The sequence below is a fragment of the Cibotium barometz genome, chromosome 52 (assembly GCF_041138505.1).
Source record: "Cibotium barometz isolate CiBa-2024 chromosome 52, ASM4113850v1, whole genome shotgun sequence".
NCBI classification, from domain to species: domain Eukaryota; kingdom Viridiplantae; phylum Streptophyta; class Polypodiopsida; order Cyatheales; family Cibotiaceae; genus Cibotium; species Cibotium barometz.
Window position 1 is genome coordinate 11,688,482 of NC_141097.1, and position 144,179 is coordinate 11,832,660.

Below are 144,179 nucleotides of genomic sequence, written 5' to 3' on the forward strand. Positions count from 1 at the left end.
TTTGGAATTAATCTCTCAAGCAAATTTAATCAACCGTTTCAACATTAAGCAATTGCATCATATTTTTAAAAAATCAAGCTTGTGAATAAACACATAAAAATACTTAGCCTTCCACCTGACACTAGCAGTGGTTATAATCTTTCCCCCTCATGTGTATGGCCTATTTATAAAAAAGAGGATTTATGTATATTCAATGCAAAAAATAGGCCACAGTCTCCAACAATACAAGAGTAGTGCTTTTAATTTGCATAAAATTTTCACGACGCTCTCTCTTTTCTCAAAATAGAGAGCTTTACTTTTATCAAATTACTTGGGTCTAGGGGAAAGCTTTTAAGATTTACAAAATATTAAAAAAAATTGTTGGCAAAGTCTATGCTTTGAGTCTAAGCTTATGAAAATAAATAAATAATGTACCTAATCTTTCACATATATGCAAAGGCTTTATAAAATATCAAAAAGTAAATATTATCAAATCTACACTTCGAGTCTAAGATTAAATAAAACTATGTGCACAAGCTTTTCACATATGTGCAAAGCTTGCTCATATTTGTGAATGCCTTTCAAAGTAGTTATTTATACACACCTGCCTCCTCAATCTTCTAGGTCCTCCTTACTTATAAAGTATCTGACAAATAATTTGTGAATTCAACATATATTCCATAGGCAAACAAACCATCAGTACACACATATTCTTCTTCAAGAATCACCTTACCAAACACTGGAGGCCCCAAGCATATGTCAATGTGTACTAAATAGATTAATATTTATAATGATGTCACCCACAATATTAACATAATTTAGCATGATGTAAAACTCCAATTTATTTAAGAGGGTGGAATAGTATTTTTAAGAGAGCTTAAAATACATTCTCATAACACATTCGGGCTGAAGAAAACGCATTGGCCACATTCCAAAGGATGGTTTAGGAAATCTTCTAACGAGTATCTAACCACTTGATTGAGGGTCTTTGTGGATGATTTCCATCTATTTGGAAAGAAGGCTGACCACCTTCGCATCTGATGCTATGCTTGGAGAAATGCAAAAAGACTGGGCTCATCAGTTGTGTGCTTTTGCAATCATAATAGATTCGTGCTAGAATACAATGTGCTAGTAGAAGAATTGGAAGTGAATTTGGCCAAGGTGAAAGTCATTGTGAAGCTACAAGCACCAAGGAACACGAAAGAATTAGCTAGATTCCTAGGTAGATCAAGTGGCATCATAGTAGATTCATGAGGTTTCTAGCTAATGATGTGGCAACACCTTTATATTCCTTGATTGTGAAGGACACAAAGAATGTATGGTCCACATGGTGTCAAGAAGCAATCCATAATTTTAAGAAAATGTTGGTTTCTACACCCATATTTTAATGGTGCAACTTTGACCTAATGTTCCATGTCTTTATGGATACTTCAAATGTTCCATGTCTTTATGGATACTTTAAATGTGGCAATAGCAATTTCCTTGATGTATGAGGCACACAAGAAGGATGGTTCTTACCAATATACTATGCAAGAAAAAGGATGTCTCCAAAGCAGAAAGGAATTAACATGGAGAAGGAATCATTGAGATTGATCTACACCATTAAGAAATTGAGGCATTATCTATAAGGGAACATTTTTGAGTTCCATGTAGATCACAAGGCACTCCTGTGTCTAAATAAGCCGGACCTTGCATGAAAGTTAGAAAGGTAGATGTTACTACTGCAGGAGTTTAATTTCACCCCACCATCAAACTAATCAGCATGCGGTAGTGGATTTCTTGTCTAGACTGGAGTCCAAAAAAGGCTCTAATGGGGTTAAAGATGAATTTCTAGATACACAACTATTCCTAGTGGGGTGTAAATCTGAACTGGTATAATGACAATGTTGCAATTCTTGACTGACTTATCCTTTCTAGAATACATGTCAAGGGACAAAAGGAAGAAGTTGGCCCTCAAAAGTAAGTCATTTCATGGTGATATAGCTGGACAACTCTACAAGACGGGTATTGATCAAATATACTAACAAGATGTGTCTCAAAGCATGAGTAGTAAGTTATGTTGGTAGAAGCACACACCAAATGGAGGACATTTTTCAAGAGAAATCATAGAAGGAAAGTGTGTCAAATCCATTTAAGGCCTTAGAGACCATTGTGATTTTAAAGTTAGTTAGAAACATTTAGAGTTCATTTAACTTTGTTAATGTTACAACCTAGTTAGGATTAGTTAGCAACTTTTAAAATCTAATCATTTATGGAAGGTAGCATAGATGTATTTCTAAAAATATCTCCACTACTATGATTCATGTCACTCATGTATTTATAGGAATATAATTGGTTTTCCCTTCCACAAGACTAGTTTTACTATAATCTAGTTGAGTTTAAGTAATAACTTTTAGTATTTGCTTAATTATTGGATAAAGCATAGTGATGACCATTCCCTACTTTTGTGCCACTGGTATGGGCTTGATATGGATTTTATATAAGTTCCATAAGAGATCTTAATGTATGGATTTTATACTAGTTCCATAAAAGAGCTCTTAATGTAAATATTAGTATTAAGCTTGAAATAAAAAGTAGAAATAAAATATAAGCTCAAGGATTAATCTAAAGGGATCCTCGAAGATGGCTTGGCTAATATACCTCTTCCAAAAAAAAATCTCTAAAAAATGCATTTTTCATGTTTGAGGGGTAATTTCCAAGTTTGCAAATTAAAATAAATGTAATATTTATAAAAGATCAACTTAATTAGCATAAATCAAGTACATCTTATAGCTCCAGTGTGCCTCATAAATGACACAAATAAGTGGTTTAAATTATGCTTAACATTGGCCCCAAATGACAACCATAAAAAATTTCTTATTCAAGTGAGTTATTCACCACTTCTACATCTACATTTACAAACAATCTTTGAAGCATTCAATCATACAAATGAACAAGCAATCGAAGACCTCTAGCTATACGAATTCCAAAGTAAGTGGACATTTTGCCACTTCCTAACACCTCTCCTATCTCACATTGATCTTCCAATGTAGACGCACTTCCTAACACCTCTCCTTTAGGACTCCCCTTATTTAGGATACATTCCTAAACTCTCCTATCTCCAAGACCCTATACCTCACACTCCCTTGGTCACGGAGGCAAGTCTTATCTTTCTAAGTTCTATCCAAACCCTTGCTAAAATTCGCTACTCATATTGATCTCATATAGTAGCTAACGGTAATGGTACACGTTTAGTGGAAGCACACATTTCAGGCACACATCATACCCTCATTACATAGGCACAACAAGCCAAAAAATCACACAAGTCTTTATCATGGACCTTTACAAACATTTTAGGATCGTGTCGAGGGTAGCACACCCAATACCAATCAAGAGGACTTACAATGAAGATGCACAAAATTAATATATAAAATGTGGTGAATGCTAAGTCAATGAGTTGATACCCCTGCAATGCTATTCTTCATGCATACCTAAATGATAGTGTTGATATAAGAACATGGACGAGATATAAGGGTAATTTTAGCATAAATGCAAGGCTAGAGGACCTACTTTGTTACACGGTCATGTGTTTTCAAATACATTTGAAATGCCCTTTATGACCCTTTAACATGTAATCAACCCCTTTTAAAAAATGCTCCTTAAACCCTAAATCTTAAAATTCAAGGCCTAAAGCATAGTACTAGTGTTAAAAAAAAGGAACTTGTATCAAAACTTAGTCCTAAAGCACTAATACTAGTCTTGTAAAGAAAAAGTTACTTTATAAAAAATTAAAGTCCTAAAGAACTAATACTAGCCTTGTAAAGAAAAATTCACTTTATTGGCTTTTAGAGACTTTTGTTTTGAAAAACATTTCTCTTTAAGTATATCGTTTCAAAAAACATCCTACTAAGGAAATATTCTCAACACCTATGATTTTAAAATTTTAACTTAATAAAATTTTAAGTAAACTACAAATACAATATAAAAAATATTTTCTATATATATTTAGTCCATTGGTATGTACCTTTTATCAATTAAAGAAACACTTTTTATACACATCTCCTTGAAGTTAAGATTACAATATGTGTATCCTATTTTTAAATGTTAAACATGTGTGCCCTATTTTTAAATGTTAAACATGTGTGCCCTATTTTTAAATTTTAAATATTATAAATTTACTAAGCATAATAATTTTTTTAAAAATAAGGTGCATGCAAACTCATTAACATTTTTAGGAAGTTTCATAGAATTCTATGTTGATTTGCCTTTTGAAAAATAAGGTGCATGCAAACTCATTAATATTTGCATGAAGTTTCATAGAATTCTAAGTTGATTTGCCTTCTTATTTCTTAAAAATTCAAATTTTAACCTCAAGCCACTTTTGTGGCTCAATTAGAGGAATAGTGTTAACATCATAAGGTTCAATGAGGGGCTTTATGTGTTGATGTTTGTAGCTCACTTTGCTTGCTATGGAGATGCCAACTTCAAGAAATCCCACATGTACCTGAAGAGTAAGGTTGCTAATTTTTGTTTATTTTGTTGATCAAGTTGGAAGAAGAAGATGTAATAGCCTTCTCCTTCCCTTGCTTTTGAAAACGGTGGCCTACAATATGTTACCAAAGGGGAAATTTGATGCAAGATTTGGGTTTGCTAAACGACGGGTTGAAGCACTACCATAGGAGATCTACTACTTGTTGGAGTTTCTTCTTGTTTGTGGGTCTAACTATGAAACAAGTTGCCCACGCTAATGATTATCATTGGTTGTAGTGGAGGAGGTTTCCATGGTGAGAATGAGAGTCATTGAACTGTTGCAATCAAGGAGATTCTTGAATTCTAATATTATATATAGCCAAGGACATGCTTTGCTTCTACAATCAAGGGCATGCTTTACTCTACTATTGTATACAGTCAAGTACATGCTTCACTACTATTTTAATAGTTAAGGACATACTATTGTATATAGTCATTAGGATTCTATAAGACATACTTCACTTCTACTATTATATACAGCCGTCATGATTCTATAGGAAAAACACTAGGCTAAAGCAACTAAAATAGAATTCTATTGATGGTCACTCTCTCTCTCTCTCTCTCTCTCTCTCTCTAACTGAGATAGGTTGCTACTAGTGTTGTTGTGCCCAAGCTTGCAACTTGCAAGAAACAAGTCAAAGACCATTAGTAGTGGAATCCCTAATCACACACTAATTTACATATTTTCTAGGACCAACCCTAAAGACTATGATACTATGTGGATTCTCACGTGGCTAGGGTGGTTCATAGAAAATTACTAACTCTATAATTAATGCTAGTATTGGAGTGGGGGATAAAGGTAGCAACACATATAGATGCAACAAGAAAGTAGAGATGGAGAGAAGCACAACAATCAAAGTAGATTGATGAGAATGAGTAAAGTACAATTGAAGTAACATGATAAGGTCACTTACACCCACTCATAGGAGTGTGTACACATGCTCAAGGAAAAAAACCTCTTAAGGAGAAAAAAAGTGTCATGGACCATTATTACATCCACACATTACTACCATATAAATGGTTAAAATCTCCCCTCTAGTGATGATGTGAACATGTACAAGGATTATGTGGCTTATCAATCCCCAAATTATAATAAGTCCAAATATTTGCAAAAAGCTTTGAACTTCTGTTGCGAGAGAGCCTTCCTGAACATATCTGCCACATTGTCATGTGTAGAGACATAAGCCAAGATAATCTCTCATGCAACGAGCCTCTCCTTGGCATAGTGATAATGCACCACAATGTGATTTATGCAAGCATGAAACATTAGGTTCCTCACAAACAGCTAATGTACTCTGGTTGTCAAGTGAAGGTGGAGGTGGAGGGATGCTATCCAACACAAAGATCTATCAGAAGGAGTCTGAGCCATACACAATCCGCTTTCACTATAAAAGCTACCATGTACTCAGCCTCACATCTCAAAGTGGCCCCACCATCGACTGCTTCTTGCTGAGCCATGATATATATAAATCACCAAGATGAAAGAAAAAGCTATTTAGTGGACACTTGTTTGTCATAATATCCAGCCCAATCAGAGTCACTGAAAGCATGTAGTTGAATGTTACTCTTCTTAGCATAGAATAGTCTAAGAGATTGAGTGCACTATAAATATCGAAATCTTGGCAGCCTACCAATGCTTACTTTCGGGACTATGCATAAACCTGCTCAATTGGGAGACCCAAACTGAATGTTTGGCCTTGTATTGCATAGAAAAATAAGGCACCCAATAGACTACTTATAAATTGATGTATCAAATCGTTCACTTACATCTTGGAGACTTAGCCTAGCACTTGTCTCTATTGATGTAGAAAACGCTTACATTCTTCGAGATTAAACCATTTAAGTAGTCTTCAAGACTATACTGTGTAAGTAGCCTCTATTTGTACATTGACTACATCATCACAATACCATCATCACGCATCATACAACAAGGCCAAATCTGTCATCTCAAATGACATGTAATTTGATCTTGAAGATTAAATTCTTATCCTCATTAGGGCATGTTAGTAACATGTCATTAACATCTAAAATGATGACTAAAAAAGAATATTTACTTCTCTTTACATAGAGGGTACTCTCAGTACTGTTACAAAAACTATTTGGAAAACTAAGTATAAATTAATCTTCTCAAACCATGCTCTCAGAGCCTGTTGTTTTTAAGGCCATAAAAATATTTCCTTAACCTACATAATTTAGACTCTTGTCCCTTCATGTGCAAATCACCATTCAAGAAGGTAGCAATATTGATATCCAACTAATGTACATTCCAACTGTGATGTGCTACCAATGCAATAATATACCTCATTGTGGTTGTACACAAGACGTGGGTACAAAGGCCTCATCATAATCTATGCCCTTCTCCTCAATATAACCCTTTGTAACAATGCTACCATCAGCTTTACGCTTAAGCTTATAAATGCACTTCGTACTAGTGGTTTTTTTTCCATAGGCAAAATCTGCCAAATACCAAGTATCATTTTTGAGGATTGACTAGTACTCATCATGCATGCCTTACATCCAGTAATCATTTCCCTATGCTTCCTCAAAGGAAATAGGTTCCTCTTTATTGCATATACTAGAAATGAGAGTATGATCCACAAAAGAATAAGATGCATGATGAGAACCTACATGTGTCCTGCTAGACAAAGGAGTAGCTAATTTGCTATCCGCAATGTCTACAACACCAGCCATTTTGGCATACCACGCAAGTATGGCATTCCCTTTCCTCATCCCCTATATCATCCACGATTGCCTCATCAATAGGATGATTTATGGGCTGAAATTCAAGCTGATTTTTACCCAGTATGGGGGGCTGATTTGCAGCACCCTGTTGAGCATTCATTTGTTGCACATGCCTGGCATTATGCAAAGTAAGGAGTGTATCAAAGATGTGCTATGAGCATAGATTTTCACATAAAATCATGGGCTGAATTGAGTTCTCAACAAAGACAATATCTCTACTCACTAAAATCCGCCTTGTGGCCGAATGGTAAGAGTCTATATCCTTTGCTTTCTTAGATGTATCCCACAAAAATGCATTTTATAATCTTATCATCCAGCTTATTGCATTGTTGCATTTTTACTTAGACACAAGAGCATAAGATTATTGCATTGTTTCTCAAGCCCAAGAACATAAGTAACCTAAAACGTGCAAATAGCCACAAGGGGCTTTCTACCATTCCAAACTTCATATGGGATAATTGTCTGCAAGGCCTTGGTGATGCAAACTAACTTTTAGTAGATATTATAGTCTTATAAATGTCTATATGTTGCTTTATTAATGCCTATAGGTCTCCAATTATGTGTTCATTTGTATGATTGAATGGTTCTAAGGTTGTTTGTAATTGTACCTGTAGAAGAGATGAAGAGCTATTTATAATGGGTAAAAAGTTATGGTTGTCATGGACACATTTGATGCCAAATTTGAACCACTCTTTTGTGTGGTGTATGAAGTTTACTAAGGCTATGAAATTCGTACCACATGTTTGGTATGATTCAAACCACTCATTTGTGGAGTGTTGAAGTTTAATAGAGCTATAAATGTTGTACTTGGTTTATTCTAATTGATCTTAATAATTAGACTGATTTAATTAATTCATTTTACAGAATCTCTCGTGTATCTGTAAAATCTTTAATTAGTAGCTCTAGACATTTATATAGTAGTGATGTGTAGACGTAGGCTGATAATGGGTCAGGGTACTTTTTCTCTTTCCCTCGAGCATGTGTACACACTCTCATGAGTGTGTAAGTGACCTTATCATATCACTTCAATTATACTTCACTCATTCTTATCAATGTTGTGTTTCTCTCCATATCTACTCGATTGTTATATCTATGTGTGTGTTGCTACCTTTGTCTCCAATCCAACAATTGGTATGAGAGCAAGTTCTCTTGGCCCTCACCCCCTTGTCATCTTCTCGTCGAGTGTCTCTTCTGATTGTCTGAGATTGAGCTATCCTCTTAGGTAGAGAAGATATAGCCAAAATTTTGATATTTGGGGCTTGTTCATATGCTATATTGTTTTGTAAGCATTCCAAAGAAAGTGTCGGTTCAAACTGTCTTTATTTGATATTAGGTTTTTTGCATTGTAGCACAACATACATTTGGTGTATAGACATGTGCATTCCTGCTAGGAACATTTCTACACTCTATACTATGTCATTTTTCATACACTTTATAGGTTTCTTTGTCTTCATTGATCTACTGGCAGCAATCTCGATTGCATTCAATGGGCATTGATAATTGTCATTTGCATTTTAGAATTAATATTATTTCTAGGTTGAAATAGTAGGTAGTTATGTATTTTGGATGCTTTCTGATGATGATAAGCTTGATGGGACTAACTATCCGCTGCATAAGCTTTCCGCTAAGGATAAGCTCGATGAGACTAACTACCCATTGTGATCCTATATGATGTGGTGTATTGGTTGCCAAAGAAATGCACACCCTATCTGGCCAATGCAGGATAATACAAGTATTTTGGATGGTGATACTAGTTCAGATGTAACTATGACATTTGCCTCTATACTATGAGGACTTCTTAGTCTATTAGTGATTTAAGACATGATTAAAAAGATAACACTAAAAAGTAAGATGCTTAGAGTGGAAAGCTGTGTGTTGTTGCATTGAGACACAAGACCTTGTTAAATAGGGCCTGAAGAGTTACAAATGAAGAGGCACGTCCCTGCTGAAAGGGTGTGACTCTTAAGTGAATAGTTATATCCTTTGGACGAAGAGATGTTTCCTTTAATCAATAGATGTGTCTCTGTCTATAACCATGTGTGTTGCAGTAGGAGTAGATATGTCATCATGCTCTTCCACCTACTCCTCTTCCATATGGATGATTATTTTGAGATACAATGGCTACCTGATGATTTGACAGTGGTTGTTACTAACATTGTTATTGAATGATGAGTATTAACAAGATGATGAGAAGCAAAGAATTCAGGTGGATCAAAACTCATAATCATCATGATGGTAATTTAAAGCATAACCAAGATGTAAAACTCTTTTATACATGTCCTTCGACAATCTTTGATAAGACGATCTTTAGTTTTTCTTAAACATGTATTGCCTACTTCCTGCCCTTCTTCTTCTGGGGCTTTCGTTCTTTATCGACATTTTTAGACCATTAAGAGTGAAAGAAGTGTATAAGGAAGCCATTTTTAGCTCATTTGGAGAGCATTGACTGAGGTAGAATGAACTATTTAGATAAAGTCTAATCAAAGGAGCTTGGAGTAATTGGAGGAGGCCACATCCACACTCTTTTTAGCTCAAGCTCAACCTACCAAGCGAAGCTCTAAAAGATGAGGAGATTTTTCGCAATCATTTCAATAAGAGTTAAAGTACACATTCCAGGTCATTTGTTGTGAAAAGAGGAGCAATCATTGCCCTCTTCTTGTGAGACTAATTGTGGGGGCCATTATAGCCAACATTAAAGCCCACATTAGAGTTGCTATTTCGATCCACTTCGGGGCAGCTCTATTATTATTTCAATTTACTTTGGATTCTCTAATATTATTTCAATCTACATTGTATTCTTGTGTGCCTCTTGGTACAAGAGAGAAATCAACCAAGAACATGCTCTTCCAAAGGTACAGGTAGAGGTAGAGTTAGAGGCTAACATTTGGGTTGCTTAAGCTTTAGTGCTCAAGAGACTCCTAATAATAACACAATGAAACCAATCCCATGATCAAAAGGCTCATTTAGAGGCCATGGAAGAGGTGGACAACCACGTACAATGAGAAATCAGAGTTGTTCATTCACAACTACAACTACCGAACATGAAAATGCATTGGGTGATTACAACAATTGTTAGTGTATGGATTCAGACATGATGCATCATGAAGAATGGCTTAGCACACTTGATACAACTTCAAATGGTTCCCACGTATGCATGTGTATGTACGGGAGATGACAGCAACAAACAACATGGAATTTAGGGGCTTGCCAAGGTGCCATTACAGAAGTGTTGGAGATTGTGCATACAGGAGAAGCTCAAATTTACAACATATAGCTGTTCAAGGTATTTCATCACATTCGGATATGATTATAACCGTGAGGTTTGGGTATACTTCTTAAAACAAAAAACAAATGCTTTTATCACATTCAAGGGATTCAATGCAATGGTAGAGAACGAATCAGATGCAAGTGTATCAAAACCCTCTGATTTGATGGCAGTGGTGTCTACATCTTAAATGAGTTTTTGAGAATCATTGTTGGCATCATGGCATAAAGAGGCAATTCCTCGCACACTTCAAGCACCTACTGCTAGAATTCTAGCAAAAAAAAAGCATATAACATTTTCTATCTCATAATAGTTTTGGAGAAAAGAACTTTAATATGTGACAATGCATGCATGCATGACGATCCCATTTGAGACCATCATGAAGACTTCCAAATAGAAAACTCTCAAAAAATGTGCATGCAAAATGATCAAGTGATCAAGGTCTTGGGAGAAAAAAATCCTGTGTTACCTACAACTTTCATATGACAGATTAACCTTGCAGGAGCCAATAATGTTGTGACTACAAAATAGGATGATGTGCATTTCAAATGCCCTAAACGAACACTATCCAACCAAGCATTGGTTTCATGTTGCCTTGACAATGCTTCATGAAAAATCCAAGCCAATATAACACACATGGAATAAGCTTTCATTGAGTAATTGTTGGCTAGCTTGAAGTGGGCATATAAAGTTACATGAAAGGATACAATACAAGCTTTTTACTTTGTAGATGTAGACAAATTGAAAAGTTTGTTGTGCTTTGGTGCATAGGTAACCGCATTAGTATTGCACTACCTTCATAGATGTTAAAGCTCGAACTCATTTCTTTTCGGTAGGGTGAAGGTGAGTTGACCACTAGAACAAGAACCAACCAATAAGGACCTTATAGGTGGTATTTAGCTACTAGAGAACAAAGATAATGGAGCATGTATAACCAAAGTTTCTATTTTCTTTGAAAGGCACATTTCCATCTACAATAAACTGGTTTTTTATTTCAATAATACGATTTGACAATTTGGGGTCTATTACATGAATTACAATTTCAGCAAAAGTTTTTTTTAATGCTGAGAATTAAATAGATATCATGTTACAATCTCAAACTAGGATGCATGTAACTTGGGTAGAATAATCTGGTTACCACAGAGCAAGCAAGCATCTAACACAAGTATCTTGAATTTAAGGTGATAGACAAGCTCATAAGAAAAGGAAGAAAGTTGGTAAAAGAAGCCTTGGGAACTTGCTTGTTCAAGGATGCAGGTGCCAAAATACAATCTACATGTCACTAGCACTCATGCATGTGGGGAGAGAGAGAGAGAGAGAGAGAGAGAGAGAGAGAGAGAGTGTGATATTAACACCTCCAAAAGACAAAGGGTATGTGAGACCAAAAGGTGATACAAAACCGCCATGAAAATACTAAGTCAAGGAAAAAAAAGAACCAAAAGAAAAAAAACAACTGCTGCAAATGCCTAGGGTAAAAGCACATGGCAATGTGTGAGAGGGAGCCTCCCAACAATCAACTGATGGTGATGCAATCCTCGACCCGTACAAATCTAATGGCTGAAAGGATATCTAGCCTCTATGATGGGAGTCTGCATGGCGTCGGAGAACATCCTAGATCTACACTTGGCAAAGGGAGGATCGTGATGCTTGAGGCCAAGGATGTGTCGCCCACAGTATAGATTGAGCCTTCACTAGTAATCTCACTGGGTGCATGGGACCAACAGTTTGTGTATGCCTGGTGGTCTATGAGGTATGGGGGTGTATGTCAACAAAGTTAAGTCCAAGGTATTGTGGTCCTTATACAATACTTCAAAAAATTGGAAGTGTAGCTTACAAGGTAGCTTTACCTAAAGGTTCCAGAGCACATCATGTCTTTCATGCTAGTAGAAACAATGGCAGCATCATTGGAAAAGAAGCAATGTGGATATAACCACCTATTCTTCCACATGAGCCTGAAAAGATTCTCAAATGTCAAGAAAAGAAAACTGGACATATCGTGTTTAAAGAATGTTTACTAAAGTGGAAAGATAGACCAAAAGAAGGATCAACTTGGAAAAGAGTGGCTATACTGAAGAAAAGGTTTCCTGAGTTTGTTTTCGAGGACAAAAACTTTTCTTTCACGCGGGAAGAAATATTATGAGACTGACAGGAAACACTAAAAGATAAGACTAAGAAAGATTACTTATATGTAAAAGGTTTGCATATAAATAAGGTTCGGGGGATTTCAAGTAAGAAATATCTAAGCAATGGTTAATAGGCATTAAAGTTAAAGTAAAATGGGAAGTAAATGGTGCACAATGGAAGCCCAAGGGACACATAAGAGAGCATCCCCTTCTAGGGATAGCTGAAGAGACATTTGGCTAATGAAAAGACATTGTTAGCCAATGAAAGGTCAAGGGGTTGAAGTTGGAAGATCGTGCACCACTTAGGCCTATATAACCACGAGTTTAGGGTCCATTTGGAATGTGGTTGGGTAGAGAATCAAAGTACTAGTCTTACAAGTCCTCAAACTTATAATGCAAGGAGATGAGTCATGTTGAGTCTGTCTCTAGGAGTGCTATCTCAATACTGCCTCTTTACGGTGTCAAACCCATTAAGAACATACCTAAGCATCTTTAACCTCACTTGTGAGACGGGAGAAAAACTGTCTCGAAAGAGACAATGGAACCTCCCTCAAATCTTGTAGTAGGCCGACAGCTGAACGTGTAATACTTCTCATCATCCACCCCTCCTATAGTGCATACAGGACTGCGCCAAACTCTACTAGCACAATAGCATGTGGCACCAATTCTTTGCTCCTAATGAAACGTGATAGCTTCATTACCTGCAGTCTCTCTATGCTCTTCCAAGAGTCCGCACCAATGTTGAAGTACACACCAAAATATCTTGTTGTATGTGACCTTAGGAATATTGGATATATGGTTCTATGGTTTAAAGCCTTCTCTAGCACAAGGTTTTGGGTATGTCCACACCTCCAAGACAACTGTACATTGATGGGAAAGAAACTTTTGGTTGCACTCCATTTTAAGCATACTCTTTTTTAGCCATCGGATTATGTGGAGGTGATTAACTCTTAATCACTTTCTTAACCATTTTTGTACCAAGCCTATTTATAGAGTACCATCTAATGCACATTTACAAGTCTTCTCCCACTCTCTATATTACTATTATGTTGAGCTCTTGCTTAATCTTCTGTGCTTAACCCTAATCACTTCACATCTTCATTTACCATGATTAATCCATGTGATTAACAACTTGATTAAGCCACCATGGATTCTAACATGGTATCAAAGCCAAAATCTTCAATGTTTATGCTTACTTAATCTCTTCTTATCATATACACTAATTATAATTAATGACTAATTACTTTTTATTATCTTTTATAGCTTTTGCTTGATTGCTCTCTCCACACACCACCATTAGCCAAGCCACCTCTTGGGGCTTCCTCCCATCTCAAAGGCGCATCAGCTTGTAGCCTCAAAGGCACAAAAATGCAACAATACAAGTGGCACTCTCCAAAAACTAAAAGATCACCCTGCTCATAAAGTTTTTTGCTTCATATAAATTCAGATGAGTCTCTTTCAACTATCTTAACTACAGAAGAGTATCTCAACTCAGCTTGCAGGTATCAAAAAACACATCGAGGAAGATGTCATTTTAGTAGTTCTTCTGAAGAGTCTCCCTCGGGAAGAGTATAGCAACATTGTTACTACTCTTACCAACTTGCCAACGCCTACACTCATAGATGTTGAAGCATCTTTACTAGAAGAGTTTAACAAAGTCAAGCAAAGGTAAGAAAACTCCGAACTTCAACAAAGGAGGCTTTAAGTAGTTTGGTTGAAAAGCTCTCTTCAAAGGTTCATATCTAAAAAATGATTTTTCTAAGACGTCTTGCAACTTATGTGGAAAACCAAGACAAGAAGAGGATTGTTTCTTCAGCAACAAAGCACAAAAAGCACCTCTTGCAGGTGAGGATAACTCAACTAGAGAAGATGCAGAGGAGAAAGAAGCAAAGATCTCAAAAGAGGTCAATTTTGTTCAAGATGACTAGGCTTTCTAGACAAGGTAGAGCCTAGCCCTACCTGTTGGTCACCCCTTTATCCTAAGTGAATTGTAATCATGACTAGAAGTCTAGCATCCGTCATCATAATTGGCTTTGTAAACCACCATGAGTAAGACCTACGGACACTTGGATGGTCATCATAACCAGCATTGTAAACAATAACTAGAGCTAGCATTGACATCATAGTAGCCATGGATATTTTGTTGAGGGAGGGTGTTGAAATACATACAAAAATATCTTATATGTGACTTTGGGAATATTGGACATATGGTTCTATGGTATAAAGCCTTCTCTAGCACAAGGTTTTGGGCATGTCCACACTTCCACAACAGCCATAGATCGATGTGAAGGGAACATTTGGTTGCACTCCATTTTAGACAATGGGTGCTCTTTTTTAGCTACTTTTGGATTAGGTGGATGTGATTAACTCTTTATTACTTTCTTGATCGTTTTTGTACCAAGCCTATTTATAGGCTGCCATCTAATGCATGTTTACAAGTCTTCTCCCACTCTCTACATTGCTATTATGTTGAGCCCTTGCTTAATCTTGTGCTTAACCCTAATCACTTCACATCTTCATTCACCATGATTAATCCTTGTGATTAGCAACTTGCTTAAGCAACCATGGATTCTAACAACCAAGACATTACCAAGTGTACCAGAGTGTCAAAGAGCTAACGCTTGATGCGGGGCTCCTGGATGAACGCATTGTCTCTCCAGGCTTGCTAGGGATCTCGCCAATCGGGCCTCAGCGGCCTCTGTCATGCAAAAGCGTGTCCCATAAATGTCTCCTCGTGTGGTACAAATGCGGCTTAACAATCTCCACCTGGGCTCGTCTACAAGGGAAGGATAGCCAGTGATGTGACCTCACGTGATGTATTGAAGACCATGACCTTGGTTTTGTAGAGATTGCCCTTGAGATGTCTCATCACAAAACCTCTCAAGTGCCTCTAGAAGTCTCTGTAACCCCTCGGCTGAATTTGATATCAGGACTGTGTCTGCATATAGCAAGATGGGCAGTACCATGTAAGCCAATAGTCTCTTATCTGCCATGTGGAAGCTGGGGGAAAGAGAGAGAGTTACACTAAATGTCTTGAGAAGACCCAATGGATCTACGAGACCAAAAGTGGGCCAAGAGTTCCATGTGGTACTGGGCCATGGAAAACTCCTACAAAGAGATAGAGTAGTTGTACCTCCATCTCATCAGTAGCAGCAGCAGCAGCAGCAGCAGCAGCAGCAGCAGCAGCAGCAGCAGTATGGTGAGCATGTGAAAGAACAACTCGATTTGCATCACTGAAGGAAAAGATGAGTGCATTTCCATCAAATGTATTCAAATTCTCATCAACTGCTTGCTCATAAAGACAAAGAAAAGACTCTTAAATGATTACAATCAATGTATTAGCTCTGTATACAAGACATGTTGAATGCCACAACTATGTTGAAATGTGACCTTTAGAGCAAGAGGGATGAGCCCTTGAATGTAGTTCCTGGTCTCTTCACAGAGGGCATTGGATGGGAATTCCTCCTATAACCTCAGAAATGGTAGAAATGTGGACTCAAGAGGGTCAAAGACTTCTGACGCTTAGACGTTGAGGCATACCAGACAAGTGTAACATATATGCTCTGCGTTGAACTGAAACATGTCTTTGGGCAGATGGACCCTTGCCCAAGTGGCTATTGTAGCACATACCCAGCTAGGCACAAATTTGAACACCCGACCCTAATGTAATTAGTTTCTCTCTCCCAAAAGAAAGCTTTGCAGGATAGATGGTATCTTAGTATTTAGGCCACTGACCATCAGCGTTAGAGACACTTGATTTTCCCCTAATTTTATCCCATTGAACATTCTAAGCCATCCAAAGCTTTAACACTCGATCTTTCCCTCCCGATGCTACCTTCTGACCATCTGGACTCCAATCAACTGAAAAAACCTGGATAGATTTGCCAAGTCATAGATGCAAACACTCGCTACAAGCAAAAGCTAAAGCAGAAATAAGCGAGTCCTCAAAAGCCAGAAATTGCACTGCTACTAAACAACCACATACCTCGTCAGCATGACCAGGAAGGTCTTCACGAAGCTTTCGTGTTCGCATGTCCCAGATCTGAGGTGGGGAAAAAAAACAGGGCATTCAGTGGGGTGACACACAGAGCCAATAGTTTTACTGAGCAACACCGACCCTATCCATCTGAAAATTAGCCCTACAAGCCTCAAGAGTGAAACATAGCATGGTGAAATCCACTGCAGCAGTTGAAAGAGCTCATTTGGAAGCTACATTGTACAGATTTGTGCTTTCACAAAGTTAACCTACACAAATAACTTGCCTTGAGAGTTGAGTCCTTGCTCCCACTAAGCAACAGTCTACTATCTGCAGACCAACTGGCATAACACACAGCCTTGAATTAGTTACTGGTATGACACAGGAGAATCGTGGTCTTTTGTGAGACTCTCTCTCTCTCTCTCTCTCTCTCTCTCTCTCTCTCTCTCTCTTTGGATAGTGATGTGTATGATGCTTACCTTTGTTGCTGGAGTTTTCCTCCCAGATGTTATCCATTAGGAGCTCCTAGTCCCGTACTTTTCCTCATAGTTGTTTCAGTTTCAGTTAGTTGTTTAGTTGTTTTTAGCTTTTCTTACATAGACATTGTATCAGATCCACCAATTGTTGTAACCTTTTTGGTCTCATAGGTCATTTTGGCCTTCTGAAGACGTTAATATATCATTTCATTTCATTTCATTTCTCGGTCCAGGCGCCCCAAGATGAGAGGCCCATCTCGACACCGGCGGAGATTACAACAGAGGATCAAGACCATACTAGCACGGCATGGGAGACGTCCAGTCAGAGTACTCACCATGGAGCACATTGAGGATATCCGCCATCGACCGATGAGAGACATCTTGGATAGTGATGTATATGATGCTTACCTTTGTTGCTGGAGTTTTCCTCCCATATGTTATCCATTAGGAGCTCCTAGTACCTTACTTTTCCTCATAGTTGTTTCAGTTTTAGTTAGTTGTTTAGTTGTTTTTAGCTTTTCTTACACAGACATTGTATCAGATCCACCAATTGTTGTAACCTTTTTGGTCTCATAGGTTATTTTGGCCATCTGAAGACGTTAATATATCATTTCATTTCTCTCTCCTTGTTTTGTTTTTCTTTCCATGATGAGACATAACATGGATAGCATTGTATCACTTTGGTCTCATAGACCCATCGGGTCTTTAGGAGACGATTAATATAACTTTCTTTCTCTCCAGCCTCCTAGGTCTTTCATTTTTCCTTCTTTGTTTGTTCATTCTCTCGGTCCTTAACTAATGCATGGACTTGTATTAGCTAATGGACCCTCAGTCCCTAACTAATGTACTGGCTCCATTGGTCCCAAAGGTCAAATTTTTGGTCTCCAATGAGCATTAAAATCATTACCATCGGCTCTCTCTAAGAAAAATATGACTTGTTTGTTAACACAAATAGCAAGGATCTTCACAAAACAAAAGTAGGCACAACTTGCAAGTGAAAAATAGATGGAAACAAATGTTGCAAATCAATGATTACAACTAATGGCAATTCCCACCCGTGTGCTTTGGTTCATGGGAGCTTCCATGGCATGCTAGGACCAAGAAATTTGTATTCACCTACATCGACCACCCTACGTCGAGTCCACCTCGACCCAACTGACCACATCATCCGACTTGTTTAATGTAAGACCAATTATAAAGTTGGTCTTGGCAAAGGTTTGGAGCTCATCTGGTCCTCTGGGTGCCCTTTTGGGCCCCACAACCCAAGGACTGTCTCAAGAAAACCTCTCTGCCCTTTAAGTGCAGTCAATATGGGATTAGCAAACTCCACTTGCATGTAGTCTATTTGGTTGGATGCCAAACATCTTCACCATCTGGCCACACTTGGCTACCATCCATTGTCTAAACCGAGGTGTGCCACATATCTGTGCTACTCAAACACAAAGTCCTCATAAACGGGGCCTTACGAAATAAAGCTAGCCGCCAGTACCCACGCAGTGACAACAGAGATCAGTTTATGCGTATCTCAGCGGATGGATCCATACAGAGACTTGGATACATGGATGTGTACATGCCTCACAGTGCCCGAGTGGCGATTGGCCAGCTCAGAGTGTCATCACACCAGCTTGAGATCGAGGCAAGTAGGGCAACACGGATCCCCAGAGCAGAGAGGATATGCAGACTATGCCAAGAGGAGGTTGAGAGTGAGGAACATTATGTATGCAGATGCACAGCATATAGTGTCATTAGAGAGAGATACACCACCATCTTCAGTGGACATCCCTCACTCCGCCAGATCATGGAGTCCGCAGACCAGCGCAGATTTGGCCAGTTCTTGTTAGAGACACAACGCCACGGAGAGACACTGATACGGACTCATACCACAGGGAGAGGTGGGTGACAGCTCTAACTAATTGATTTCTTCTAGAGATCTATCCCAGTGCCTACCCTAACACAGGAGGGGGTTACACTTCAGCGCGCTGCGGACCTCCGAGCCAGGTGGAGACCGAAAGCACTAGGCTACCAGACTCCCAGACTACATCAGAGGGAGATCACAGAGATACGGGCTCGACATCAGCACCATATCCAGGAGCGGCTAGCTCACTTACACTCACACCCGGAGATCATGCTCCGAGGTATTTTTGCCTCGCCATCGCCTATGTATCACATATTATACCCCCATTATGATACTGGTTGGAGCTAGACAAATCTGCATTGCATTCTTGTATACCCTACGCATATAGGTTCCATACTGAGCCTCTAGCAGTAGTGCTCCATCCATCACACTCCCCCATTAGCTCAGTACTTTCATACTTTATTTCATGTTCATTTTGTCCTTTTTTTTCTGGACATCCAGAAGACATTGACAGTTGTACATTGATTTGTCTCATAGGTCGAGTTCGGCCTCTAGTAGACGTTAATACAGCTTTCTTTCTTTCTTTCTTTCTTTCTCTCTCTCTCTCTCTCTCTGTCTACTACACTGGCAGGCATATTGATCCCCCTGCTACTTTATGCAGATGACATCCTTCTCCTTTCAGATTCAGCCGAGGGGCTTCAAAGACACTTGGATGCCTTACAGGACTTCTGCACTCAGCGGGACCTCACTCCTAACCTTGGTGAAACCAAGGTAATGGTCTTCAATACTTCTTGCCCCTTCACATCGAGATTGAGCTTCACATACAAAGGGGATCTTGTGGAAATTGTCGCATCCTATGTCTACTTTGGTGTCACTTTCAATGGCCCATGCTTCACCATGCTTCCCGTAGCACATGCCAAAGTGACACGGAGATATGCAACCTTGAGCTTACTTGAGAAACAGTGCTTCCACACACGTTTCCAGGAGCCCTAGACAAAGGGTTGGCTTTTTGAAACCCTCGTCACACCAGCTTTGCTGAATGGAGCAGCCTTCTGGGGGTGAGATTTATCGATGAGGATTGGAAGCGAGTTGAGAAGCCCCAGGTCATGATGTTCTCCCGTATGATCCGCAACAAACCATTAGTCCCCTACCAAATTATCCTGTTAGAGTTTGTTGTAGCCCCGATGGTAGTGGATACACTCTTCCAGACAGTCACATACTTCCATCGCATCAGTCACATGGATACCCATGGGTACCCGAGGCTTGCCTTGGAGTCCTCGAGACACGCAAGGGCCACCCTGGAGTATGGTATGGGGTAGTGTCCACTTGGTTCTAAGGATATGGGCTCCGCATGGACCGCTTCCCACCCCTTCAGTACAGTTTGGACTCACCTTTTCTCAAGCCGTCTCATAAGGACACCAACCACGTTATCCAGTTAGATCTTCTCAGCCTCTACACCCACTGCACATGGATCACACCTTCGGGGCTCCCACCGAAGATGCACTTCTACAGAGATCACTTCCTCATGGTCACTAAGGATGGATTCATCCAACAACCGGGCTAACTGAGTGTTCACATGTCCCATGCCAGACAGGGATTTCATCCATAGTCACACGAAACGGGCGAAACAGCGCCCTGAAACATGGAAACGTTGTTTCCCCGATTAGCCTGCATGGAAATGGGCGGAATGGGGGCAAAAACAGGTCAATGCCCTCATGGCGAAAAAAAACGCCCATAAGCCCTTCGCTGCCCACGTGGCATTAAAAAAAACAAAAAACGTAACGTTCAAAAAAACGTTGGCTCGCCCATCCCGTTGAGAAAAGGCCGCGTTGCAGCCCTTCGCTTCATGCCTGTTGCTCGCTTCCTGCCCGTTGCAAAGCTCATTGCCTCAACGGCTACGTTCATGGTTCACCACACCATATAAGCCTGTAGTACAATGTTTGTTTTGTACAAGTGTACTTACTTGTACACAAGTTCCCACAGCTGAGATTCAAATCCCAAAGCTCAAGCTATTACGTCTCTCCCCCCTTTCTCTCTCTCCCTCCCTCCCTCTGTTTCCGTGCGGAGCAAGGCCAAAGTAGGAGCAAGGAAATCGCATTCACTTGCTTGGTCCTCCACTTTTAATCAGTAAGTGTTTTTTTTAAATGTCCATTGACTTTTTTTTTAAAATAAAGCAACGCAAGATCTTAATTAAATTGCACATTTTTTTAAATATAACAAGTCCTTTTTCAATTAATCCATCTCTTCTTCTTATTGTGTTGCATTGAATAGTTTTCAATTAAATGGCATTCTATGAGCGGCGATGTGGTTGTCGATCATGCATGGCTGAGCGACAATACATCGAGACAACTCATTGTCAATGCCCTTTCCCTCTTCGAGAGAGCCTGACATTACAAGAGGCAATCTCTAAGAGGGCTCGACGATGTCACTACCCTCCCCTATGGTTTTGAGCACCTGTTGTGGCCCTAGTTCATGCTAAGACACTTGCCAGTCATGAAGATCAGGACACTAAACCCATGTAGAAAGTCGCCTATTGTAACTTGTATTGCCAAAAACTATTGATAATGTTGAATGAATAGAATTGATTTTTCTCCAAACTCTATCCGCTCTATTGTGTACTTTCTTTTATTCAGAAACTGTCCTTATTGTCCATTGCAATGACCCATGTCCCTCATTCCTTCTTTGCTGTCTTTGCATCCATGGCCTCCATGGATCAGTCTCATTACACCTCAAAGAAGTCCAAATCTATGGAGTGGTGTTGGTGGGATGAGGTACTAGCGGAGGGTGCCTACAAAACAAGAGGCAGGAAAAAGTGGACATGCAAATATTGTCTCCTTACGAAGTCAAGTAGTGCAACTTGTATTCGAGCACACCTACTTCATCAACATGGACAGGACATTGCGTTCTGTACTAACATCACTAGTGAAGCACGAGAGAAGCTTCGTCGAAAAGACGAAGTGATGCGGCCATCTTCATCAACTCGGAGAGCAGGAGTGGAAGTAGATCCTTCCACATATGTGGACACTTCAGGACAAACCTCTGGAACCACTAGGTCTTCATTTGGTGAAATGCCATCATTTTTTGGACCCACTGCAAGTTCATTTGGAGCACCACCACCAACACTGGGCACGAGGAGTGTTGTTCGCTTGAGGCAGAGTACACTTCAGAGTAGTGGGACCCAAAGAAGGAGAAGGTGGATGGTAGTGTTGCGTACTTCTTCTACCATGATGCCATTGCCTTTCAGGCTGCTCGTAGCTTCTACTTCAAGGACATGGTGCGCAAGATTACAGAGTATGGATCCACCTACACTCCTTCATCATCAGAGGCATTGAGAACCACCTTACTAGCGAAGGAGAAGGACACAGTTGGTGCAGCTACAGAGATTGTTAGGCCCTCTTGGGACAGGAATGGCATCACACTTATTGCAGATGGCTGGAGCAACACTCGGTCCATATCCATTCATGGTGTCATTGCCTATTACAGAGGGCAATCTTACCTTATCTCATCACATGATGCGTCCGAGACAAGGAAGAGTGCAGAAGCATTTTTCCAAGAGTGGTCAGCAATCGTACAACCAGTGGGTGAAGAGAAGGTGATCCAGTTTGTAGCTGATCGAGAGAATGCGAACAAGGCAACCGGCAAATTGTTGTGTGAGAGGTTTCCTCATATCACATTTTCTGTATGCATGGCGCACTGCCTCAACAATCTTCTCAAGGACATCGGGAAGTTGGACTGGATTGCTCCCATCATAGAGCAAGCCACCTAGATTGTATCCTTCATTTACAAGCGCACTTTCTTGTTGGCTGAGTTCGGGAAGAAGTCTTCTAGAGATTTGCGAAAGTATTCACTCTTAACAAGTGTTCTAGTGCCTTAAAGCAGTTGATGGTGAGTGATGAGTATGAGAGGCATGCTTTGTCTGGAATTGTTGTAGGGAAGGCATGTGCGTCAAATATTGGGAACCCTCTTTGGTGGGAGCAGGTGAGACGCATCATAGCTTTGGGAAAGCCAATCATCCACTTGTTGAGGATGACAGATTCACTTCAGCCATGCATTGGAAAAATTTAGGAGGGGATGGACAAGATGGTGGAAAAGTTGGAGCACATCGAGCAAGATGAACAGAAATACCAGGTTTTAAGGAAGCTATGCCAGGATAGATGGGATATGTACCATTCACCTATGCATGCAGCATGTTACTACCTTAGAGTGGAGACAGGTAGAGTTATTACATAAGAGATTTGGCCGACTCTCTAGGATCATTGATTCCCGGACCAACGTCCACAAACACAAGGACACTTTCTTGACAGAGCTTCAGCTCCAACCACCCTAAACCCTCCCTCGCCAGCCAACCATCACTAGCTTCTTCCAAACCCAGGAGGAGGACACCCATACACTAGATCTTGAGGACCCACCTCGGGCTGCTCCGGACCTACTAGCCTACATGTTCAATAGAGCCCTTTGTCAAGGATTTCCACCATCTTGGTCCGTTAACACCATCACCCCAATCCTAAAAGCCGGAGATCCACTTGATCCTAATAATTACAGGACGATCATGATTGGCCACACCTTGGCCAAACTCTACGGATTAGTGCTAGAGGTGGAGCTCATTCCAAGACTTTTCTCCCCCTCTTTTCACCGCTCGGGTGATATCGGACTGCTTGTGCTTCATACAATCTCTCATGAAGAATACAGCCAATGTCAGACACTCCTTACATTAATCAGCACTGAGCCCAACAGTGAGATGAAGAGGAGACACAGGCACCAAAGATTGCAGCCACCGGCAATTTTCATCCTTACATCCAACAGCTAGTTGCTCCCTTAGACAGCAACATACAGAACACATCAAAGAGCAGAAGAGGCCACTCTCCATGCAATGCCACACCCCGATAAAACCCCTCCAAAAAGACACAGGACCATTTTTTATCTTATGGCAATTCATGTGTTTGAATCACCCTACTGTCTGTCACGGACTGAGGTCTTGAGATAGACCTGCAACCCTATCGAGCTTTGGCACAACATGCCTTCATTATCCATCAGTATCTTCTTAGCATACCTTAAAGTTTCCATCTATGTCATTAAAGAAGAGAACAGTAACACAAACCTTATTTGATAAACTGGACCAACATGACCGCGAAAAGTTGCAATAAATTCTCCTGTGAACCCATTCCATAGCTTTACAGATTTGTCGAATGAGGCACTTGCAATCCATCGACCATCTGGCGAGAAGTAGACATGGTTCACAAGCTGCGACAGCAAGGTCAATCTTACATTAGAAGGGAGAGGATCATTATCTGATTAGCACTAAACACCTCTAGCAAATCATGTCTCTGTTCGAAGAACTTGATCAATACTAAGGGTAGCTTCAAGAGTGGCTTCCCTGTCTCGGGGCCAAACCATCATCGAAGGGCTGCCTCATTGGGCAGATAGGCTCATCAAGGGCTGCCCTTACCCAAATGCTATTGAGGTCCTCAGATGTGTCAGCAGAAAGAGGGAGGAGGGGTCAGCCGACTCCCTTTCTGAAGCCACCCTAAAATTACTAAAAATGTTGATGGGCAAATAGAAAAACCTGCTGGTGTCCTGTCATTCGAGCTTTCGGATGCTTGCTGGTAGCAGGCTCCCATAAAAACATCGTGAAATCATCAGATCCAGAGACAAGCCTCTCAGGAGAGTCTTTCTTGGCCGTGCTGTAACGGGCAAGAGCAGCCTAGAAAGTTTGAAGCCAACAGTCATCAACATTCAATGTCAACTGGCAACTACCACTGAAACCACTCCTAGAAAATCCATCGCCTATGGTGGTTTCTGAGACAAGCTCACCTCCTTCATTTCATCAGCTGAGCCATGTTGCTTGGGTTTATAGTCATAGGGTCCCGTTCGTAGCACATACTCCGTACTCAAAGCCAAAGTGTTTACCCAATGACCATGTCCCTGCGGTTTAGTTGCTCCATGAGCCAAGCCATATTTTAGATCCATCCAAGAAAAAAAAACGTTGTAGAATTCACTGACATATCTACTTCTTTTATTGAAAATCTTAACAACTGCTACATGTCTAATTGCTTTGCCAATATTTTAAAAGGCCTTATGAACACATCTATTATATAACAATTAAGCAGGTGCCCTATTTGCTAGCATACCACAAATTTCTGGACTGAGAAAAGGAGAGAGAGAGAGAGAGAGAGCAGGCTCATGTGTTAGTGCTTGTTACTAAAATCAACAAAAGAGGTCAAGCATATCAAAGAGAAAGTGTGGCACCTTCAACTCTCGAATGAGCTTCCCTTGAGAGGTCTCCCAAACTTTGATTGTACAGTCCTGAGAACTACAGCACAAACAAGCTTAGTAAGGCTTTGATTGAGCCGACATGGAGTTTCAAGCCAAAACAGGCATACAGAACATCATCAGATTCCCTCATTTTTAATCAAATAGCATATCCTCAACTTTGATAATCAAGATTCCTAGATATGCATTACCATTTCATCTTAGATTTAGAAAAGGGTATTTAATAAGCTGTCATCTCCCAACTGTATCAAGAAGCCCTATAGATGTGAGATCTGTGGGAAAGGCCACCACCACACAAAGACAAGCATTTGAATTGTACATGGCTTGGGCTAGGAAGCAGAACTCTTGCATAGTTGCATTCATATACAGAAACCCCCTGACCTGTACCTATGGAACATTACATATACCAGCAGCCATACAGAATCTAGAATCTTCTTTAAAAAGTTCTAAGATCTAGGTTGTCTTGGACAGCTCATACATCTCATCCATGCATCTCATTAGCTTCTTCATGCAGCCCCTGCTCCGCCTCCCCATGCACAATTCTTTCTAATACGGCATATTAATTGAAGTCAAAAACCAAAAAAAAAAAAGCACACCTATTGATAGGACCACATACCTAGAAACCCGAATTGGGTTGTGATAACCTGCATCAAATCCGAAACAATGACCACGATAGATTGTGGCTAGCGACTCTCCTCCCAACCATAGGCTCCCTTTTGGAACCACCCCCCAAAGCTTGAGGTCAAATTGCCATGAGTCACCCAAGACCCAACAAAAAGCCTTGGCGTCCCATACCACCAAACCACCTTAAGCTTTCAGCCATTATTAGCCTCTAGTTAGCTTTTTAATAACTCTAGGGCAATCCAGACTTCATCCTTGCTAGCCCCTAGCCCTTGGGCAGGTCTTATCAGCCCCTACGCCTGGCTAAGCCCTAACCCTAACCTTGGTTAGCACATCCCCTTAACCTCGGGTTATCCTAACCCCTAGTTAACACTAGCCCAAGGCCCAGTTAGGATGTAACATTATCTCCCCCTTCTATTAGATTCATGTCCTCGTGAATCCGAATAGGAGGCAAACAACTGTAAGCTTGACCTCAAATTTGTATATCCAAACATAGCATCCATGTAAGTGCCCTACTCCCTCGCCCTTACCTAAGCTAGAGTGGAACCCCTGTAGCTGATCGCTACTACTAGAATGACAAAATCCCTATGAGGTAATTTGCTAACCAATTCCATCGTAACATAAAGGTCGGAGTTGGATACAAAGAAAAAATTGAAATGTAATGAGTCCCACCAAGGAAAACCCTAGTGCCAATTCATTGTACAAGTTAGCCCCATAGTCACATAGAACGCGTTTCTGGGCTGAGAAACTCCGAAACCCCGAAACGCCAAAAACGCATTTCAAAGACGGGGATTTTTTTTCGCTTCTAAAAAAACAAATTGTCTTTTTTTTTTATTTTGTCTAAGTGTTTTTTTTTTAATGTTGGGCTCTCTCTCTCTTTCACGTGCAGCCCAAACATCCTCTCTCTCTCTCTTGCACGCAATTTGCAGTCACCTCTTCTTCTTCCTCCTCCTCTTCTTCTTCTCTCTCCCCCAAATTTCTCACGAGTCACAATTCCACAACTCCCCAATTGCCCAATTGTGACCAAGCTTTTACCATATTATAAGTGCTTAGCTAGTACTAGGTAGGCCTACAAATAATTCTACAAACTACATTTTATTGTATTTATATAGAAAAAATTACGAAACCTCTGCGTTTCTTAGCTGAAAGACTAAACGTTTTGTCCCAAAACGTCAAAAACCCCGAAACGTTTCTGGTGACTATGGTTAGCCCTCACGCCAAACTACGCGTGCCAATGCTTGCCAACAATTACTAGCTGACTCTGTGTTAAAAAGGTTGTTAAGTGTCTCCTGATCACACTTCATTTTGTGTACACACCGATACGGTCATGAAATAACTGAATCAACTCGTATATCCTTAGCAAGTTGCACCAACTTTGCACCTCACACATCCTACCACTGATCGTACAACCCCCTGATAGCGCTCTCTCAAAGCTATGCTGGTTACACCATGTGGTACATGCATCCATGTGCGAGGAAAGTCCTTTAGCACAGCTCAATATGCCATGACATAAATGTTTTATTATGAAATGTTCTTACACTTGGAATGGAGGGAAAAAGAAAAAAACATAGACAAGAGCCCCAATGCTCATGTACCAATAGTGGAGGAGTTGGAGGACTAGAGGGAAAAAACTTGGAGAAGCATGCATTCCATAGTTATAAGAAACCGACAATAGAAATGGCATTTTTTAGGGGGGGCGAAACATGGAATGGGGCATTGGCAAGTACAAGTTCGGGAGAAAAAAGCAGAGGAGAGGAGGGGAATGAAAGGAAACGAAAGAGGGAAGGAGCAAAAGAAAGAAAGATAGATATATTAACATCTTCAAAAGACCGAGAGGGTCTATGAGACCAAAAAGGTAGTAGAATGTATTTATGGTGGATACTAAACCATGGAAATGAAAATTACAAAACTAGCTACATGAGCCAAAGTATCCATGTGATGCTACATGATGATGATGTGTGGTCATAGAGTGATACCATCTTCCTCTAGAATAGAACGCAAAGCACCCATAGCATGTCCCCTCTGTGATGGCAGTGTGGATATTTCGGAGTCTACTAGTAAGTGTCCGGAGACGTGTGCACTGTGAACAGTCTTCGTCTTTGCATGAAAGACAGGGTTCTTTGCCAACTGGATGGCACTCTGACTGTCACAATGCAACAATGGAATATCCCCTGTATAACCCAAATCAACCACTAACCGAGATAGCCATAATGCCTCCTTGCAAGCCTCTGTGGCTGCAATATACTCGGCCTCTGTAGTAGATAAGGCAGTGCACTTCTGCATCCTGGATATCCATGACACAGCACCTCCTGTGAATGTAAACACATAACCGGTAGTAGACTTCCGGTTATCTGGATGACCGGCATAATCCGAATCCGTGTAACCATGCACTAATGCATCCTGTTTGCCAAAGCAAATACACATATCCTGTGTGCCCTTCAAGTATCTCATGACACCTTTCACTGCTTCCCAATGCTTCTTGCCAGGGTTGGCCATGTATCTAGTAACCACTCCCACTGCAAATGCAATGTCCGGCCTGGTAGCAACCATGGCATAAATGAGACTGCCACAAGCTGAAGCATACGGAATCTTGGCCATTTCAGCCCTGTCACTATCCGACTGTGGCCTGTCCATAGCACTGAGTTTAACATATGGAGGCAAAGGAGTACTAGTCTTCTTCCCCCCTTCCATATTGAACCTCTGCAAAACTTTGCCAATGTATTCCTTCTGAGACAAATACAACACATGCTGATTTCTATCCCGAAGTATCCGCATACCCAAAATGTGATTTGTATCACCCAAATCCTTCATATCAAAGGTCTGATGTAGCCTCTTCTTCAAGGCATCCATCTCTTTACGAGATTTCCCGGCAATCAACATATCATCAACATACAAGATGAGGATCAATAGACTGCCATCCAAAGCTTTCTTGGTGTATAAGCAGTGATCTATGTCACTCCTCCTGAAATCCTGGGATTTCATGAATGTATCAAATTTATGATACCATTCCCTTGGTGCCTGTTTGAGCCCATAAAGACTCTTTTTCAGCTTGCATACAAGCTTCTCCTTTCCATTCACTGCATAACCCTCTGGCTGTTGCATATATATCTCCTCATGGAGATCACCGTGAAGAAAAGCAGTCTTCACATCCATCTGAATCAAATCCAGATCATCATGAGCAACCAAAGCTAATACAGCTCTAAGTGTGGTCATTTTGACCACTGGAGAGAAGATCTCATCAAAGTCCACACCATATTCCTGCTTGAAGCCCTTAGCCACTAACCTGGCTTTGTATCTTGGCTTTGCATCAGGTGCAACTTTACGCCTGTAAACCCACTTGCATGGCAAAACCTTCTTGCCTGTAGGCAAATGCACCAACTTCCATGTTCCATTTTTGTGCAGAGACTCCATCTCTGACTTCATAGCACGCTCCCAAAGAGCCTTGTCTGCCCTCTGTAAAGCCTCCTTATAACAAGAGGGCTCCCCACAGTCAGTAAGCATCAAGTAGTCAACCCCTGGAACAAACCTGTCAAGGGGTTTGGAGGGTCTTGTGGACCTCCGTACCCAATGATCATCATTTGCAGGTTGCTGTCCAGCCTGCATATCACCTATTGGTGGCTCCTGTTCCATGCCATAAGGTTGAAAGATCCATAGGGATATCTTCTGCCATCTCTGGCTGTCCATTTTTGGACCATTTTCAGCACCATTTAAGGGCTGGTTTTGTTGCTGTAATGGTTGATTTACAGCCCTTGGTTGTTGTCCATGATGTCCATCATCATCAAAGATGACTCTGCCAGGCTCCTGTTGCCTTGCAAGCTCCTTATACATGCATGTTTCATCAAAAATGACATCATTGCTGCGTATAATCTTTCTATTCACTGGATCCCAAAGTCTATACCCCATTTCACTTCTGTCACCATATCCTAGGAATATGCATTTGTGAGACTTAGGATCAAGTTTGGTGTGTATTTCCCTGCGCATGTGCACGTACGCAACGCAACCAAACACTCTCAAGTGCTTGTAGGACGGAGGCTTCCCTGTCCATACTTCCTCTGGCACTTTCCCACCAAGCCTCGTTAGGTGACCTATTTATAAGATGAACGGCTGTCATAACAGCTTCAGCCCAAAAACCATGAGGTAACGCAGCATGTGACAACATAGAACGGACCTTCTCCTGAATGGTCCTGTTCATCCTCTCTGCTGTCCCATTTTGTGGAGGATCATAAGGAGCAGAGAGCTCCCTCTTGATGCCTTTAGCATCACAAAAGTCCTGAAACTGTTTGGACATATACTCTCCACCATTGTCGGAACGCAAAGCCTTCAGTGTTTTGCCAGTTTGATTCTCAACATGAGCAACAAACTTCTCAAACACTAAGAATGTATCACTCTTCAAACGAAGAGGATAAACCCACACCTTGCGTGTGGCATCATCAATAAAAGACACAAAATATTTTGCCCCTCCCAAAGAAAGCTGAGGCATCTCACATACATCTGTATGCACAAGCTCTAACTGAGCATCTTTCTGTCCAAGAGCTTTCTTGTGGGGGCACTGGAATTGCCTGCCATATATACAATGCTCACAAAACTGAAAACTTGAGAACTTCAGAGAAGGCAAGTAACCAAAACGAGACAATTGCTCCATTCCTTCGACACTCATGTGTCCCAACCGGCTATGCCACAGAGAGATTTACGGCAGCTCGGTTGCATTTACATTAGCATGGTGACAAACACCAGCATGCATGAAGTAAAGAGTGTCCACCTTAGAGCCTCTGGCAACAACCAGTGAGCCCTTACTAATCTTCCACTTTCCACTACCTAATGTGGTAACATAACCAGCATCATCAAGCTGTCCAGTAGAAAACAGGTTCTTCTTGATCTCAGGCACATGCCTGACATCATGGAGCATAAGCTGTGAGCCATCTGAAAACACAAACATCACATCACCTCTGCCAAGAATCTGGCATGCATGGTTGTCACCCAAATAAACTACTCCTTCATTGCCAGCAATATACCTGACAAACAAGTCTCTGCAACCTGTGACATGAAAGGAGGCACCTGAATCAATGACCCATGAGTGCATACCATGACCATCTCCTGCATGAAGTGAATGGGCATCAAGTGAAGACATGAATAGGACTTCATCCTCACTGTCACCTGCATGTGACACACATTGACTTCTTCAATCTTGACTCCACTTTTGCCCTTTGGCTTTGCATCTTTGGCTTCATCTTTGTCTTTGTCTTTTCCTTTGCCCTTTTCCTTTTGATCATTCTTCCATTTGTAGCATTGCTTTTTGAAATGTCCCTTCTTGCCACAAAAATCGCATTCCAAGTCCTTTTTGGAGCGGGACTTGCTCCTTCCCCGTTCTTGGCTTTTACCCCTTTGCTGGGATCTCCCACGTGCATTCATTGCATTGGACTTTCCAACAGAGTTGTTCTTCCTGTTCATCTCCTCTTGAAGGAGAGCACCCTCCACATCTGCATATGACAGCATAGCATTTGAATTGCTAGTGGCTGTCCTGAATGTGTCCCAACTCTCTGGCAAAGTGCATAAGAGAAAGGTGGCTTTGAACTCATCGTCCATTGCCAACTTTTGATTGATGACCTGACTGACAACACCATTAAACTCATTTAGATGGGCTGTCATAGACGCCTCTTCCTTCATTTGAAGACCTATGAGTTTCTTCAACCAATACACTTTGCTTGAGGCACTTTGCTGGCATACAAGTCCTGCAATCTTTGCCACATTCCCCAAGCTGTCTTCTCTTCACGTATGCTGAAAAGTAAAGAGTCTGACACAGACAACATGATGGTGGATCTTGCCAGCTCATCCATATCTTCCCATTCTTCAGCAGTAAGAGAAGCGGGCATTACACCCCTTTCTTTGATGGGCTTGTGCTGCTTCTTCTGGAGCAACACATTATAGCACTGGGTTTGCCAAATGTCATAATTATGTGAGCCTTCAAGCTTCTTGATGTGAAGCAATGAAGAGCTCTCACCTGTGGATGCCATAGCAATATGCAACCTTTGACACAGTCAATGCCTGACTCCCTGCAAGATGTGCAAACACTGCACCAAAGCACACAAAGTGCTCACAGTTGTTCTCCCAAAGTTTATCTCCCACTACGGAAGCACGAATGCAACTCTCCTCCCACTGAATGTGATAAAATCACCAAAATCTAGTTGCTGCAGATTTATGACAGCACCTTAGATGTGCTCTGTTGCCCTTCCAAAATACTGTACAACAGTACTAAGTGCTCACCAATGATGTACCAAATCTGTACCGGCAAGTACAGCAGCTGAAAATGAGCCTTTTCCGCACTCAAATCAATGTACAGCCATGCCAAAACTTGTACAAAGTTGTACCAAATCTGTACCAGCAAGTACGGTAGCAATAAATGCTCTCTTGGCTGTCCAAATGAGTGAAAATCCGACCTTGACAGTCCCCACCACTGCATACAACAGTCCCGGACAGAAATTGGGCAAAAGCCCCTTGACTGCAAGTGGATTTCTGAGGGTTCAAGGCATAAAAGTCTTCCCTGCTGCTTTGCCAAGCTCAACAAGCACAGAATCTTGAGAAGCCCCTTGATTCAAGATCAATTTCTGATCATGAATGGTACATTAATGCACATGAAGGCATCCACAGTCTTCACAATGCTTCCCCCCTGGCCACATATACATCCAAAACATAAAAGCCCCTTGATTTACTGGCACATTGAGTGCTTGACAGGCATCAACACATTGACCAAAGCATCAAATGCCAGTGCCTGCATGCAAATCAACCCAATTGGCACAAAAGCCCTTTGATTTGCACTCCAATTTCCTGCGATTTAGCCCCGAATGTGAGATTGCTCACATCATACAACATGTATGAATGCCCAATGGCACAATTACATCAAAAGCCCCAAATGTTAACACCCAATTTCCTGCCAATTGACCCGGAATGTGACCAATGTCACCCAATGTTGCCAATTGTGCTCAAATCTGAGCCATTAGGACCTGTACCTGCTCAATTGATGATAATGGACATGGAAATCCCAAAATTGAAGCAAATACCTCTGAAATTTTTGATTTCTGTTGCAGAAAAAAAAGGGGATTGTGTCGTATTTTCTGACTCGTGTGCTGATGTTGCTGCTGCTGTGCAGGTACGGATGCTGTATTCGTGCAAGTGGGCGGTACCTCACGACTTTACCCTGTAGACCTTCGACAGGGAGGAGCTGCTTGGCGACAGCATGCTCCAAGCGATGGCCACGATCTGGTCGGTGACGGCAACTAGTAACGGCAGCTGGTAGGTATAGCAGGCGCACAACACAGCACGACGAAAAGAAGGAAATGTGGCCTTTGCCACGTAAGCCTCAAAGTGGGCTGAGTGCCGCCCGTTGTGGCTGGCAGCGGTGGCTCTCCCCACACTAGTGCTGCCCGATGAGGTGGCAGATCACTGGGGCTGAGCGGGCGAGCGGCAGGATTTCACAAGCAAACACAAGCAAGTCCGTCCAGAGCAGATTTCGAAGGTGCACACAGGTCCATCCACAGTAGCTCGAAGGCGGGCAGGTCCAGGCAGTCCAGCAGGCAATTCCCTCTAGGAGAGACCTCTGATACCAGTTGAAGGGAGCTAAAGAAGCTCAGCTGAAACAGTTAGGGTTTCATGTGGGAGACACACACAGAGAAGAAGGGAGAGAGAGAGAGAGACATGTGGGGATAAGTCAACTCACAAAGTATATGAGTGTGTGACTCCCCTATCACACATGTATATTTGTTCTAGTGCACATAGTGCACTTAGTACATTAAAAGTACTAAGTGTACTATGTACTATAAAACTTATGGGCTTGTACACACTATAAGGGTGGGCATAATGCCTTTACCCCAACATCATCCGGAAGGACGAGGAGGCACAGTACCTATGGGTGTGGCTACAGAAGACTGGAGAGAGATCTATCCATATTGCAGTTTGCTATCCTATGGGTGACACTCCCCTTATGCTGAGCAGCATGGCTAGTCACCTTTCCTACCACTCTACAATGATAGCATGGAATTCTCTTGCCTGGGTGAAGTCCTCCTATTGGGAGACTTCAATGCTAAGACTGAGAGCTGGCAGGTTCCTCTACTTGATTTGGATGACCCCATCAGACTGCAAGAGCCTAACATCAATGACACGGGCCTCATGGGATCATCACACGACAAGGTGACAACATCCGGGAGATACCTCCTATAGCTCGGAGTTGCACATGGTCTTGTATTTATAACGGGTTGCCTTGCTGGCCCTCCTCAGGCACCTTAACCTGCTTTCTCCACCGAGGCGGCTCCAGCACCGTGGATTACCTACTGGGATCTCCAGTTTTGGCACGCCTCATCCCTGACATCTCCACCCCACCGCCCCCTTGTCGACACCAACCACACCTATCTCCACTTCACCCTCATCTGCACACTACCCACAACCACACCAACATCCCCCACCTCTCACTACACCCATAGCCATTTTGATCACAAGCTTGATGGTGTTACTCAGACCACATTTATCGCCACCTCCAGGATGTGGACTTTCTTGTCCCCCTTGCCACTCTCACATCCCAGCTCACCACCATCCTTCACACATCTGCCACCACCTCCTTCATATGCACACCCCACTCCATTGCCAAGTCACCTTGTGGCACCATGCCCCAGAATGGTTGGTATGACGACAAATGCCGGGCCACCCCCTCCTGTCTCAAGCATGAGATATGTGTTGGGCAAATCTCAAGGCGCTTAGCGCAACGTATTTCCCAACACATTACCGAACGCAAGAGACAAGAGTTCTATGCTCGGAAAGAGGATGAATTATATCGGCCTTACTGCAAGGACGCTTGGAGAGAACTCCATGAGCACCACCCCCCACACCCATCACATGCCCAGACACTTGGTACTCATCCACACTCTCTCTATTACATCCCCAACCAGACACCTCTACCCCCCCCCAACCCACCCCCCTACCACCTCCACTTTCTTCACACTAGGCACGGTACTCACAACCATTCGTAAACTGCGTAATGGGCGAGCACCGCGGATCATGAGGGACTCGCCGCCGAGTACATCTCACACACGGATGACACACTTGCGCCCTTACTAGCCTACATGTTCAATAGAGCCATGTGTGAGAGTTCCCACCTTCCTAACACCATCACCCCCATCCTCAAAGCCAGAGATCCACTTGACCCCAGTAACTACAGAACAATCAGGCTTTCGGAGGAGCTACTCTACCCTTGACCACATCTTCACCCTTTGATCCATGATCGAGGAGGGCAGAGCATGCCATTAGAGGATCTATTGCTGCTTTGCGGACTTCCTCAAAGCTATTGATATTGTTCCCTAGGCCCCACTACTCTAGCTCCTACAAGACATCGGGGCACCATTTGACATGATTTGGAGCATCATCGCTCTTTACGAGTCAGTCACAATACAGGTGAGAGCCCCAAGAGGGATGTCACAAGAGATCTCTAGTAATTTTGGCACAGTACTCACCTGGTTTCAAGCACATGGATTAAAGATGGACCGGCTCCCTCCATTTCAGTATGATCCAGATTCCCCATAGAGACTGGCAGAGCTGAGGGATACCCAGAGAGGAAAGGACATGTAGACTTTGTCAGACGGGGGTTGAGACAAAGGAGCACTATGTCTGCCAGTGCCCAGTCTACTATAAGATCAGAGGAGATTTCACTATCTATTCAGAGAGGGCTTTGGATCCTTATCCTGGATCATGGAGTACCCAGATCAAAGGTGCCTTGGACTCTTCCTATTGCAGCTCAGCCGACACAGAGAGTCACTACTCAGAGATCCTCGCCCCCCCAACAGCCCTCCTCTCAGCTTACCATCACCAGAGCCCACTGCAATGAATACGGGAGCCTATACCACAATGCCCATTGCCCCCTCGCAGCAGGCCCATGGGAGTCACATCTGCTCGGGCACGCACACTCCAAAGAGCTAGACGCCCTTGTCCCGTCAGACCCCGACCAGCCCCAGCTCATCAGCCTCGAATTCAGGAGATCTTGTCCCACCATCCAACAGCCTCATCCTCACTGCAGACTATTGACATCTCTAGCCTTCTTGTATCACCCATGCGATGGACATCTTCGATGGGCCCTTGCTTGACATACAAGGTTGATTGACTGTTTTTATTCAGCTCTCCCATATCCCATCACTTATTGTACCCTGTACCTACATAGTAGGATCTAGATTTTTTATCTTGTATAATCTCACCATCTAAGATCTTAGCTTTCAGTTTTCAATTTTAGTTTACTGTTGCTTTTTCTTATTTCATCCATGACGAGATTTCATGGACATTCTATACACATCATTTTGGTCTCATAGACCCTTTGGATCTTTTGAAGACGTTAATATAACTCTCTTTTGAAGACATCTCGCATGCCCATGATACCCTAGTGCCCCTACTAGCCTGTTGGGTTTTATGCTGTGTATGCACCCAGAGGAGTGCTAGTGATCATCAGTAGATTACTGAGGCACTTTTTACTTCAGTTAGTGGAGGTTTTTTCCCCCAGTTCAGCTCCAGTTTAGCTTAGTTACACTTATAAACAGTTTATAAGTGTTTTGGTCCACCCGGCACATTTTATGGCCAGACATGTGAACACACATCTTTTTAGGTCACTTTATTATGTGGCTATTGTACTTCACTTCATTATCTGAATACATACAAGAGTCGTGTTCTCTCTCTCTGCTTCTCCACGCCTGTGTTTGCAGCACCTCCAAACCCTAACCCTAACAGTCCAAGGCCTTCATTTGGTATCAGAGCCATCTGTACAGGCCATAGCCACCAGCCACCCTTGCCGTCAGTTGTCCGTAGTACAAGCTACTGTCCTTCGCTGTACATTTCGCCGTACACCTGTACCTGCCCGTACACAGTCAGCGCCGCCTTCAGGTACTGTTCTGCCCGTACACAGTCTGCGCTGTCTTCAGTACTGTACTGCACCTGTCAGCGCCACCTTCATTTGGTACTGTACCTGCCTGAATACAGTCGACTGTTTCAGTACCGTACTGTACTGTGGTCGCCCTGCTCCCGTACAGTCCTCTGTACACACCTGCGCAGATAGCCGTACAGCTGTCAGTACAGGCGACCAGCAGCAAACAAAGTTCCGTACCTGTTCTGTACCAGCCAACAGTACCTGCAGAGCATTCGACTGCATTTTCTTCCTGCCTCCGTACTGTACCTGCTCGCCCAACTTCAGTACTACTTCCGTACAGTACCAGTCGGCTGTACCTGCACAGTACAGTCAACTGTACTTGTTCATTTGGTACCACAACCTACTCAGTACAACTGTGGTAAGCATTACAAATTTTAATTTTTGGGCATTTCTATTTTCTCTGTGAAAATCTACAGGCAGATACAGGCAGACTTTCTTGCAAAGAAATCTACAGGTTTTTTGCAAGGTTTTGGGTGCAGTAATTTTGGGCATTTTTGGGGCATTTTGGCACTGTGTAAGCCATTTTTGCTGCTCTACTCAGTCATTGGTGCATTGAGCTGCACATTCAGAGGATTGAGAGTGCAGGCATATTTGGGTGAACTGTATTCAGTGGAGTACAGTTGCTTTCAGGGTTCTTTCTATTGGGTTATTTGATACACAGGTACAACATTGTGCATAGTCATAATGGCAAATCAACAGCAGAGTGATGTATTCACGTATTTGTCTAAGGAAGACAAATTGGACGGCACGAACTACTCCTTGTGGAGTTTTACGCTGAAAAATGTGCTTGTGGCAAAAGGTCTTCGGGATTTTGTTAGTGGTGATGAACCACGTCCAAGTCCATTGGCTCCAGAGACTCCTCCCCAAGGGGGTGCTCGTGGACGAGAACAACAGGTACAGGCTCCAGAGCAGCCATTGCCTGTTCAAAGAACAAATGCTCAGAAGACATGGGATGCCAGGGATGCACAAGCCTTGTCACTCATTGCATTGTCAGTACAGAGGTCTATTATACCTCATATTCGTTCAGCTGGCTCTTCACAGAATGCATGGGTGACTTTGGAGCAGATGTATGCTGCTCGTAATGAGGCTCGGATCTCATTTTTGAAAAGAGAGCTGAAAAATCAGAAAATGCATGAAGGAGATGATATGTCTAGCCACTTCAACAAGCTGCAGGATTTGAGAGAGCAACTCATCAATGTGGATGAGATTATTCCTGAGACACAGCTTGTGTCCACCATCTTGCACTCTTTGCCAAGATCTTACTTGGCTTTTCATACCTCTTTGAACCTCAGCATGAGGAATGCTGTTGAACCCCTTAAGTATCAAGAACTTGTTGCTCTCTTGCTACAAGAAGAGCAAATGAGGAAGAATATGAATATGAACACAAGTGCTGAACAAGCATTTACTAGAGGTCAAAAGGGGAAAGGAAAAACTCAACCAAAGAGTTCAAGTCAGAATTCGGGTGATGGTGGTTCATCTCAGGATACCAAGAAAGGTGATGGACAGCCCAAGAAGAAGGGCAAATGTCATTACTGTAAGAAGCCAGGTCACTACATCACAGAATGTAGAAAGAGGATTGCCAAAGAGAAGGCAAAGGAAGCTGGGATGTCTGTAAATGATGCCTCTAAAGCTCCTTCAGAGACTGCTTCTTTTGTTGAGGACAGGGATTACTGTTTCTATACATGCAGCTATGATGCCTCTTGGTCTTCACAGGCACTCAGTATGACAGAGCATGCATGTACTTGGTATTTTGATAGTGGTGCCTCAAAGCATATCACATCTCGCAGGGATTTGTTTTGTCATGTTGGCCCTGTCCCTGTTGGCAAAACTGTTCAGTGTGCCAACAATGCTTCATATCCAGTTCGTGGCATTGGGGAGATTCAGCTCACAGCCATTGATGGCTCCATTCTCCGCCTTACAGATGCCTTATATGTACCAGGGATAAAGAAGAATTTGTTGTCCATTTCTTCTTTAGCACATTGTGGTATGCAAGTCCACTTTGATGATGATAAATGCATGGTCAAAGACAAAGCTAATGCTTTGACCTTGATGCTTACTGCTACATTATGTCATGGACTTTATCAGTTGGATGCATTTCAGCCAGTGGATCAGTCTGCTTATAATGCATTCACTCTTACTCCAGCTATGGTTGATGCGGAGTTATGGCATGCTCGCATGGGGCATGTAAATTTTGGTAGTCTTATGTGCTTATGCAGCGACATAACATGTTTACAGATCTACCTCTCATGGAGAAGCCTCCAGATCACATTTGTGAAGGATGTATTTTGGGAAAAATGCATAGGTTTTCCTTCCCACGTGATCAGGCTCTATGAGCAACTGCAAAGTTGCAGGTCATAAACAGTGATCTTTGTGGTCCCATGCAGACGAAGTCATTAGGTGGTTGCTTCTATTTTGCAACATTTATTGATGACTTCTCTCGTATATGCTGGGTCTATCCTTTGACACAGAAATCACATGTATATGATGCATTTTTGGCCTTTGTAGCACTTGCTGAGACAGAGTCAAGATGCAAGGTTAAGACTCTCCGTTCTGACCGAGGAGGGGAATATATGTCACACATGTTGAATTCCTTTCTTGAGAATAGAGGTATAAAACATCAGTATACTACTCCTTATACTCCACAGCAGAATGGGGTTGCAGAAAGGAAGAATCGGTCACTCATGGAGATGGCCAGATGTATGCTAAAGGCAAAGAGGCTACCACATATCTTTTGGGTGGAAGCTGTCATGTATGCTTGTCATATTTTGAATCGATGTCCCACAAAGGCATTGGTTTCCATTACTCCTTTTGAGGCTTGGCATGGCCGCAAGCCTTCTGTATCACATTTTCGTATCTTTGGGTGTCTTGCATATGCACACATACCCAAAGAGTTAAGGAGGAAGTTGGATGATAAAGCCACAAAATGCATTTTTGTTGGGTATAGCCGTGAGAGCAAGGGCTACCAGTTATATGACCCACTATCCAGGAAGATATTCACTAGTCGGGATGTGATTTTTGATGAAAAATCAGAAATATCCATGGCTGGTTATGATGCAAATCAGGCTGAAAATGATGTGTTTGAAGGTCTACTACCTATGGAGTTTCATTCCACAGTTGGTGATCCAACTCATGAGGGTACAGGACAGCCAGCAAATGATGAAGGTGGTGCAGAAATTCAGCAGCAAATTGAGCCAGAAGCTGAACCAAATATGGGGCAGCAGGCACCACAGGTTAGACACATACCTAGATGGTATTTGAGGACATTACAGGACAGCCATTTAGAGGGTCCGCTTGCTGGTCGTACTCGTAGGGAAACACGGACCAATGAGCATGCACACATCATGGATTTGAATCTGGTTATGGCAGCCAGTTTACAGGATGATGATGAGCCGGATTCTTTTGTGGATGCACGAGACAATGTGCATTGGAACAAAGCCATGCAGAATGAGGTTGATTCTATTAAAAGGAATCAAACATGGGATTTGGTTGATCTACCCAAAGGCAAGAAAGCAATTGGTACTAAGTGGGTCTATAAGTTGAAAAGACATGCAGATGGATCCACTGACAGGTACAAAGCCCGTCTAGTTGCAAAGGGCTATGCACAGAAGAAGGGCATTGATTATGAGGAGACATTTGCTCCTACATCCCGTATGTCGACACTTAGGTGTGTCATTGCATTGGCTGCACATCGTGGTTGGGCTGTTCACCAGTTGGACATAAAGACTGCATTCCTACATGGGGACCTCGAGGAGGAAGTTTATGTATATCAGCCCATGGGTTTTGCAGAACATGGTCATGAAAGGAAAGTATGCAGGCTGAAAAAGGCCTTGTATGGTTTGAAACAAGCTCCACGAGCTTGGTATGCAAAGATAGATGCTTTCCTACTCACTCAAGGATTTGTGAACAGTCCATCAGAAGCCACCTTGTATGTAAAGAAAGAAGAGACAGATTTGCTGGTCATCAGTCTTTATGTAGATGATCTCTTGCTCATGGGATCAAATGATGACAAAATTGTAGCTTTTAAAGAGATACTGCAACAGACATTTGACATGTCTGATTTGGGGCTTGTACACTACTATTTGGGCATACAGTTTGTGCAGGATAACAGAGGCATTGGGTTGTTGCAATCTCGGTATGTTGCTAAACTTCTAGAGAAGTTTAAATTTCAGGATTGCAAGCCTATTAGTACTCCTATGGAGCCTGGGATGAAACTGTCACTACAAGATGATAGTATTTCCTTTGATGCCACTACATATGCTTAGGCTGTTGGGTGTCTTATTTACTTGTGTACTACACGGCCAGATATTCAGTATGCAGTCTCTCAGTTGAGCAGATTCATGCACAGCCCGCGGTTGTCACATTGGCAAGCTGTGAAGCGTGTATTCCGGTATTTGCAGGGTACCTTGTCTCTTGGATTGCTTTATCCTGAGGGGGGTGACATGCAGTTATACGCTTACAGTGATTGGGCTGGTGATTTTGATACCAGACATTCCACTAGTGGAAATTGTTTCTTTCTTGGCTCTTCATGCATTTCTTGGCTAAGCAAGAAACAGACCACAGTGGCCACTTCGTCTTGTGAGGCAGAGTACAGAGCAGCCTACACTACTACTGTTGAGTGTGTTTGGCTACGTCGTCTCATGACTGATATGGATATTTTAGTGGAGGAGCCTACACCTATCTATACTGATAGTCAGAGTGCCATTGCTGTGGCCAGGAATCCTGTGTTTCATGCTCGCACGAAACACATTGAGATTCACTATCATTTTGTTCGGGAGAGACTCTAGGCAGGTGATATCAGTCTGATCTACTGTCCTACAGATCAGAATGTGGCAGACATCTTCACCAAGGCATTACCACGTCCGAAATTCGAAGCATTCCGCACTGCTTTGAATTTGTTTCCTTTTGGTGGATGATGTACAGTGATCACATATCACTCCAGGGGGGGTTTATTGGGTTTTATGCTGTGTATGCACCCAGAGGAGTGCTAGTGATCATCAGTAGATTACTGGGGCACTTTTTACTTCAGTTAGTGGAGGTTTTTTCCCCCAGTTTAGCTTAGTTACACTTATAAACAGTTTATAAGTGTTTTGGTCCACCCGGCACATTTTATGGCCGGACATGTGAACACACATCTTTTTAGGTCACTTTATTATGTGGCTATTGTACTTCACTTCATTATCTGAATACATACAAGAGTCGTGTTCTCTCTCTCTGCTTCTCCACGCCTGTGTTTGCAGCACCTCCAAACCCTAACCCTAACAGTCCAAGGCCTTCATAGCCTACATGTTCAATAGAGCCCTTTGTGAAGGATTTCCACCCTCTTGGTCCACCAACACCATCACCCCCATCCTCAAAGCCGGAGATCCACTTGATCCTAATAACTACAGGACGATCATGATTGGCCACACATTGGCCAAACTCTTTGGATCAGTGCTAGAGGTGGAGCTCAATTGATTTGCCAAGAGCCAGGGATGCAGAGCCTCAGGACAGGCTGGCTTTCGGAGGAGCTACTCTACCCTTGACCACATCTTCACCCTCTGTGCCATCATCGAGGAGAGTAGAGCACGACACCAGAGGATTTACTACTGCTTTGTGGATTTCCGCAAAGCTTTTGATATTGTATCCCGAGCCCGCCTCTTACACCGTCTACACGAGATCGGAGTCCCATCTGACATGGTTTGGAGCATCATCGCCCTCTATGAGTCGGTCACCGGACGAGTGAGAGCCCCAGGAGGTACATCACAGGAGATTTCCAGCACTATTGGGGTGAAACAGGGCTGCCCTCTATCACCCACTCTTTTCGGCCTCTACATTGATGAGATCTCGAGCTTCATTAATGGATTAGGCGGGGCTGGTCCCACACTGGCAGGAATATTGATCCCCATACTACTTTATGGGGATGACATCGTCGTCCTCTCAGACTCAGTCAAAGGGCTTCAGAGACAGTTGGATGCCTTACATGACTTTTGTACTCAGCGGGACCTCTCCTTGGTAAAACCAAGGTAATGGTCTTCAATACCTCTCATCCTGTCACATCCAGATTGAGCTTCACATATAGAGGGCATCCTGTGGAGATTGTCTCATCCTATGTATACCTTGGTGTCACTTTCAGTGGCCCACGCTTTACAATGCTTCCCGCAGCACATGCCAGAGTGACGCGGGGATATGCAGCCTTGAGCTTACTTGAGTGGCAGTGCTTCCAGACACATTTCCAGGAGCCCAAGACGAAGGGCTGGCTTTTTGGCACCCTCGTCACACCAGCCTTGATGTATGGAGCAGCTTTCTGGGGGGCAGATTTCCATGGCACCTTCTTGAGACACAAGCCCCAGCCACCCCGCCCCCTGTCACCATTTGGCCACCCAATTGGTCCACCCGTACTTTCTCATCATGTATGTACATTGGACTGGTGTCCATGGCAGTTGTATATGCCGGGGATTGATGCCACTCATGTGATACTGTGGACTTGGCTTTCCGTGGGGACTTGTGCCTCTGTGTACATGCCCGGAAATGCTTGGTGGATTGCTGTTCCATTGGGTTTGCTACCTCGTGTACTTGCCTAGAGCACGTCTATTTTGGTATAGTCTCATGAACGAAAATTGTCCATACCAATGCTGCATTGCATAGCATCTTTATGTGCTTGCTTGCAATTGAAATTGCATGCTGTTTTCATGCTTGCTTCACCAATGTGTAGTTCCGGGTAAGGGGACGCCCGCCCGCGAACCGTGCGTGTGAAACTGTCAGCTGGACATGATTATGTGGCATGTTACAGGTGTAAGTATTGGTCATAAACCTAGCCTTAGGAGTTAACACTAATTTATAAGTGAGTGTGTACACACTTCATTAAGTTTTGGGCGACCAAAACTCACTTATAAATTATGACCAGCTTGGTGTTCACACACACTGATGTCCCGAGGTGGACATAACCCAATGTCCACCGCCCAGACCTTATCCCCTTTGTACAAAGGGAGTAACCAGCCATGTGTCCACTCTAGCTTGCTCCACAACGCACCTGCCTGCCACCTACAACTCACCACCTTCATGAGGGCTGTTGGGCTGCACTTTCTCCTTCCCAGCTCCATTTCCAAGCTTGCTAAGATGTTTCTCAAGCTTCCAAGAGTATTTCCAGATGCTAATCACTCTCCTACACACTCCCAATGACTGAAATTCAGCAAAACAGCTCTCTTTATTGCTGTAATTTCTGGTCTTTTTGTTGAAAACCCTAATTTCAGCCCTCCTTTCTCAAGTTGAACCATAGGGGAAGCTTTCCCAAGGTTCCCTTCATCCTCTTGAAGACTTTTGTCACGAAGAAATGCGACAAATAGAAGATCTCATCACTCCAAGGACTTTCATCGCGAAGACTTCCACTGTCATCGACTCTACTTGCAATTGGTAAGCTTTTATGCTTAAATATGGAAGCAAGTAGCAGGAGGGAGGAACCAGATTACAAGATCACATACCATGTGTAGTGTTCTCTTGTCCTACGTGCTCTCTTGTAGATTGTTGCTACCATGTGTTGGTGGAACAATAGAGAGCAGATGGTAGGGAACATGGGCACTTGAGAGGGTAGTGTGGATTGCAAGTCTACATTGACAACCACTTGTTTGCAATACTGTATTCATATGCGTTGGTATGGAAATCTGGTTAGAAATGCCCATGAAACTATGTACTTGATTCTCCCAAGATCAATATACTTTATTTGAAGGAGGGGTCGGCCGTTCCGGCTCATTGTGTGTCTCTTGTCAATTCAGCAAATTACTTCTTGTATTTGAGCAAGTGTCCATCAAATCTTAGTGTATTTAAGTGTATTGATTAGCATTGTGTTCAACCAAGTCACATTGGTATCGGAGCATACGGTTCTCTTTCACTTCTATCGTGAAAGACGATCACCAAGAACACTAGCTATCTCTACACTTAGAACATTATGGACAACCATACAATGAATGATGGAGATGCTAAAACAAGAGGCAGGGACAATGAAATGCATGCCTCCAATGCTTTACAGGATGAGCAAACTCATGTGGTGCACAATAGGGAACATGAATATGAGGGACAGCCGTCCCGTGGCAAAGAGAAGATGCAGGAAGAAGAGTCCATAGTCTTGAGGGCTAAACTTACTCGTATGTAGGCTCTTCTCCATGCACAACAAGAAGAATTGAATCTCTACCGCCACGAGAATCCATTGGTACATGACCGTTTGAAGGCCAAGAAAGCTGAATCTGATATGGATCATACAATGGCAATGATTGCTCAAGAGTTGCACATGCAACCAAGGGATGCAACACGTGCATACTTGGCTCGTACCGAGGATGCCTATGCAGAAAAGGCAACCATCCCACATGTCTTGGAATCCCCACCACAGGTGTCCGAACAAGAACTTATGTCTAAGAGGATGAATTCCCATGCTATGGGAGAGGAACAATCAGTGACTTCACGCCATGCAAGAATACCTTATGTAGCCCGTGAAGGATACAATGTTTATGGTAGTGGTCAAAATGTATGTTAAATGCCATTGTCGGCTGAAAATGTGCATGCACAACACATGTAACATGGACTGCAATTTTCTGTTGGTGCAGGTATTCCGCGTATCTCTCATGCCACTCATGCCTTCGAGTGTGCTCGTGAGGGAGAAGCTATGGCTGAAAATCTATCAATGCATGTTGAGGGGCCAGCCATGCCTCATGCTTACAAGGCACATGTATCTATGCCTTATGTATCACCTTTTGGTCCTAAAATTAACTTCAAAGCCAGAGACAAAATCTGTGAAGTTTGACACACATCATGGGGAATATGATGCATCAAAAGCACTTGCTTGTATTGCCCAGTTTGATATTGCTTTCAGTGATGAGGATTTCACTCAGAAATCCATGATCCGGCATGTAAGCATGTTTATGAAAGGCATTGTTCCCATTGGTGGCTCACGGAGAAGCTCTCACCGAATCCTATTAGATCATGGGAAGAGTTCAAGGAGAGGTTCTATGCTCAATTCTTGCCTCCCAATGCATTGAATGAGATGACAATGAAGTGGGATTGGGTGAAGTAAAATGAGGGGGAATCCGTAAATGCATATGTACAAAAGTTTTGGAAAGTGCTTTTGGAGGTGTCTCCATTTATGCATGTCACCGAGGCGGAAAGGAAGAGAAGGTTTCAATCGGGATTGCAACCCGTGTACTAAGCGGGACTACAAATGTATCTTGGTCATACCTTACACCAACTAATCGTAGCCGCCACCGCGACCGAGCAATTGGAACTCAAATTGAGTCGATCCAATAAGGTTAAATCCTCATTTCAAGGCAAAGAGAGGACTGTCCAAAACCTGCAAAATAATGAACAACCACCTAGAAAAGACCAAAACCAAGATAAAGAACCGAGCATATTGCAAAGGCATGCCCAAACAAGAAGAAGCGTGATAATGCAAATTGTAACTCGCAGCGGTGCCCGGGGAACTAGGGCCTTTGACACACTTGTTGATACCATCAATGCATATTAAAACACTTAAACATGGCCACAGCCTTAACACATATCCATCATCACTTTGCATAAAACATAAAAGTTGGACAAAACATCCACAAATGTTGACAATGGAGCTTGCACGTGTGACACCACATAGAGGCCGGAATGGGCCGACCCCCCCCCTTGGAGTATTTTATTACCCAAGGAGAATAATATCATGTACAAGCTTTGAGGGCCTTACTCTCCCCACGGGAGATGCCAGATTATCCCTATACAAATGCCATAACACAGCCCAACACAAGGCTACCAAGCCAGAACACAGGCTGTAGAAATGCCGAGCCAACAATATAATCCATATACCTCCGTGTGGAAACTGATTCTTCCCCAAAAACCACGGGTCTTCATGCAATAGAGTTGGTACAGCAAGTACAACTCTCCATTCAGCCGGTACAGTGGTTGGTATAGCAAGTACGGTGGTTGGTACAGCTGGTACGATGGCTGATACAACCGGTACGGTGGCTGGTACAGCCGGTACGGTGGCTAGTATAGCAAGTACAAAAGCTGATACAGTCGATACAAGGGCTGGTACAACAAGTACAATGGCTAGAAATCATAATAAATGATTAAATACCCTTGCCTTCAGTATTTCTTCGCGATGGAAGCCTCCAAAACAATCCCCAACAGCCGGTATTCTTCATGGGCAGCCTTCAAGAGAGAGAGAAAGAGAATAGCCATCATTAGGGAACCCTTCAACGGTGGTAGAGGCTAGTGTGCAGCAAGAGAGCTTCTATTAATGAAGAGAGAGGGCTCCAATTTATAGATTTGGGCCTCCCATGAGCTAAAATGGCAAGAGAAGGCTACAATGACAAGTGGAGAGCCACACAATAGCTGAAGTGACAACAAGTGTGAGGCCACTTGTCTCACTTTGATCCACTTTCTAACAAGTGTCAGGCCACTTGTCTCACTTTGGTCCACTTTCTTGCCACATGTCCAAATCTAAGAGATGGGTCCTTCCATAAACTTTATCTCTAAAAATATCCCAGCTGGTAGACATTCTGTCATAGGCACTTTGCTAACTCTTGGTATCTGCTCAATTCCAAATGTAATGACGCGAACAGAATTTCCATCAAAGTCGGGCCAAAAAATAGCAACTCTCCTAAATTTTAGCAGTGTGGTCCTTTGTATTCTAGGATAATCCCCCATTCCCAAAGCTTGTACTTTCCAAATATTTAAACATCCTGGAGTCCACCAGACCCCTTTCAGACTGGGAAATGTCCAGGCTGGTGACACAAATGCATCAAAGCCTAATGTCCATATGGTTCCGGATGTGCAGGGCAACACTTCACATGATAGCAAAGACAGGGTTGTATGTAAAGCTTGGGGACAGCTCAAGGATCAGTCCGCTTTGTTCATGTTTGATGATTGTGCATCTGAGAATTTCATATCTACACAAATGGCAACTGCTTTGGATATTGACGTGGAGGACATGGGTCCTCAAATTGAAGCAGGGGCGGCCTTTGTAGTGCAAGTCATGCCTATTTTTGGCAAGTTGCGCATACACATTCAAGGCTATGTGGATTATGAGGATTTTCTTATGGCGCCTTTGAATGGCTGTGATGTATTGCTTGGAAAGCCTTGGCATACACGTATTGATTCGTGCAAGGCTTACAAGACCAATAGGATCACCTTCATGCATAAAGGTCGAAAGCATGTAATTGATGCTAGTGAAGAGGGTGATATCATTCCCCTTGTATCTCATGTACAAATTAAGAAAGTAATTAAAAAAGAGTGATTTTACGTACTTGATTTTTGTACGAGATCATGTTGAGGAAAATAATGTACATGTAAACACTCTTAGTAATGATAGGCTGAAATTTTTGCAAGAGCACAATGATTGTTTTGCTAATGAGTTGCCACCCGTACGACCGGAAGACCATCGCATTGATCTCGTGCCGGGTAGCTCACCACCTAATAGGCCAGCCTATCGTGTAAGTGCATCCCAAAAAGAGGAGATCATGAAGCAAGTGAATGAGCTTCTTGAGAAGGGTTTGGTTCAGCCAAGCTCTTCCCCATATTGTTCACCCGTCCTCTTGGTTCAAAAGAAGGATGGATCCTTTCGTATGTGTGGATTATAGAGCTTTGAATACGCTTACCATCAAGAATCGGTTTCCGATTCCACGCATAGACGATATCCTTGACAAGTTGGATGGATCGGCATGCTTTAGCCGAATTGATCTCAAGAGTGGATATCATCAAGTGCGTGTAGTGCCTGAAGATGTACACAAAACTGCTTTCAGGACGGCATTTGGGCTTTATGAGTAGCTTGTTATGCCTTTTAGTCTTACAAATGCCCCAGCTACATTCAATAGAATGATGGATCACATATTCCGTGGGTACAGAAAATTTACAGGTGTCTCCTTTGATGACATCCTAGTCTTCTCGAAGACCGAAGAAGAGCATAGAGCTCATTTGGCCATTGTTTTTCAAGAACTCCGTAAGCATAAGCTCTTCATAAATGCAAAGGTGAGTGAGTTCTTCTTATCAGAGAGACATTAATTTGTGCATATTGTGTCCAAAGATGGAGTGCGGATGGATCTTGCAAAGATTGATGCAATTCGGAATTGGCGCGAATTAAGTTCGGTGCATGCGATCCGTAGTTTTCTTGGATTATGCTCTTACTACCACAGGTTCATTCGGCACTTTGCATGGATTGCTTCTCCTTTGCATGATTTGACAAAGAAGAAGGCCACATTCAAATGGACTAATGTAGAGAGGGATGCATTCCTGAAATTGAAAGATGCAACTACTCATGGTGCAGTGTTGATTATCCCGGATTTGCAAAAGCCTTTTAGTGTGTAATGTGATGCATCTGGAAATTGCATAGGAGCTATCCTTAATCAAGAGGGACATGCCGTGGCTTATGAGAGTTGCAGATTGCATGAATGCAGAGCTCTCTCTTGGCATTTATGAGAAAGAGCTCTTGGCTGTAATTCATGCACTTACTATATGGAAACATTACCTTCTTGGAGCTGATTTCACTGTGAAGACATATCACCAGAGTTTGAGGTATTTTCTTACCCAAACTAAATTGTCAGAGAGAAGCATATGAGAATGGCCAATTTCCTCTCTATGTTTCATTTTCAGATCTTGCACACCCCAGGAAAGAAGAATGTAGTGGCAGATGCATTGTCACGAAAGCCGTATGTAGCAGCTATCTCGGTTGCCTCTCATGGGGACTTGTCTGCCATGCGTGATTTGTATCATACGAATGCTAATTTTGCCACTATTTGGGCTGATTTGATGGCTGGGCATGCACATGTCTCATATGTGATCAAAGAGGATTATCTCATGAAAGATAATTGCCTATGTGTGGTATCTGACATGAGGCAAAAGGTTTTGGATGAGTGCCATGCTCCTCCATATGCTGGTCATAGAGGAATAATGCCTACTACGCACATGATTGAGACGTATTTCTTTTGGCCAGGTATGCGGAAGGACGTAGAGGCACATGTACGTGCATGTATCACCCATCAAAAGGTGAAATTTGATAGGCAAAAGGCACCGGGTTTGCTTCAGCCATTGCCTATTCCCACGCAGCCATGGAAAAGTATTACAATGGATTTCATTATGGACTTGCCACGGACCCAACAGGATAATGATGCAATTTGGACAATTGTGGACAGGTTTAGCAAGCAAGTTCACTTCTTGCCGGTCAAAAAGATCACCAAAGCTGAACATATGGTTAAAATATATCTTGCACAAGTGTTCAAACATCATGGAATGCCGAAGTCCATTGTGGGGGATAGAGATCCCAAGACAACAAGTCTCTTTTGGCGGGCCTTATTTGATAATATGGGCACCAAATTGGACTTCTCATCAACTATCACCCTCAAACAGATGGGCAAAGTGAGGCTGCAAATTCAGCCGTGTTGGATCTCTTGAAATAATATGTGGCGGATCAGAAATCTTCTTGGGAGAAGTACTTACCCCTTGTGGAATTTGCATACAACAACATGGTGCATGTATCTACGGGAAAGGCCCCGTTTGAGATTGTTTATGGTAAGGTGGTTTTGCCACTCATCCTTCACACAAAGGATGAGATATTTGCAGCTGATGAGTATGTAAGACACTTGGATATTGCTTTTGCTCAGGTGCGGACAGCCATTGCAAGGTCACAAGACAAGCATAAAAAGGCTGCCAACAAGCATAGAAGGCAATTGGATGTTGAAGAGAATGATTAGGTATTGCTGAAATTTGAGAAAGCAAGACTTGCAAAGAGGCTTGGCAAAGAGGGTGCATATCCTAAGCTTGCAACCAGGTACTATGGGCCTTTTCGAGTGATCGAGATTATCAATGAAGTGGCTTTCAGATTGGCATTACCTAGTCATTGGCACGTACAGAATGCTTTTCATGTCAGTCTCCTTTGCAAGTATGTAGGGCCGGAGCCCAGTGAAACGGTCATTGAGGATCCACCAAAAGTGGATGACCTTGAGGAGATCTTGCAGCCAAAGCAGACTGTGTATCACAAGGAACGCACGCTTGCTCTGCAGGCAAAATTATCAGGCGTTACCTTGTGAAGTTTAACAACTATCTTCCCATTGATGCTAAATGGGTAGATCAAGAGTTCTTCAAAGATTGCCCGCATGTGCTTCAGACATATTTGGATGCTTTTCAGTTGCGGACAACTGTTTAGAAGCCAGAGGGAATGTCACCATTTGGCCACCCAATTGGTCCACCTGTGCTCTCTCATCATGTATGTACATTGGACTAGTGTCCATGGCAGTTGTATATGCCAGGGATTGATGCCACTCATGTGATACTGTGGACTTGGCTTTCCGTTGGGACTTGTGCCTCTGTGTACATGCTCGGAAATGTTTGGTGGATTGGTGTTCCATTGGATCTGGTACCTCGTGTACTTGCCTGGAGCACGTCTATTTTGGTAATCTCATAAACGAGGATTGTCCATACCAATGCTGCATTGCATAGCATCTTTATGTGCTTGCTTGCAATTGAAATTGCATGCTATTTTCATGCTTGCTTGACCAATGTGTAGTTCCGAGTAAGGGGACGCCCGCCCACGAACCGTGCGTGTGAAACTGTCTGCTGACATGGTTATGTGGCATGTGACAAGTGGTAAGTATTGGTCATAAACCTAGCCTTAGGAGTTAGCACTAATTTATAAGTGAGTGTGTACACACTTCATTAAGTTTTGGGTGACCAAAACTCACTTATAAATTATGACTAGCCCGGTGTTCACACACACTGATGTCTCGAGGTGGACATAACCCAATGTGTCCACCGCCCAGACCTTATCCCCTTTGTACAAAGGGAGTAACCAGCCATGTGTCCACTCTTCATATCAGAATGCTCTATTGCCAATGAGGTGAAGGGAGTGCTCTATGTGTCTTGATGGAGACAACAAGATATCTATCTTGGCAACGGTTCTCTCGCACAAAAGGCGAGGAAAGAAGAAGAAGCTAATGCAAGAAGAAAACCTACAATTAAACCTATTGCATCCATTAAGCAAGAAATATTCAATGGCCAAGCAAGTAAGAGGGAAGAAGGGAAGCTCAAAAGTAAAATATTACAAGGGAATGATTCTCTCTTACTTATTGTCAAAAATGACTTATAAAACAAATGATTAGTTTTCAAACTAGGTTGACCAAACTTAACACTCTATACTAGTCTTAATTAACTATGTACACTAAGTCCGTAAATATTTCCTATTTTACATTAAGTGTAAGGTAAGGTTGCTTTATATGTTCCAGCACCATCTTACAAAAGTAAGTGTCCATTTACACGAGTATGATGGCAAAGCGCCTTGCACCTTAAATGGTCAGATAGGTTAAACCATGTAGCCAATGGAGTGGTAAATATGTATGCAATTTTCCTCTCTAGTTGCATCTCTTGCCATGGCCTTCACAAAAAGAAACCTCTCTATCTCTCTCTCTCTCATCATAGTCCGTATGATAGACGTAGTCTCTCTCTCTCTCTCTCTCTCTCTCTCTCTCTCTCTCTCTCTCTCTAGCACAAGCTTATCACATCACACCAGGTTGTAGGCCTACAAAAAGCTACTTCTTTCTCTCTCGTATTGTAGGCTCCAACACATACATATTACAAGCTCCACGATCACCTCATCAACTCCAGATCTAGGACATGCTCCACCGCCATCGAGCTACCTTTCCACATGACATAGTTGAGGGAGACCTCTCTGCCATACTCGTCAGCCCCATGCTTGACATTTTGGAGAGTGGTGTACCATCTACTCAGAGCTGATGTTGCTCCCATGTTTTTATGTTCTTAGTATTCCATGATGAGTTTCCATGGACAGTTTTGTATCACCCTAGTGAGATAGCTATATTTATGTTTTCTTTCTGTTTTATTTTCCATTCCATGATGAGATATGCCATGGACATTATTGTATCACTTTGGTCTCATAAGCCCATTGGGTCTTTAGTAGACGCTTAATATATCTTTCTTTCTCTCTCTCTCTTAACCATTCTCATAGATTGAACTTCATCTCTCCCCTTGAACCCTCATCTCTCTCCTACACTCACATCATGGAAATCTTCCACCCTCCATAGCTTGAGCTCAAGATCCTGCGTCTTCAAAAGACTCAGACTGTCTGTGAGACCAAAAAGGTAGTACAATGTCAATGTAAAGAAAATTACAAAACTACCTACATGAGCCAAAGTATCCATCTGATGCTTCATGATGACGATGTGTGATCATACAGTGATACCATCCTATTCTAGAATAGAACGCAAAGCAGCCATAGCATCTCCCCTCTGTGATGGGAGCTCATTGAAGGATATCCTTTAATATCAAGGAATCAAGTATGCTAAAACAAGAGTAAGAGATCCTTGTACAGGAGACTCTCGGTTTTAAATACCACTCATTTTCCTTTTCTCATATTTGAGGTAACCCCCAGGAACACCCTAATTTGCCATCATTCCAACATTTGGTATTGGGGGTTCAAGTGGATCCCCTTCTCTTGTGGAAGCCCTTTCTTTATCTGTCATGCAAAGACATCTTGAAAACCTACACGTTCATTCCAACATTTGGTATTGGGGTTTCAAGTGTATTTATAATGATCCCCTCCTTTTGGGGAAGCCCTTCCTTTATCTGCCATGCAAAGACATCCTGAAAACCTAAACGTTATCCTCAGCATATGCAAGAAAATCGTCATAACAATGGATTGAGAGTTTCATATCCAACTTTCATCACACACTTACTACTCCAACTTATTTCAAGCAATTAGCAATTTTAACACCTCAATTTCCTTAGGCTAAATTTACCGGTGGCAAGTGTGTCCCCTAACAAAATGGCATGACAAAGAGATACCTGGAATAAATTAGCCCCTCGCCACTCCATTTTACGCAAGTTACTGCCAAGGTGTGTCCAGTTAAACACATGGTGGATTTTCGTGTCGTGGTGTCCCATATGCGTACATCACCATCCTTGCTTGCACTAGCAAAGCGCCGGCTTGGGAACTGTAAATGAGCAGGCTCCCAAGCAAGAGACGTAATCCATTTTTTATGCCCCTAGATTCCAAAGACATGAAACAAGAGCCCATGTTAGCCACCCTCTACAACCCAAAACATTCAATTACACACATAAGAGGAAAATTTTGCACAAAGAGAAAAGAAAAAACAGCCACAAAGGGCTAGATACAACCACCAAGGGCTACATATAAACTCGCCTCATTTAATGGTGGGAATCAAATGATCATGAGGGGAAATGATGCTTCTCCTCTAGCAATCAAATGATCATGAGGGGAAATGATGCTTCTCCTCTAGCTGGTCGCTCTGTGAGGAGAAGGCTATCTCATAGAAGGGGAGGGGGGCTTGGGGAGCGGGAGGGGGGGGGGCCGAACAACCACACAAGTGGTCTGTAATGCCAAATGGGGTCACCTCCTCTATCTGTGAGGAAAGGGCCAGGCCTCCACAGTCGCAAGAAAGCTTCCCGCTGCTTTTGCATGCGGTTTGAACCTCCATGTAACTTCCCCCACTACGGTGTGAATAATATCAAGCCATATGCTCCCGACGGTCTTCGCCAACGGATTGTGGGTACCCTCGATGGCCTCACTGCATCTAGCACACCAAATGTGCCAGGCTGCTATGCTACTACAAATCTCCCATCTCTGGCATGAGCCTAGCCGCCAGTCGCCTGTAGGTGGGGTTGTGCCTGTACAGCTGCAATACAATGGTGAGAGATCTGAAGGCCTAGCCCTCCCCCATCCTCCTCATAAGCCCTAACCACTCCAGCCTCTGTGGCCCAAGCGACAGTGCCCCATGTGATGATCCAGGTCGATGCCCTGTCCATAGCAAAGATGCGGAGAATCCTCTGCCAAATCTACTGAGCCTTCGGGCAATCCCAAAGGCAATGCCTCTCAGTCTCCTAGGGGTGGCCGCACCGCTGGTCGACCACCGACTGCCAGCCAAGTACCGACCACTAAACTCCTATGTGCCATCAACCAAAGAAAGAGGGCGATCTTTCTTGGCCGAAAGTTGTCCCACAGTCTCTTCCAGAAATCTGAAAGGAAACGCTGTGAGAGGCCCTGATACTACCAATGTGCTACTCTTGCCGATGTGCCATCTATCTCGGGCATATGGATCCTGCGGCCTGGCCGCGCAGTATATGCAAAGAAGGGGGCATCCAGAGTCTCCTCCCGATCTGCTAGATCATACCAAGTCCACTCTCTTGGATCCCACTGCAGGCACATGAGAGGTCGGCACTCCCATTCCATAGCCGCCATAATCTCTCCCTGGCCACCTTGGCTGGTGCTGGATCAATATGCCATTCCCGTGCTCGAAAACCAATCACCCTCACCCTCTACAAGGTGCAGCCACTAAAATCCTCCCAAATCTCTCTAGTTTGCCATGGGATCCAATACAAAAAGTCAGCAAACCACTGTCCTCATCTGCTCCGTGGACCGCCACTACGATATCGTGTCTGGTAAACACGCCCAACCACATTGGGGGAGTCGGGTCTGGGGAAGCCAACCACTCTTGAGGGATAGTTGAGTCGATGTCGATGGTGAGCCTATCTCTACCCCGGATCCCTATCAAGCCTCTCTCTTGCACCTCCGGGGGTAGCTGCCTGTGGGCGATCCAATCTCCAAGAGACATGGATGGTCCCAATGCCCATGCTCAAGGCGCCCCAAGAAACGTGCGGTTGGGCCCCTAGCATGTGGCCACTGGGTAAACGGATCAAGGGTTCCAGACCAAAGGCTGCCGAAGCCGCTCCTCTAATGCAACTGGAGCTATCTGTCTGAGGGCGGGCCTAAGGTGCTCCCAAGCACAAAGTAAGCTGGCTGCAAATCCATCCTCAAAAGCCAGACTAAAACCACAGGCTCGCATCTCTGTGAAGATCCATCTGGTACTCTGTCGCCAAGGGCCCCCAAGACTCGGAGTGCGGGCTGAAATCCGGGCCAACAGGAAAGCCTTCCAAGGCTCACCACCAAGGAGTCCTCTAACAATCAACTTGCCAAGCAGGATGCGGCTCTAAATAGCCGGGTCAACGAGGCCTAGCCCCCCCTTGCAATAAGGCTGTATAATCACTCTCCATGCCACCTTGGCCCTGGCTGGCCTCTCATCACTTCCGGCCCATAAGAAATTCCGGATCAATCACTGACAGTTGTACCTGGCCAATACATGCCCGAGAAAAGGCCGAGCACGAGGTGATGTACCACATGGTGGCAAGAAGTACCTAGTTCACCACCGCCACCCTGCCTGCTAGGGAGAGCCTCGCCGAGCTCCAATATAGAAGCTTCTTCTGAATACTCAGAAGAAGCGGGGCGTGCTGTAGCTCGGGAGAGATATCAATGCCAACCTGGCAACCGTGATATCGAACTGGAGTGCCCCTCGGGATCCACTAGAAATCCTCAACTGGTCGCCAAGTCGAGGCAGGTGCTGAGCCTACCCAAAAACCACACAATTTGTGCTAGTTGATATGTGCTCCTGATGCGCGACAGAAAACCTCGATCGCCTCCGCAAATCTCTGTAGATTCCCCACATCTCCTACAAGGAAATCTGCTGTGTCATCTGCAAACTCTGAGTCCAGCAGCTCCTCCTGCATGCAGAGGGGAAGACGCAATCCCTGAAGCCAGTCTCCTGGGCGGAGAGAAAACTATTCATGGCCTCGACAACGAATAGAAAGAGGTAAGGTGCCAAAGGACAACCCTGTCTCACCGAGTGGGGGAGGGGGAATCTGTCACAACGGGCTCCCTGAATGAGAACCTAGCTGTGTGAGGCTGAGTAAAGTCCTGAGACTCCACGAATCCGCTCCATGGGGAATCCCATGCGGATCATAGTGCCCTCCAGAAAGATCCAATCCACCGTATCATACGCTTTCTCAAAGTTTAGGAGTAGCAACTACTATCGTGCTCGCTGAAGCTCCCGCTCCCCCCCCCCCCCCCCCCCCCCGCTCGCGCTTCTGTCCACACACCCCTCACCCTACCCGCCCTCGCGCCTTCCCCCCTCCGCCTGCCCTCGGGTTTGCGCCGCCCCCCCCTCCGCCTGGTTTTACTGCGCTGAAGCGCCCCCCTCCCCTGCACATCGCCTTCGCGCCCCCCCCCCTCTCATAGCTCTTCGCCTTCGCGCCCACCCCCCTCCTCTTCAGCGCCTCGCCCCCCCCCCCCCCCCCCTTCGCCAGCTCTCGCTTCCCCCTCCCCCCCTTTTTTTTCGTGCTGCTTCCGCCCCCCCCCCCCCCCCCCCCCCCCCCCCAGGGTTCTGTCTTCGCCGCCTCCCCCCACCCCCTCCCCTTCTTTCTGGTTTTCTCCGCCCCCAGGGGTTATTATTTTTTTACCTTTCGCCTTCCCCCTCCTTCGTGTGCAGCTCGGTTCTTGCAGGTTCTCCGTATCCGCTCCGCCTTCGACACAGCTTCAGACTCTGATGGAGGTTCCTCCCGCCCCACCTCAGAGGGACTCATCCGCAGGCCCCTCGCCCACCCTTGAGGACACCCCCATCAGGCTTTCTCTTTCGCCGGAAGAGGAAGCGAGCCTCGCCACAGAGGTGGAACGCCTTCAGGCACATTCCACCATCTGCCGTATAGTCGGCACTCGCCCCAGCAGAGGGGAGATCCGGGATCTTCTCCAGGCCCGCCTTCTTGCAGATGTGGGCAAGATCCTCGACGTTCAGCTACTGGGCCGTGGACATTACCAGATCGAGTTCGAGACAGCCCAGAGCGTGGCCAAGGTCCTAGCCATGAGTCCCCTTGACATCAAGGGTGCTCGGGCTTTCTTCAGACCTTGGCAGCATGGCTTTGACCCAGCAACGGCCGAGCAGGGAGAGCGCCTTTTCCATGTTACAGTTTGCTTCCCTAGACTCTGCCGGGAGTACCTTCCGCTCCTTCCTAGGCTAGGAGCATTGGTGGGTTCGGTGCTAGAGACTGGCCCCATAGCAGCTTCAGTGGTGGCTAGAGCAGCTGGGCTACATTCGGTCAGAGTTTTGGTGTCTGACATCTCCTCCCTTCCGAAGGTCATTCAGCTACCTAGGATAGGGAGGGGATGGATTGATCAGAGAGTGGAGTTCTCGGGGCTCCCGAACCAGTGCTTTATTTGCAGGCAGGTCGGTCATCTGGCCAAGGCCTGCCCTCGCAGGAGACCCCGACCTTCACCGCAGCAGCAGGCCCCTGATGGCCCGCCCACAGATGCGGCTCGGCAGGCAGCCTCCGGGACACCTGCTCAGGCCACAGAGACCTCGGAGTGGCGGCCTGGACAGGTGCGCCGTCGAGGGAGACGGCCACAGCAGCACGCCCAGAGACCGTTGCAGCAGCAGCGACAGTCTCAGCATCACTGGGTTCCCGTGAGGAACAGCTTTGCTCCCCTCCAGGAGGAGACCCCTGCGACGACTGAGGACCAGGAGATGCCAGCACCCCCTCCTTCACCCCCCCCCCACCCCCATCCCCCCCTACCGCCTCGCTTCCACCTTCGCCGCCTCCCGTCCCCGCTCCAGTTTCGGCAGCGACTCCTTCTCCACCTCCCTCGCCCCCTCTTCCTCCCCCCGCACGCCCGCCTCAGCTCCCCGGGAGGCCCTGGCACTCCCCTGGCGTTCACCTGCAGTCAGGAGGGCTCTGAGCACCGATCTTGATCGAGCACCGCAGAGGAGACTTACCATGCCGATTCGGGCTTCACGGATATCATCTATCCCTAGTCGGCTGAGTCGCCTCGGCACTAGACAGCGCTCGGAGGCTTTTGATTACTCCTTCACACGGCCTTTTGGAGCAAAGGGCCCCCATGAGCCAACACCCATCCGAGTTCATGTAGTGATACCTCCGGCCCGCGGGGAGGAGGCACTTGATTCAGCGGTGGCCTTCTCGTTCCCCCTCTGTGGCCCATGTGACCGGGAGTGGACTCTGGAGCTCGCTCTTAGCACCTTGAAGACTCAGGCAGTTGAGTTTTCTCACCATGTGAGCGATCTGGAGGTGACAGATGTGATAGGCCGACTATGGGAGTTGGCTCATTTTTTCTTGGATCCCGAGAGTGTGGACGCCTCGGGGATTCGTCATTTGGTCGTTCGCATAGTGGCAGACTTAGCACGCGACCCTGGATATGTATGTATACACGAGGTTGCTCTGTCAGAGCGGGAGGCAGTCACCATGGGTCACAGCCACTGGCGCCTGATCCGTGATTCTTGCAGTACACCGGGTGGGCAGATTCGCAGCCACTCGGATGGGGACTACTCTCCATCCAAGCCGCTTGCGAAGGCCCGCCGTACGGCTGAGACAGCATCCACCTCAGCAGGTCATCCATGAGGATCATCTCATGGAATGTACAAGGCCTTGGCGGAGCACATTTTATACGCTATCGTTGTTGCTTGAGGCAAGAGCTTCAGAGATGCCTGGTTGGTGGCAGCATTGATATTTTGATGATGCAGGAGCACCACTTGGGTGAGAGCAGGATCCGGAGATATGGTTCGGTGATGCCTGGTAGATGGGACACCTTTTGGTCTGCAGGGTTTGGTCCTTTGGGTGGACAGGGAGGAGTATGCATGGTCATTGCAGATGTATGGCGGCAGGCCATTGTGGATCGAGAGATCATTGTGCCTAGTAGAGCACAGTATGTCATTCTGAGGATGCATGATGAGCTCTTGGGCGTGCTCAACGTCTATGCGCCCAACCATGCTAGTGCCAGAGCAGAGTTCTGAACCCAAGTTACGGATGCATTGCCAGAGGCCGCACATTGGTGTGTCGGGTGAGACTTCAACATGCTTGAGGACCCGGTCGATAGGGTGGGAGGCAGTCATGTTACAGTGCACGGCACGGAGCTTGCAGCTTGGGAGCGATTTTGCATGTCACTGAGGATCACTCATGCATGGCAGCATGGGGCATTCTCCCGCTCTCAGGACAGTCTTAGTTTCTCTCGGTCGGATCACTGGCAGGGAGGGACTAATCTATCACGGATTGATCGCTTTTATGTGGGCGACTGGTTAGGGGAGCGAGGGGGCTCCGTCGGCATTCTCGCTGGTACCTCATTTTCAGATCATGCGCCAGTTATTTTCACATTTGAGGAGAGCACACGGGAGCCCAGCTTGCAGTTGAGGATCCCAGAGAGGGTACTTACAGATCCTAGTCTCGCTGAGGGCATTGAGAGGATCTGGCATGATAGTCAGTGCTCTGCCCAGGATGCAGCAGGCCAGTGTACCTAGGGACTCATCGAGCTTAGCTCTTTTCTGCACACTGCAGCTTTGACACAGCTGGGGGAGATTCGCGAGCGGGAGCATCGGCTGAGACGCAGCCTTGCTTTGCTTCAGCGCCTTCAGGAGCAGCAGTCTGCATGTGAGTGGGTGGCGTCCCAGCTGAGCCAGGCACGCCAGGAGGTTAGAGAGGCAGAGGAGCAGAGACATGAGTTTTACTATCGTCGCCAGGCCTCTCAGTGGACGCAGCTTGGTGATAGAGTGACTTGGGAGTTTTTTGAGATTACTGGACCCCGCCATGCTCGAGCAAGAGTCCGTCAGCTTGGGAGGCCGGATGGATCGGTAGCTACTGAGCCTGGACAGATCAGAGCATTGCCACTGGATTCTATAGAGACCTGCTTTCAGCGGAGCCAGCCACTGAGGATCGGGATGCTTGCAGACAGACTGTGTGGGCCCATGTGCAGAGGAGGGTCATAGATTGTATGCGTACAGTTCTTGGTGCGCCTCTTTCAGAGGTTGAGCTTGCTGAGGCCTTGAGGGTCCTGCCGCGACATAGTTGCCCAGGGGAGGACGGACTGACGCCTGCCTTTTTTATGCGCTATTGGGACCTTTTGGGGCCAGGCCTCCGCAGGGGCATTCAGTATGTTTTGGACACTGGGGTGATGCCACAGAGCTTTTCAGACGGCTTGATCTTTCTTATCCCCAAGGGGGAGGGAGTATCAGATGATATTCGACATTGGAGATCTATTACGATCCTCAACACTGTCTACAAGGTCTTAGCAAAGGCCTTGAGTTTGAGGATCCAGCCCTTCTTGGGGGAGTTGATTCATGCTACCCAGACAGGATTTGTCAAGGAGCGCACTATCCTTGACAACATTTTCACCTTCTGGGAGGCGACGGCCCGAGCTAGATTTCTTGGTGAGGACTTGGTCGTGATGCTTCTCGATTTTGAGAAGGCATACGATAGAGTCGATTGGGGTTTCTTAGAGGGCACTATGCTTCGCCTGGGCTTTGAGCCAGGTTGGATTAGAGGGGTGGCGGCTCTGTATTCCACAGCTCGTAGCCAGGTGCTGATTGCAGGAGGACGGGGGCCGAGTTTTGAGCTGACCAGATCAGTCCGTCAGGGGTGTCCCCTCGCCCCTTTTCTTTTTCTCTTCTTTGCGGAGGCTATGAGCATGTATTTGACGGCAGAGGAGGTTGGTTTGAGAGGACTCCAGCTCCCAGTCCGGGGGGAGGACCTGCTCGATGCTGAGTTTGCTGACGACACGGGCTTATTTTTGCATGGCCAAGAGGCCAATCTTCTTCGGGCAGAGCAGTCGCTCCAGGTTTTTAGTGCAGCTTCGGGAGCATTGATCAATTGGCGCAAGACAGTGGCCTTTTGGATCAGTAGCGCTCCCACTCCGGCATGGAGCCCGGACCCCGGTTTTAGATGGATTCCTCCTAGCACAGCAGTGCGGTATTTGGGATGCCAGATTGGACTAGATTTGTCACCTGAGCAGCAAATTGCCCCGCTTCTTCTGAGCATTCAGAAGAAGCTTTTGTATTGGAGTACAGCTCGACTATCCTTGGCTGGGAGGGTGGTGGTGGCAAATCAGGTGCTGTTAGCGATCATGTGGTACATTACATCTTGCTGGATCTTCTCGAGCTCTTGCATCAGCCAGGTACAGAGGCTGATCAGGAACTTTCTTTGGTCTGGGCGGGACGGTCAACCAGCCCGGGCAAAGGTTGCATGGGCAGTTATTACACTTCCGCTGGCTCAGGGAGGCTTGGGCATTATAGATCCAGTCGATCAGAGTAGAGCCTTATTGGGGAAGCTTATTGTTCGGGGGCTGCTTCCAGGTGCTAAGCCTTGGAAAGAGCTTCTCTTGCAGCGGCTGCTGTGCAGGCTCGGGCTCCCCCAGCAGGGGGCACTTGGGCACCAGAGATTCGATGGATCTTCATAGAGATGAGGAGGACAGGCCTCAGTAGAGGATGGGAGGACAGATTTGCTTTGAGCATCCTGAGAGCTTGGGAGCTGCTGAGACCGGGGCTCTCTCAGCGACCTCCTTCTTGTGATGAGGAGCGGGCCAGACAGCCGCTCATCTGGAGCCCAGCGGTTCGCACAGAGCAAGGTCATATGCTAGGTTCTCGGCCTCGTCTAGCCTGGGGACCTTTGGCGGCAGGCCCAGCACGTAGTTTTGGAGACTGGCAGGCCTTCTGCAGTCTCCTAGAGGAGATCCAGGTGGAGAGGCTGAGTCACTTCAGAGGGGGGTTGATTATGAGGGATGATATTCAGGACACACAGTTGGAGATCCTGATTGCTGTCAGAGCTTGCACTGAGGATGGCAGATGCCTCTACTATGAGATTCAGGATGAGGGCAGACTTCAGAGAGTGGAGGTGGAGTCGCTTTTGGTTGCAGAGTGCACCTTTCAGAGGATACGGGTAGTGGCCGCCGCTTCTCGGAAGTGGCATATTGACCCAGACCCTGCAGATGTGCTCCCGGATTGGCGCATATGGAAAGGTCTCGATGAGGAGATTCTAAATGTGGTTACATGCCACATCATCACCCAATTTGGGGACTTCTTGAATAATCAAAATTTCCCATCATGCAAGTCTGGGAGAAAAGGCTGAAGTCTCCTACTAATGGCCTTGGCCTAGAAGAGTGATGGTCTCCACTGCCGGATCTCCAATCTGTCACCATCCTCCTTGGGAATCAAGTGAATCAAGCCCTCTTAGAGCCTCTCTGGCATGGCACCTTTGATCATAATCTCATTGAAGGCACCTCAAAGACCACCTTCCATGAGGTCCCAATGGCGAAGAAAGAAGGAGACTGGAAGCCCGTCCGCCCCCGGGCATTATTTTTCCCTAGGAAGTGTCGTCAATGCCTCTGCCAACACCTCAGCAGCAGTAAATGGTGTCAATAAGAATGACCGAAGAGAAAGGGGAACCACCTCCCTCGTATGCCACCAGACCCTCTCGCGTGCTTCCACCACCTGTGGATATGCTGGGGTACCAATGAGGAGGGATCGAAAAAAGTCTGTGGTCACCTGGGGGGAATCTGAAACAATAGCTCCATCCTGGCCACGCAACCTGCGAATACCGTCTCTCCTCCTATGGAGGCCGTCTATCTCAAAGAAATCCCATGTGACTCTACTGCCTGCCTGAGTCCAGAAAGAGGCCTTGGCATGATACCTGTACTCCACCCTCCTCTCCTCTATGGTTCTAATCTCCGTGCGAGCAACGGCAAGCCGACTCTCGATCCATTGGCTATCCGGGGACCTCTCCTGAAGCCGCTGTAAAGAGGCAAGACGACCCCGCAAACTCCTCTCCTGCTCCCGAAAACCCTCAAAGAGAAAGGGGTCTTGAATGAGGCTGTCCACAATCCTCGAGCTCACATGCCTGTCATGCCTCCAGGGGTCCTTTAAGGACAAAATAACTAGGACGTGGTCAGAAAATGAAGTGCCTGCCAAAATACCAATCATACCCCCTCAACTGCAAGCCTACTCATCAACATAAAATCTGTCAGGTCTAGAGAGATTGGGGCCGGTGCTCCTATCCAATCTCGAGAAGCAAAGGCTCCCACGGCTACGCCCTAACTCTAGAAGATGCCAAGGGTCCTGTCCCCTGACTCCAAGAATAATCTCCTCCCAGGCTAAGTACTCTGCTCCTGAAACTAGCCGTAGAGAGAATCCCTTATCAGATTTACCACAAAGTTCTTTACTTAAATCTGAAATTCACTTACTTATAGATTGCAGATGGAAGACCGATACCCATGGTGTCTATGTGCAGCTATTTGAGAGGGACACCAAGGTGCGGCAGCATGTCGTGAGGAGTAGTTGCCTGGGGAAAAGTTTAGTCTCCTGAAGAAAGGAGATGCTGCCTATGTAAAGGAGGCACAACCGCCTACCAAGGAGAACAACCACCCGCTGTGCTGGACACACCTGCCTGATGCGGAGGAGGAGGCAGCGTAGCCGCCTATGGATAGGTTGAGCAGCCGTCTGGAGATGGAGAAGTAGCCGCCTGTTTGCAGAGCACAGCCGCCGGCCGCCTAGCTGTAGGAGCACAGCTGCTGGAGATGAACATACAGCCGCCTGCTGTGGTAGGCAGCGCAGCCTGTGTGGCTGCCTGACTGGAGATGCACACACAACCGCCTTGTTGAGAGGAGATGGAGGCGCCTGCAGTAGACAGGCGCAGCCTGCTGGACAGAGATGAAGCAGCACCTGTAGGAGATATAGCACCTGGCTGCAAACTGCGCAGCCGCCTGCTGTGTAGTGGGCAGCCCACTGGATAACCAGCGCAGCCACCAGCAGAAGGTACAGCCGCCGCCAGTAGTGCATCAAAGCTATGGAGGTCAAAGACATCCGTGGCTGTCAATGTTAGAGAAAGAAAGAGAGAGAAAGACAAATACTCAAGTGAGAGAGAGATTGCATGACTCAATGATCAGTAGATTAGATTGATGTAAAGCCTTCACCAAATACAATGCTTTTATAGCCTTTGGAGGCTCATCTAGATGACATCATTCCTAATGTTAGAGTGGTTTCACACACACATATACACGGACACACAAATAGGGGTACACACACAAGACGAGACACACGCATGAAGCTTCAAATACCCAACATGTATGCATTCTAGTTCAGCTAGCATCACCATGTTTCACAAAATAATACCAAATAGTAACAAACTTAGTACCAAGAAATCCAAGTCATACGTTCAAGGTGTTGCCATTGGCCTTGCCATCCTGGGGATCCCAAAGACTTAAATGCCCATCTTTGTCTCCACTTACAAGTTGTTTCCCATCTGGAGACCATGCAATACAAAGTACCCAATTCGTATGCCCTGCAAAACCACACCCACCAACAAAGGAATCTTTAAAAATCAAAAAGTTGATTTGAATGACACCTAATATACTGTATCAGGTGGCAGGGTTTGAACTCATGCACCGGTTGGGAACGCAATGCCTTGGCCCCGAATTCCAAATTGAGTTACACCTTTGAATTTTATTGCATCAAATATTGAAAAAACTAAAGCCGCAAAGAGTGAAAAACCCAAAAAAATAAGCTGCTAGCAATAATTCTACACGAACCACAACCAGCAATACCTAACACAGCCATGCCCATCCCATAACAACCGTAACACTAACATTGGTGTAACTTGCGGTGCTAAATACTAATGGCAAAAATTGGTGGGTTTAATTTTGCGTAGAATAAGAAGTCTTCGATTAAGTATAAGAGAACAGTCAAGAGTCAAGAATCAACCAAAGGATCAAAATAGAGCCTATAATAAATGACAACCAGCCCTCCAGTAAACCAAAATAAAACATCAATCAAGTGATATGACAACAAAATCAACAAAATACCTTTACATGTGTGCAAAGGGGTCTGAGTATTCAGATCCCAAAATCGCACCGTTGTATCCCCTGATCCACTAGCCAACTGTTGGCCATCTGGGCTAAAAGATACTGACAATACTGCTTCTGTATGACCTGCACATGTGAAGATGAATTGCTTAGCTACATGCCTACCTCACTTCATCAAGATTGTTACTATCAGCAAAAAAGGCACAAAAACCTAGCATATGCATCCACCGTGTGCAAACAAAGCATGCAAGATTTTAAAAAAGAAATTGTTTAAGACTCTCTTAAAACCGCCAATGAGGTGATAGCTCAAGTGGTGAAGGTGTTTGTCTAGGACCAGGAAGTCCTGGGTTCAAAACCCCACTAGGTGCTTCCTTAGCTGCATCGCCTACGGGCGGATAAAAAAAGCACCTATGGGCAGTGAAAAATGGTAACTACGGGAGGATCTTGGGCCTAAGGCCAGTCGGGAAAAAAAAGACTCTCTTAAAACCTTTCATCTTAAGAAAGTGATGCAAAGGAGCATCATTTGAAAATATCGTGCATCCACTTACCTTTGTGGTGGATGAAACTCCATGTTAATGCTTGAAAATCGTTGGGTATTTTGGAGTCTCTGTACGTGTACCCCTGTTTGTGTACCCACTTGTGTCTGTGTGGGAACAGCCCCTAAGAGGGCTAAGTGTATTAGTGTGTCTGAACCACCCTCCATAGCTCCTCGTTATATTTTTGTGAGCGCTCTGAATCCCAACAAATGATAACAAAGCCTGGTTCTAGCCCAGTTAGGGTTTACTGTTTTTTTTGGGTCAGATAATGGTGACCATCTGCTGCTTCTCTGTGCCTACTGGTGTCCTTGACAGCAACCTGGAGCCAGCCATGGGGCATATTAGCACTGCCTATCAAACTTGACTCCAGCTTTGCCCAGTTCGACGTCGTCACCCACACCTGCTTGTCTACGCACCGGCCACCTACGCGCCACTACCGGCTCGTTTGCGCATCAACTTCACTCACCCCAACCATAAGGTTTTAATAACCTTACTAAAATGGCCACGTCAGCAGCAGCCCGCCATTTCTGCAGAGTTTCCGCCTCCAGCGAGACAGTTGTGTGCAGCACCAGTGCCCAGCACATTCACTGTATTGCCCAATTGTGCATCTCAGCCAACAAATATATGCTGCAGCCCTCCTCAGTCATCTTCAACCTGCAACGGTACAGGGCAAGGGGATTTCTTATTTTTTTAATGAAAATGTTTAATTAAAGCCTCTACACCCAATAAAAATTGGGCCTTTTTTCAAAATCATCACTTTTGCACCAAATACTAGCCCTGTGAAAAATTTTACATCAACATGGAGATGCACAGAGGCCACTTCTCTATAGAGAAGTCCACATGGCCGAAAAAGGCTCGTCTTCTTCTCATATGAGATGGTGTTTGGAATGTGGTCAATGGCTCGGAGCAAAAACCCGAAGGAAATAAGGGTGCAATTTGGCAAGATAAAACGACAAAGTACTGGCACACATTGGCCTTGGTCTTGTAGATAATCTAATTCATCGTGTAGATTTCAACAAGATAGAAAAAGAGGTATGGGCCAAGCTTGAAAACCTATTTGATAATAAAATTAACAACTCTGACAACAAATGTGTGATGGTAACGGAACGAAAAGACCTTAAACCTAATGTTTTTCAATAAACCCATTGGTCTTGACTGCTCGCTGAAGCTCACGCTCCCCCCCCCCAGCTCACGCTGACTGCACGCTTTCCCCCCTCTCCCGCCATCGCGTCTGCTCCCCCCCCCCCCTCCCCCCCGCCTGTACTCGCGCTTGCCCCCCCTCCCCCGCCTGGCTGTCCTAGCCCCCCCCCCCCCCCCCCCCCCCCCCCCCCGCTCCTTCGCGCCCTCCCGCCTTTCTTCAGCACCCCCGCCCCCCTTTTCGCCGCCTCGCCTTATCTTCCCCTCCGCCCCTTGTTTCGCGTTGTTTCCGCGTCCCCCCTAGGGGCTTTTTTGTCTTCGCCGCCTTACCTCCTTTTTTTCTGATTTCTCCGTCCCCTGGGGTCTTCCTTTTTTGTTTCTTTTTGCCTCCCGCCTTCCCTCTCCGTCCTTTGTGTGCCGTCCTTTGTGTGCAGCTCGGCTCTTGCAGGACTCTCCACTTTCGCTCCGCCTTCGACTTAGCTTCAGACACTGATGGAGGCTCCTCCCGCCCCACCTCAGAGGGACTCTCCCGCAGCCCCCTCGCCCGCCCTTGAGGATACCCCCATCAGGCTTTCTCTTTCGCCAAAAGAGGAAGCGAGCCTCGCCGCAGAGGTGGAACGCCTCCAAGCACACTCCACCATCTGCCGTATAGTCGGCACTCGCCCCAGCAGAGGGGAGATCCAGGATCTTCTCCAGGCCCGCCTTCTTGCAGATGTGGGCAAGATCCTGGACGTTCAGCTACTGGGCCGTGGTCACTACCAGATCGAGTTCGAGACCGCCCAGAGCGTGGCCAAGGTCCTAGCCATGAGTCCCCTATACATCAAGGGTGCTCGGGCATTCTTTAGACCTTGCCAGCATGGCTTTGACCCAGCAGCGGCCGAGCAGGGAGAGCGCCTTTTCTATGTTACAGTTTGCTTCCCTGGACCCCGCCGCGAGTACCTGCCGCTCCTTTCTAGGCTAGGAGCATTGGTGGGTTCGGTGCTAGAGACAGGCCCCACAGCAACTACAGTGGTGGCCAGAGCAGCTGGGCTACCTTCGGTTAGAGTTTTGGTTCCCGACATCTCCTCCCTTCCGAAGGTCATTCAGCTACCTAGGATAGGGGGGGGGGGATGGATTGATCAGAGAGTGGAGTTCTCGGGGCTCCCGAACCAGTGCTTTATTTGCTGGCAGATCGGCCATCTGGCCAAGGCCTGTCCTCGCAGGAGACCCCGACCCTCACCGCAACAGCAAGCCCCTGATGGCCCGCCCACAGATGCGGCTCGGCAGGCAGCCTCCGGGACACCTGCTCAGGCCACAGAGACCTCGGAGTGGCAGCCTGGACAGGGGCGCCGTCGAGGGAGACAGCCACAGCAGCACGCCCAGAGACTGGTGCAGCAGCAACCACAGTCTCAGCATCACTGGGTTCCCGTGAGGAACAGCTTTGCTCCCCTACAGGAGGAGACCCCTGCGACGACTGAGGACCAGGAGATGCCAGCACCCCCTCCTTCACCCCCCTCACCCCCACCCCCCCCCTACCGCCTCGATTCCACCTTCGCCGCCTCCCGTCCCCGCTCCGGTTTCGGCAGCGGCTGCTTCTCCACCCCCCTCGCCCCCCCCCCCCCCCCCCCCCCCGCCTCGGCCCAGGCAGTCCCCTGGCGTTCACCTGCAGTCCGGAGGGCTCTGAGCACCGATCTTGATCGAGCACCGCAGAGGAGACTTACCATGCCGATTCGGGCTTCACGGATATCATCTATCCGCAGTCGGTTGAGTCGCCTCGGCACTAGACAGCGCTCGGAGGCTTTTGATTACTCCTTCACACGGCTTTCTCGAGCAGAGGGCCCCCATGAGCCAGCACCCATCCTAGTTCATGTAGTGATACCTCCGGCCCACGGGGAGGAGGCACTTGATTCAACGGTGGCCTTCTCGTTCCCTCTCTGTGGCCCATGCGACCGGGAGTGGACTCTGGAGCTCGCTCTTAGCACTTTGAAGACTCAGGCAGTTGAGTTTTCCCACCATGTGAGCGATCTGGAGGTGACAGATGTGATAGGCCGACTATGGGAGTTGGCTCATTTTTTCTTGGATCCCGGGAGTGTGGATGCCTCAGGGATTCGTCATTTGGTCGTTCGCATAGTAGCAGACTTAGCATGCGACCCTGGATATGTATGCATACACGAGATTGCTCTGTCTGAGCGGGAGGCAGTCGCCATGGGGCACAGCCACTAGCGCCATATCCGTGATTCTTGCAGCACACCGGGTGGGCAGATTCGTAGCCGCTCGGATGGGGACTATTCTCCATCCAAGCCGCTGGCGAAGGCCCGCCGTACGGCTGAGACAGCATCCACCTCAGCAGGTCATCCATGAGGATCATCTCATGGAATGTACAAGGCCTTGGCGGAGCACATTATATACGCTATCGTGGTTGCTTGAGGCAGGAGCTGCAGAGATGCCTGGTTGGTGGCAGTATTGATATTTTGATGATGCAGGAGCACCACTTGGGTGAGAGCAGGATCCGGAGATATGGTTCGGTGATGCCTGGTAGATGGGACACCTTTTGGTCTGCAGGGTTTGGCCCTTTGGGTGGACAGGGAGGAGTATGCATGGTCATTGCAGATGTATGGCGGCAGGCCATTGTGGATCGAGGGATCATTGTGCCTGGTAGAGCACAGTATGTCATTCTGAGGATGCATGATGAGCACTTGGGCGTGCTCAACGTCTATGCGCCCAACCATGCTAGTGCCAGAGCAGAGTTCTGGACCCAGGTTACGGATGCATTGCCAGAGGCCGCACATTGGTGTGTCGGGGGGAGACTTCAACATGCTTGAGGACCCGGCCGATAGGGTGCGAGGCAGTCATGTTACAGTGCACGGCACGGAGCTTGCAGCTTGGGAGCGATTTTGCATGTCACTGAGGATCACTGATGCATGGCAGCATGGGGCCTTCTACCGCTCTCAGGATAGTCTTAGTTTCTCTCGGTCGAATCGCCGGCAGGGAGGGACTAATCTATCACGGATTGATCGCTTTTATGTGGGCGACTGGTTAGGGGAGCGAGGGGGCTCCGTTGGCATTCTCGCTGGCACCTCATTTTCAGACCATGCGCCAGTTATTTTGACACTTGAGGAGAGGACACGGGAGCCCAGCCTGCAGTTGAGGATCCCAGAGAGGGTACTTACAGATCCTACTCTCGCTGAGGACATTGAGAGGATCTGACATGACAGTCAGTGCTCAAACCAGGATGCAGCAGGCCAGTGTGCTCAGGGACTCATCGAGCTTAGCTCTTTTCAGCACGCTGCAGCTTTGACATGGCTGAGAGAGACTCGCGAGCGGGAGCATCGGCTGAGACGCAACCTTGCTTCGCTTCAGCGCCTTCAGGAGCAGCAGCCTGCATGTGAGTGGGTGGCGTCCCAGCTGAGCCAGGCACGCCAGGAGGTTAGAGAGGCAGAGGAGCAGAGACATGAGTTTCACTATCGTCGCCAGGCCTCTCAATGGACGCAGCTTGGTGATAGAGTGACTGGAAAGTTTTTTGAGATCACTGGACCCCGCCATGCTCGAGCAGGAGTCCGTCAGCTTGGGAGGCCGGACGGATCCGTAGCTACTGAGCCCGGGGAGATCAGAGCCATTGCCACTGGGTTCTATAGAGACCTGCTTTCAGCGGAGCCAACCACTGAGGCTCGGGATGCTTGCAGACAGACTGTGTGGGCCCATGTGCAGAGGAGGGTCACAGATCGTATGCGTACAGCTCTGGGTGAGCCTCTTTCAGAGGTTGAGCTTGCTGAGGCCTTGAGGGTCCTGCCGCACCATAGTTGCCCAGGGGAGGACGGATTGACGCCTACCTTTTTTATGCGCTATTGGGACCTTTCGGGGCCAGGCCTCCGCAGGGGCTTTCAGTATGTTTTGTACACTGGGGTGATGCCACAGAGCTTTTCAGAGGGCTTGATCTTTCTTATCCCCAAGGGGGAGGGAGTATCAGATGATATTCGACATTGGAGACCTATTACGATCCTCAACACTGTCTACAAGGTCTTAGCAAAGGCCTTGAGTTTAAGGATCCAGCACTTCCTGGGGGAGTTGATTCATGCCACCCAGACAGGATTCGTCAAGGAGCGTAGTATCCTTAACAACATTTTCACCTTCTGGGAGGCGACGGCCCGAGCTAGATTTCTTGGTGAGGACTTGGTCGTGATGCTTCTCGATTTTGAGAAGGCATACGATAGAGTCGATTGGGGTTTCTTAGAGGGCACTATGCTTCGCCTCGGCTTTGAGCCAGGTTGGATTAGAGGGGTGGCGGCTCTGTATTGCACGGCTCGTAGCCAGGTGTTGATTACAGGAGGACGGGGGCCGAGTTTTGAGCTGACCAGATCAGTCCGACAGGGGTGTCCTCTCGCCCCGTTTCTATTTCTCTTCTTTGCTGAGGCTATGAGCATGTATTTGACGGCAGAGGAGGTTGGTTTGAGAGGACTCCAGCTCCCAGTCCGGGGGGAGGACCTGCTCGATGCTGAGTTTGCTGACGACACGGGCTTATTTTTGCATGGCCAGGAGGCCAATCTTCTTCGGGCAGAGCAGTTGCTCCAGGTTTTTAGTGCAGCTTCGGGAGCATTGATCAATTGGCGCAAGACAGTGGCCTTTTGGATCAGTAGCGCTCCCACTCCAGCATGGAGCCCAGACCCCGGTTTTAGATGGATTCCTCCTGGCACAGCAGTGCGATATTTGGGATGCCAGATTGGACTAGATTTATCACCCGAGCAGCAGATTGCTCCGCTTCTTCTGAGCATTCGGAAGAAGCTTTTGTATTGGAGTACAGCTCGGCTATCCTTGGCTGGGAGGGTGGTGGTGGCAAATCAGGTGCTTTTAGCGACCATGTGGTACATTACGTCTTGCTGGATCTTCTCGAGCTCTTGCATCAGCCAGGTACAGAGGCTGATCAGGAACTTTCTTTGGTCCAGGCGGGACGGTCAGCCAGCTCGGGCAAAGGTTGCTTGGGCAGTTATTACACTTCCGATGGCCCAGGGAGGCTTGGGCATTATAGATCCAGTCGATCAGAGTAGAGCCTTATTGGGGAAGCTTATTGTTCGGGGACTGCTTCCAAGCGCTGAGCCTTGGAAAGAGCTTCTTTTGCAGCAGCTGCAGGCTCGGGCTCCCCCAGCAGGGGACACTTGGGCACCAGAGATTCGATGGATCTTCATAGAGATGAGGAGGACAGGCCTTAGTAGAGGATGGGAGGACAGATTTGCTTTGAGCATCCTGAGAGCTTGGGAGCTGCTGAGACCGGGGCTCTCTCAGAGACCTCCTTCTTGTGTTGAGGAGCGGGCCAGACAGCCGCTCATCTGGAGCCCAACGGTTCGCACAGAGCAGGGTCATATGGTGGGTTCTCGGCCTCGTCTAGCTTGGGGACCTTTGGCGGCAGACCCAGCACGTAGCTTTGGAGACTGGCAGGCCTTTTGCAGTCTCCCACAGGAGATCCACGTGGAGGGGCTGAGTCACTTCAGAGGGGGGTTGATTATGAGGGATGATATTCAGGAGGCACGGGATCTATGGGACCACAAATAGGAGGATGGCAGTCTAGAACTACAACGGGACTTTGTGGTCGGACATTAAGGGATTCAGGGAGACTTTTACAAGACGGAACATCATCTTCTACATAGAGACACACGACAGCCAGGAGAGGGGACCACCACATGTATCCGGATATTAGTGGGAGCCAGCTTCCTAGGGGGAGACCTAAACAAAGAAGGGGTGGGGGGATCGGGAAGAGTAGCAGTTTTATTCAAAACTGTAACACGCGGAAGATTTGGGTAGTCTTCTTTCAGCCCTAAACACTCCTGAAAACCATCAAAAGCAAAACGCAGATATAGAGAGAGAGTAGAGAGAGAGAGATGTGCTGGCAATTCAGTATATTTCTATGATACAAAAAGGTATCTGAATCTGCAGCCATGGGCTGCCTTACATAAAAGGTGATGACACCTAAATCTGTCCCCTATGGGACTCTAATGATCCAATCCCCTAGTGGGAGAGAATGATTAAAAACAAGGAGCACTTGGGCTATTCATAGCCCCTTTAAATGCATGGGGAACTGGCCAACTGCTGGTCGGCCAGTTCATAAATTCATTAGTGCTCTTTTAAACACAGCCGACTGGATCACTCCTGCGCATGCTGCTGCCTGACTGTACTCCAGTCCACACACACCCTAGCGCCTGCTGCTGCCCCTATGTACTGGTTCAGCCGACCATGGCTATGGGCAGCCGACACCTTCTGCAACCAGCCGACTCTCTTCTGCAGCCAGCCGACTGCACTTATCTGGATCATGCGCTTCAGCTGTCTGCTTCCTTCCATGATCCCCACTGGTCCTGCTCCACGTCCACTTCAGATGATACACCTGAAGCTCTGATTATTCTGGTTCTACCTATCTTCTACTGGTTCATGGTCTTTATCTGTTTGCCCCCTTCTGGATTTAGCCTCGAGAAGGTCCATGGCATTGCTTATGCACATGACATCCCCCTCTGCTAAACTTGATGACGGGAATCCAACCTGCTCTTGGATGACTGTCATCATCCCAATCCTTTTCCTGAAGTCCCTCTGTCCTCCATCCATCCCTGGCAAACCCTTTTTCTCTGAAAACCCGGCTTGTTCTCCAAACCACTCTGTCTCTGATGGCATCTGGTGTCCACCATCCATTCCTGCCCTGACTTTGAACACCGTCTTGGTCTTCATTCCTGGAACTAAGTCTGGCACTCTCACATCACCCTTGGAGGATCAACCTCCCTTGGGACCGTTACCTTAGAACCTATCTGGCTCACGGAACTACCATCCCCATCTGGCACTGTGGAACACCACCAACAAACCTCCTAGGAGTTCTTCCCGCTTCTGTGCTCCTTGCCTTGGGCTTCGCATCTGTGTACTTTCCTGTACCTTGGACCTGTACACCATTATATGGGACTGATTCAGTATTTAGCTTGGCTGAGCCTGATGCTCGGATACCAATGTAACACGCGGAACATTTGGGTAGTCTTCTTTCAGCCCTAAACACTCCTGAAAACCATCTGATGCAAAACGCAAATATAGAGAGAGAGTAGAGAGAGAGAGATGTGCTGGCAATTCAGTATATTTCTATGATACAAAAAGGTATCTGAATCTGAATCTGCAGCCATGGGCTGCCTTACATAAAAGGTGATGACACCTAAATCTGTCCCCTATGGGACCTCTAATGATCCAATCCCCTAGTGGGAGAGAATGATTAAAAACAAGGAGCACTTGGGTTATTTATAGCCCCTTTAAATGCATGGGGAACTGGCCGACTGCTGGTCGGCCAGTTCATAAATTCATTAATGCTCTTTTAAACACAGCCAACTGGATCACTCCTGCGCATGCTGCTAACCGACTGTACTCCAGTCCACACACACCCGAGCGCCTGCTGCTGCTGCCCCTATGTACTGGTTCAGCCGACCATGGCTATGGGCAGCCGACACCTTCTGCAACCAGCCGACTCTCCTCTGCAGCCAGCCGACTGCACTTATCTGGATCATGCGCTTCAACTGTCTGCTTCCTTCCATGATCCCCACTTGTCCTGCTCCACGTCCACTTCAGATGATACACCTGAAGCTCTGATCATTCTCGTTCTACCTATCCTATATTGGTTCATGGTCTTTATCTGTTTGCCCCCTTCTGGATTTAGCCTCGAGAAGGTCCATGGCATTGCTTATGCACATGACATCCCCCTCTGCTAAACTTGATGACGGGAATCCAACCTGCTCTTGGATGACTGTCATCATCCCAATCATTTTCCTGAAGTCCCTCTGTCCTCCATCCATCCCTGGCAAACCCTTTTTCTCTGAAAACCCGGCCTGTTCTCCAAACCACTCTGTCTCTGATGGCATCTGGTTTTCCTCTAGTCCACCATCCATTCCTGCCCTGACTTTGAACACCGTCTTGGTTTTCATTCCTGGAACTGAGTCTGGCACTCTCACATCACCCTTGGAGGATCAACCTCCCTTGGGACCGTTACCTGAGAACCTGTCTGGCTCACGGAACTGCCATCCCCATCTGGCACTGTGGAACACCACCAACAAACCTCCTGGGAGTTCTTCCCGCTTCTGTGCTCCTTGCCTTGGGCTTCGCATCTGTGTACTTTCCTGTACCTTGGACCTATACACCATCATATGGGACTGATTCAGTATTGAGCTTGGCTGAGCTTGATGCTTTGATACCAACGTAACACGCGGAAGATTTGGGTAGTCTTCTTTCAGCCCTAAACACTCCTGAAAACCATCTGATGCAAAACGCAAATATAGAGAGAGAGTAGAGAGAGAGAGATGTGCTGGCAATTCAGTATATTTCTATGATACAAAAAGGTATCTGAATCTGAATCTGCAGCCATGGGCTGCCTTACATAAAAGGTGATGACACCTAAATCTGTCCCCTATGGGACCTCTAATGATCCAATCCCCTAGTGGGAGAGAATGATTAAAAACAAGGAGCACTTGGGTTATTTATAGCCCCTTTAAATGCATGGGGAACTGGCCGACTGCTGGTCGGCCAGTTCATAAATTCATTAATGCTCTTTTAAACACAGCCGACTGGATCACTCCTGCGCATGCTGCTGCCCGACTGTACTCCAGTCCACACACACCCTAGCGCCTGCTGCTGCTGCCCCTATGTACTGGTTCAGCCGACCGTGGCTATGGGCAGCCGACACCTTCTGCAACCAGCCGACTCTCTTCTGCAGCCAGCCGACTGCACTTATCTGGATCATGCGCTTCAACTGTCTGCTTCCTTCCATGATCCCCACTTGTCCTGCTCCATGTCCACTTCAGATGATACACCTGAAGCTCTGATCATTATGGTTCTACCTATCTTCTACTGGTTCATGGTCTTTATCTGTTTGCCCCCTTCTGGATTTAGCCTCGAGAAGGTCCATGACATTGCTTATGCACATGACATCCCCCTCTGCTAAACTTGATGACGGGAATCCAACCTGCTCTTGGATGACTGTCATCATCCCAATCCTTTTCCTGAAGTCCCTCTGTCCTCCATCCATCCCTGGCAAACCCTTTTTCTCTAAAAACCCGGCCTATTCTCCAAACCACTCTGTCTCTGATGAAGATCTATGCATCTGGTTTTCCTCTAGTCCACCATCCATTCCTGCCCTGACTTTGAACACCGTCTTGGTCTTCATTCCTGGAACTGAGTCTGGCACTCTCACATCACCCTTGGAGGATCAACCTCCCTTGGGACCGTTACCTGAGAACCTATCTGGCTCACGGAACTGCCATCCCCATCTAGCACTGTGGAACACCACCAACAAACCTCCTGGGAGTTCTTCCCGCTTCTGTGCTCCTTGCCTTAGTCTTCACATCTGTGTACTTTCCTGTACCTTGGACCTATACACCATCATATGGGACTGATCTTCAGCTGTCTGCTTCCTTCCATGATCCCCACTTGTCCTGCTCCACGTCCACTTCAGATGATACACCTGAAGCTCTGATCATTCTGGTTCTACCTATCTTCTACTGGTTCATGGTCTTTATCTGTTTGCCCCCTTCTGGATTTAGCCTCGAGAAGGTCCATGGCATTGCCTATGCACATGACAAAAACACACTTACACCCCATGGTTAGCATAGTCAGGAGGGATGAGGAGGCCCACTACATGTGGGTTCGGTTACAGATTAAGCCTCGACATGCATCTATGTGGCAATATGCTATTTCGTCCTGGCTTCTCCCACATGAGCAGAGAGAGTCTCCATATATCTCTCTCCGAGGACATCACTGGCTTCTTGGGATTAGGCGAGGTCCTCTTGATCATTGTATACCATCCACACCGGATCCCGCCATATCCACAGTCACCCGCACCCATCTTCAGCATGACCTTGATTTGATTTACATTGATCACTTATACCGCCACATAGCCACTCTTGATCTCTCATCAGCACTTCCAGCCATTACCACACACCTCATATCCATCCTGCAAGACTCCACAAGCAAGCTCTTCCACACACTCTTTGCTCCCCAGCCAGAAAACCACCACAAAACCAGGGGGTTTACAGCCTCAAAAAGGGTATGATGATGAGTGTAGAGTCATGAAGCTTCACCTCCTTCATGAAAAGGAGACCAAACAGATCTCTGCACGTGACGTGCATGGTCGCCTGTCCTACACAGAAGAAGCAAGCATTCTCAGCAAAGCATGGATCACAATTATACCGAATCTTCTTGAGTGCGCATAGCTCATACACCACGTCTTAGAGAATTATCCGAATCAGTCCCCCACCAGAATAATCTCACAAATCTTCTTGAGTGCATACAGCTCATACACACGGCACATCTTGGAGAAAAATAGGACACCCACCCCATCTCAGACCCTCCCACTTAAGAGACATACGCCCATCACTTATCCCAAATCAGCCCCCACAAGAATTATCTCGAATTCACCACCCTACCTCCACCAATCTTTTCACTGTGACCAATGTCACCAAAGCCTTGTTGAAACTACATAAAGGTAAAGCCAAGGACCAGGAGGACCTCCGTACAAAGCACTTAGCACATGGATCGCTCTTGTCCTTGTGCGGATTTTCAACAAGGCCTTGGGCGAAGGCTTTCCCCCTTCTTGGACCACACATATTGTAACAGCTAACTATGTGGTGCGTGATTAATAATGATTGACACTAAGCTACAGTAGTTAAAGCTAATCACATGCACAATGATGACACACAGAAATAGAAGAGAGACACTCTTTACTTATTCTACTCTTAGTGTATATTACCAAAACATGATGTATATACAATGATTCTTTAGATCACTTAGAATGTTGTGTGTTAATGCTACAATGTATAACAATATCTGTATTCCTTGTATTTATGGAAGTTGCATGTTAATGCTACAATGTATAACAATATCTGTATTCCTTGTATTTATGGAAGTTGCATGTTAATGCTACAACGTATAACACTATCTGCACTTGCTGCTCCAAATCTTTGCACCGCTGAAAGGTCATGTGTTGGGGCTGTTGGGGCTATTTACTGCTGATCCATGTCTGGGCTTGCCTTTCCCATGCTTGAATGAATGAAGAATGACCATAGACCTCCTTTTTTTAGGGATTTTGATGGCAAGCCGTATGCTGGTCGGCCGCATCGGCTCAGATGGATCACAGCACCTTCTTGCACCAACACCAGTGCACTTTGAAGGAAGAAAGCAGAACCACGCCAATGAGGTGATAGCTCAAGTGGTGAAAGTGATTGCCTAGGACCAAGAGGTCCTAGGTTCAAAACCCCCCTTGGTGCTTCCTCGGCGGTATCGCCTACAGGTGGATAAATAAGCGCCTACGGGTGGCTGTCTACGGATGGTGAAATTTGGTAACTATGGGAGGATCTTGGGCCAAAAGGCCGGTTGAAAAAATAATAATAATAATAAATAAATTTATTAAAAAAAAGAAAGCAGAACCACAAACAAGACTCCTCGGAAGAGCTGCACCAAATCTGTATCCAGCAGTACTGTGCAACACTTGTATGTCTGAACATGTTTGGTGACCTTTTTAATGCTGTTTTATGACTTGAAAACGGCTGATGCATTAGTGGCTGGAGTGTGATTCGTGGAGTTTTTCTAGGCCTCTCTCTCTAGTGTTCTTCCCTTGGGCTACTGAAGGATACTCAATGACCTGCAGTGTTTTTTTATGGACGGTTGGAAAAAAATTGTAGAATCTACTTTTTTCTTTTTGCAGACGTTTGTGGTTCAAGAAATACAGCAAACATCTATCTTGTAGAATCTACTTTTTTCTTTTTGCAGACGTTTGTGGTTCATGAAATACAGCAAACATCTATCTTCTATTCTCAAACATAAAGTGTGTGCATCTAAGAAGAATTTCTCAGCATGGGGAGATTCTTCTTTGAGCATGTGAAGTGCATAATAATTCTCCTACATGGTATCAGAGCTTTGGCTTTGCCCACAGGTTCTTAGCACAGGACCATTAAAGAACACATCCAAAACTAGAATTAGAAAGACATATTGCATGAATGCCCAAACATAGACTACTCACTAAGTACATATTACAAGAGTAAACCAGGGAGGGGAGAACACCTGCTATTGTAGCAGAGCATCGTGTCACGGGGCGAATTCTGAAGACTGCCTGAGGCTGATAAACAATCCGCAAAACTTGCTCCACGGAAACTGTAAATGTACAAACAATCTCACTGAAAAAATCATGGCTGGTTAAATACAATCTGCACAACAAGCTAAAACCCCAACAATCAGCATGAACTGATCAATTTCATACAAAGGTCCTTTTGTAAAAATATTCATCAAATACCAAATGATCTGTACATATACATACAACCGTGCGTTCATAGATCTTACTCTTTGTTGTACTCATAGGTCCACATAGAACGCAAGCCTACTCTTTCTCTAGTTTTTATATTTCCATGATGTTGTTGTTTTTGTTCTTGATTCAGACTAAACATGGACATATGTAACACTTTTGTTCTCATAGACCCATTAGGCCTTTAATAAACGTTAATAAACTCCCTCTCATTGTACCCACATGAGCCCATGATGTATCTGTATCTTGTATTCACATGTTATCTGGGCATAGATAGCTAGTTTTTTTTTCTTTTTCCATGATTCAGGATTCTCATGGATTCATTGTACTACTTATCGGTCTCACAGACCCATTGGGTCTGTTGAAGACGTTAATATTACTCTCTCTCTCTCTCTCTCTCTCTCTCTCTCTCTCTCTCAGTGCGTGCATGTGTATGTGTGTGTGTGTGTGTGTGTGTGGGGGGGGGGGGGGGGGTGTTTTTTTGGGGGGTTCCCCTGATAAGATTGGAATATATTCAAGCTTATAAACAGATTGGTAATCTATTGAAAGCCAAACCAACTCCATGCACTACTTGATTCTCCTAAAAAGATTCTGATGTTGTACACCAAAGAAGGGTTCACACATGATTGAGATCACCAAGAAAAACAAGATACTTCCATACCTTTATTTTGCAGGAGGTAGGTTCCAAGTTGCCCTACAAGCTCTTGGTCATTTACATAAAAAGCATATGGAACTTTCTCTTCCTGTACAAAACGACCGGAATGGTATAAATGTGCTGAAAAAGGAAGAGGTGTCCTACATGCTTAAGCAAAGTGAGATTCATGCAAGAATATACAATGTGCATGAATACTGTAGCGGGAGATGCACAGGATATCCACATTGAGTCAAAAAACACATAAGACATTAATGAAACGCAACAAAATAAAAAATGTGTGTTCCAGTATGACCAAGCACTAGTAGTGATCAACCATGATGCCATATGTCAGAGCTTGATGAGGTCACAAACCCATCTGAGGACCTCGTCCTGCGATGGCTGTGAGGGGAAGCCAAACTCATGGATCGCCCTGAGATCAAAAATGGTCCTCTTTCCAGGATAGGGAGTGGAGCCACAGGGGGCTGGCCTCCTTTGCTGAGCTCTAGGTCTCGGACACGTGTTGCCCAGTGTCTAGTACAGCTAACCATCTCAAGATCGCAACAGAGACCTCTTATAGCTGTCGTCTCTTTATGTGTGCTCTGGAATGCTGCCCCTGCACTTACTCTGGGCCAAATGGCACTCTCAACTCAACGTTGTCCAGCACTATGAAAGAACAATATCATTAGTGTCTCAGTTTGGCTCAGGTCCTCTTGCCTCCTATGTTGCCTCATGAGCCAATCTTTGTCTGTATCTCGTGTAGGAAGAGAGTCGCACATCTTTGGTCGCCATACTCTATAGCAAAGGGGAGGCAACTCTCTCTCTGAACAGAAGTGGAAACTGCTGCTGACTGAAATTGTTGCTCCAATGCTGTACAAGGCTGAAACCTGCTATGCTACTCCTGATCCAGGGTTGGGGCTTGCTTATCCAACCCTGAATGACTGATTAATGACCCAAACCCTTCTTTTATAAGCTCCCATGTGCTATGTCACAAGCACCCATGCACTGAGGTGCCATGTGACACACTAGCTCATCATCAGTGCTATACTTGTACAGATTTAGTGCCTTTTTAGGACTCTGTGTCGTATGTTGTGACCCCTAGTCCAGGGACATGTCAAGCACGAGCTACGTAGGTCTTTCCAAGCCCTAAGTGTCAGAGTCTGAAGGGGGCCAACCAAGGGCCACCATTAGCTAACTCAAGAGGCGCAAAGATTGAATATTGGCATGCGGGCCAACCATAGGCCAGCCCACTGCCCCGTCGGCCAGCAGCAAGCCCACCAGCCACACACATGAAGAAAAGCGCAATATAAAACAGGCCGACAGCCCCTACTAGAAACCGACAAGCATGTAGAGGTTCCTATATAAGGTGCCTTAAGTCCAATGCTAAAATCATCTCAATTCTCACACATCTTTGGTAGTAAACAAGAGCAGAATTGTGTGTGCCTAAGTCTCTTGACTTGTGCATACATACTTTTCAGCAAAGCACTTCATTGTGCTTCAGTCCAAGGCATCCCGAAGTCTTCTTCAGCATTCAGCCTTCATTCTTGCATCTCCCTCGGCAAATCTGGGTATGCATAAGGGCTTCCAAAGTGGCTGCAAAGTTGTCTTCCGTCTGCTTGATGGTTCAGCCGATATTTGGTCTACCTCGTCCTTGTGTTTGGCAATCCTCAGCCAACACTCATCAGTAAGTTTTCTGCATTGTAAAGAAGTTCCCCAAAGCAATAAAGAAAATACTCCTACTTGCATGTCGTGTGCAAGACATGTGCAGGCTATTCTCAGAGCTATTTCCTTGAGGGGCAACAAGATAAAGAACCAGATAGAACCAGTTTTGGACTTGACTGTGGAGCTATAGAAGCTAAGGTATGGGCAGGAAGGCGGTGGGACTACCCAGGAGGCTGTCGGCCAATGTGCATGAGGAAGGATCTCTGTCGGCTGCAGCTAGTCGGGTACTATGTCCAGGGGACCTGGCCGACAGCAGGTCGGCCAGCCCACCAAGGCATTCAAGGCCTATAAATAGGCAAGGCTATGCTTCTTGTCAAGCATTCAGTCCTGCCTTGGAATGGGTCATAGATTTAGGACTAGACTAGGTGTCTTCACCTTTTTGCTGAGGCAGCCTATGGCTGCAAGACTTGTACACCTTTTCGTACATTATGAATACTTAGCTATCTCTCTCTATCTTCTCTATCTTCTCAATGCATTTTGCATCAGGTTGTTCCAAGATAGTGTTCACTATTTAGAGCTGAAAGAAGACTCCCAGAGCTTCCGCATGTGACATTGGTATCAGAGCATCACGCTCAACAGGCTAAACATTAATTCAATCCCAGATGAAGGTGCACAGGTCCAAGGTACGAGAAAGTGCACAAGTACTTGTTCCAAGGAAAAGGAACACAAGGCATGGAAGAAATTCCTAGGAGGTTGGTTGGTACAACATCTAAGGGGAATAGCAATCCTGTCAGTCGGGTACCACTTGGGGCACACCAGGAAAGGCTTTCACTTAACGGTTCCAAGGGAGGATGATCCTCCAAGGGATGAAGTGAGAGTGCCACACTCAATACTCAAGAAAAGAAGACCAGAAAAAGTGTTCAGGGACAGAGCACGAAGGGAAAGGGGACAGGATGGAACGAAGGGAAAGGGGACAGGATGGAACAGATGCACAAATCTTCATCAGAGTTGGAGTGGATTTGGAGACTAGGCAGGGTTTTTAGTGAAAAGGTTGCCAGGAAGGGAAGGATGATAGGTTGGGACTCCACGAATAGACAATGGGATGATGGCAGTCATCCAAGAACAGAAGTTGGAAGTTGGAATCCCGTCATCAAGTTTCGTAGAGGGGGATGTCATGTGCAACTTGCAAGACATGTGCAGGCTATTCTCAGAGCTATTTCCTTGAAGGGAAACAAGATAAAGAACCAGATAGAACCAATTTTGGACCTAACTGTGGAGCTATAGCAACTACGGTATGGGCAGGAAGGCGGTGGGACTACCCAAGAGGCTGTCAGCCAGTGTGCATGCGCATGCGACTTTGCGGGAGGGGGCCCTTAAGTGGGTAGATTGGGACCGAATCTGATGTCGACTCTTCATATTTTCTCTCTAAAACTCTTATCTCCTGTGAATAAAGATCAAAGTGTATTGCTTCATGCTCACTAACATGAAGGTATACAGAAGGCATTGTGCGTTACACGATCATACTGGTTCCATGGTACATCGGTATCAGAGCTTCTCGTTGTGACCACCTAGAGTGAGAGCATTCCATGGATGGTAAAACTAAAGTCATTTAAAACCACCCAACCATCCACCATGTTAAGAGAAGAAGAAAGAAGCTTCAAAGAAGACACCACCACAAAAGAAAGTGTCCACGAAGACACCACTTCAGAAGAAAGTGTCCAAGAACGCACCACAAAAAAAGTAACGCTTCCACAAAAAACTAAAGTTTTCCTTCAAGAGTCGATGGATCAAAACAAGCTTCTAAAGTTACAACTTCAGCAAGCGAAAGAAGCAGAAAAGCCTAAAAAGCAAGGTCCCCCACATTTTGAACTCGTGCTTCTTCTAATGGAGCAGGAAGGGAAGGCCAAGGAAGCCAAATGCAAGGATGATAAAGACTAGTGCCAAGCAAGACGCGTGGCTCTGGAGCATCAACACAGTCTCAATCAAGAAGCAGAGCTGATACCCGCTCTCCAATGCTATTTGATGATAAGCAAGAGGGCGAGGCTGAAGGGCGAATGAAAGCTCTAATCCGTGCCTATGACGCAGCAAAGGTATAGCAATTCATTGTCCTTTTTGATATGGGCAGCTCCAAGGGTGCCAACCCTCCGCAGTTGGCTGCTAAGATGGGTTGTACCTTGGTATCACACCATCTCGTTGTGGACAAGTTTCATGTTCAAAAGGCCACATTTTAGCGAGATTTCATTTTTTCACCACTTTTGGGTGCAACATGATTCTCGGCATCCAATGGTTTCGAGAACTTGCACCCATTCGCGATTGGCAGTAGGACACCTTCACAATTGTTAACAGTTTACCTAAGCCCATCATAATTCACGAGGATAGGAGCATTCTTGAAATCCCACTCATTTCACATGTCCATGCCCAACGAGCAATCAGAAAAGGAGCTGAGTGTGCATTGATCTATGTCTGCACTCAGCAGTCCGTTGTTCAATCAGCAACACCGTTAGAGAAACGGTTCACATATCTCCTTCCAAGGTTCCAAGACATCATGTTGAGGGATGACCTCTCGCCCAAACTCCCACCCAGTCGTCCTAAGGATCATCGCATTGAGTTGGACCCCGAGATAGAGCCACCCAGCAAGTTCCCCTATCACATGTCCAAAGCGTTGGAGGGCAAGCTTGTAACATGCGGAAGCTTCGGGGGAGATTGGTAACTTCAATGCTCAGAAAAAACAGCACACTTGACGCGACAAAATTAACGCACAAAACTGAATATAGATGCGCAGAAAAATAGAGAGCGAGATAGAGAGAGAAAGGGAGAAGAGGACACAGTATTGGGTCCTAAATACCCTTAGTAGGGCCCCCACCACGTATGGTGTATTTGCTTTTATTAGAATGATGTAAAATACTGAAATAAAAGACTGACTAAACCTTCTTGGCTGAAATGGATCTCTGCCCTTGACCTTCAATCCTTCACCCCTTCTGCGTTAGCTTGTTAGCTTGTTCTAGGCTGTCCTAGCCCTTGTTTCAGCTTCAACACTTGATGAATGATGAGATAAATGAAATGATTTGTGGGCTTAGGTATTTATACCCTTCTGGACAGCAGTCAGCTGGCTCTACAGCAGTCGGCTGTCCCAGAATGCTCCACGACTGGAAAAATAAAGCATAAAAGCCTAATAAATGCTGCGCAAGACTACACACCGGGCTGGGCACTAGGCGCATGATAAACTAGCTGCTGGGCACTGTGCGCATGATAGATTGGCTGCTGGGCAGCCTGTATGGGCTGCCCCACACTTCCCCTACAGTCCCTTAGGGCTGGGTAACCAGTCAGCTACCCTTGCAAGAGCCTAGGGCTGTCCTACAGCCCTCCTATGGCCCTCCCATGGCTGGTGGGTACAGCCAGGGCCTTCCTGGCCCTTATAGGTGTGGTCTTACACTTTCCCCATACCCACAAAAGTCCTTGGGGTAGCCCTATGGGCTGGCCCCCTTTCCTATATGCAAGCCCTAATTGTCTACACAGTGATCTGGCATCCAGAATCTTACCAGATACACAGAACCGTTGACATCATTCCAAAGGGAGACTCACAGCGCGGACTGGCATTGTTTCATGTGCAGGACAATGCACACCTGACCTTGGACTCATGTGCAGGACAATGCACACCTGACCTCGAACGACTGGAATAGAACCCTGGCTGACTCGTCCTGGACTGGGCTCACATGGGACCAGCTTTCCATCCCAGGTCCTGCACCTTCTGTACAGATATGTCTACGTGGCATCCAAGTGCGGGATGCACGTGACAGAGCTGGGACAACCTTTCCCAATTACTCCAAGATGGATTTATCCGCTATCATCGCTCGTCACCATTTGCCGCGCCCAGAGGACATTCTGGAGTGTCTCAATGGTGCTAAGTTATTTTCTCAAGAGTGGCTACCATCAGGTTTGCATCTGTAAGGCCGACATTCCAAAGACAGCTTTCCGGACCAAGCATAGCCATTATGAGTTCGTGGTGATGCCATGTAGTCTCACCAATGCACCAGCAATGTTCAATAAGATGATCTCTTGGGTGTTCATGGAGCTCATCGTGGAAAATGCGTATTCATCTTTTTGGATGACATACATATCTTTTCTACCACTGCAGAGCAACATAAGTGAGATAGCATAAGCACGATGTGGAGAAGATCTTGCAACTTTTGCAGGGCAATGAGCTCTACACGAATGAGAAGAAGAGATTATTTGGACTATTAGAAGTTCATTATCTGGGATACGTCATTAGTGCTTCCGGTATTCACCTTGAGCCTGAAAAAGGTGCAGGCTATACTAGATTGGGATATTCCCAAGACTACTTAGGAGTTCAAATCATTTGTGGTTTTGTGCCAAGCCTACATACCAATATGGGCAAGTTTTCTGACCTTGCAGCATCTATGTAAAAACAGCATTTTTGTCCAGCCCTAAAAAGGGAATTTTTTGGGCTTTTTTGGTTTTATTTGGTATTTTGTGGGTCTTTGCTAGTAGCCGGCTGCCTTTAGCCTGGCCGACGAGCAGCCCCACATACTATATATAGGTTACTATATATAGGTTAGCCTGATCATTCATCATCTCATACCACATCATAGACATATCAAGTACCATCTGTTGCTACTGTCAGGCCCTACACCACATTGCTTCATCATCATCGCCTACCAGTACAGCACCTCAACGTTTACTACTGGCCACGCCTTGGGACAGCAGCCCACTCTCTGCTACAGACCACACCTTGGGACAGCAGCCCTCTCTGCGACATTCAGTACCTCAACATTACATATATGTTCATGGGACAGAAGCCCTCTCTGCCACACAGATCACATCAGCATTACATATCTGTTCATGGGACAGTAGCCCTCTCTGCTACAGTAGAGCATATCACGGTTTTATCTTCAGCTCATGGGACAGCCGCCAACTCTGCTACATAGAGCTTCAGCGTTTTTTCCTCAGCTCACACCATCGGGACAACAACCCACTCTCTGCTACAGTACACGACATCATCGTTTCTTCATCAGTACTCTCTGGGACAGCAGCCCACTCTCTGCTACATCACACCATCGAGACGGCAGTCCACTCTGTCTGGACGGCAGCCCTCTCTACTCTTCACCACCCCTCAGGTACGCAGCACCCTTGTCACCAAAGCCTACAGCCTTCAGGTCTTGCAGCACCCTTGTCATCACAGCTTACACCACTACACTCGGGACGGCAGCCCTTTCTGCTCTTCATCTACCACCTCACGTACCACAGCACCCTTGTCACTAGAGCTTGCATCACCTCATCTTCCGCTACCACTACCACCTCGGAGTGCCTCTGCATCCACCGACGCGAGCCTTCGACACCGACCACCTCTCGGAGTGCCCTCGCCTCACATCGACGCAAGCCTTCGTCACTAACCGTGCTTCAGCTCCGACATCATCTTTGCTTCTACAGAGATCTTTCTACTCAGAATCACCTCACATCAGAGGGCTCTTGTACATATGTTCACTCACCATTATATATAGACTCACTCACCTATTTCATGCTATGTTGTTTTGCTCTAATCTCTCGTACATCTGGTCCTTTCGTCCTTTTTCCCTCACATGGTATCAGAGCTATTGTGAGCAAAGGGATTGAAGACCTTCAGAGCACACAGCATGGATCGTCTACCCGCACTCCCGGAGGACCAATTTTTCTCACCAGAAGTTGATTCTCACACAGGGAATGGGACTTCTTACTCAGAGGTGAGCCCCGTTCAAGATCTCACCTTGGGAGACGATCAACCCATCTACATCAACTCACCTTCACCACCTTTGCCATCACGATCACCCTCTCTAACTTTATCAGACTTTGCTTCCAGAGGGGGATACATTCCTTCTGCCAATGTGTCAATGTAGGACCCTAGCATCCATCATCTTCTCTCATGGTCCCCTTTTTGGCCAGAGAGGGGGTGTGAGAAAACAATATTTTTGTCCAGCCTTAAAAAGGGAATTTTTTGGGCTTTTTTTGGTATTATTTGGTATTTTGTGGGTCTTTGCTGCTGACCGACCAGCAGCCCCACATACTATATATAGGTTAGCCTTATCATTCATCATCTCGTACCACATCATAGACATATCAGGTACCATCTGCTGCTGCTGCTACCGGGCCCTACACCATATTGTTTCACCATCATTGCCTGACAGTTCAGCACCTCAACGTTTACTACTAGCCACACCTTGGGACAGCAGCCCACTCCAGTACATCAGCATTACATATATGTTCATGGGACAGTAGTCCTCTCTGCTACAGTAGAGCATATCAGTGTTTTATCTTCAGCTCATGGGACAGCAGCCCTCTCTGCTACATAGAGCACTTCAGCATTTTTTCCTCAACTCACACCATCGGGTCGCTCTCCTGCTTGTTGCCTTGGAATTCTGGGTCCACCACATAAGCTGCTGCATGCAATGGAGAGTAGTAGGAATTCCACCTTCCTAGACACAAGGCATGGATCTCCTCGTATCTCTCTTCGTCAGGCACGAAGTCTTTCAACTTCTCTATCATGCGATCCATGGCCTCGTAGACCTTGCCTATGCATGGTTGCATAGCGTCTACAATCCTCAATAGGTGGACTATGGGCCTTACCATAGCATCTGTGGTCTTCACACGCTCCCACCAAGAGGCGTCATCTGCCCGTAGCCTACACTCTTGGCCAGTGTTTGTACGGGACTCTTGCATGGCGACAAACTCATCGCTAGGGAAAAGCCCCCTCAAAGCACCGCTACAATCCTTCAACCGGCCCAACATGAGAAAGTTGTAGGCAAACCGAGTGTCGGAATATTTGAGGAGAGAGAGACAGGACCTCTTGTTGAACTCATGCCGAAGTCTTTGGTGGTTGAGGACAAAGGAGACCATGGTGTTAGCCTCCTCAATGAGCGGGCTGATCCATGGTAATGCCCCGATGTCCTTGAGGAGGTTGTTTAGGCAATGAGCCATACAAAAGGACACCGTGACATGTCCATACATACCTTGGAGAATAGCTCTCGCCGCCCTATTGGAAGGCTCCCATCCGCAACAAAGCCCACTACATGCTCAGGGCCAACGATCTCCATGGTGGTAGCCCACTCCGCCGCAAGCACATCCGCGCTCTTCCCAGTGCCGGATGCATCATGAGATGAGATGAAGTACATCTCTCCGCGGATATATGCAACCACACCGTGAATACTCCTCTTGCGGGTGTCACTCCATCCATCCACAATGAGAGAGACTCCGTTCCTCTCCCATTGCCGCTTTGTGTTGTCGGCCACTTGCTCTACAATGCGCTTCTTCTCGAGCAATGTAGTGCGCAAGCTCTCGGATGAGGTGGGCGTATAGATTGAGCAATACTCCCCAATCTTCTTAACCATGACCTTGAAGTATTCCAACCTATTCAAGAAAGTAATTTACTAATGAGAAGGGGACTAGGATGATGAAAATTCAAAACATGAATGATGAATTGGCAATGATCGATTGCACTTACCTAGCCGCTTGAAAGGCAATGTGGTCGTGGAAGAAGAAGCTGGCTACCGCCATATCCACCTCCTCCTTCAACTTGGGGTTCCAATTCTCCCCAAGTGTAGATTGTCGTCGTGGGCCACGTAATGGTTGAGAGGCCGTGGAGATGGAGGGTGCCAGCGTCGTGGATGGAGTAACATTCCGACTTGATGGTGAAGGTGATGGTGTGCATGATCCCAATCCACCACATGACTCCATTGTAGAGGCTTGAGTTCCTCTCCCCATCGTCGCGGGATCCACGGCCACTCGTGGTGTACTTCTTGTCGCTTCGACCGCCTCGTAGACGCTGAGCTTGTCAAGAAGTTCCCATCTCTTCTCGGGCGTGACATTCGTGCAAAACCTCACCTCATGTCCACTCTCATGCAAGAGGTGGGCTCGCACTTTGTCGGCGCCACCCGTTCGCCGGTACGGGCAAAGCTTGCATACCCATGGCCGAGAACCGCCTCCATGAGCGGATGGGGTGTAGTTAACCTCCTCCCACCATGTCCATCCCGTTGTCCTTCTACGGGAAGCCCCGGAACATGAGGAGAATGCCATGGTTGAAGATGGCTTGACTCTTGAGCCTTGAGGAATGAGAGAGAGAGAGAGAGAGAGGCCTAGAGCCTAGAGGCTTGGAAGTTGGAAGACTCAAGAGGCTTGAGGGAGAGGTGAGAGAGAGAGAAAGAAAGAAAGAAAGAAAGAAAGAAAGATTTTATTAATGTCTTCCAAAAGACCAAACTCGGCCTATGAGACAAATCAGCGTACCTGTGTGGGGTATCCTCTGTCATCCCAACAAAATGAAAAAGTACTGAACTAAAAAAGCTGAATCTGGGTGTGCAATAAGTACAATGAGTGGGGGAGGTGATGGAGCTCTACTACTAGGAGAATGCAAAGCTATATGCATGGAGTATACAATCATGATATGCACCCTAGCTAGCTCCATCCTGTACCATACTGGGGGTATAGAATGGTATACATCAATGAAGGGGGTGTCCACAGCTCCCTGAAGAACATGCCTGGGTCTGCTCTGAAGCGAGCCAGTCGCTCCGCACCCTCTCTGTGAAACTGAGCTCTGATCTCTGTCATCTCTCTCTGGTATAGGCGTGGTGTCCGAAAGCCAGGTGTCCTCTGTCTCCTACGGGCTCTGAGTGTCTCTGCTCTCTGGAGAGTAATTCCCTGCTGTGTAGGGACTGGGAGTGGGGTGGATCTCTGAAAAAATGTAGTAATCTGTGTCTGTCGTCCCCCCTCTGGAGCTGTCTGAGCCTGTAATGATGTCTCTCTATGACGCTGTATGTCTAGAATGAATCTCCCCAGTATGCGCTGGTCTGCTGCCCCAAAGATCTGGCGTAGGGAATGTGGCTCTCTGAATAAAATGGGATATCTCTCTCTGATGGCTGTATATGCTCTGCATCTGCATACATAATGCTCCTCACTCTCCACCTCCTCTCTGCACAATCTGCATACCCTCTCCTCTCGGGGGATCCGTGCTGCTCTGCCAGTCTCGATCTCCAATCGATGTGATGAGACTCTAAGATGACCAATAGCTACTCGGGAGCTGTGTGCTAAAAAGCCCTCCACGTATCTAGGCCTCTCTATAAATCCATCATCAGTGATACTGATGAAGTGACCTCTGTAGTATAGCATCTTCGGTGGAAGAGGCTGTGTAGGTGATATCCATGTCTCTCGTGTATAGAGCTGCCATAGGTCTTGTCTCAATACTCTGTTCCTCTCACTATGAGAGAGACGGATATGTGGTGCATCCCTGTCATACTGGAATGGTGGTAGATGATCCATGTCTAGGCAATGCTGTGAGAACCAATGTGTGACCTGTGCATACCATGATCCTCTGTCTCCTGCCTCAGCCAGCTGTCTAGATGCCTCAAAAGCTCTGTATGACAATCTGTCCTGTGGCATCTCTCTGAATCTGTCTAGCAGGCATATAGTCTGGAATATGGCCTCTACCATCATAGGAGGTGCAGCAAACTCTGCTCAGATAATGTCATGAGGTACTGACGGTTTGCTGCGTATCATGCGTGCCATCATGAGGGCCTGTGGTCTCTCTATCTGTGTCCACCAATGGGTAGCAAGTCCTAGCGCCCATACCGCTGCTCCATACATCAGTGCCAGTGTGACTAATGTGTCAAATAGCCACCCTTTGCTCCTGAAAATGCGCCTGGTGGCACTCTCTCTCTAGCATAGCCAATGCTGCATATCCTCGTGTCAATCTGGCTCTGGCTGCTAAACCCATGGTGAAGCGCGTGGCTGCTGCAGAGAAGGTAACCCCTTGGTACACGTATGATGTCACCACCTCCACCTGGCGTCCTGCGAGAGTGAATGTCAGCTGACTCCTGCCCTATCTCGATGTATGAAAGACCATAACCTTGGTTTTCCCAAGGTTCACAGTAAGACCCCTCTGTGTGCAGAAATCATCGAGTGCATGTAGATGCTGCTGTAGACCTCCTGGAGACTCAGACACTAATACAATATCATCAGCATAAAGCATAATATGTACTGAGGTACCTGCTAGATCAACTCCATCTCCGCCTCCCCGTGTAATGAAGTCAACCACCTCATCAATGTATAACCCAAATAGCGTGGGGGAAAGTGGGCATCCTTGCTTCACACCAATGGTGCTAGCAATAGTCTCGGACATACCTCCTGGGCATATGACTCGCCCAAAAACCTGCTCATATAATGCATAGATGCCCCATGTCATATCTGCTGGTATGCCAAGAGACTGCAGGCGCTGAAAGAGCCTCTCTCATGGTACTGTGTCAAATGCCTTGCGGAAATCCACAAAGCAGCAATAGAGCTTTCTCTTCCTCACTCTGGCCTGATCAATCATACATCTCAAAGTGAATACATGGTCAGTGGTAGAGAAAGCTCTCCTGAAGCCTGCCTGCCCTGATGAGCATAAACCTGCTCGCTCAGCATATAAGCTAAGCTCTTGCTCCAACACTGCACCATAGAGTTTGGCCAACATGCCCGCCCTTATGAGGTGTTTTATCATTTTTCCCCACTCTCCGCATTTTTCCCCTATTTTTCCCATTTTTGGAGGCAGCCCTGAGTCGGCAGGAGGATCCATTTGTTGCTGGCCGACTACATCAGGATGTGTGTACTGGAGCTGGCCGACTGTACTTTACCAGTCGTGGACCCTCAGTGCTGGCCGACTGGCTGCATGTTGCTGGCCGACTGATGATGTAGTCGTGGAGTGCTTTTTCAGCAGGCCGACTGCTCATGTGGGGGCATATATATAGTCCCCCAGCCCCCATACCACTTGTGTATCATACCGGGATCTTCTTGTGTATATAGAGCAGAGTTACACGCCTACATCTCTCTCTCTCTTGTGCTGTATTTTTTCTGCATGCGTTTTGCTCTTGTGTTCCCAGATCTGGTCATCATCTCCGCTGCGTATTCTGACATGGTATCACCGTATCAGAGCCCTAGGCTCTAGATAGTTCTTGGGATTTGTGTGAGCAAGAGGGGGACTGTTGTGTGGCTGATTGGTGGACTGTTCGAGACTGTTCGAGAAGAGGAGAAGCAAGAGGAAGGCGGGCTGATTTGCTGGACAGCCACTTGCAGGTTTTAGTTCTTCTTTGTTCCCACCCACCAACCCTTTTCAGAGTACATCCCCGCCATGGCAGATCTGTTTGAGATGGCCGAGAGGCATGTGAAGATTCCGCCACTCCCCACGTTCCCGGTGGACCGTCAGTTGGACGGGAGCAACTACGGCATATGGAAGGTTATGATGGAATCTGTTCTGGAGTCTTACGACCTCGCTAATTTCGTCATTGTTGGGGTTCCACGGCCGGAAGTTGAGGAAGGGGAGTTACCGTCGATCCGAAAGGACCGGGAGGCTCAGACACACACGTGGGATCGTGTCAATGCCAGGGTCCGTTCGTTTATCTTTCTCAACTGCACACCACAGGTAATCGATCATGTAAAGCATATGATGCTGGCCAGAGGTATATGGCAGCATTTGGCCTCTCTTTACAACAGGGTATCGCCCATGAAGAGGATTTCCTTGGAAGTACAGATGCGGGTTATGAGCCCTGCAAAGTCGGCGACGATGCGGGAGTCTTCAGCAGGAAGTTCTTCAGGCTGGGAAGGAGATATCGTCAGAGGACATGGCCATAACGTTGCTGTCGCACTTGCCCTCTTCGTACTCAGCATTTTACTCGTCTTTGATTATCAGTGGCAGGCTCAGCACCATCACGTGGGAGAAGCTTGTGCCCATGGTCCTGGACTAGGAGGAACGATTCATGAACCATCCTCAGGGTGGAGGTTCGGAGGCCTTAACTGGCCAACGGTCGAAAGGCCGTAACACGGGCAAAGGGAAGGCTTCGTCTCGGAGAAGTCTTCTGAGAAGAAGTCCGTTACTGACCGCGAGAAACTAAAGGCAGAGAGGACCTGTAATGATTGTGGCGAGAAAGGCCACTACTGGAGGCAGTGTCCCAAGCGGAAGACCGAGAAGGATGAAGATTCCTCAGCAGCAATCATGAAGACTCCGGCTTTTGTGCACCTGGAGGTGGTGGACACCGATGTTTCATTTTCTTCAGGCAGGGAGGAGATTGGAGGACTCTCCGCAACGGATACTCGGGAGTGGATTCTCGATAGTGGTGCTTCCAGGCACATGACTCCTTCCCGTTCCGGTTTACAGGATCTCTGCAAGTGTTCTGGTCACATTCTTACTGGGGATACATCCACTATCCCAATTCACAGCGAGGGCAAGTTGGAGATAGTTCCCGATGGCAGAGGGGGGAAACATTCCTCCCAGGTGTTGTATGTTCCGTCACTTGGTTTTCATCTGTTGTCAGTGCATCAAGTTTGCAAGACTGGCGTACGGGTGGAGTTTGATGAGCATTTTGTTGCTCTCCGAGACAAAGCAACAAGCCAGGTGGTTTGGGAAGGCGGAGTGGAGAATGGAGTTTACAAGCTTTCAGCACTCTCTCTCCCAGGTCCTCAGGTTTGTGATGAGTGGCAGTCTGGTAATGGCCACTTAAGTGTGGATACGCTGCAGGTGCGGGCTTTCCGGAACCAAATGGTGGATAGCTTGCCAGTAGATGGCAGCAGTTGGCAGGAACTTTCCAGTACTGATGTTGGTAGTTCTTGTGTTCGTCAGTCAAAGGAAACTGAACAGGTCACTTATGCTCTCATGTCTCGTAGTATTCGGGACAAAGAACCTCCAGTAGATGAGGATGTTCTTTCCACGGGGACCTTTCGGAAAGCCAGGCAGGTGGCAGTTGATTACTTGCAGAAGGAGGTGGTTTCTCCAGGCTTTGTGGTTCGGATTCAGAGGGGGTGGTTGACAGGTTTCAGAAGTCCTTGCGTGGTCTTCATCAGGTTTCCAGGACTTGTTTGTGCACCGTAACAGGTGTTGATCCTTGTGATGAGCAGTGTGATGCCTCTTTTACTCAGAAGCAGTATGGTTCATTGATCTGGTTGTTGGACACCAGTTTGGACAGGAGCTTCTTGATGAGGCAGTTGAGCTCATGGTTGCAGATGACTCTTTCGGAGGCAGGATTGCGTTTCCTGTGGTTTCTGCGGCATGTGGAGGATCATGGACTCTTGTACACAGGAGGGGGATTGTTGGATGGAGTCCGACTCCACGGTTGGAGTGACTCAGTTTGGGGAGGAGATCCGGACACAAGGATATCTACTTCAGGCCCAGGAGCAGTTTTACGAAGCAGTAAGAGGCAGTCATCTTTTGCCTTGTCCAGCACAGAGGCAGAGTACCGGGCTGTTTGTGATGCTGCTTGTGAGGTGGTGAGGATGCAGAGGTTGCATTGCAGGTTTGGGCTTCCACTGGAGGAACCCATGGTCATCCAGAGGCACTTTGTTCGTGAACAGATCGTTGCTGGTGACATCTTGCTAGAGTTCTGTTCGACGAAGGACAGTACAGTGGACCTCTTCACGAAGTCGCTATCTCTCAGGATTTGCTCAGGCGGCACCCCAGCTCCCTGTGGTTGGTTTCACAGCCAGGAGCTAAGAGGGGGTGTTAGAAGTCATCTCCTGTCCAGTTTTAGACACCAAGGCCTTTGTTGTGGGTGTGCCCGCCCTTATGAGGTGTTTTATCATTTTCCCCCCCTCTCCGCATTTTTCCCCTATTTTTTTCATTTTTTCTGTGGCTTGGGAGGCAGCCCTGAGTCGGCAGGAGGATCCATTTGCTGGCCGACTACATCAGGATGTGTGTACTGGAGCTGGCCGACTGTACTTTACCAGTCGTGGACCCTCAGTGCTGGCCGACTGGCTGCATGTTGCTGGCCGACTGATGATGCAGTCGTGGAGTGCGTCTTGTGTATATAGAGCAGAGTTACACGCCTACATCTCTCTCTCTCTTGTGCTGTATTTTTTCTGCATGCGTTTTGCTCTTGTGTTCCCAGATCTGGTCATCATCTCCGCTGCGTATTCTGACATAGGAGCCCATCCTCTACTCTGCCAGTGTATATGTCTGCCATGTCATGTGTGAAGTAGATGGTAGTGTGTGGCGTCGGTATGTGGGGGGCTGGTGATACTGGTGATCCGGCTAGTGAAAATGCCTAGTATGTATGATCTGCCCCAATAGGACGAGGTGGGATGGAGAATGAGGTGACAAGCTGTGATGCCTCCAAAGATCCCATAATGTAGTCCACCACCGTGCCTCCGGTCTGTGTATGACCCCCATGTGGGAAGCATGTCAGCCCTCCTGATCCCGGCCACTGTAGCATCCCGTTATAAATAACGAGACGATGCCTTGCTCCCAACTCTAGTAAGTGGTCCCCATAATGTCCTCTGTTTGGTCCAGTGTCCCCTATCTCCTCTGGATCCACAGGGTGGAGGATCTCCATGTCATCATAGTCATACAACTCACACTGTCTGTTCTGTGTGTGGGCATTGAAGTCACCCGTAAGAAATACTTCCCCTAGTGTAGAATAATGCATAATCTCCTCTGACATACAAGTATAAGGCGAGGCTCCTATCTCCTCCTGTGGCATGTCCTCTGTAATGACATAGGAGGATCCTGATGGAGGAAAGTAACATAGGGCTATGTATATAACCCTGTCCTGTGAGAGCTGTAAGCTGATCCACATGTATCTGGACTTTGGATCCTGTGCTACCACTCTCAGTCTCCCCTGTAGCTCCCGTCTGAATAGAACTGCTACTCCCCCCGACCCTCTCGAGGTACCCTGGCGTGTGGTCCTCCTGTATGCTGACTCCCACTGGAATCTCTCTATTCGAGGTAGCCCTCTCTCTGGGCTCTGATGTGTCTCTGTTCAGAAGTGTGATGTCTCTCCCCACCATAACATGCTCCAGTCGTCCAAGCTGCACCCATAGTGAACCATTACAGTTCCATATTGCCAAGTGTATCTCTGTCAGTGGCCTGGTCTGTGTCCCACAGGCCCCAAACCGCTAATCCATGGGCCGGCCATCAATGATGACCCGACCATCTCGATAGAAGGCCTTCTTGCCTTCTCTCCTCGCGTGTAAGACTCGTGGCATGCAATCTCTCCTATGCTCTAGCTGCATCCTCGTGAGATCATCATCCAAGAAAATAGGAGCTCCCTCTAAGCCTCGTAGTATGACCCTCTTCCTCATGAAGGTGACCCTCTCTGTCTCTCCTACAAACTGTAGGATGAGGGCTCGCTTGCGTGTTGAGTCTTTCCCGGCTCTCCATGCTTTGGTGAAGGGGAGAGGGTCCTCTTGTAGCCTAGCTTCATGCATAGAAGCTGTCCATCTTTCTCGGGAGTGGAGTTGGGTGTCTCGGCTATACCTGTGACTCGAATGTTGAGGCGGCGGGCGTGCCTCATCTTCTCCTCCTCAATGGTGGTGTGAATGATTTGATGTTCTTCCCTTTGAGTCTCCTCCCTCACTTCTTTGCGGATGTTCTTCTTCACCACCTCAACCCATCCTGACTGCTTGGCTTCGAGTTTTCCCTCCATGTCCTTTGTGATCTCCTTGGAGATCTCTTCTTTAATGGCCGTGAGAGCGTTCTCATTGATCTCCCCTTCTTCCTTCTCGGTGTTCTTGACGGCTACCAGTTCCACTTTCAATGCACTCACTGTGTTCTCTTGTTCAAGGCCCGTGACCCGTGCTTCGAGGGCCATGATGTGCCGTTGTAGTTTGTTCACCTCATTGAGGTTGGAAACGGATGTCTTCTTATTCTCCTTGATCAGTGCCTTCATTGCCATCTCGAGGGCCTCGAGTTTCTCTTGGAGACTCGGGGTCATTCCTCTAGATTGAGGAGAGAGAGAGAAGCTTGAAAGCTTGAAAGTTGTGTGTGCCCTCCCGTCCCCCCACAGAGCCGTCCCCCACTGGCATCCCCGTTCCTGAGGCGTCCCCGTCCCCGTCCCCTGTGAGTGACGCTTCCTAGGGGACGTCCGTCCGTCCCCTGCCGTCCCCGTCGCCGGTCCGTCCCGTTTCGGCATCCCTCTGTTCCAAGCACTCATCCCTTTCGTCCCCTGTGACTATGGCTACATCACACCATTGGGACAGCAGTCCACTCTCTGCTCATCTTCACCATCAACACCACTCGGGACGGCAACCCTCTCTGCTCTTCACCACCCTTCAAGTGCGCAGCACCCTTGTCACCAGAGCCTACACCCTTCAGGTACGCAACACCCTTGTCACCAGAGCTTGCACCACTACACTCGAGACGGCAGCCCTCCCTACTCTTCATCTACCACCTCAAGTACCGCAACACCCTTGTCACCAAAGCCTGCATCACCTCATCTTCCGCTACCACTACCATCTCGGAGTGCCTCTACATCCACCAACACGAGCCTTCGACACCAACCACCTCTCGGATTGCCTTCGCCTTACATCGACGCGAGCCTTCGTCACCGACTGTGCTTCAGCTCTGACATCATCTTTGCTTCTGCACTGGTCTTTCTACTCAGACTCACCTCACATCCGAGGGCTCTTGTACATATGTTCACTCACCATTATATATATACTCAGCCCTAGGCCCCAGTGCCACCAGTGGCCAGCTTTCAAAGCTCAAAGTTCAATGAACTTCAATCACAATGGCCTCTTCCTCGCGAGCACTAGCAGCCCGTGTTGGGGGCAAGGGTTCAAATTGGTCTTGGTGGGAAGAGGTGAATGCCCAAAGACCACGAAGCGGGGGAGGTTCACGTCCATGGCGCTACAAGTTATGCCCATACACACGAACAAGTGGGGCAAACAAGGTGAGAGCTCACCTTCTCCATGAGTCTGGGCATGAGGTGCAATTTTGCCCAAATGTAAGCCAAGAGAAGAGGACGGAGCTCTTAGAGCGGGTTGCAGCGTCTCTCTTTACAGCAAGGAGGGCGGCACGTCATGTGGCAGTTGACCCCGCAGCATTTGTCAGGCCACCTGTATCGGAGGCATGTAGTAGAGCCTCTAGAGCTTCTACATCTGCATCAGCATCAGCTAGCCATACATCATCCACACCACATGCGTCCTTTAGCATGCCATCCACAGTTCTTGCACATTGACAGAGCACCCTGATGGGGAGAAAACCAGAATTAGGGTTAGGTTAGAGTTCATTCATGGGAGACATACACAGAGAAGCAAGGGAGAGAGAGAGAGAGAGTTGTGGGGATAAGTCAACTCATCAATCAATGAGTGTGTGACTCCCCTATCACACATGTATATTGCACTAGTACACATAGTGCACTTAGTACATTAAAAGTACTAAGTGTACTATGTACTATAACTTATGGGCTTGTACACACTATAAGGGTGGGCATAACGCCTTTACCCCAACAACCTCCCACTTAAAGGCAAAGTGCCCTTAAGTAAAGGAAAAGAAAAAATCAGCATGTACATGATAATATACAAGGCCATATCAAGGCTGAAACTGGCCTCATCCAATGCCCATCAAGTGTCTGCAATGAGCAAACCGCTCCGGAGGCAAACTCTTCGTCAACAGATCAGCCGGGTTGTCATCCGTGTGAATCTTAACAAGCTGAATTTGCTTGTTCTCTATCACCTCTCTGATGAAGTGATACTTCACATCCACATGCTTCGTCTTTGCATGAAAAACAGGGTTCTTTGCCAACTGAATGGCACTCTGACTGTCACAATGCAACAATGGAATATCCCCTGTATAGCCCAAATCAACCACTAACCGAGATAGCCATAATGCCTCCTTGCAAGCCTCTGTGGCTGCAATATACTCGGCCTCTGTAGTAGATAAGGCTGTGCACTTCTGCATCCTGGATATCCATGACACAGCACCTCCTGTGAATGTAAACACATAACCGGTAGTAGACTTCCGGTTATCTGGATGACCGGCATAATCCGAATCCGTGTAACCATGCACTAATGCATCCTTTTTGCCAAAGCAAATGCACAAATCCTGTGTGCCCTTCAGGTATCTCATGACACCTTTCACTGCTTCCCAATGCTTCTTGCCAGGGTTGGCCATGTATCTAGAAACCACTCCCACTGCAAATGCAATGTCCGGCCTAGTAGCAACCATGGCATACATGAGACTGCCACAAGCTGAAGCATACGGAATCTTGGCCATATCAGCCCTGTCTCTATCTGACTGTGGGCTGTCCATAGCACTGAGTTTCACATATGGAGGCAAAGGAGTACTAGCTTTCTTCCCCCCGTCCATATTGAACCTCTGCAAGACTTTGCCAATGTATTCCTTCTGAGACAAATACAACACATGCTGATTTCTGTCCCGAAGTATCCGCATACCCAAGATGTGATTTGCATCACCCAAATCCTTCATATCAAAGGTTTCATGCAGCCTCTTCTTCAAAGCATCCATCTCTTTACGAGATTTCCCGGCAATCAACATATCATCAACATACAAAATGAGAATCAAGAGACTGCCATCCAAAGCTTTCTTGGTGTACAAGCAGTGATCTATGTCACTTCTCCTGAATTTCTGAGTTTTCATGAATGTATCAAATTTATGATACCATTCTCTTGGTGCCTGTTTGAGCCCATAAAGACTCTTTTTCAGCTTGCATACAAGCTTCTCCTTTCCACTTACTGCATAACCCTCTGGCTGCTGCATATATATCTCCTCATGGAGATCACCGTGAAGAAAAGCAGTCTTCACATCCATCTGAATCAAGTCCAGATCATCATGTGCAACCAAAGCTAACACAGCTCTAAGTGTGGTCATTTTGACCACTGGAGAGAAGATCTCCTCAAAGTCCACACCATATTCCTGCTTGAAGCCCTTAGCCACTAACCTGGCTTTGTATCTTGGCTTTGCATCTGGTGCAACTTTGAGCCTGTATACCCACTTGCATGGCAAAACCTTCTTGCCTGCAGGCAAAGGCACCAACTTCCAAGTTCCATTTTTATGCAGAGAATCCATCTCTGACTTCATGGCACGCTCCCATAGAGCCTTGTCTGCCCTCTGTAAAGCCTCTTTATAACATGAGGGCTCCCCACAGTCAGTGAGCATCAAGTAGTCAACCCCTGGAACAAACCTGTCAGGGGCTCTGGAGGGTCTAGTGGACCTCCGTACCCAATGACCATCATTTGCAGGTTGCTGTCCAGCCTGCATATCACCCATTGGTGGCTCCTGTTCCATGCCATAAGGCTGAAATATAATGCCCGGTATCTCCTCCAACTGTGGTATATCCATAGGGATATCTTCTGCCATCTCTGGCTGTCCATTTGGACCATTTTCAGCACCATTTAAGGGCTGGTTTTCCTGCTGTAATGGCTGATTTACAGCCCTTTGTTGTTGTCCATGATGTCCATCATCATCAAAGATGACTCTGTCAGGCTCCTGTTGCCTTGCAGGCTCCTTATACATGCATGTTTCATCAAAAATGACATCATTGCTGCGTATGATCTTTCTATTCATGGGATCCCAAAGTCTATACCCCATTTCACCTCTGTCACCATATCCTAGGAATATGCATTTGTGAGACTTAGGATCAAGTTTGGTGCGCATTTCCCTGCGTATGTGCACGTACGCAACGCAACCAAACACTCTCAAGTGCTTGTATGACGGAGGCTTCCCTGTCCATACTTCTTCTGGCACTTTCCCACCAAGCCTCGTGTTAGGTGACCTGTTTATAAGGTGAACGGCTGTCATAACAGCTTCAGCCCAAAAACCATGAGGTAATGCAGCATGTGACAACATAGAACGGACCTTCTCCTGTATGGTCCTGTTCATCCTCTCTGCTGTCCCGTTTTGTGGAGGATCATAAGGAGTAGAGAGCTCCCTCTTGATGCCTTTAGCATCACAAAAGTCCTGAAACTGTTTGGACGTATACTCTCCACCATTGTCGGAACGCAAAGCCTTCAGTGTTTTGCCAGTTTGATTCTCAACAAGAGCAACAAACTTCTCAAACACTGAGAATGTATCACTCTTCAAACGAAGAGGATAGACCCACACCTTGCGTGTGGCATCATCAATGAAAGACACAAAGTATTTTGCCCCTCCCAAAGAAAGCTGAGGCATCTCACATACATCTGTATGCACAAGCTCTAACTGAGCATCTTTCTGTCCAAGAGCTTTCTTGTGGGGGCACTGTAGTTGCCTACCATATATACAATGCTCACAAAACTGAAAACTTGAAAACTTTAGAGAAGGCAAGTAACCCAAACGAGACAATTGCTCCATTCCCTTGACACTCATGTGTCCCAACCGGCTATGCCACATAGAAATTTCCGGCAGCTCGGTTGCATTTACATTAGCATGGTGACAAACACCTGCATGCATGAAATAAAGAGTGTCCACCTTAGAGCCTCTGGCAACAACCAGTGAGCCCTTACTAATCTTCCACTTTCCACTACCAAATGTGGTAACATAATCAGCATCATCAAGCTGTCCAGTAGAAAGCAAATTCTTCTTGATCTCAGGCACATGCCTGACATCATGGAGCATAAGCTGTGAGCCATCTGAAAATACAAGCCTCACATCACCTCTGCCAAGAATTTTGCATGCATGGTTATCACCCAAATAAACCACTCCTTCATTGCCAGCAGTATACCTGACAAACAAGTCTCTGCAACCTGTGACATGAAAGGAGGCACCTGAATCAATGATCCATGAGTGCATACCATGACCACCTGTAAGAAGTGAATGGGCATCAAGTGAAGAAGTAAATAGGACCTCATCCTCACTGCCACCTGCATGTGACACATTGATTTCTTCAATCTTGACTCCACTTTTGCCCTTTGGCTTTACATCTTTGGCTTCATCCTTCTCTTTGTCTTTGCCTTTTCCCTTTTCTTTTTGATCAAACACTGCACCCAAAGCACACAAAGTGCTCACAAATGTTCTCCCAAGCTTTACCTCCCACTGCGGAAGCAAGAATGCAACTTTTCTCCCACTTTTTGTGATGAAAACACCAAAATCTGGTTGCTGCAGATTTTGGACAGCACCTTAAATGTGCTCTTTTGCCCTTCCAAAGTACTGTACAGCAGTACCAAGTGCTCACCAATGATGTACCAAACCTGTACCGGCAATTTCAGCAGCTGAATTTGAACCTTTTGATCACTCAAAACAGTGTACAGCCATGCCAAAACATGTACAAATCTGTACCAAATCTGTACCAGCAGGTACAGTAGCAATAAATGCTCTCCTGGCTGTCCAAATGAGTGAAAATCAGACTTTTACAGTCCTGTATACTGCATACAACAGTTCCGAACAGAAATTGGGCAAAAGCCCCTTGACTGCAAGCTGATTTCTGAGGATTCAAGGCATAAATGTCTTGCCTGCTGCTTTGCCAAGCTCAACAAGCATACAAACTTGAAAAGCCCCTTGATTTGAGATCAATTTCTGATCATGCATGGTACATTGACGCACATGAAGGCATCCAGAGTGTTCACGATGCTTCCCCCTGGCCACATATACATCAAATACATGAAAGCCCCTTGATTTACAGGCACATTGAGTGCTTGTAAGGCATCAACACATTATCCACAGCATCAAATGCAATTGCCTGCATGCAAATCAACCAAATCGGCACAAAAGCCCCTTGATTTGCACTGCAATTTGCTGCAATTTGCTGCAATTTTGCCCAAATGTGCGATTTTTCACATCATACAGCATGTATGAGTGCTTAATTGCACAATTACATCAAAAGCCCCAAATTTCGACATCCAATTTCCTGCAAATTGATCCTGATTTGACCAATTTCCTGCAAATTGATCCTGATTTGACCAATTTCCTGCAAATTGATCCTGATTGTGACCAATGTCACCCAATTTTGCCAATTTTGCTCAAAAATTGAGCAATTCGGCGCCTGTATTCGCTCAATTAATGATTGCACCTGCTCAATTGCAAATCCCCAAAAAAAAAATTGAGGCAAATACCTTGATTTCTGAATTTTGTTGCAGGAAACTGATGCAGAAAGGGGGAGGCAAAACTGATTCTGCTTGTGTTGATGGAGTTGGCTGCGCTGCAGATTTAGATCACCAGCTGAATGCACGGCGTTCTTCTATGCTCGCCTGCCTACCAGCTGCCACGCCATCGCTCCGCCTGGTGTTTGCCTGGTTCGCTCGCTGCTGAGCGCCTGGCGCCAAGTGCGTGCGCTGGAACTCCACGCTTCACCAGCTTAATGCTGGCGCCTTTGCTTCACGCCCAGCACTCAGCGCTGGCTCCTTCGCTTCACGCCCAGCAGTCAGTTGCACGTCGACGGGCTCCGTCGGATCCAGCGCTACTTGTTGCCACGTATTCGCCTAGCGCCAGCTACAAGACGAGCTCCGCCCAACGCTAATACGCTGAAGGGCCTTCGCCTAGTGCCTTCTACGCCCAGCGCCAACACCTTCGCTCACACGCTTCGCCTCTTACGCTGAAGGGCCAGCAATCCTATGCTCCTTCGCTCCACGCTCAGATGCAGAAGTGGCTGCCCCAGCCACGCTACAGCCAGGCCTGAGTATGGTCGTGTGCTGCCTCAGCCAGGCCTTGCTGCGAATGTTGATGCCACAACACATCTCACGCTGAAGGGCCAGCGCTCACCACGTTTAATTGCTCCAGTTGATGGAAGCTGAATACGACCAGAACAGACTGAGGGAGGGACCAAGATGGCTCTGATACCAGTTGATGGGGAGAAAACCAGAATTAGGGTTAGGTTAGAGTTCATTCATGGGAGACATACACAGAGAAGCAAGGGAGAGAGAGAGAGAGAGTTGTGGGGATAAGTCAACTCATCAATCAATGAGTGTGTGACTCCCCTATCACACATGTATATTGCACTAGTACACATAGTGCACTTAGTACATTAAAAGTACTAAGTGTACTATGTACTATAACTTATGGGCTTGTACACACTATAAGGGTGGGCATAACGCCTTTACCCCAACACACCCTTGATCAGAAATGGGATCCCAAAAGAAAGGAGGATGTTGATATGGTAGTGGCTTGCTTCTTTTTTCATGATCATATTGCCTTCCATGCTACTAGATCTGAGTACTTCAAGGTTATGGTGAGGAAGATTGGCAAGTATAGTCCATCTTACACTCCCCCATCCTCAGAGACCTTGCATACCACTCTTCTTGAGAAAGAGAGGCATGCTATAGACCAAGCTGTAGAGAACACAAAGCATATGTGGAAAAAGAATGGAGTGTCTTTCATCGCTGATGGATGGAGCGATACACGAAAGAGGTCTATCCATGGGGTAGTGGCCTCTTCTCGAGGAGAGATGTATTTCATTTCATCGCATGATGCATTAGGGACTGGGAAGAGTGCTAATGTGCTTGCATCAGAGTGGACAGGGGCAATAGAGTTTGTTGGTAGTGACCTTGTTATGGGATTTGTTGTGGATGGCGAGGCCACCAACACGGCAGCAGGTGTCATTGTTGAAGGGATGTATCCACATGTGACAATGTCATTTTGCATGGCACATTGCCTCAATAATTTGCTGAAGTGCCTTGGATTGCACCCATCATTGAGAGGGTAAGTCACATGGTCACTTTTGTGTTGAATCATCAATTCTTACTACATGAGTTTCATAAGAAATCAAGCTGTTACATGCGGAAGCTCTGAGATGCTTCTTTCAGCCGCCCTAAACACCATCTAGAACATGCTGATGCAAAAAAGCAGATAGAAGGGAGAGTAGAGAGAGAGAGAGAGAGAGAGAGAGAGAAAGAGCTGGAAATTCAGTATTTCATATGGTACAAAAAGGTACATCTATCTTGCAGCCATAGGCTGCCTTCCATGAAAAGGTAAATCACCTATAGGGAAGTTGCCTTGGATTGCACCCATCATTGAGAGGGCAAGTCACATGGTCACTTTTGTGTTGAATCATCAATTCTTACTACATGAGTTTCATAAGAAATCAAGCTGTTAGTAGTTACATGCGGAAGCTCTGAGATGCTTCTTTCAACCCTAAACACCATCTAGAACATGCTGATGCAAAAACGCAGATAGAAGAGAGAGTAGAGAGAGAGAGAGAGAGCTGGAAATTCAGTATTTCATATGGTACAAAAAGGTACATCTATCTTGCAGCCATAGGCTGCCTTCCATGAAAAGGTAAATCACCTAAACAAAGCCCTAAATCTATGACCCAGCCAACAAGGGGCTAAATAATCAAAACGATGAGCAATTATGCCTATTTATAGGCCTTGAAGTGACCATGTGATCTGGCCGACTGCTGGTCGGCCAGCCCCTAGACATAAAATAAACATATGTTGCAACCGACTGGATCCTCTTCTTCAGTGTACTGGCCAACAGCCCCCATGTCCTCTACTAGTCAACTCTTCTTGCCAAAACAGCATACCATGCTCCAAATCTGTGTTTCTAGTCAGTCTTTATCATGTTGCCTCCAGGATTAACCTTGAGATTAGCATGAACATGTGTGTGCACATGACATCCCCCTCTGCTACACCCGGATGACCCATTTGAGGTTATTACCAACGCTAGCAATCTAACCATTGGCACTGCTTTACAGTGAGATGGAAAACCAATGGCTTATTACATACGGATGTTGAATGTTGCCGAACAAAACTATTCGGTTTACGACAATGAGAGCTTAGGGGTGATCACAGCACTCAAAACCTTTTCTTTATCGGAGAATTCACCGTGAAGACTGATCACCACGCACTTTAAAAAATGGTTACAGACCATGCCTAGTGCCCAATGGGTGATAGGCAAGCCAAGCAAAGTCAACATTTCCCATCAGCTTGAAGACATGACTGAGTATGTCCCTAGAGCAAAAATAATCCCATTTGCTGATGCTCTTAGTCGGAAGGCCACCATTCAAACATTGCAAGAGTCCACTATGCTAGAGATTCAAGGCAAAGATTAAGATTAGTATGAAGGCACAATATAAGGATTCTGTGGAATTCGAGACTCCACCCTCAGTTTAGAATCGGGCAACTATATAGTTCAAGATGGCTGGTTATTTGATCCCTCTCCCCTCTTCGAGGATAGTACATAGTACAAGAGGCTTGTTGATTCTCCTATTTATTTGACTTACACCAAGCTCGACATTTCTTACCGTGTCAGTGTATTCTCAGTCAGTTTTCTTCCACTCCTCGACATTCTCATTGGCATGCCGCTCTGAGGGTTCTCTGATTCTTATCCGGTACCTTGGACTATGGTCCCTCTTTCAGTGGACGCACTGAGCTTGTTGGATACTCTGATGCTCATTGAGTAGGTGATCAAGATACTCGACGATCCACTTTTGGTTATTGCTTCACTCTTAATTCCAGTCTGATTTCCTAGAGATCCAAGCAGCAAAATACAGTTTCATTATCTTCTACTAAGACTTGTCAGAATACGCAGCGGAGATGATGACCAAATCTGGGAACACGAGCAAAAACGTAGGCAGAAAAACAGCACAAGAGAGAAATGAAATGAAATGAAATGATATATTAACGTCTTCAAAAGGCCAAAATGACCTATGAGACCAAAAAGGTTACAACAATTGGTGGATCTGATACAATGTCTGTGTAAGAAAAGCTAAAAACAACTAACTGAAACTGAAATAACTGTGAGGAAAAGTACGGTACTAGGAGCTCCTAATGGATAACATCTGGGAGGAAAACTCTAGCAACAAAGGTAAGCATCATACGCATCACTATCCAAAGATGTCTCTCATCGGTCGATGGCGGATATCCTCAATGTCCTCCATGGTGAGTACTCTGACTGGACGTCTCCCATGCCGTGCTAGTATGGTCCTGATCCTCTGTTGTAGTCTCTGCCGGTGTCGAGATGGGCCTCTCATCTTGGGGCGCCTGGACCGCCCCAGCTCTATAGCCCGATCAATCAGTGTACCTCTAGTGCGGCTATACTCTGGGGCTAGCTGCAATGCCTGCTGGCCTGACTGCTCAATCTCTGGTCAAAAGAAGTCTGTAATCTGCCTCTGTAGGTGTGTCTCCCTCTCTGATCCCGTCCCTCTCAAGAGACCCTCTCTATGTCTACGAAGCTCCAGCAAGTATAATCCGAGACATCTCTGATCCTGGTATCTCATGACTCTAGAAAGTGGTCCGAAACCCTCTCTAAACAAGCAGTGAAAACGGCCTCGTATCTCATAATATACTGGACAGTGACATATGTAATGTAACTCTGTCTCTGGCTCCATCTGGCATAGCTGACAAATCCTGGCCTCAGCTGGTACTCCTCTGAATCTGCCAGTCTCAATCTCTAGCTGGTGTGAGGATGTGCGCATCTGACCAATAACACACCGTACCCCATGAGAAAGATGAGTATCCATGTAGCTGGGTCTAATCACAAACCCATCCTGCGTGAGCTGGAGAAGATGATCCCTATAGAAAGCCATCTTCGTACCAAGCTCCTGTGTCGGCTGTATCCATGTCCTCCTAGTGTCCAGCTGAATCAAGTCCTGCCTGATAAGTCTGGTAATCTCTGCCCGTGTGAGAGAGAGGGAGGGTGCATCCAGGGAGTACTGAAATGGAGGTAGCCTTTCCATACTAAAGCCATGCAACTGGAACCAAGCTGTCATCTGTGCATACCAACATGATCCGTCTCCCTGTGATGCCAACTGTCGTGAAGACTCCAGGGCTAAGCGAGCATATCTGTCTCTGTATAAAGGAGACTAATCGAGTGAGTGCCTCTACCACCAATGGAGGGGCAGCCATCTCTGCACGGATAATATCATGTGGTACGGAGGCCTTGGCCCTAATCATCCGGGAAATCATAGAAACCAAGGGCCTCTCCATATGTCTCCATCCATCAGTGCTACCAGCTCGGCTGTGGTGATCCACTGAGGGTCCCCATATCTCCACTCCATACAGCATGGCTGAAGTGACCAAAGTGTCAAAGAGCCAGAGCTTTGTTCAAGGTTCGTGAAACTGAACCTGCGAACACATCCTCTCGGTCTCCCCAATGCTGCATAAGCTTTGGTCAATCTGGTCTCCGCTGCTCTCCTCAAGGAAAATAGTGGGCCACTGAAAACCACACCAAGGTAAGTATACGCATCTGTATGCTCCACTGTCTCCTGACCATATGTAAAGGTGGGTACTGACCTCCTAACCCACTGTGCTGTGGTGTTAAACACCATCACCTTGGTTTTACCAAGGTTAACAGACAATCCACTGTCCTGTGCAAATGTGTGCAATGCATCCAAATGACGCTGCATCCCCTCTGGAGAATCTGAGATCAGCACAATATCATCAGCATACAATAACAGCGGAATCCATGTCCCTGCTAGCTGTGCTCCTGTGTCACCCTCCCGCTCTACATAGTCTGAAACCTCATCCACGTACATCCCAAATAAGGTGGGAGAAAGGGGGCAGCCCTGTTTCACTCCAATAGTGGAGTGAACCATCTCAGATATACCCTGAGTAGTACGTACCTGTCCCACAACTGTCCTGTATAAAGCCATGATTCCCCAAATCAGCTCTGTGGGCACTCCCATCTCCTGTAGTCTGCGCATCAATCTGGCTCTCGGTACTGTGTCAAAGGCTTTGCGGAAATCCACAAAGCAACAATAAATCCTCCTGCCATATAATCTGCCCTCCTCAATAATAGCTCTGAGTGTCAAGATATGGTCAAGAGTGGAGAAACCTCTCCTGAACCCTGCCTGCCCTGATGCACGTATGCCCTCTCTCTCTGCCCATCTACTCAACTCCTGCTCAAGAACAGATGCATATAATCTAGCCAATGTGTGACCAATCATGATGGTACGATAATTCCCAGGAAGTATGGGATCCCCTGACTTGAAGATAGGCACAATTGTGGACATATTCCAAGTCTCAGGAAAACCCTCACACATGGCTCGGTTAAACATCATAGCAATAAGCTCTGCAAGCATATCTCTAGCATGAATAAAGTGCTCTGCTACCAAACCATCATGATCATATGCTCTCCCAGTCCTCATCCTGTCAATAGCTTTCTTTACCATCTCAGCAGTAAAGAAAGCACATGTCTCTGGGCATGGCTCCGATGGGTCTGGCAGGGGCGACTGTCCTGCTGCTGTGTACAGGGATGCTGCATACTCACCCCAAATCTCTGTGGAGGTAATGGCTGGTGAGGGTGAATGCTCATGAAATAGTCTCCATGCCTCGCCTGAGTCCCGACTCATAAATAACTGATACAAATCCCTCTCTAACTGAGCAAGATAAGCCCTCTTCTTCCATCGCACTAGGTGCCGGAAGGTAATCCGTGACTGTCTGTGAGTGGTAACACCCATGAGCACCTCTCTCTGTAATCTGATCCTCATCTCTCTGCACTCCTCATCATACCGACTGTTCTGGGGCATGTTCCCAGATCGTCTCCGTGTAGGCTGACTATGGGGATATGCCTCTAATGCTGCAGCATGAAGCGTTTCTATCAATATCTGAGTGAGCTCATCTAATGGCCGTCCCAGCTCCTCGGCACATAAGCGTCTCTATATCTCATCCGTGTACACGGTGTCAGTCTCCCTCGTAAAGGTATAACGAGTGTGTGTGGAGACCTGTCCCAATGGAGCGGTGCTGAACTGAAATGTGAGAGTGAAGGACAAGATAGCATGATCCACTGCTATTCCAACCGGCCTAGTGCCTACCATAAAATCCTGAAAAGAGGGAATGAGACTGGGCTGAGCCATAACATAGTCCACTGTACTAGCACCATGCCTATGTGGAAAGCAAGTGAAACCGCCCGATGTCGGGAATCTCTGTAGGCCATTCAGGATGGCCAATCCATGTGCAGTCCCCATGTCTATCAAATACCGCCCATACACTGTATGTTCCTCATCCTGTGATAGTCTAGATAGTCCCATATCCCTAACATCAAGCTCCCTCAACATCTCCTCTGAGGTATCATAAAATACTGTCTGGTTATGGGCGGTCCTGGCATTGAAGTCCCCCAGGAGAATGATGTCACCATCCCTGGAGAACTCCCAAATATCATCATCCAAAATAGAAAAGGGAGACTGCCTGCTAGGTGATGCATACACTGATGTACTAGGAGCAAAATAGCATATAGCAATGTAGAGATATCTGCCCGTCTCTGGCCTCAGTCTAACCCACATGTACCTAGCCTGCTCATCTCTGCGAACTATATGTATCAGTGGCTGTAGCTCCTCTCTAAACAATACTGCCACTCCTCCTGAGCCCCGTCCTCTATGCTCTGAACGAGTCTCCTGTCTACAAGCTGTCTCCCATCGGTATCCACTAACATGTGGCATGGACTGTCCAGGAGCCTGATGCGTCTCACAGTAGAAGATGATGTCCCTCCCAGTGAAACTATCCTCAAAAGCCCCTACATCAAGACGTAGAGATCCATTACAATTCCAAGTAGCAACTTTGAGTGTAGTCCCATAGGTCTCGCGCCGTCATGAAGAGCGCCTCTCCATAATCACCACTCTACCATCTCTATAGAAGGCCACTTTCCCTTTCTCTCGGGCTGCCCTTATCTCTGGCTTAACTTCTTTCATGTGAGCAAGTTGCGAGAGTGTGAGGTCATCTCCGAGAAATATTCCAGTCTTCTTGAGTGTAGGACGTCTCTTCAAGAAGTCCTTCTTCGCTTCCATGGAGGGGAAACGAATGATAAGTGCTCTCTCCTTAGAAGATTCGCCACCACTACCTTCTCTCTTCTTTCCCACTCTCCATGCCTTTGTGTGCGTGGCTTCAATGCCCATCATAGAGAAGAGCTCCTTGGTTTCCCCTTCCGCATCATCACGGTCTTTTAGACCGGACACTCGTACATGTAAGGCCCGGGTCTTCCTCCTTTGCTCCTCTTCAAGGGTCATGTTGATGATGGTGGGAGTGGGGATGGGTGGCGATTCTTTACCTTTCCCTTTCTTGGCGACCTCGATCCATTTCTCCGCCTCGTCCATCTTCTTTTGTCTTTGTGATCACCTCCACCCATGAAGATGTCTTCTCTTTATGTTGCTCCTCTTCCTCTCGAATGATCCTCATTTGCTCCTTGATGGTATTCAGCTCTTCAAGAAAGGAGGGCTGAAATTTTCCATCCTCAAGATTGCTTTTTGAAGTGGCTGCCAACTCTTTTTTGAGGGCTGAGATTTCAGCCGCTTGACTCTTAGCATGCAATTTGGCCTCCACTAGTTCCTCCTTTAAAGCTGAAATCTCAGCCTCTTGCTTGGAAGATCTCTCTTCGAGCTCTTGGATTTTGTCAAATCCCTTCTCGAGTTTGGAGAGGCGGTTTATGATTGCGGTGACGGAAGAGTCGACCATCTTCTTGTTTTCTTTGATAATTGTGCCGAGCTTATCCTCCATCTTCACGAGCTCCTCTTTAAACCCGGTCTTGGTCATGACTTTTTGCAGATTCCCACAGTCAATGGACTGAAAATTAATCCATGACACAGGAGCAAAACAGCAGCAAACAGGGGGGGTTCAAGTCATGTAGGGAAAAGGGGGAAAGAGAGGAGAAGAGAGTTATGTTGCTGCCTTGGGGGCTTGAGGAAGGGTGGGTGGGAAAAGGGAGGCCGAATCAGGCGAACAGCGAAGAGGGGGGGAGGCGCAGTCGAACAGCGAAGAGGGAAAACAGGGAAGGGAAGGGGGGGGGGCGCGCAGGCGGGCAGCGAAGAGAGAGAGAGGGGGGGAGGGCGGCGCAGGGGCGAGGGGGGCAGGGCGGCCGAAACAGGCGAAACAGGGAAGGGGGGGGAGGCGCAGGCGGGCAGCGAAGAGAGAGAGAGAGAGAGAGAGAGAGAGAGAGAGATGTAGGCGTGTAACTCTGCTCTATATACACAAGAAGATCCCGAGAACTGATACAAATGAGGTATGGGCGCTGAGGACCTATATATACCCCCCTAGAGGGCAGTCGGCCAGCATAAGGAAAAGCCCACGACATTGCAGTCGGCCAGCAATCTGGTGCCCAAAACTGATCAAAACCAGTCGGCCAGCAGCAAGAGTACCCACGACTGATAAACATCCAATCGGCCAGCACTGTACTGCTCTTGGCACCCTCTGGCAGCCCTCCCAAGCCTCAGAAAAATGGAAAAAAATAGGGGAAAAATACGGGGAGTGAGGAAAAATGATAAAACACCTCATAAGGGCGGACACACCCACAACAAAGGCCTTGGTGTCTAAAACTGGACAGGAGATGACTTCTAACACCCCCTCTCAGCTCCTGGCTGTGTGACCAACCACTGGGAGCTGGGGTGCCGCCTGAGCAAATCCTGAGAGAGCGACTTCGTGAAGAGGTCCACCGTACTATCCTCCGTCCAACAGAACTCCCAGCAAGATGTCATCAGCAACGATCTGTTCACGAACAAAGTGCCTCTCGATGACCATGGGTTCCTCCAATGGAAGCCCAAACCTGCAATGTAACCTCCTGCTCCTGGGCCTGAAGTAGATCCCCTCGTGTCCGGATCTCCTCCCCAAACCGAGTCACTCCAACCGTGGAGTCGGACTCCATCCAACAATTCCCCTCCTATGTACAAGAGTCCATGATCCTTCGCATGCCGCAGAAACCACAGGAAACGCAATCCTGCCTCCCAAAGAGACATCTGCAACCACGAGCTCAACTGCCTCATCAGGAAGCTCCCGTCCAATCTGGTGTCCATCAACCAGATCAATGAACCATACAGCTTCTGAGTCACAGAGACATCACACTGCTCACAAGGATCAACACCTGTTACAGTGCACAAACAAGTCCTGGAAACCTGATGAAACCTGTCAACCACCCCCTCTGAATCCGGAACGACAAAGCCTGGAGAAACCACCTCCTTCTGCAAGTAAGCACCTGCCACCTACCTGGCTTTCCGAAAGGTCCCCGTGGAAAGAACATCCTCAACTACTGGAAGTTCTATGTCCCGAACACGACGAGACATCAGAGCATAAGTGACCTGTTCAGCTTCCTCTGACTCACGAACACAAGAACTACCAACATCAGTACTGGAAAGTTCCTGCCAACTGCTGCCATCTACTGGCAAGCTATCCACCATCTGGTCCCGGAAAGCCCGCACCTGCAGCGTATCCACACCTGAGTAGCCATTACCAGACTGCCACTCATCACAATCCTGAGGACCTGGGAGAGAGAGTGCTGAAAGCTTGTAAACTCCATTCTCCACTCCACCTTCCCAAACCACTTGGCCTGTTGCTTTGTCCCGGAGAGCAACAAAATGCTCATCAAACTCCACCCGTACGCCAGTCTTGCACACCTGATGCACTGACAACAGATGAAAACCAAGTGCCGGAACATACAACACCCGGGAGGAATGCTTCCCCCCTCTGCCATCGGGAACTATCTCCATCCTGCCCTCACTGTGAACTGGGATAGTGGACGTATCCCCAGTAAGAATATGACCAGAAAGCCTGCAGAGATCCTGTAAACCGGAACGGGAAGGAGTCATGTGCCTGGAAGCACCACTATCGAGAATCCACTCCCGAGTATCCGTTGCGGAGAGTCCTCCAATCTCCTCCCTGCCTGAAGAAAATGAAACATCGGTGTCCATCACCTCCAGGTGCACAAAAGCCGGAGTCTTCATGATTGCTGCTGAGGAGTCTTCACCCTTCTCGGTCTTCCGCTTGGGACACTGTCTCCAGTAGTGGCCTTTCTCGCCACAATCATTACAGGTCCTCTCTGCCTTCAGTTTCTCGCGGTCAGCGTCGGACTTCTTCTCAGAAGACTTCTCCGATGAAGCCTTCCCTTTGCTCGAGGTACGGCCTTTCGACCGTTGGCCAGTTAAGGCCTCCGAACCTCCACCCTGAGGAGGGTTCGTGAATCGTTCCTCCTGGTCCAGGACCATGGGCACAAGCTCCTCCCACGTGATGGTGCTGAGCCTGCCACTGGTAATTAAAGAGGAGTAAAATGCTGAGTACGAAGAGGGCAAATGTGGCAGCAACGTTATGGCCATGTCCTCTGACGATATCTCCTTCCTAGCCTGAAGAACTTCCTGCTGAAGAGCCTGCAGCTTGTTAATATGCTCCCGCATCGTCGACGACTTTGCAGGGCTCATAACCCGCATCTGTACTTCCAAGGAAATCCTCTTCATGGGCGATACCCTGTTGTAAAGTGAGGCCAAATGCTGCCATATACCTCTGGCCAGCGTCATATGCTTTACATGATTGATTACCTGCAGTGTGCAGTTGAGGAAAATAAACAAACAGACCCTGGCGTTGACGCGATCCCACATCTGCGTCTGGGCCTCCCGGTCCTTTCGGGTTGACGGTAACTCCCCTTCCTCTACTTCCGGCCGTGGAACACCAACAACGACGAGATCGGCGAGGTCGTAAGACTCCAGAACGGATTCCATCATCACCTTCCATATGCCGTAGTTGCTCCCGTCCAACTGACGGTCCACCGGGAACGTGGGGAGTGTCGGGATCTTCACATGTCTCTCGGCCATCTCAAACAGATCTGCCATAGCGGGGATGTACTCTGAAAAGGGTGGGTTGGTGGGAACAAAGAAGAACTAAAACTTGCAAGTGGCTGTCCAGCAAATCAGCCCGCCTTCCTCTTGCTTCTCCTCTTCCCGATCAGCCCAAAACAGTCTACCAATCAGCCACAAAACAGTCCCCCTCTTGCTCACACAAATCCCAAGACCTATCTAGAGCCTAGGCTCTGATACCATGTCAGAATACGCAACAGAGATGATGACCAGATCTGGGAACACAAGAGCAAAAACGCAGGCAGAAAAATAGCACAAGAGAGAGAGAGATGTAGGCGTGTAACTCTGCTCTATATACACAAGAAGATCCCGAGAACTGATACAAATGAGGTATGGGCGCTGAGGACCTATATATACCCCCCTAGAGGGGGGTCGGCCAGCATAAGGAAAAGCCCACGACTGATAAAAAGGTCCACGACTGCATAAATGCAGTCGGCCAGCAATCTGGTGCCCAAAACTGATCAAAACCAGTCGGCCAGCAGCAAGAGTGCCCACGATTGATAAACATCCAGTCGGCCAGCACTGTACTGCTCTTGGCACCCTCTGGCAGCCCTCCCAAGCCTCAGAAAAATGGAAAAAAATAGGGGGAAAATACGGGGAGTGAGGAAAAATGATAAATCTGGATACCTACTGTGAGTTGTTATGGTTGTTCCAAACTCGTTCCAAATGTTGAGCAATCTTGATGTACTCTCGGATTATTCGATTCATATTCTTACGGACAGCTAGAGTGCCTTGGCGTTGGCTCGAACTTCATCCTTCCATTGAGGTCCACTTTCACTTCATTAGCGAGCTGGTTGTCAATGGCATCATTACACTGGAGTAGTGTCCTTCTCAAGACAACCTTGCTGATCTCTTCTTCCTCGAGATGCTATTGATCAGCTCCTTACCCGTATGGGAGTCGGACCCCGTGTTGGTGCTAAGAGGAGGTGTTGGACAGTGTTCATCTCCAACATTTACCCTCCATTTTATGCCTCTTTTATCTAGATATTTATCTGAAGTCATTAAGGATTTTTCCCATATTTTTCAACTATTTTATAGCTTAGTTTTAGGCTATTTTAGACATTTTTATCAATCCTGGACATTTGTCCTCCTGCCTTCCAGGCCAATTGGCTCTACATATATGTATATAAGCATGGACATTTTTCATTCATAATTCAATCAATAATTTTTTGTTTTAGGCTCACATATTGGATCTCTCTTGGCTGTCTACTCTCTCTTGCGTGATCTCTATTTGCTTCTACTTTATATTCACATATCTCACAATGAGAGGGTTTATTAATGGTGGGCAAATGAATTAAGCACTAAGCTTGGATTACCAGTCACATACACACAAATTGTTGATTAGTAGTACGCATAATTAACCATAATGAATGAGACTAAAAACAATGATTAACTCAAAGACAAGAGAGCATAGTCTCCATGATCACCTTGTATGAAGGTGTGTATATATCATACTGGCAAGATTAACTTTGCATATCAGTTATTTCCAACAAAAACCAATACATCTTAAGGATACCCCAAAAAACTGCTAATAGTGTGTGTGTTGCATATGTGATTCTCTATGTGTATATATGCATGTATACTAACATGCCATCAAAGCCCTCCAAACCAAACTGAAGCTGCTTCAATGCTAGTGAGCAGGAGAAGGGGGGGGGGGAGAGAACACTTACATTGTTGAGGAGGTTGTTGACGAGGGCGTGGAGCTCCGCGGGCCCTACGTTCTGCGGGAGGTCCAAAGGGTTCCCAAGAGGCCTGCCTTCGGGATCGGATAGCAGGCAAATGATGTTGTTCACCACCGCATCGCCTCCTAACGTAGCCGCCATAGAACCCTCAACCTTGCAACCGCGCAAGAAAATGTCTAATTATTTAAATCGACCGTGTATTGGTTTATGGAGAGTGGGGGCAACTCATCTCTCTCGCTCTCGCTCTCTACCGACGTTAATACCCCCCCCTCTCTCTCTCTCTCTCTCTCTCTCTCTCTCTCTCTCTATATATATATATATATATACTAGTCCTCAACCAGCGCGTTGGTGCTTTATGTAAAAGGGAGGCGAAGCGGCTCCAACAATGAAGCATCAGCCAGCAATGAAGTCTCTCCTTGTCCTGAAGTTGTCCATGGTTAATATGTAATAGATATATATATATATATTACATCTCACACCAGATGCAAGCTCTCTCTCTCTCTCTAGCAACCCCCCCTCTCAATAGACATGTATCTTTCTCTAGTCCGTTTGCAAACATAAAATATTCACAATGATGAGATGATTATCTTAAACCATATGTGAAATACCCTTGCCACCATAAAAATATCAGCAATGATGAGATGATTGTCTTAAACAATGTTACGACTTAGTGCCTTAAAGTTTTGTTGATGTAGTGTTTCTGATGTGTTGTTCACGCTCCCGTGGTGCCTGAAATCAAAGGTTTTTTAACAAACTTGAGGCTTCATAGGACTAAAGGTAGGAAACAAAGGGATACTCCCGCAAATGGATGAGAGGCTTAGGATGATTAAAGCTAAGAAACAAAGGGATACTCCCCTAAATGTGGATGAGAGGCCTCATGGTTTAAATAATGTTGTTTAGGCAAAATTACCGAGGGGTAAGAGCAAGAATTGATCAAGTCAGAGAAGCTAATTCTGCTAATCATAGTGTGCAAAGCGCTTCTACCAGCCTCATGTTGAAGGGTCCACACCACTTCTACCACTATCAAAGGTTTGGCATGAAGCACCTCTATATCTCCTATCACTTTCCATGCTGCCTCATAAGCTAACTACCATCAAGGTTGCCTAAAGCTTCCCATCACTTTATCTGGCTCTAGAGTAGTCCCAAACTATACCACTTAACCTCAACCGCCAACTCCATGATGCATCTTAAACCATCGATTTCTTAACAGCAGCTTCACTACGACTTGGGTGATACGAGGACACATTCTTCATTAGGAAGGGGGTATTTTAAACCATTCCATTGGTTAACATGGTTTCATTTATGTGACCTATAATAAGGCACTTCGCCATCTTACCCACTCAAACAGGTACTTAACTTTTGTAAGACGATGTTGGTGGAACATATAAAGCAGCCTTACCATAATGTCAAATATGGGGAAACTTTACAGATTCTATGTACATAGATGCTTAAGAGTAGTAATAGAGGCCATACCATTTTTAAGTTTGGTCGGCTAGTGTGAAAACTAGTCATTTCTATATATGTCATTTTTGGCAATAAGCAAGACATAATCATTTCCTTGCAATCATTCCCTTACAATAGTTTACTTATGAGCTCTCTTTTGTGCCTCATCTTGCTTACCTGTATGATTTTGAATTTGTGTTTTCCAGATAGATGCTCACTTGAATAGGTTTGAATGTAGGTTTTCCTCTTTAATTAGCTTCTTCTTTCCCTACTTTTTGTGAGAGATAACCATTGCGAAGGACCATCTCTCCTTGCCTCCATCTAGGCATTAAGAGCTCTATCTTCACCCCTTTGGTAAGAAGCATTCTGGTGTGACAATAGAGAGAGGACATGAGATAGATAAGCTAGTGCACCCACAATGGGAAGTTCCATTTGATGCTCAAAGGTAAGACCTAATAACACATGCTTCAGTAAGGCTAAGGTAAAAGCTCTTGACTTAAACACCCAACACCATTTGGTGTGAATGAAAATATCAATGGCACCGATTATACCCTCTTTGGAATTTTAAGCTCAAGGATATCTTATCTTCCTATGAGCTTTGGGACATAATGAAAATATCAATGGCACTGATTATCCCGTCTTCAAAATTTTGAGCTCAAGGATATATTATCTTCCTATGAGCTTTGGGATATAATTATTGGTGTGAATGTTCACCTCCCACCAACAATAAGGGATACAAAAGTCAACCCTACCATTTGCTACCGACCTTATTCAAGCTTGGAGAACAAAGGGATGTAGATGCTCTTTGCATGATCATTTTTAGCATAGAAGAAGAGAGTGTCTTAACCATGGTTCAATATGTCTTCATAGCTATGAAAACAGTATAAGCTATGTTGCAAAGAAATTTTAAGATCTTAAATCCCTCAAGGATTTGAATCTCAAGAATCAACTTCAATAGAAGAAGCTAAATGAAGGAGTGAAATGTGCCCTTTGTGCGTTTCACATTCTGTATATTTAGATCATTGAGTCGAGTCATTGAGTCGAGTGGTAGATAATTTGGACAGGTTGGTCATGTGACATTTCGTAGGTTTCTTTGTAAAAGTCAAGCATTGGAGTATATAAAAGTCTCACTTTAGTGGGAAATAACCACTTTTTAGGGCGAAATGTTAATCCACTTTGGGTGTGAAAAGGGTAGAAGTCTTTAGAAATTGGGGGAAGAGTTGAGCTGAAGCCTCTATAAACACCCCTCATTTGTACCTCTCTTACACTTTTTAGCATTTAAACCCTCGATCTCCAATCTAGAGCTCATAAGTAGTTGTGTCTCACCTTGTAATGTATATTTAACATATTCTCCATGGATTAAGCTTGCATTAGTCTATGTTTTCATAGAATTAGTGTGTAAATAAGTAGATTAAGTCATAATTTAGGATAATTAGGATTTTGGAAACCCTAATTGACCCTAATTATCTATACAAACCATAATCCAAAAACCCCTATTCTCTTCCCCACACTCTCTAGTAACATAAGATGATGACACATTTTTTGCTCTAATTCTTTCCATATCTAAACCCTTATCTCAAATTAAGAAGAGGAAAGAAGATAATGATAGAAGATGAAGAAGGGCAAGAGGAATCAAGCATGAGAGGACATACCAATGCATTGAAGAGAGTGCTACATCAACAAATAAAACCAAGCCGAGAAAAGTATTTACATCAATTATGGAGTGACACACATGGAGGAATCTTAGTTGTGCCCATATTTGTCCTAACTGAAAGGTGAAGGATTCTACTTGTGTTGATCTTGTGGAAGTCTTTCATGATAGTTCATTTGATGAGGATATTTTTCATGCATATTTTTTTGAGCATTATGATGCACTTGCATGAGCCTTCTATCATGGAGAGTTCTCTTGGGAATTATTGTAAACCCCCAAATGAGGAGAGTATCCCACTTGTGGGTGGGTTCTTTTAATTATTGTAAACCCCCAAATGAGGAGAGTACCCCACTTGTGGGTGGGTTCTTTTAATTATATGATTCTATGGAGAGTGCACATTATTCCACCATACCCTTTGAGAGCACACATGCAGTTTCTGGGTATGATTGATACTTTATCAATATGAATTGTTATCACATATGGGAGGAGCTCATAAATACGGAAATTTTTTATAATGACATAAATAATATTGATGAAGATATGAGGAGAGAAGGATGAGTGATGAGATTAATGAGATAAGAGCAATGTTGATCGTGTTTGAGGAGAGCAGGTATGATGTATCCTCGCACCAGGAGAGTTGGTATGATGCATCTTCACACCATGAGATATTTTCACATGTTTTTTAGATGCGCATAGCCCTTGATATCACATATGCTTTTGAGGGTACACTCGTGTACACTCAAGTCTTATTATGAAAGTGTGGAGGATTGTCATGGGTTTATCACATTCTCTAAGAAGCATATACATGAAGATTTGAAGGAGCCTTATTTTGTAATTCTATCCATGAAGATTTCCCATCATCTAAAGGAGGAACATGGTGCCTTCTTGGTGGTTTTGTACATTATTCATCATGTGTTTATTCTTCATGATGATGTTCTTTGGATCCATACCTAATATGAAGATACTCATAAGAAGCTATCTATATAAAGATCAACCTATAGTAGAAATTTCTTCTATAGATGCTAAGTAATTGTTGTGTGTACACATGCTGTGCCAGAATCATTTGTAAGATGTTGCCATTGTGTCATCTAGCCACACTTATAATCCATGTAACATCAAGGGTAGGTTTGTAAATAGGTCGTGTTGAAATTGTAACTTTTTATCATTGTATCTTTTGTCCACACTTATAATCCCTATAAACATCAAGTCCTATATCTAGGGCTTATCGAAAAACTCAAGTTATAAATGAATCTCTTGGCCAAACTTATAATCCCTATAAACATTGTCCTATACCTAGGTCATACCAAAAAACTAAAGTTATAAAACTAAATGATTTCAGCACGGCCTATGTATAGGCCGCACCGAACTTCTTACCATTGTTTCTTTTGGCCATAGTCATAATCTTTGTAACATTGACTCTTAAGAGCTTATTAGAAGCTACATATTGATCCTTTCATTATACACAACTTTCATTGAGACGTGAGAGCTTATTAAAAGCTACATATTGATTGCTTTCATTATACATAACTTTGCTGAGAAATATACCACAATCTTTACTCCATCATCTACTATCTTTTACTATTAATGTTTAAGTGTGATAATGTTAGAGAGAGTGTTCTTTAGTAATTTCATCGTGCATTTCTAATCTTGACAAATCCTCAAATCACCACACAAATGGGAATAGTATTAGACCCAACCTCCATACTTTGCCCAGGGTGGTGTAAAGTGGATTGAGTAAGGTTTACCTCAGTAAGACTGAAGACAAATCCTCAAATAACCACACAAATGGGAATAGTATCAAACCCAACCTCCGTAATTTTCCTAGGGTGTAAAGTGGATTGAGGAAGGTTTACCTCAGTAAGATTGAAGAGTTCATGGAGCTGGTTTCCCCATCAATAAATCATGATTGGGAGCATATGTCATTTACCAAAAGGCAAAGGGAAGCTCATGATATATGGATGGAAATGCCTAACTTTATCAAGAGGGAGTACAAGGATTTTGCACAATTATTGGAATCATATGTGCAAATGCAAAGGTAAAAACCCTCCAATCATCACCATGAGAATGCATCATCTACCACTTCCAAGGATGTTAATGATAAGGTCTCAATCCTCAAATTCAAGGGTGAAGGATCAACCCTACATGAATTGGAGAAATGGATAAACAAAATGGAGACATATTTTCAGCTATATCCAAAGAATAAGCAGGATAAAGTGCAGTTTGCATTCTTACACTTGGAAGATTATGCCCATCAATGGTGGAGGCACTTGATTAAAGAAGGGACTACACCACATACTTGGGAGGAATTGAAGAGAGAGATGAATATGGCATTTGTTTTGCCTTTGGTTCTTGACTGATACCATAATGAATGGTACGAACTCTCACAAAAGGGTACATTGGTTAGAGAGTACATCAAAAAGTTCATGAAACTCTCTATGTTTGTGGATGGACTCAATGAGGACATGAAGATAAGAAGTTCGTGCATGGTCTAGACTCCTATATCAAGGCGGATGTATCGGCACTTAGAAGATTATGCCCAGTAATGGTGGAGGCATTTGGTCAAAGAAGGGACCACACCACATACTTGTTGGGAGGAATTGAAGAGAGATGAATATGGCATTTGTTTCACCTTTGGTTCTTGACCGATACCATGAAGAATGGTATGAATTCTCACAAAAGGGTACATTGGTTAGAGACTACATCAAAAAGTTCATGAAACTCTCTATGTTTGTGGATGGACTCAATGAGGACATGAAGATGAATAAGTTCGTGCATGGTCTAGATTCCTACATCAAGGAGGCGGATGTATCGGCACAAAGACCTAGCACCATCAAGGAGGCTATGAGGTTGGCAGAGCTCTATGAGCCAAATTATAGAAAATCTCAGCCTATCATACTCCTACATCAAGGAGGCGGATGTATCGGCACAAAGACCTAGCACCATCAAGGAGGCTATGAGGTTGGCAGAGCTCTATGAGCCAAATTATAGAAAATCTCAGCCTATCATACCCTATCAAAAACCATCCAATACGTCTTCAAATGTTGGAAAATCTTTCCTTTCACAACACCCACTTTACCTCTAGGTTTTCATCATCATTTGGAGGTGGACAGCCCAAAAGTGGAGTTCAAAATGATGCAAAGAAAGGCAATGGTTTGTCAAGAAGACTTTTCAACCCTTCAAGAAGACACAAAGGATGGATGATCCAAAGATTGAAGAGTTAAGGAGCAAGGCTCAAATGTAAAGAGAAGTGGTCACCCGTGGTTATGTTTATAAATCAAAGAAGGTGATGACTACTATGATTCTTATGGATGAAGAGAATGATTCAAAGAATTCTCATGAGGTGTAGGAATATGAAGATTACGTTGAAGAGACACATGATGATACTTTGGAGGATTACTCTTTCATCCAAGAAGAGGACGAGTTTCCATTTGACCCTAGTGGGGGAAGTCATGCAAGTATTTTGGGAGGTGATACATCCAAAAGTGCAGTAAACACAGCTTGCATATGCTCTATTTCTCAAGAGCTTTTGGCACAATCTCCATTTGCATCACCTGTTCTATTGGTGAAGAAGAAGGATGGGTCCTTTTGTATGTGCATTGATTACCATGACTTGAACAAAATCACTATCAAGAATAGGTACCCAATTCCCCGCATCCAAGGTGAAAAATTATTCACTAAGATTGATTTAAGATTGGGTACATCAAATACGAATGGAGGGTGATGAGGAGAAGATGGCATTTAAGACCAAAAGGGGATTGTTTCACTTTATGTTTATGCCCTTTGGCCTTACAAATGCCCCAACCACTTTCCAAGCATTGATGAATAGGATATTGGCTCCCTTCCTATTCAAGTTTGTCCTAGTGTTCTTTGACAAGCACAAGCTTTATGCAAAGGAGAGCAAATGTGCATTCATGGTTAATGAAGTAGAGTATCTTAGGACACTTGGTGGGAGAGAAGGACATTAGGCTTGATCCAAAGAAAGTAGCATGTGTCAAATGGCCAACCCCTGGCAATACAACTCAATTGAGAGGAGTTTTAGGATTGTCTTCTTTCTATAGAAGATTTATGGAGCACTATGCATCTATTGCGGCACCTCTTAGTGACTACTCACGAGAGGGAAGCTTTATTTTGGGATGTTATTGCCGACAAGAGTTTCAGTGAACTCAAAACCTTGCTCACATCGACTCCTATTCTTGTTTGCCTCGATTTCTCAAAGACATTTTATGTGAGAGCAGATGCAAGTGGAAGAGGGCTTGGGGCAGTTTTATATTAAGAGCATGGTGTAGAAAGCATTCCGAGAAGGAGATGGGGTTGTGTGTTTATAAGCAAGAAATGTTGACCATACTTCATGCAATCAAGAAATGCCATCACTATCTTCATGGTGCACATTTCAAGGTGAGAAGTGATCATAGGGCTCCAATAGGGTGCTGAAATTTTTCCTCTCCCAACCCAAATTTTCTCCCAAACAAAAGAGATGGTTGGCTACCCTTCAAGGATATGATTTTGAGATATCCTACACACTCGAGAAGGACAATGTAGTTGCCGGGTACATTGTCAAGAATGTGGGCTTGCACTATGACTTCAATTATGAAAGTGTATAGTGAATGGATCAAAGGGATTCAAGAGGAAGATCTTATCAACAAAGGTGCTGCCCATATTTATAGGAAATTACAGTAAAAAAGGAGATAATGGAGAATTTCCTCATTACAAGCTTTGTAATGGTTTTTTATGGCACAAGGATATGGTGTACTTGGTTCTTATCTCATCCTACATTCCCAAACATGGATTAGAGAGAGATTAGCAAGAGCAAGACTATATTGCACAATGGGAGAGTCTTGTATTATGAGAGATTTTCACTTATATACATGGCCATAAGTATTCACACTTACTTAAACTGTGGGTCAACTGGGTATTTTCGGCTCATAAGAGGCCTAATGCTATTACAATGACTAATTTCATAATATATCCATGAAGTACATCACTTGGGACTTTATCCTAACTTGCTACCACACACTCTTGAAGTGGAAATCACCATAAGTATTCCATCGGACCATTACGAGCACCCGTCCAAGTTGTGGATTTAGACACCATTACTTCATATCTTGAATGTATGACCTTTTGGTGTATCTATCTTGACTCCTTGATGTAAGATAATGGCAGTAGCTCTTGTTAACCCTAGAAATGGGTGAACATTTCCCCCTTCCTGATGCTGATCGTGTCCTCTCATGATTGCCTTTGAAGGCCTTTGTGTGGGGAGGATTTACAAGCTTTGTTGATGGCTTTTGATGTTGAGTGGCATTTAATGGTCCTTTTTCTTATGGAAGGAATAAGAAAGGATAGTTAGTAAATAAAAAGATTAAAGATTAAAAGGAATTTTCAATGAGGTGGGGATGGTGGGGTTTTTTGTGAGGGATTGCATTTTTTAGATTTTTCAGAGGAATTTTTGCTTTTGTTTGTGGGTATATTTTTTACTCAATTTGTTTTTGCCAATCATAAGAAGAGTTACTGGTTATTGGTGTGTTAGTAGGGAATCTAAGAGATGTTAATAATTGTGGAGAAGAGAAGGAAGGATCTAGAGAAACATTAATAAAATTATCATAGCGAGATTATGATTCTCAGTTCCTCATCTGATTCATTGAAGCGACATTGATTACTTGAAGAATTTGGCCTTTGATGATGTCCCTTTTTGTGGTAGAATGCTTGTCAAATGTTGTTAAGTAGGACTTGTTCTTGCATGCTTCTTTCCATGTACTTTTTATGCTTTTATGTATATTTAAGTGTTCTATGAAGTAGATATACATTAAGTACATGAAATGAGTCAAATAGACTCTTATTGAGCTGCTACTTGTTGAAGTAGCCACTTGTTAGCGAGGCATGAAAGAACTATTAGGACGACTTGTGATGCTAATATAGACATCTTCACTAAGGATTAGAGATTAATATGTTGTGAAAACTTAAGTTTTCATTTGGAGAGGTTTGCAATTTGAAGGAAAATTCCAGGAGGCGATAGGTTATACCATTGACCAAGCTTTTGCCCTCCATGGCCCCCCATCCAAAGATGTACCTGGAAAGTTGTGGATGGTTAGGCTCTAGTTCAAATAAGCTATAAGCTTAACAAAAATGTATTGGCCACTATTGAAGATCGTTTGGGAGGTTCTTGTGATATTCTACCATTTTTAGGTAGGCCATTTATGTGACTCCCTTGTGTTTTTGTCTTTTTCTTTTTCTTTTTCTCTTTTTTTTCTCTTTTTTTGTTTTTTAGTTTTTATTTTTGGTTACCACCTTGCGAGCAATAGGTTCTCGTGGCTACTCTCCTTTTTTAGAGAATAGGTTTTTATGTCTGTCACGTAGCTTCTACACCCATGCTTCTCATCCAGAGGGGTGAAAAGAGCATTGTGAGTTTATCCTTGATACACTCATAAGTCTCCATTGTAGACGTGGGGATTGATTCTTGAGCTTATGGTGAAGGTTTTGTCGAGGCGGTAGGTACAGCTTCTAGTTGGTTACCATTGGTGTTGACGGAATATGCAAGCTCTTGTGTATGTGTTATATGCACAAGATGGGTTGAGTGGCGTGCTTGGTGTTGCTTGGGCCTCCATTCTTATTGAATCTTAGGTGAAGTTCTTGGAATTGAAGTCATTGGTTGGTGAGGTTTTCTTCACTCTGTTCGATCTTAGCAACCATATGATGGGATTTCCATCATAATATCCTTGTTCTTGCAGCACGTGCATAGGCACCCATCTTTGATGAACACTATGAATTGGTGGGCTGATGCTTTTGGTTCTGAGGGTCCTTTTATTTGTACAGGCTTAGGTGACTTCTTGATGTGCTTGGGAATCCAAGATTTGGTATTACCTTGGTAGTACCCTTCAGCTTGCAGTAATCTTTTTGGTACCCACACTTGTTGAGTTGTTGTTCTTTGAGGAACTCACATAGACTTTTGTGGATGACGTTATGGAGTACTTTTGTTCTTCCTTGGGCATTGAGGAAGAGGTGTTGATGATTGAGGCACCCAAATTGGATTGGCACCTTTACTCATAGTAGCCTTGAACTACAATTAGTCGCTTCTCCACCCACATTTTGATACCATTAAGATACCTTGATTGTGTCTGTCGTGGTGGAGTTTTTTTTAAGATGAAGTGGAAGGTTTGGGGCCCTTTTTGGTTAGTTGAGGTTGTGGGTTTGAGACTCATGGGCATTGTTGATAATGAGATTTGAGTCTCTTGTGGAGTGGTGCTGATGTTGAGGCTTTTGAGCATGTAGCCTTCTCCTTTAGTGAGGTTTGATGAGGAGTTGTTGAGGTGGAGGCTTTTCCTTGGAGTTCCTTTTTAGAGATAGATGGTTGCACTTGGGGGACTTCTTTTGGAATAGCGGTTGATTGTGCGAGGTTTTGACATTGGACTTTGTTGGGGAGCATGGAGTTGAAGGATTAGATGCTTTGTTGGAGTTGGTCTCATTGATGCAGATGGTAGGTCTTTATGCAGATAGGCTTTCGAGAAAGATGCTTGTAGCCTTTTGCATTCACCATCATAGAAATACCTTAGGATTGATTCCTCTTCCTTGCAGTATGGTATTGTCAACTTTGAGTCGATGACCATCATGATGACGCTATCGCTACCAAAGCACATTGGTGCTTGGGCAACAATAGTCCATTTATGCTTTGAGATCAAATCTACTTCCAACACATACTCAACCACAAAAAACTTGCAAGTAAGGGGGTTAGATTCTATATACATTGTTTGTTTAAAGTACCCCAAACATGGCATGTTGATGTCTTTTGTGAATAGAATTTTCTCAGGATGAGCATTGAGTGCTGGTCCCATAACTCGAGGGTCATGAGATTGTGCTCTCATTGTGAATAAAGCTATGATTGGAGTGTGATGATTTTATTATAAAGTTATAATCTAACCATAACTCTTGGGATATCCTGAGTAAGATATGTTGGTAGTCCCAGCTCCTCCAAGGTCTCTTCCTCCCGTAGGAGCAATTTCACAATGCCTCTAGGAGTGTGCAAGGTGACTGTTTGCATGGATTCATCAATTGAATACCATGAGTCATGTACCCAAGTTCCACCAAGGATGACATCATATTCAAGGGAATCTGGGGTTACATGGAAGTCAAATTCCACAGTTTGACCGATTGTTTGAGTAGAATAGCTGAAGCAACCTAGAACTTCAATTTTTTCTCCATTGGCACCTATCACAAAAGAATTTCCTTTAGGGATGATTGCAAGTTGACCCAATAATACCCGAGTGTCTATTGTCACAAGGTTATGGCTTTCTCAAGGACTAATCAATGTGCGTTTGTGCTTAATGTTAACAGAGAGAAATCTAACCATACCATGATAGAATCCTCAAGTAGAACCATGGAAGTTTCAGTTTTTGTTTTAGCTTCAGTTCCCATTTCAGTTTCATATTCCCATTCACTTTCATCATCTTCTTGGCTTTCTGCTTTTTTAAGAGTACCCAATGTGTACAATGGTACCTCGAGTATACTGATGACCACTTTAACTAAGGTCTGTTTGGAAACTTGCAAATCCGTACAGTCATGTTCTATGTAGCTCTTGATATCTTGGTACAACTCATGGTTAGCCATTAAAGGTGTAAAGGCTAAAGCTATGCTAGCTTCACCCCACGAGAGAAGAGCACTCCTCCAAATGAGGATTTGAGAGACTAAATTTTTGTAAGGGATTCATCGAATTCCTCACATGCTTTTTCAACTGCATCATTCGTGCAATCTTCCTCTGATGACTCTTCTTGGCTTGATGAGTTCATTTTTGTAGAGAGTACGTCTTCCTCTTGAAAGGGGAAGCAATACTCTTCCAGTTTTTGTATTTTGGTTGCTTTTTTAGGTTCGATATTATGAGGTGTAATCACAACCGGGGATCTTGTATGACACTCATCAATGCTAAGCATGCTCTCCTGAGCTTGCTTCTTGCATTCCTCATATGTCATGTGATCATCAATGCTAATATGGGGTGGCTGGGATAGTTCTAGTTTCTTGATTGTATTAGGAGGTGCACTGAGTGACGAGTCATAACTTGTTTCGTCTTCACTAAGTGACGTACTAAAACTTGTTTCATCTTCTGACTTTCTTTGGATCGTCAAGTTTCCATTATGTTTGCCCATGCGACGAGAACGAATTTTCTTTTAGGCTTTTGTTACATTTTTTGCACATGTGGATTTTGTGATTTGAGGGGTAGCCTTTGAGGTGGATTCATTAGTATCATGTGTAGCTTTTGGTCCTCCACAGGCTCCTTTCTCGTGTCCTTTATTTCAACTTTTGTTTTGACAGTTTGTTGGCCCTTGTTCTTCTTAGGTTTATCCTCTTTTGGTTTTTGTTTTAAAACATGCTCCTCTACCCATTTTGAAGTGTGTTCTTTTACATTGTTTTTGACTGTTTCTCGTGCCTTAGCTTGCAAGCGTGTAAGCACATTCAAGGGTATCGTGGACAATTGCCTATTTTGCACACTCAAGATGTTAAGAGTTGTATTCTACGAGACATGTTGCACTGAAGCAACTGGCCTTAGGAAATCTTGGAATACGTGTGTGCCACTGGTGTCCCAGATGGAAGACGAGGTCTCCAAAAGCGCATGTGAACGTCCTCTTAGGAGATGAACTTTTCTGAAAAAAACGTGCATGCTATTAGTGTTCCAGATAGAGGAGGAGGTCTCAAAACCTATTTTCAATCATTGTCTCAAGATGTTTTTTTTTTCCAGAAAGCTTTTTCCTATTTTGCAACCCATTTTTTAATGTGTTCCAAAAGGAACTTGGAAAAACATTGTATGAGAGAGTTGTAGTACTACAACTTTGTCTCTCTAACTTTTTCGTGATTTTGTCGTTTAGACACTCAAAAAGTAGCCAATATGGTACGTGATCTTTTTCGGGCAATTTAAGTGCTTTTTTTTGCCTCGATTTTTGGGTCAAATTTTGAGGCTGTTGGTCGGAGGCCACAACGATGAATTTTACCCTCGGACCCTCAAGAGCAATTTTGAAGACCTCGTGTTGCAGGCTTTTTGATGAGCACTAAAATGCGTTACATCGACCATATGGTTTAGGGGATATAAGCCTCCAAACAAGGCTGTTTTCTATACTCTTTTTTTCACGCACCCTTTTCATGCCGTGAAATGCATCTCACGCGTGAAAGTAAATTTTTGATTTTTTTTTTCACGCAGACCTTTGTCACGTCGTCAAAGTTAGAAATTTCATGGATTTATTTTTTTACGTGCCGTGAAAGTGCAGGACATGAAAGTAGGTATTTCATGGATTTTTTTATTTTTCTTGCCGGGGAACTTTCACGACATGAAAGTCAGGGAGTCTCATGCCATGATTTCATGGATTTTTTTTTAGTCTAGAGAGAAATTCGAGTTTTCATGTGTGGAAGGAATATTTTTTGAATTTTAAATTGGGGAGATATGGGCATTTCCCCAAAAAGGTAAGTGGGAATAAAAGAAAGTCAACACTTTTATGATACCCCCTTACTCCCAAAAGTGGCCATTTTCTAACTAAGGGGCATCTTTTCATCCAATGCTCATTATCTTAAATAAGTTATGGAAAAAAGTGCTTAAGAATTAATCAAAAATTATTTTTTCCACTAATTTTTATCCCCCTTTTGGAGTAATTAAGGACTCTAATTAACACTAATCACTAATTAATTCACACCATTGATTACACCATTGGATAGAGCATGAAATTGCTAAGCTATGTGCATCAACTAATGTGTAAATTAATCTATAATTAGAGATTAATTAAACTCTTAATTTTAGTCTTATGCAAAATTAAGCAAAAGAGAGTGAAATTCCTCCAATTAATGTAATTAGGTGTTTTGATGCATCCTGATGTTCTCAAAACACTCTAGAACACTAATTTCGACCTCTTACATGATCGATTTTGACCCCAAAAAACACTTTTTCTAGTTTTTTTCCCTCTTGAACTAGATTAATCATCCCTTAATGACAAAAACCAATAAATTAAGAAAGATTAGTCAATTTTAAGAGTTTTTTAATGTTTTAAATTTTTTTAAATAATTAAGCTACTACTAATACTTGCTAACACTCTAATGCACACAAACCAAACAAAAAAACACATGAATCAAGTAAAAATTAATGATTCTAGTTTTGCGTTTAACTCTAAAGAGAGCTAAAAATCACAAAATTACAATCCATTGCATTGTTTGATGCAATGGATGCAAACTGAACCTAGCACACTCTATGTGCACACTTAACAAACACTAAAAACTAGATTAAAACTAACAAAACAACACATTTAAGCTTAAAAATCATTCTTTCAAAAAATAAAAAAGAGAGCTATTTCTCACAAAATTACACACAAATCTCTATCAAAACCACATCTTTTTCATGGGAAACCACTAATCAAGACAATGGGCAATGGGTATGCATAGATTAGAGAGCAAATAGTGGAAAAGGCCAAGGGATGGCTCCCCGACAGCGGTGCCAAAAATTTTATGGCTCACCCAAACCCCCTTTGAAACACATACAACAAGAAGAAATTACTTGAAAAACCACAACTGTCATGGGGATCTTTCCATTGGTGGTCAAGCTCATAACACTTGAGATCTCCAAGCTCCACAACTCCTTGAGAAGCAATTCCATCGCGCCTTCTACGAGCGTTGTCACACCGCCGTGTTGCACTACGTGTACTCGTCCCTACTCTCACCTCACTTCAGTCACACATCACTAGCATGGATTAGAGAGAGATTAGTAGCAAGAGCTAGAGTGTATTGCACAATGGGAGAGTCCCTTGTATTATGAGAGATTTTCACTTATATACATGGCCATAAGTGTTTACACTCACTTAAACTGTGGACCGACCGGGCACTTTTTAGGCTCATAAGAGACCTAATGCTATTACACTGACTACTCTCATAATATATCCATGAAGTACATAACTTGGGACTTCATCCTAATTTGCTACCACATGTTCTTGAAGCAAAAATCACTATAAGTATTCCATCGGGACCATTATGGGCGCCCGTCCAAGTTGTAGATTTGGATACCATTGCCTCATATCTTGAATGTATAACCTTTTGGTGTATCTACCTTGACTACTTGATGTAAGATAATGGCAGTAGACCTTGTGTTGAAATTTGAGCATAATGATGAGCTATGGTGGATCAAACACTAGAATCAACATCATTAACAAAAGTGATTAGCAAATGATTAAGACGTAATTAGTGAATAATTAGCAAATAGATTAATGTAGGCATGGATACTCAAAAACCAGCAAATTCTCATTAGGGCTATGCCTCAATTTATAGAGTTTACATCAAGCATCAAATCCCATTGATTTCTCCATGATTTACTCCCAGAATATCTCCACCTTTTGCCTGATTCTCTCCACCTCTTCTCTTTTCCCTGAATATCTCCCAGAATAACTCCACACTCCTAAATTCTCTCATGCTACCCTTTATTCTCTCCTAGTAGATTCTTCTCACCTTTTCACAGGTTCTTTCACAATTACATCTCCTCTTTTACAGCCTCTATCCAAGAGCTTGTTCCCACACACACCCTATTCACTTGTATATTTCAACACCTCCCCTTAAGTGAATAATCCTAGCACACCTGGACCCTATACCAAGTTTCCCTCTTACTTGATAGCCCACGACTAGTGCCTCAAGTCCCTAAACTTCATAGTCCTTGACACTCTCTCTCTCTATGTGTCCAAGGCTACTATAAGTGCCCGCGACCTTGACTAAAGTGCTCACACATACATCTACCACGTGGCCTACATCATCGATGGCTCAGAGGTGGTTTTACTTTATTGGGGCAGGTTACATTGGGGCAGGTTACATTGGGTTGTGGGGTCTCTCTCTCTCTCTCTCTCTCTTAGAAAAGATGATCCGACTCCACTTTCCTTGGAGCCTCCATGAAGTTTGCCGATGTCGTTTCTTCTTCACTGGGTTTGCTGTAGCAGTCTCTCGCCATGTGTCTTGGCTTTCCACATTTGTGGCAAGTGAAGGTCCTCCCTCCTACTCTGCCTCTTCCTCGTCCTCATCCTCGAGAGAATCCTCCTCGGGTGAAGAATGCTTTTTCCTCTCCTGCTATTGAGTCGAGCCCTTTCTTCTCTTTGCCTCTGCTCTCTTGCTCCAGTAGAGCTGCTTCTATCTTATGTATCTTCAATTCAGGTACATTCTTTAGTGTTGCTACAATGTTTTCATAATCTCCTTTGTCCACACTCTTCAGAAGTACAGCTAATGCTTCATCATCTTCTACCTTTTTGCCAATAGCTGCCAGCTGTTGCTTAATGCTTTTATATTTGTTCAAGTGTGTGATTAAAGGTTCACTTTCCTTCATGTCCAATTTGTAGAATTGCATTAACAGATTTATCTTTGAATTTTTTGCTTGTGTACCAAATAATTTATTGAGTTCATCCCATGCATCTTTTGCCCACTGTATCCCTGTGATGTGATGAATGATTTCATCATTTAAACTGAGTGCAATAAGTCCCAATGCTTTTTCATTCCTGCTCTTCCACTCATTTTCCCCTCTCTCTGGGCATTCATCTCTCCCTTCATACATTTGAAGCTTATGTGAGTTGATTATGAAGGTCCAAAGACTAATAATGAACCAAGCTAGTAGGATAATAGATTGCCCCAAAACTAAATTGGAACAAAAATATAAAAGGTAATCTGAAATAATATGAGTCACACTCTTCATCAATAAAGACATTGCGTCTCAGATGACGCTCTTGTTGAGAAAACGTGGTGCTTATGCTAGATCAAGAAGATGTGGAGGAGAGAGACCCAAAAATACACAAAATGGACTTGTTTATTAAGTTGCTTATGTATACAACTTGGACTTTACACCATACAAAATGCCTTCTAGCTTTGCCTTTAAATAGGTGAGCTAGTGGACCATAAGTCCATTCACACACACACACACCCTTATCCTACCCTTTTACATGACCTTAGTCTTTATTTAATACCACACCTCAATACCAATTATGAAAAAATTAGAATAGGTGGTATTAGACATAGGTTGCCTTTATAACATTAGGCATACAAGGTTAGGAATATAGGTGTTGTTACATTGAGATTTAAAACAAGTGCTCAGTGGAGTTAGAGGCTAATGCAAAGTTAGCCTCTGACTCTTTGTTAGGACATTTAGAAGTGATATGTCCCGTTTGTTTACACTTGTTACATTTCATCTTGTTGGGATATTTGATCCAACAATTATTTGCCAAATGACCCACCTTTTTGCAATGGACACACCTTACTTTGATCACTTGATGTGACAAAGCTTGTTCGATATGAACTTGTTGCACTTGAAGATTCAGCTCCTCCCTTTGGTCTCTTTTCTTCATTAAGACAAGATTGAATGACTCCTTCAAGGGTGGGGTTAGGTATGTTCTTCAGGGTGGTGACCAAGGTGGTGACTAAGGTGGGGTACACCTTAGTCAAGATTCAGCTCCTCCCTTTGGCCTCTTTTCTTCATTAAGACAAGATTGAATGACTCCTTCAAGGGTGGGGTTAGGTATGTTCTTCAGGGTGGTGACTAAGGTGGTGACTAAGGTGGGGTACACCTTCTTGACTGCTTTTAACAAAATAGCCACTGCATCATCTTCATCCATTCTCGCATTCACTGATGCAAGTTCAGCCACACCATAAGGCCCTTCAAATGAGAGATAAAGGCTCCAATGCCCTCTCCCTCTTTGAGCTCCAAGCTGAAAAATTCAGTTTTAAGTGAGATCTTGGAATTCTTACCACGAGCTCCATAGAGCTTGTCAAGCTCATCCCATTTCTCCTTTGCAATCGTCGGAAGCTGGTCCGCATGATGAATAAGAGCCTCATTAAGATGGAGCATGATGATGGCTTGTGCCCTCTCATCATCTTCAATATCTTCAGCCTTAGTGTGCAATCAATAACCTTAGTGCCGGAAATGAATGGCCAAAAACCTTTGGACATCATCTTGTACTTGACAAGAACTTGCCAAGTGTGGAAGCCCTCTCCTGAGAACTTCTTAATTTGGGTGTTTTCCTTTGACATTAGGTATTGAAGAGGGATTATAGGATTATTAATGAGCTGATTCATGAAGAAGAAAACCAAAAAATTTGTGATGTTTTGGCTTAAGTAGAAAGAGAATGACTTATAAGAGTGTAGCAACCCTTAATCAAGCCAAGGATGTTGCATAGAAAGTGATTAAGTTGATGAAGCTTGTGGTTTAGCACTTAGGGTGTTGCCCGACCATAAATTTTGATGGAGATGAGCTTCATTAGTGTCAAAGAAACACTTTCTTTGGTGATAAAGATCACCACCATTAGTGTTTAGCAACACTATTAGTGCTTAAGAGCACTTTTTTTTAGTGTCAAATGACACTTGCATTGGTGATTAGATGCACCATTAGTGTTTAAGAACACTCTTAGTACTTAGAAGCACTCTGTAATGGCTCCCCTTTGCTGGATTAGTTGCATCATTAGTGTTTAATAACACTATTAGTGCTTAAAAACATTGATTTTTGAAGCTTTTATAAAAGCTGCCATCGAAAACGCAGACCCAGGCTTGGTCTTTTCGCTCTAGCCGGCACGTTACTACTCCTCGTGGGTTGAAACTTGAATAGGGGAGCCTCAAGACTATGGGCTTCAGAAGCCCTAACCCCACATAGCCCCCAATTGCCTACAGACGGCGAATAAGTGTACGGACTGAGGAAGATAGTGAACAAATTACGCCGGTTTGAACAGAGAATGTTGCAGCGATTTGAGGGGGAACGGCACAATTAGCGGTATGAAATGAAGCACCCAGATGTCCTCTTGAACTTCCTTGTTGAGAGAAAGCTAAGATACGGCCTCCACAAGCTGCTAGAAATCCTCCACCGGTTGGGGGTAGATGAGATGCACTCAAGAAACAACTTTTTGACCTAGTCTACACCTTGCAAGTTGCCTAGCTCTAGATACCATGTTGAGAAAACGTGGTGCTTATGCTAGATCAAGAAGATGTGAGGAGAGAGACCCAAAAATACAAGAAATGAACTTGTTTATTAAGTTGCTTATGCGTACATCTTGGCCTTTACACCATACAAAATGCCTTCTAGCTTTGCCTTTAAATAGGTGAGCTAGTGGACCATAAGTCCATTCACACACACACACCCTTCTCCTACCCTTTTACATGACCTTAGTCTTTTAATAGCTCTTAAACATACTTCTCCCATCGCTCATCATCCATCATTGATCTTGCCATTTCTTCGACATAAGGCAGAGACACACTTTTTCATGAAAGAAAAAGAAATGTGAACTTTCAGATGTTGCCACACAAAAGACAAACTAATAGCATCAAAACCAAAACTGTCATATAAGTCCATGAGATATCAAAACACACACCGCACCAAAAACTCTATCATATAAGTCCATGCGATATTAAAATGCACACCACACCAAAAACTCTATCTAGGGAACAATGCCATATATGCATTTGGCATATAGTGACGTAAAACCATGTCTGCTAGTTACATCTACATGCAATCAAAGAATAGCGCACTCTCCATGATGTAAGATGGTGGATGTATCCCACGTCTATGCACCATTAGGAGCACAGAAGTGTCACACTGAAAAGACAAGTAAGCATCATGTATATAAGCATGACTGTATCTGACACATCATTGACAAAATAAGCACATAAGCAATCTTACCTCGGTACGTAGCCCAACACTCTCAAGGTAGCCATATGGCCTATGGTGAAGTACAACAATGTGACGCACTATCTCCAAGTTTGAAACATGAAAAAACCTCTCCACCCACCCAATTGAGTCTCTTGTGACATAGTGAGAACCGGGTGATTCAAAGACAAGCAAAAACAATTATACATAAAGTGAACATTAAGCTATAGATGTACCTCCAAACGATGCCATAACGAGCAACCAACCAGATTATGAGAATGTAGAAGAAGAAAGGGCCACGTCGTGGTGCACATGGTCCTCTGTCCTAACATCCCACATAGGGCATGTTGGTGGCACACTTTGTACCCCTCCAAAAGGGAGATCCAAGAAGACAAAATCCACAGCCCAACACAAACTGACCCTTTCTTAGGTACTCTCTACCCTCTGGCCTACTCTTCACCATATGCTCATGTATAGGTGCCCATGTGAGGTTTCTAATGCCTGTTTGCAAAATCGTGACCAAATAGCAATGTAGTCCCCAACCATTGCAATGTAATTGGCATCGCCAATTAGTAGTAGATCACCACTAGTTATGCAAGCTTGGTCACAAACACAAAAGAAGGGGTCCTTTTGACCATGACGTGACCACTACTTTGTACTTCAAAAACCATATATCCTAGAATCAAAACATAGTGCAACAAAACACAATCCCATTACACATGGAGTGGTAACAAATGCAATGAAAACCATACCATGCAGAGACGGAACACCTTGGGCTGCATCATTCGGTATGCTGATCTACCACAATGAAGAAGGGCGATCTTGCCCATTTCCCCCATGACCTTGAAAGCACACACATCATTCTCTTTAACACATAATAAAAACCAAAACCCAATGCAACCCTATGAAACTAAATTCCAAGTCAAGCTTTCTCATTCCTATCTCTCCAAGAATCCTTAATGTATTAGCAGGCACATCAATGGAATTATTCCATTTCATTTGCTCATAAAGCTCCCTCTCTCTCGCAAGCAAATGCCCTAGTGCCATATCCACCCACCATGGGCAGTTATCTAACTCCCACCTAGAGAGGTTGTGCATGGGAGGGGGATACATACATCCCTCCTCATCACTACTTAGCACTAGCCATGTTTTTGCTTTGATAGGGACTAAGGGTATGTAGCCCTTTTCCCTCAACCACATAAAGAATCTACACAATATTTAGAATAGCACACTAAGCCACCATTAAGCCACACATCACTAATTAATATGTCCTTGGAAAGTAAATTACCTTAAACAAGCCTCTGAGATGCCATCTGGATGAGGTCAAGCTTCTTTAGAGCTCTTAATTCAATGCTCTTTTCCTTTGTCTCAATTCTACCCTCCTCAATAGGGAAAATGTGCTTTCTAGCCTCAAGCTTCACCTCTTCGTAATAGTCAAACAAACTGCAATCTTGTGGAACAACAATTCCTCCAGGCACATTGGCATAATCACCAAGCACATTTTGAGCTCTTTGATACACTTTAACAAGCAAACCCTCTCTTCACAACCAACTACATCAATTGCAATAATTAATTACAAAATTGACAACGCAAAAATGAACAATGGACTTTCCAACTCTTTGTACTTTCTAAATACACGATAAGGCCAAATGTAGCTTTTGTTACCTTGTACAAGCAAGAACTAAAACGTGGGCTTGTGCTTGTGCCCACGCAAGAATATAATGTGCAGAGGACTTACATAGAGCAATGAGAACGTAAGCATAGCTATTAGATCCCAGGCTAGCATCTTTAGGGCCTTTACACACTACCTCACACCCACCTAAATGCATGGTGTTGGGCCAATCAAATACCCCGCCATGCATGTCTGCCTTACACACCACCTCACGCCCACCTAATTCGTCTGCCATCATGGCCTCCACCTCCTGTCCCTATTTTGCCTTTGCGTGGGCAACCAAGCTTGGCTGCCCAAACTTGGGTGCACCTATCTCCAGCCAATCGCCCTCTAGTTGGTGGACCATGCTGCATTCCTTTCCATCATTCTGCAATGATGATAAATCGGTCGTGTTGCTTGGGGGCTGCTGCATACTGATTTCCAGCACACCGCCTTGATTTACAGAGCGATCTCCATGTAGGTAAGCCTTGCATTTTTTTTCTCTTGCTCCTCTCTCTCCGTATCTTCTGTATTTTCTGCATGTTGTCTTTTCTTCTTTATTTTCTGCATGTTGTATTTTCTTATGTATATTCTGGATATTGTATTTTCTGCAACATGCTGTATTTTCTACATGTTCTATATTCCTCTCTCTCCGTATCTTCTGTATTTTTTGCAACATGCTGTATTTTTTGCACTTAGCATAGTTGAGCCTGATGCTCTGATATGAATGAGACATGTGGAAGTTTGGATAGTCTTCTCTCATCCGTAAGCACTTAATAGGAACTCTCGAATGCAAGAATAATCAACATTGATAGAGAATAGAGAGCGAGAGATGGCTTTGTATTTAGTATATTCATATGATACAACAAAGTACATCTTCTGTGGCCTTTGGCCTTTCCAAAAGGATAATCCCATATCTTCTGTATTTTCTTCATGTTCTCTATTCCTCCCTTGGTGTAGATTGGCAAAAGAAGTATTCCATATCTCTTTGTTTTGCACGTTCTATATCATCTTTGCTATGTATTATCTCTTTGTTCTATATTATCTGTATAAGGCAGGGTTTCATGGCGGGGTATTTGATTAGCCTGGCGCCACGCGTTTAGGTGGGCGCGAGGCGGTGTTTTGATTTGCATCTTCTTTGATTATTGTTAATCATCATTGAGTGCTTTGATTAGTATCTAATTGACCCCTTTATTTTGACGTTCCAGTAATCCCCCAATGGGTTCCCAGAACTTGCAAGATAGCGAGTACATGCCCTTATACTCCCAATATTCTCAGGCATTCTACTTTCTTGACATGCATGTGCCAGTCACTCCAACCAATAGTTTAACACTGCCCACATCCTTATCCTCAGCATTTGCATCTCTCCCACTTGTTCCAAGGACTTTTCCTTTGTCCGCTTTTGGTGGTTTATCATTTGTGTTTATGCCATACCAACGGCCCAACCCAAACGGCTACCAGTCTGTACAGCAAAGTCCACAACCCTCACAAGCAGAGACAGAGATCTCATCTTTGCCTCCAGAAGGGAGAAGTGATGTGGATGGGGTTTCTACCTTAGAAAAGGTAAAAAAGCTTCCAGTAAAACATAGAGTCCAACAATCAAATGATGTAGCGGTGCAATAGGTTGAAGTTTCCAACAAAGCCCCCGTGACCAATAGAGGTAGAAAGGCCTTAACACCAAAGACCAATGTAGATGAACAAACATGGAAGAGGGAGGTTTGGAAGGATGCATGGGTTGTTTAGCTCATTCACATTTGGGGCTCAATGCACGATGAGTTTGGAAAAACTCCAAACTAAAGCAAGGGGTTGATCAATGGTCTAAAGTTGCCACTCAACTTGCAGGGCTATTCCCAGAGTGTGACAAAGACTTTGAAAGCTGCAGAAAGAAATGGGGGCCTGTGGAGCGGGCTTTTAGAATGCTGAAAGCCCGCTTTCGTATTTTTTTAAAGAGATGTAACATGTTATTACATAATGTGCCGAAGATGGTTAGCACTTGTTTGGTCCTTCATAACATGTGCATTGTGCATGGAGATTCATTCGAGAGACACAAGAGGATGTGGAGAGAGAAAACAATGATGTATTGGCTTTGGATCTAATCATTTAGAATGGGTTGCAAGTGGGTCTTGCTGAGGTTACAACTTTGGTGTAGCCGAGACCTCAGCGGTTGTGCAGAGGGCACAATCATCAGAAACAGCACCGCTTGATTCATCCCAGGTTGGGGGCATAGAAAGGAGAGACAATCTTACTAGCGTTATGTTTAAAGAGAGAGAGAGGACAAATGTGAGAATTGTATTTGGTGATCATGACTCGGCTGATGAGAGTGACAATAGTGAGTAGGAGATGAAATAGTGCTTGGATGTTATGACTTTGGACACAATGTTGATATTTTGTTTATCTCTAAGACATCATATTTTGTAGGCTTTATAAAATATCTCCCAAACACTAGGCGGATGATTTTATTAGGATGTTTATTTGGTTTTTAAATCTCATATGCCTACTGATTCTCATTCTTTTTTGTAGATGGGAGGAGGGGAGGGGGTAAGATAAATCTAGTTCATCCCCTCCCCTCCTCTCAAAGAGAGCAGGGTGTAGCCACAATAACTCCCTAACTCTCTATTTGTATAGATGGAAATTGCTTTTGCAGGGTATTGATGAAGTTTGGGAGCATCTTGTAAGTTATAGGGTGAAGACAAAGCCCTTAAAACCTTCTAGAGAAGTTCTCTTAGAAAATAGGATTGCAAAAGACGGCCACTATTTTGAAAATTTCTCTAAATTTTACACACGTCAACCCAATTTCTAGCCTTCAATTTGAAGGTTAGGGTAGGCCTTGAAATTTCAGCCCCGCTCCCCACAACCATGACGATTGGGAATGCCCAATTGTCGGCCTTTCCCAAGGAAACCAACTCACACCTTTTGCCACTCACTAGATGTCCTCTTGGGAAATGCCTCTCGTCGCTAGCCATTACAATTTCCATATTCCATTAAGGAGATCTAAAAAGTCTTGGAAAGAAGAAAGGCACCTCCAACTAATGTTAATTTATTCAAAGGGAACATATGCTCAAACAAGAGATAAGATTTCCTTACGAGATAGCCTATATGTAGGTAAAATACACCTAGAAATACAACTAGCAGGGGATAAAAACAAAGAGTTTTAACTCCTAGATCACACATGGTTTAGCTTACTTGATGGGCCCCATTGGTTGAAAAGTAGGGGGGATGGGCATAGGGGCTTGTAAGAAGCAAAGGAGTAGGTTGCCTAGCCCATGGTTTTGATAAGGGGTACTAGTTGGCATGGGTGGGGCCCTTCATCAACAACACTAGAGCATCATGCTTATGCAGTCATGAGCGCCATCCTTGGCTTCATCCATTGATGATGTGTTTGTATGTTGTTGGTTGTTGACGTAGCCTCCAACATGATATTAGAGATCAAGTCAAAAGTGATGATCTTGATTCGGGGTGCTCTACTTGCTTGAAAAATGAGGGGGATGTGTTGACATGATGTTGGTTAGCCCCGCTAACATTAGAGCTCAAGCTGGCTTTGATTTGGGGTGCTCTTCTTGCTTCAAAAAATGAAAGAGGGATGGGTATGTTGGATGGGTGTGTTTGGCAAACTAGCTTTAGGGGTCTTATGGGGTTAGTTTACTTATAATGGCCAAAAAGGCAACACGGTGGGGAGCTATGTGGGTGTGATGCATAAAGGGTTCTCTCCTTACTTGAAAGATGGGTGCATTTGTCATGCTAGCTTTAGGGAGGTCATATGGGGTTAGCTTACTTAAGTAAATGCGAGATGGTAGGGGAGCTACATGGCTGTGGCATATAAGGGATAATGTACCGCTTATTACTCCCCTTAGGCTTGTGGTTTTTGTTTGGGGATGCTAGTTGACAAGCTTCGAGACCCCGTTCAACAATGCCAACCTCAAATTACAAGCCCTAAAAAAGACATGCTTCACTAGAACTAAGGGAAAATGCTTTGAAAAGCATGGTTCACAAGTAAAATGCAAGGTGCAAAAGTGATGTGAAAGCATTGCCAAAGAACCCTAGCTTATTTGGGTTTATGATGGGGGGAGCTACATGGATGTGGCCTATAAGGGGCAATGTGCCTCTTATTACTCCCCTTAGGCTTTATGGTTTTTATGTGGGGATGCTAGTTGACATGCTTTAAGATCCCCTTCAATGATATCAACCTTCCATGTGTATAATGTGATACCCAAAAGGGATATTTCACTAAAACTAAGGGCATATACTCTAAAAAGCATGGTTCATAAGTAGAACAAGAGGTGCATTTAAGTTACCTGAAAGTATTTCCAAAGAGTCCTAGCTTACTCGGGTTTATGCCACATGGTAGGGGAGCTATGTGGATACAAGCAGTGTGCCTCTTGTCACTCCCCTTAGGCTTTTCTGTGGGGATACTAGGTGCTAAGGTTCAAGACCCCCTTCAATGACACCAACATCCCAAATGTGCGGATTATGGGCCCCAATAAAAACATTTCACTAAAACTAAGGGAAGATGCTCTTAAAAGCATGGTTAAAACAAGGGGTGCGAAGTTATGTGAAAGTATTGCCAAAACGCCCTAGCTATTTGTAAAACTCAAACGTGCAAAAATACAAAAAATCTTGTTGATTTCATGTAAAAAGGTTATCTTACAGACAAATATATACTTCATGCAACCATATATATAGTGAAAAGTACCTAGTTACCTCCACTTGACTAAACCTTCATGATGCAACCTCCACATATAGTGAAGAGTACCTAGTTACCTCCACTTGACTAAACCTTCATGATTCAACCTCCACATATAGTGAAGAGTACCTAGTTACCTCCACTTGACTAAACCTTCAAGATGTAACCTCCACATATAGTGAAAAGTACCTAGATTAACTCCACTTAACTAGACCTTCACAAAAAAAAAAAAAACTCAATGCATTAGTCTTGACTTTTGTAAACAAAGAGGCAATTATAAACAAGATGCACAAGGCTTCATGAAAGCATTCCCAAAGAGCTCTAGCTAATTTAAGATCTAGGCTAAATATAGCCTCTGGTTTTTTACTTATTGAAAGACTTTTAAAATAGATAGGCTTTTTTGGAGACCTTGTAAATTAGGTATTGGGCTAAATATAGCCTCTGGTTTTTTACTTATTGAAAAACTTTTAAAATAATTCAAGTCACATCCAAGTAAGAAGACAAGTAGGATAATGAAGGGGTTTTAACGAATCTTTACACTTGAAATAAAGTTATCATTAAGGTTAGATTCTAGACCTTCCAATACAAAAGTAAGGCTATAGACACAAATAGGTGTTAAGCTAAAGTTCTAGCCCTTATAGAGTTTTGTCAAGTTATCATTAAGGTTAGATTCTAGACCTTCCAATACAAAAGTAAGGCTATAGACACAATTAGCACAAATATTACTTTATTTCAAGTATTACTTTATTTCAAGTGTAAAGATTCGTTAAAACCCCTTCATTATCCTACTTGTCTTCTTACTTGGATGTGACTTGAATTATTTAAAAAGTTTTTCAATAAGTAAAAAACCAAAGGCTATATTTAGCCCAATACCTAATTTACAAGGTCTCCAAAAAAGCCTATCTATTTTAAAAGTCTTTCAATAAGTAAAAAACTAGAGGCTATATTTAGCCTAGATCTTAAATTAGCTAGAGCTCTTTGGCAATGCTTTCATGAAACCTTGTGCCTCTTGTTTATAATTGCCTCTTTGTTTACAAAAGTCAAGACTAATGCATTGAGTTTGTATTTTTTTTTTGTGAAGGTCTAGTTAAGTGGAGTTAAACTAGGTACTTTTCACTATATGTGGAGGTTACATCTTGAAGGTTTAGTCAAGTGGAGGTAACTAGGTACTCTTCACTATATGTGGAGGTTGAATCATGAAGGTTTAGTCAAGTGGAGGTAACTAGGTACTCTTCACTATATGTGGAGGTTGCATCATGAAGGTTTAGTAAAGTGAAGGTAACTAGGTACTTTTCACTATATATATGGTTGCATGAAGTATATATTTGTGTAAGATAACTTTTTTACATGAAATCAACAAGATTTTTTGTATTTTTGCACGTTTAAGTTTTACAAATAGCTAGGACTTTTTGGCAATACTTTCACATAACTTTGCACCCCTTGTTTTAACCATGCTTTTAAGAGCATCTTCCCTTAGTTTTAGTGAAATGTTTTTATTGGGGCCCATAATCTGCACATATGGGATGTTGGTGTCATTGAAGGGGGTCTTGAACCTTGTCAACTAGTATCCCCACAGAAAAGCCTAAGGGGAGTGACAAGAGGCACACTGCTTATATCCACATAGCTCCCCTGCCATGTGGCATAAACCCGAGTAAGCTAGGACTCTTTGTAAATACTTTCACGTAACTTAAATGCACCTCTTGTTTTACTTATGAACCATGCTTTTTAGAGTATATGCCCTTAGTTTTAGTGAAATATCCCTTTTGGGTATCACATTATACACATGGAAGGTTGATATCATTGAAGGGGATCTTGAAGCATGTCAACTAGCATCCCCACAT

The 144,179-nt window shown here is 45.1% G+C and overlaps 1 protein-coding gene across 1 annotated transcript; it reads right to left on the minus strand.

The window, feature by feature from the left end:
• Window positions 1-15,916: 15,916 nt before the first annotated feature.
• LOC147608808 (WD-40 repeat family protein / notchless protein) lies at window positions 15,917-116,596 on the minus strand. The gene is made up of 13 exons (XM_086788200.1): window positions 116,295-116,596; window positions 79,799-79,880; window positions 78,900-78,989; window positions 65,191-65,316; window positions 64,543-64,670; window positions 53,559-53,758; window positions 25,172-25,235; window positions 24,737-24,847; window positions 24,489-24,626; window positions 24,024-24,166; window positions 16,881-16,935; window positions 16,604-16,660; window positions 15,917-16,489 (listed from the first exon to the last, which is right to left on the minus strand). The coding sequence occupies exons 1-13, from the start codon at window positions 116,445-116,447 to the stop codon at window positions 16,406-16,408; spliced, it is 1,431 nt and encodes a 476-aa protein (XP_086644326.1). The 5' UTR covers window positions 116,448-116,596; the 3' UTR covers window positions 15,917-16,405.
• Window positions 116,597-144,179: the final 27,583 nt, after the last annotated feature.

Excerpts from the sequence above, each read along its gene's own strand:
- LOC147608808 (XM_086788200.1), bottom strand. The coding sequence starts at position 116,447 with ATGGCGGCTACGTTAGGAGGCGATGCGGTGGTGAACAACATCATTTGC. Across the intron at positions 78,990-79,798 it reads CTACCTCCTGCAAAATAAAG|TTTCCGTGGAGCAAGTTTTG; the intron begins GTATGGAAGTAT and ends GTACATTTACAG. Across the intron at positions 65,317-78,899 it reads ATGCTCTGCTACAATAGCAG|GTCATACAGAAGCAGTATTG; the intron begins GTGTTCTCCCCT and ends TCACATGTGCAG.